We start from the raw sequence: 144,179 nt of genomic DNA on the forward strand, positions 1-144,179 counted from the left end.
AGATAGTCCATGGAGGTTAAAACCCATGGAGCATAAGAATGTGGAAAGTCATGGAGCATTAGGGTTTACAAAGTGTAACCCTAGCATGTGAAACACTATAAATAGAACCCCCCATGGACCAAAATCGGTTGCCACATCTCTTTGAGATAAATAACTTATTATCTTAAAGCCTCCTTTTGCATATTGGTGTTTGTGAACCATTAGAGGCATCACACTTGAGGTGCTCAAGCTTTCAAAGGTCAAGAAATCTAACCTACTCAAGAGGTAAGCATCCAAACTAAGTTTTATTATATAGCTTCAATTGTATGCTAGCTAGGGTGAATGCTTTGGAAAAACAAAATGCGTGTATAATTAGAGCAAACATAGATCCAAAGCATTTAGGGTTGCATGTGCACCATAGGAGTGTTATAGTGCTCAAAAGTCAACAGTTACGTGGTTGTGTATATATGTGTGTGTGCTTTGATGTAATATTGCTCATGTAGGGTTAGTATATGGATTTTTGGCAAAAATTGCCACCACCACCGCCGTAAGGTGGTGGCTGCCGCCGTGAGCCGCCGTTGACCACCACCGCCCGAGGTGGCAATAGGTGGTGTCCGGCAAAATGAAACCCTAATTAACTTAAAAACCTAACCATTTGACAAATTCGCACACAATTGAGTTGGAAACCCTAATTAGGGTTTAGAAAGGCCTAATTTTGGGAATGCGAGTTTTGGATTTATCGCGGCCCGCTTTTGGACCATTGGATTTGGAATATTGAATTACACCCGACCACATTGTATGTTTGGACTAGTGGAGTGATGGACTTAATGGATTAAGTCCTTAATGGGTGAAGTAGGATCACTTAACCCTAATCATCATTTTATGTGAAAAAACCCTAATTGGGTTTGGGTTCTTGTTGTGCCATTTCTTGGGCTGGGTTGTTGTAGGCCTTCGTGGACCAAATGGAAACATGTTTATGGACTAAGGAAATCATTGGACTTTGGGATAAGGCCCAATGGAAAGGCTTGGGCCCAATTTGGAAAATTGGGCCATAATTGGGCCTTGATGATTATGAGGTATTGGGCCATCAGAATGCCAAATGTTTGGACTAGAATAAATGGATGGGCCTCAAGATAAATCCATGTAGAGGTTTGGGCCTAATTTGGAAGATTGAGCCATATGTTGGGGCCTTGGTTCATTGATTGGTTTTTGGGCCTTTAGAGTGTGTGTTTGGACCTTGGTTTTGGACCAAGTTAAGTTAAGGGTGAAATAGTCTTTCTACCCCAAGCATCGGCTTATGGTTATGTATTGGAACCCAATTATTAATTAGGTGTCGTTTTGATGTTGACAGTTCGGGAATCTGGCAACCAGCAATGGGAGTTTTATCCGTTGGACTTTAGCAGTGCCAGGTGAGTCTCCTCACCATACCAATGGGTCTAAGGCACCAAGGCCGACCCATTTATTTAGTTGAGATGATTATTATGAATGTACTATTGATACATTGTGTATTTATGTGAAGACCATGCGGGGGTTCCCATGGCAATTAGTTATATGTGGTATGCTAGTTGAGTGTATGGTATTTGGTATGCTAGTTGTCTTTGTGATACTTGCATGGAAGACCGCGGGGGGTTCCCAAGGCAGTTGGATATAAGGCCATGCGGGGGTTCACATGGCATTCTAGGCTAAGACCATGTGGGGGTTCCCATGGCAGTGATCTAAGACCATGTGGGGGTTCCCATGACATCCCGTGTAAGACCATGAATGGTTTCCATGGCACCTTTATATGTTTGTTTATATGGATTATAGAGTTTGCATATGTGTACTATTAATTGATTATATGTTATGCTGGTATGACATTTGTATGGAAGACCCCGGGGGATTCCCGTGGCAGTAGTTAAGACCACGTGGGGGTTCCCATGACAGGTAGTTGAGACCATGTGGGGGTTCCCATGGCAGTGGGCTACGGCCACGTGGGGGTTCCAGTAGCACCCGAAGTAAGACCTTGGAGGGTTTCCATGGCTTCCTTATATGTTTATATGCATGGATTGTGTAGTTGATATGATTTATGTGATTATGTGTATAAAACCTTGGAGGGTTTCCATGGCTCCCTTATATGATTGTTATGGCTTATATGATTGATATGGCCTATGTGATTGATATGGTATATGTGGTTATCAGGATTATATGGATTATGTGGGGGTATGCTCTGGGCAACTCACTAAGCTTCGTGCTTACAGTTTTCTTTATCGTTTCAGGTATCATCAGTTTAGAAAGGATGGGCCCGGCTTGATCGCAGTGCACACACCTGTGTTTCCACAATATATGATTTTGGGACAAACTCTGATGAATGTTTTTAATTAATCTCGTTTTTGGAATGTTTGGATTTAAAGAGATATGTGTTTTGACTGTATTGAAAAATGAAATTTTTACCCTCGATTTTTAGGTCGTTACATTGTGGGAGATGCTTCCGGTATAGGTTGAACTACCCCAGACACACTTGAGATCATTTGCTTTAATTACTGAAGTTCCTTGGCCACAATTGGACTCATTCCTGCATCAAGGTTCATAGAGTTAGTATTAAAAGTATTTCTTTTTATGAAGTTACTAGTATCGGGATTTCTAGGAGTAATGAAAGGTCCATTGAGATCATGGATCATAGATGCTCGATTGTTTGGAGTTGTCTCCCAGGGCGATGCGGCAGTTGCAGGAATCGTATTCCCATGTTGGTTCCCTAAGGATCCTGTTGTTAGGGCTAGGATCACAGAGCTACAATAAGATCCTCAAACCTCAGGATCCCCGAATCTCAGGATCCTACTTACATGTCCTAATCACTATTATTCTAATAATTGTAACGATTATATATTATTGTCTTTCTTACATGTGCAGTAATAACCAATCAAATTCTCAACGAATAGTCATAACCATGCAAAAGACTCGGAGGACCAAGTCATACAACGTCTATAAGTTGATCTCAGAGGATCCCTGAATTTTCAAAGTTCTTGTTATTAGCTTTTTGACTATATAAATCACTTGTATTCATCAAACTACACACGATACTTATCAGAACTATAACACTTGTACTCGTATTCTTTACATTTTTCTCTGTAATCAACCATTTCAATCAATATAATCACCAATGTAGGTGATCATTATCACCTCCCAAGGTTTTATGTCGGAGAACCTATCAAGGATTAAGGGCTTTCCTTGTAAAAAACTTGTGTTGATTTTATTTACATTACATACTTGCTTTATTCTGATCATCACAACCTCTCATACACTTTGGTCGATCTTAATTTGTTCATTTTTTGAGTAAAACAATTTCGCGCCCACCGTGGGGCAGTGGTGTTCAAAATCCTTCAGAAAATCATTTCTACACAATCGAACCTCTCCTCTTCTTCCACTCCTCCTATTTCCTCCAAAAACCTTCCACCTCCTCCAGCTGGAGTTCCCAAGAAAGCCTCAAAAGAATCAAAGAAGAATACCCCTTCAGTCGTTACCTCAGGACCCCAGGATCCTCCTGTGTTGATTTCCAACAATGAGATCTTCGTCATGATGAAAAAACTAGAACAAAAGGTCACCCAGAAACAGGAGGACAATAGGACAATTCTCAAGGAAGTGGAAAGAATAAGGACTGAAATCTACAAGCCTCAAGAACATCACCCTCGATCTTGCAGCCCGAGATCCTGAACTTTGACAACAAGGATCCTCAACAATTCGCCGCGAGACAGGATCCTCGATATGGGGCTCTGTTCCTGCCTAGGGTGCAGCTCCAAGAGAACAAGCTCATACGACCTAGGATCCCAACGAAACTTTTTTCACTCCCAATAACAAGGATCTTGGTAACCTTGTCAATAACAATATATTTCCCACTAACTCTATGGATCTTGATATAGGTTTAAGCCCGATCATGGCTAAAGAGCTACAACAATTAAGAAAAATGATCTCAAGCGTACCTGGAGTAGTTTAACCTGTGCCGGAAGTATCCCCCACAAGCCACATAATCTCCAGATTCATCCCAGCGATAGCTGATACCGAACTTCCAAAGAGCTTTCAGACCCCCAACATGAATCCTTACGACGGAACAACGGATCCTGAGGAGCATGTGGCACAATATAGGGAGAGGATGGAGATCATTCCCATCCTAGGAAAGAGCCTCGAAAGACCAGGATTTTCAGAAGATCCTCGAAAGACCAAGATCCCCTCTTGTTGACGCCAAGGTAATCAATGTGATCTCTAGAGGATCTGGCATTTGTGGTACCTCTTACTCTGTAGCAAAGAGGCATGTTAGGTCATAAATTATGGTTTATACTTTGCTTTTCATAAGCTATTAGAGTTCTCATTCTAGGACCAAAAACACCATGCTTTGGTGTTGTTTGGACCGAAATCACATGTGATTTCGGTTAGGCTTAATATTGTTTTGTTTGGGTTTTGGGCTGGGCCTTGGTTATTAGGTCTAGGTATAAATAGTGTCATTTGGGCCTTGTAAAGAGTGTGGGACGTTTTGGGGGCTTCCATAAGCTAAGAACGTGAATTGGAGAGAAACAAGAGAGAACCAAGTGTAATGTGAATCTTATGTACCCGACTATTCAATAATAGTGTGCATTGAAGATTAATCCATTGTGTTCTTATTCATCTTATATCTTGCATTATACACTTTGATTGGGATTTCGCACCATCAAAGTTAATCCGATTGATACGTAGGAGAATTCGGGACTTACAATCGGTATCAGATCCAATCTAGTGTCAACCGTGTTCAAGAACATCGAGATCGAATTTGGCTGTTTTAATTCTTTAACCTTTTTATCGAAAAATGTTTAAGTTTATTATTAGAAATCGTTCACTGTTGCTGATGTGTTCTTGGTGCTCATCGAGGTTCAAGGCAATCTTCTTCGGTTTTTTTTGGGGCATCAAATCTTGAATATCTCGATTTTTGGCAACAGAATCGAAATTCTATTTGAAATCGTCGTTTTCGGTGGAACTGGGTGTTTTCGGTGGCACGTCTCCTATTCTCGGTTAGGGTTAAAAGAGTCTTCGGCGACACACTAGAGTTCTCGGTCATCATTTTCGGCCGAAATCTACTGTTTTCGGTCAACCTCATCTGTTGACTTTCTGAGTTTTCGGTGCGACATTCCTTGACTTTTTGGATACATTTAATTTTAATCAATTAAAATGGAACCTCAACACAATGCCTTACATCAAGAACTGGATTCAAATATGGGAACCACTAAAAGAATTCCACGTCTTTTATCAGCTGATGGGTTTCCAGAATGGAAGTACACGATTGAAAAGTACATTAAGATGAAAGATTTTAAGATAGGGAGAAGCATCCTTAGAGGTCCGGTTTACCACAACACTGTAAAATGGTAAAGTAATTGACAAAACTGTGGAGAATTACACTGATGCGGACTTTGAGAACATTGAGGAACAAGAAAAGGCGCTTGCAAATTTGACCATGGCATTGTCCCCTGAAATCGCTCAAGGATTCAAGGAATATGATTCTGCAAAGGCTCTTTGGGAAGCCTTGATAGTAGTTTATTAGGGAAACGATGATATGAAACAGAGCAGGTAAGATCTTCTCTGCCAAAGGTTCAATATGTTCAACCGCGTCCTTGGGGAGACTCTTGAAGCCCAACTGCAGCGATTCATCACTCTCACAACTGAAATGAGTACTGCAAGAATCTCAGTATCCCGCTCTGAGATAAACAAGAAGCTTTTAAACTCTCTTCCGAAATCGTGGGACATGAATGTTTATGTCATTAAGAAGACCAAGGATCTTCACATGCCCTCTCTTGCTGAGATTATGGATATCATTAAGGCCTGTGATTTGGATGATAAGCAGCGTGAGATAAATCACATGAATTCCTACTCCACATCAAACCTGGGAATCTCGTTAAACAATGCTTTTTCATCATTCTCTATTCCACAAACTCATTCTCTTATGCCTTATCAACATCTAGCTTCCTCAAGTTCTTCACGGTCAAACTCAAAAGCTCATCTGTCCAATCACCTCAAAGTCCTTTAAATGCATGTTGTAATCTATCTGACATGAAATGTGAATAAGTTAATTCTGTTGATAGAAAAAGTAAACCCAGTGTTTCTATGGCATGGGTTCCAAAATCTAATTAATCCCGCACATCATGCAGGAACAGCTATGGAGGAATATCATCAGACCGTGGTATGTCGATAGTGGCTGTTCCAGGCACATGACAGGAGACATCTCCCAACTGCAAGACATTTAAAACTTTAGTGGGGGTTATGTTTCCTTTGCAGGGAAGGAAGAAAGGAAAGGATCACAAATGCGGATCATACCATAATTTTTGAACTGTTAACTTCGTTCCTGAGTCGAAACACAGCTGAGGCTGAACATGTTGTTGCATCTGCGTGCTGTTCTCAAGTCATCTGGATGCAACTTCAATTGCTGAATTACGGTTTGAGTTTTCTTCTTGATACTTCTAAGTTTTTCTTAAAATGATTCGTTTTGAAAATAATTTTTTAAAGTTGCGCATTTATTTTGTTTCCTTTCTTCCTCATGCACAAATTAAGTGGGAGAAATTAAAATACAAAAAAAATTATAAAATCAAAAATACAAAAATATGTTTTCTTTCGTAAGTATTCATGGGAAGTGATATGAAGTTTAGTGCTAAAGGGAAATATGAGATACGTGTAATGCACTGAAGCTGAATTGTTTAGACTCTGTGTTCAGTGTGCTGGTAGGCACGAAGGATTCAAAATTAAAGGACTAGACACAACTGACAATGAAAGGACTAGACAATGTTAACTCATCTGGACTTAGATAGGTACATTTGGACTGACCAAACGACGCTTGGATAGATTGAGCAGTGAGATAAACAAGGGAGCCTACAAGATACATTAAAGTTACTTATCATCTAGAAGTGTGGCTCAACATTTCTTTGGCGTACAGACTTATGTCCTTAATTCTGGTGCTGATAGGGTGACTGGGGGGTTATGATAATGTAGGTCTATGTGAAAATATTTTTCTTTCTTATCCTCTCTGTCAGTCATATGTTGCCCCCTTTCCGTGATCGGAAGATCCGACCTGGGACGCAACATATGCACCTCTATTTCCATGCATCTCTATCTATGCTTCTCTCTAACTATCTATGTCAGTCATATGTTGTCCCCTCTGCGTGATCGGAAGATCCGACCTGGGACACAACATATGCACCTTTCTATCTCTCTAACCCTCTATCTGTGTTAGTCATATTTTGTCCCTCTGCATGATTGGAAGAGATCCGACCTGGGATACAACATATGCATCTCTATATCTATCTTCTCTCTCAAATAATTGAGAACTCACCTAAAGTAAAGAGCTTTTTGGAATTCCTTGATTGCTAGGGTATGTCGTGAACTGGGGAACACGTTCTAGTGCACTTAAAATTAAATTGGTTCATGATTAAAGGTTGTCTGTAGATCTCGCTGCTGAATTTTAGTGGACAACAATATCATTGGTCGTCGTCCGCAAAATGGTCTATTTAGGAATATGTCACACCCCCGAACCAGACGGCCGGAACGTCCGGAGGCTTGAGTGTGACTTTCAAACATTACAGTATCATCACAGAGTATATAATTGAAACATAACATCATCATCATCACACATGTAATATAACAACATTCATTGTTTACATCGAGTATTGTATTTGAATATTACATGCCAAAATGGTTAAAGTCTAATGAAATAACAAAACATCCATTAGTTTTTTCGTCCCAACTTGCTTCAACGATTTCCCGAGAATACAAGTTAATTTAAAAAGGTCAACATAAAAATGTTGGTGAGTTCATAAGCATGTTTGAGAAATTGATTTGTATAACTTTGCAATCACAAGAAAATCCTATATTTTCTAAAATAGTTTAGTATGTTTGTGTCCGATCTTGTATCAATGCATGTGTGTATTTGATTAATAGTATGCCCAAAGAGAATGTAAATAGAATGCCCCCAGACAACCCGATGTTGCTTGTAAAAGAAGAAAAGAGAAAGCTACCGTACCAACCCCGAGGTTGAGTACCAGTGTGAGTAACTTTCCGAGTAATCCAAGAGAAAAGAGAATGGTCTTCCGCAAACTTCATAACGTTAATTCCTCTAAGTGAGCCGTCATAACCATACTAAATATTGACAATTTCGCCTGTCTTGGCGTTTGTGAACGCCGACGGAAAAATAAAATAAAATAAGGTTATAGTCACCCTAGACTGATGTAGTCTAACTGTAGCGAACAGCTCAGGTGTGGTGTGTCATCCCCGTATAGATCTATACACAAAACCCCGCTCTCCCTTCAAGAGACTCTGATTATAACTACAGGCTACGATCGTACACTCAATTGGTGTCAACCGACAAATCTCACTACATCCTTAATCAAATTTACGAGAAGAAAAACGTATAAAACTCATTCCAGGCCCAATGAACCATGTAAGTGAACCACTAAGGCATCGCTAAACACGTAAGTCATTTCAAGGCCCAATAGGAATGAGATTATATAACATGGGCCCGAAATATATGTAAAAGGACAACTAAGGCCCATTTCACATGTAAGGTATTTACATGCCCAAATAGCACGCAAATAGTATCCAAGGTCCGTCGTGCATGTTAATGGGTCAATAAGGCCCAATAAACATATAAATAGTATTGAGGACCTATCAAACATACAAATGGGCCACAAAGGCCTAATAACATGAAAAATTGCAAAAATTAGCCCATTTATTATTGTATTGCTAGTTTAGCTCAATTATTTACTACAATGATGTAAAAAGGCCCACTTTTTGTAAAAATGACACTCTTGGCCCATTAAGCCAAAAGTTTACACTTAAGGTCCAGTTTTAGTAAAAATAACATTTTAGTCCCTATTTTGTTCAAAACTTGTATTTATGGCTAGTTGTTAGTAAAAGTGACATTGTTAACCCATTTTTGTCAAAAATATCATTTTTTGCTTGATTTTTGTGAAAATACACGTTTTTCTGGTTTTTGACTTTTCTGACCCGGTTGTTGGAAAATTTGTAGAAAAATCATCGTAAGTCGAAATTTGGATCCGTAAACTCTGTAAGTTTAGAAATTTTGTCTACTTTGTTCAAAATGTTTTTCATAATTTTTAATTGCCGTTAGCAAGTGTGAAATTGCTCACCTTCACAGGCTGGTCTGAAATTATTTCAAATATGATAGGCAGTTTTGTAAAATTCGCCAAACATTGTAGAAAAATCGTATGAAAACGTGAGAGTAGTCATTTTAAAGGTATAAACCTGAACTTTTTGCATTTAAAACAGTTTTGAAAAATATTATCATTAAGGTGGTCAAAAAAGTTCGAGATTGGACCAAAACGTTTCTGTTAAAGGCTGATTTTTGAGTTTAAGTTATCCATGTTTGTACACAACACTTGTTTTTGCTATTTTAAGTGTATAAATCTCAGATCTACAAGTTTACATGTATTATATGGGATAACACATATTTTTCTCAAGGGTTTTAAGAAGATCCAAGTGACAAACTTCATGTTCTTAACATATTTTTAGATTTATGAAGTAACAACACATAATCACCAAATAATTCATGAAAACACACATAGTCATGCATATACACATAGATCTACACAAAACAACTTGTATTCTCCCTCAAAGCCAAGTAAAAATCGAAAATAGGGGATATGAAGTCACATTGAGGTTTTGGATTTGGTCTTTGATGATGATACGAGAAGATTTTCGGCCCTAGCAACACCTTGAAGAAGTTTTCGAACTTAGAGGGTTCTAAGAAGCAAGATCATGAAATGACATGAGTTAAGAAGAGATTTTTGAAGAGATCAAGAATTTAAATCATAGATCTAAGCAAACACTTACCAAAGATGATGATATTGATGAAGAATCCTCTTGAAAGCACCCACAAAGTTCGAAAATTTTAGAGTAAGATGAGGAAGTTTCTTGAGGGTGTTTGGAAGTGTTTAAATTGAGAAATGGAGGTGGTATGGTGGGGGGTTTGGCCGAGGTTAATCAGAGAAGAGAGAGAGAGAGAGAGAGAGTTTTGTCAGGTGATGTTGCATGGAAATCCACCATGCAACAATGATGTGTCCAATGCACAAATTTCCTTATATTCCCTTTTTTTTGTCTAATAAGCATAGTGGATAATGGGTAATGGGCCGAAAATTTGGGCTTAAGAGAGATGAGGATGAATTGATTTGGCCCATCATTAGTCTTGTTCGAATTTACGAAGTTCAATAATATTTTTCGGCCCATTGGGCCCTTAAGAAGGTTCACGACCCAAAATGGTAAAAAGGAATGGGTTTATGGCCCATTAGGGCTAATTAAATCATATATGGCCCATCAAGGCCCATTAAAGATAGAATGGATCATTCTAGACCCAAAATAGATGAATTGAATGCTTATTGGTCCATTAGGCCCAATAAGAAAATCCTAGTCCATAATAAACTTGAACCGAGATTTTTAGGGTTTTCAACTCACGATTGACTATTTTAAATGTTTTGTATAGAGTTTTGAACTTCAATATTGAACCTTGATTAAGTTTGTTGTCATGGAATAAGCATAGTGCATAGTATCGAATTAGAGTTACAGGTATCACAACAAATGATGTTTACGAGAGCACATAATTTCCTAGCTAAATTGCTAGTTGTGACAGAATATAGTTGAAATGGCTTGTCAATTATAATCTGTCCACTTTGTCAATATCCTTTGTGTTTAAGTGGACCACAATATTGGTGATTGACCAGAGCTAAACATGCAGGTGTGTGCTGATAAACGATATTGAATTGCTTGACAACTTTGATCCCAAAAGTTTTAAATTTAGTTATTTTTTTTGTTAAATTTGTTCATCTTTTTCCTCTATGCACAAATTTAGGGGTGAATTAAAAAAATCAAAAAAAAAAATCATAAATTTAAAAAATCCAAAAATATGTTTATTTATGTTTTTATTCCTTTTCAGAAATATAAAAAAATCCAAAAATATTTTATTTCGAGTGTAATTTTAATTTTAATTTTATTTCTTAGTTATTTTTGTTGTGTGCTAAGTTTATTTTTACTTTTATTTTTTTATCTCAAAGTTTCGTTTGTCTTAAAAAGCGAATTCAAAAAGAAGAAGAGACTCTCTGTGAGACTGTATCGAAATTTTCTGAGCAAGGAGAAGAAACGTGGAAAGGAATTGACGGTCATTACACTTCAATCAAATTTCACATGGAATTGAAGGATTGAAACTGTATAAATTGTCAGTTAGGTAGTTTCTTTCAAAGAACTGTCGTATTTAATGAATTAAAAGCCTAAAACTGTATAGATGTCATGACAGTAGGGCGATACACCTCGCAATGCACGATTATCACTGAACGTCTCGCCAAAGGCCAAGTTAACTTGTTTAACTTAAAAAAAAACTGTATTGAGATCTTTGATCTAGGATATACAGGGGCTGACATCAAAAAGGCCATGAGTAGTTCTTCGATACTCATCAGATCGCAGTGCGTTCCTCCGTGTTCACACATATACTGCGAGTAGTCTCCTTCTGAGCCAAGGTTGGGTCCTTGAACAACTGTGGTGAGAAGGGTCTTTATGATTCTGTGATCTACAGGGACTTTTTAGTCATGATTACTTTTCAAGGCGCAACGGTGATTGTTAAAGAACATTCATTCGAAGGAACTGGAAGTGAATATTATTTTTCAACACTCAATCTTTCAACCCCAGAAGCAAGGTGAAGCTGTACGTGAAGTTATGTGGCAGATTGCATTGAAGCCTCCACAATCAATTTGCTGCTATCTGTGAACATGATGAAGTGATCCAGGAGAATCGGTCTCTCTATTATTTTCTCTGAACTATTTCAAAACTGCAAGTGCTGATTTTCAAGAACCTTTACAAGAAGCCTTACACCCACTGGGCGTTCAAAGTCAAAATCTTTGAAGGAAGTCCAACTGTTCAAGATAAAGTCATTCATGCAGACATTCATATGTTCATCTTGAAGTTGTGAAGAAATCGAAGATTAGAGCTGAAAGCCAAAGATCAAGGAAGACTGAAAAGAAAAAAAGCAATAAACCAAGGGGGGATTGTTAGGACTAAATTATGGTTTATTCTAAGTGAAAAGAAATCTATAAACCATGGGGGATATTATTAGGTCATAAATTGTGGTTTGTACTTTGCTTTTCATAAGCTATTAGAGTTCTCGGTCTAGGACCAAAAACACCATGTTTCAGTGTTGTTAGGACCGAAATCACATGTGATTTCAGTTAGGCTTAATATTGTTTTGTTTGGGTTTTGGGTTGGGCCTTGGTTATTAGGTCTAGGTATAAATAGTGTCATTTGAGCCTTGTAAAGAGTGTGGGATGTTTTGGGGGCTGCTATAAGCTAAGAACATGAATTAGAGAGAAACAAGAAAGAACCAAGTGTAATTGTGAATCTTATGTACCCGACTATTCAATAATAATGTGCATTGAAGATTAATCCATTGTGTTCGTATTCATCTTATATCTGGCATTAACACTTTGATTGGGATTCCACACCATCATAGTGAATCCGATTGATACGTAGGAGAATTCAGGACTTACAAGGCACGCTAAGGTATCCAAGACGGAGAAGGAAAAACGACCACGAAAGAACACAACAATCACATACGAAAAGGAGATCAGCTTCGATGAAGCGGATAGACAAGACGTCCAGGATCCTCATCATGACGGACTAGTAATTACTATCTACATTGCCAACCACTTCTTCAGAAGGATCCTCGTCGATGGAGGATCCTCGGTTAACATCATACTCCTGGACGCATTGAAAAGAATGAACATACCAGAGTCTGAGATAGTTACAAGATCCTCAGTGCTAATCAGATTCCGCGGTGAAACCAAGCACACCATCGACAACATAAAGCTACCAGTCTACATAGAAGGAGTATATTTTGTACAACATTTTTGTGTCATTGATACATTATCCTCTTATAATGTCATACTAGGTAGACTATGGATCCATGAAATTAAGGCCGTTCTATCAACATATCATAAATGCGCAAAGATGCCCAACCCATGGGGGATAGTGAAGATCACAGGAGATCAACAAGAATCCAAGGAATGCTACAAGACTTCGATGAAATGTTGAATGATATTGTGACAAGCATAGCAATTAAGGCAGGGGGCACGAGACGTGCCAAAAACAAGAGAGCATGATATAAAAGAAGTGCCCCTGAACCTTGAGGATCCTGAAGCCAAAGTTTGTTGTTACATAAAGTGACCCTCTAAGCTTATCCGCAATCATAATTCTGTCTACAATCAGTCTTGCCACCGCAACGATTGTTTGTCTACCGTAGTTGAAGATTTTGTTTTGAACCGCAACCATCTCTACCGCAATGAATACTTGTTGGTTACATCAACTGAGTTTGAGTGTTAGCATTTTATTGTCCAGTGAACCTTGCATGGTCACTTAGAGTCAGTAGTTTATTATAGTTTATTCAAGATGTAACTTTATGGAACTCTATAAATAGAGTCTCCGTCTTCATGAATTTTACACATCTCTTTATCACTTCTTCTTATCATATATCGATATTTCTGAACTTTCACTGTAAAATACTAAGATCAATTTCTCATACCTCTATCTTATTATCTTCGAAGATCCTTTTCACCTTAAAATAATCACGCATACTAACTTGAGTTTGATTGCAAACCTCGTTATGAATCAGTTTGGTGTATACTTGATATAACCTGTTGTCATTTACATTTCCTTTACTTTTCAGCACTTTATAATTCCGCAACTAACTATCTAACAAATCTAACTTATTATTGTTGAGCTTTTATGATCCTTTGAGATTAGCTTATTCCGCAACTATAATCTTGTACTAACGTTTGTTCAAGTGTTTGTCCTAAAACTTTCTCTCAGCAATTGGTATCAGAGCCAAAGTGGTTGCTTTTTAAACAAAACTCTGATTTTAAAAGGCCTTCTATACCACTAAAGATCATTCTTAAAAAAATATAAAAACAAGGAAATATGGAACAAGCTTTATCATTGAACGTTTCCAATAGTGTTGGAGGCTCGAACAAAGCACCAATACTTGTTGCAAATGAATACCACCATTGGTCATAAAGGATGGAAATGTATCTCAGGAGGCTCAGACGAGATGTGTGGAGATCCATGGAAGAAGGATCACATGTCCCTATTCTTACTCCTGTTCAAGCAGATGGTACCCAAGCTCGACTGGGTGGAGGTCCAGCTGCAATGAATCGACTAACCAAAGATGATCTTGACAAAATGGAAAATGATGCTATATCCTTCTATGAAATCTCTTGCGGTGTAGCTCCAGACAACTTTGACATCATCATCAACTGCAAATCTACTACGTGATTTGGGATGTGCTCAAAAATCTTTATCAAGGTTCTGAACAAGCTCAGGATAAGAAACTCACCACTGCTCTCAATGCGTTTAACAATTTCAAAGCTCTTCCTGGTGAAAGTCTTGATGACTCGTTCAAACATTTCAACATCATCATCACGAAGCTATCAAATGCAGGTACAGTTCGAAGCAACCATGAAACAAATCTATAGTTTCTCAATGGTTTGGGAAGACATTGGTCCACTGCAAAGATGATTGTACAATGAGATAGAAAGATTCATACTTTCTCTATTCAAATTGTACAGATAACTTTAGGAACAAGAATCAACAGTGCTGAAAGAGCGTGCTGATCTCGGTGGCCCACTTGTCCTGATAGCTCAGACTCCACAAGTCAAAACTCAACAGTTCCCGTACCCTACTGAACCATCTTATCCACTTTCAAATGACAACCCACCGCAGTCATATGAAGCAGATGATGAAATGGATGATGAAGAAGAATTCCAAAATGCCATTGCCCTGGTTAGTCAACAATTCAATTGCCTACCACCAACCTCATTTCACAAAAACCATCAGTTTACCAAACCACCATTCAACCGCAACTTCAATCCACAGTCTAACCACTCAAGATATCCTCGAAACCCTCCTCACCCACCGCAACCACATAATGCACATCATTCCAAAGAGGGACCACAGTCCAACAAACCATCAGACTCTGGTACCTCAATTGAAGAGAAAAACGACGTCATCATCTGTCACAAATGTAATAAAGAAAATCATTTTTCCAAAGATTGCAAAGAAAATGTGGTGAAGGATAAGACATTCTATCTTAGAATGGCCCAAGAAATGGAAGAGAAAGAAAATGAAAGAGCATATGTTGCTCATGTGAAAAGATATCATCAAGTGTGGTCATCCGGAGATGAGGATGAAGACTTTGACTACATCAAAGGAAAAGGGAAGATATGCATGGTTGCAGCTGCTGAAGAGGACGGATCGACGAAGCTGGAAAGACACTACTGCTACATGGCCAAAGATGGCACCCTCAGCATCGTCGAACAGGTAAAAATCATGACCCATTCTAACAATTTCAACATGCATGATTGTCATCCATACTTAGAAAGACTTAATGACACATGTGTTGCCGTCCTTTCAGACTACAACAAGGCTCTAGATGAAAAGAATATAGTGTCCCAAGAGTTATTGATGGGTTTTGAGCATTCTAACACTCCTAAGGTGTACATGAAACCCTAGAAACCTTGGATCTATGTTTTACTAAGATACATGCAAATTTGATTTCCAAGGCTCATAACCTATGTAGCATAGCATGGAGAACTTTTAAACATAAATGCTTGAAGTAGAACATACCTTTTGTTGTTTGGATTCCTTGAGAACCTTGTGAGCCTAGCACCTCAAGTGTGATGCCTAAAATGTCTCACAAAACACCACAATACTTGGAATAACCTTGAGAGAAGCTCACTTATACTCCAAAATTTGGCTAGCCCTCTTACTTGCTTGTAGTAGTGCAATTTTTCTAGACAAGGGGTCTTTATATAGTTGTGACACAAGTAGGGTTACACCATGTAAACCCTAATTGTCATGGCTTTCCATATTCCATGATCCATGGGTTTATAACCTCCATGGACTATCCATGGAGCACCTTATGGGTTTTAGCCCAATCCATACAAACCATGAATCATTAGCCCACTATACAAGACTAGATGATTTACACAATCAACCCCATATATTTAATTAGTCTCTTTTTGATCACTTAATTAACTCCAAATTAATTCTTTGATCAATACTAATTAAATAATATTATTAATATATTAGAACTTATAATATATTAATAAACCTTAAGTGGCCTTTCTCGCATTTTGGTCTATCCAAGCATTGCAATGCCATGCAACCCAAATGGACCATGCCAACCGGGTCAAGTACATACCATAAATAGTTATGGACTTAGACACCTTATCCAACAGTCTCCCACTTGGATAAGTCTAATAACTATAACTGCAAGTATGACTTCAGAAATCGATCAACAATCGTAGCTCTTTCAAGGTCTCGCGGAATAGAGATGATGATGATACGCCATTTAAGATAAGTGATCATATAATCCTCTGTTCTAGATATCAGCCGGACAAATACATGGAACAATGTCTTACTTATTGTCCAGCAGTTTGTTTCCCGATTTCCGATCTGTTTGACATAGAACTTAATTGAACACATCAACTTAGTTCTGACCGGGCCCGCTACATAAGTCAACATAAAATCATCGAGGGGCCCATATATCACTTCTAATCCAAGAAGGAACAGATAAACTTCGACTCATATGCTTGTTCTACTACTTGTTGAATTATACACAAAGGCACGTTTTATAACATCGAGTTACCAATGTGTTTTCGTACAATCAATGTATAACCAACTCATAGGCAACAACTCATATCTCTAGGTTTGAAGACTTATATGATATTACCGTCTCACGATCACTCGAGATAAATTCCATGAAGTGATACAAGTGAGTGTGGGTTGAATCCAATACTCAAAACTTATGATCACTCATGAGTGTTGTAGGAACACTTTACTATGTCCAACATCTTAGACATCTATAACCAACTTCATGATAGTCTTGATTCATATCTACTTCCAACATATGACCGACTGTGGAGAATTTGAATAATATGAAATACCATAACATAATTATTCTGGAAGTCAAAACATGCAAAATGAAACGATAGTAAACGATTGACAAAAGATAGCAACACTTTACTCATAAATAAACAACAACTTTTTATTTATCATCAAATGTCAATTACACTTTACACATTTCGAAGCTATCTAATTACTAAAACTAATATCATCCTTCAGCCCTATGCGCCTCGCATGCTGGAGATGCTTAACCCTATTCAGTCCCTTCGTGAGGGGATCTGCTGGGTTCTCATCCGATGATATACTCTTTGCCACGAGGAGTCCTTCTTTTATTCGATGTCTGATGAAATGGTATTTTCTGTCGATGTGTCTGGATCTCCCGTGATCCCTTGGTTCCTTGGCTAAGGCAACTGCATTTTCACTGTCACAGAAAATCTCCATAGCCTCCTTTATAGCTAGTACAACCCCAAGGTCTCCAATGAAGTTCTTTATCCATATAGCCTCCTTTATTGCCTCGCTTGCCGCTATATACTTTGATTCGCAAGTTCAATCAGCCACTGTCTCCTGCTTGGAACTTTTCCAAGAAACTGCTCCTCCGTTTAAGGTAAAGACCCAGTCTGACTGAGAGCGGAAATTATCTCTATCTGTCTGAAAGCTAGCATCACTATACCGTACTACTCTCAAGTCATCACTCCCACCGAGGGTAAGGACCCAGTCCTTAGTCCTCTGCAGGTACTTGAGAATGTTATTTACCACAGTGCAGTGATCCTTGCCAGGGTTCCGCTGATATCTGCTGACCATGCTCAATGCAAAGGCCACATCAGGACGAGTACAAGTCATGTCATACATGATCGAGCCTACAGTGGAAGCATACGGTACTCGACTTATCTCAGCTATCTCAGCCTCTGTACTCGAGCTCTGAGTCTTACTCAATCTGGCGTTACTCTGGATCGGTAACTCTCCTTTCTTGGAATTCTGCATGCTGAACCTCTTCAGCACCTTATCCAAGTAGGTACTCTGACTAACTCCAATTAGTCTATTACTCCCGTCTCTCAAAATCCTTATCCCTAGGATATAGGCAGCTTTACCAAGGTCCTTCATAGCGAAACACTCCCCAAGTCAGGACTTCACTTCTTGTAGAGTTGGGATGTCATTTCCTATGAGTAGTATGTCATCCATATACAATACCAAAAAGCTAACTATACTCCCACTAGCCTTGACATATACACAGGACTCATCTTCAGTCCTCGAAAAGCCAAACTCTTTGACTTTCTCATCGAAGCAAATATTCCATCTGCGAGGTGCTTGTTTCAAACCATAGATGGATTTCTCAAGCTTACACACTCTATTAGGGTACTCTGCACTGATAAAACCCTCTGGCTGACTCATGTAAACATCCTCAGCCAACTTCGCATTAAGGAAAGCGGTTTTGACATCCATTTGCCATATTTCATATTCATGAAATGCAACAATGGCTAACATAACCCTAATAGACTTAATCTTCGCTACTGGTGAGAAGGTCTCATCATAATCAACTCCCGAAGTTTGAGAAAAGCCCTTTGCAACTAGTCGTGCCTTATAAGTGTGTACATTACCATCCATATCGGTCTTCTTCTTGATAATCCATTTGCACCCGACTGTCTTACGACCTGGTACATTGTCAACCAAATTCCAAACAAGATTGTCATACATGGATTGTATCTCGCTGTCCATAGCCTCTTTCCATTTAGCAGCCTCAGGGCCTGCCATGGCTTCCGTGTAGCTGTTAGGTTCATCCAGACTTACCGGTGTGCTATCACTGATAAGTGTATCACCTTTCGCAGTAATATAGAAACCATATTAATGCTGAAGTGCATTCCTAACTCTCGTGGAACGCCTCAGAGGTACAGACTCATCTGTCGGATCAACAGGAGTTTCCTCCTCAGGTTAATTGCTAGGGTTTGAGGTTCCTTCACCACTTGACTCTAGAATTTCTTCAAGGTCAATTTGCCTCCCACTGTTTCCTTGGCTTATGAACTCTCTCTCGCGAAAGACTCCTCTCCTTGCTACAAAGACCACATTATCACTGGGTCTGTAGAAGAGGTAACCAAAGGATCTCTGTGGGTAGCAGATGAAAATACACCTTTCACTTCGAGGTTCGAGCTTGTCGTGAGTCTCGTGCCTCACGAAATCCTCGCAACCCCAAATCTTGATGTGGTCCAGATTGGGAACTTTTCCAGTCCACATCTCGTGAGGTGTTTTGGCAACCTTTTTGGTAGAGACTAGATTAAGGATATAGGTGGCGGTCTCTAAGGCGTACCCCTAAAATGAGATTGGTAGCGAAGCTCGACTCATCATGGAACGAACCATATCCAACAAGGTTTGATTACGCCTCTCAGCCACACCATTCAACTGCGGTGTCCTGGGAGGTGTCAGTTGTGAGACAATCCCACATTTCTTAAGATAGTCAAGGAACTCTGTACTAAGATACTCACCACATCGATCGTATCGAAGCATCTTAATGTTCCTGCCCAACTGATTCTCCACTTCCTGTTTAAACTCCTTGAAATTTTCAAAGGTTTCTGACTTATGCTTGATTAAGTAGACATATCCATATCTACTAAAATCATCAGCAAAAGTCACATAGAAGCGGTTAGCATCTCTTGTGGCAGTTCTAAAGGGTCCACACACATCAGTGTGTACAAGATCCAACAAACCTTCACCCCTAGCACAAGTACCAGTGAAGGGTGAGTTTGTCATTTTCCCAAGTAAACAAGATTCACAACTATCATCTGATTTTAGGTCAAACGACTCCAAGACTCCATCCTTTTGGAGTTGTCCTATGCGTTTCTTTCTTACATGTCCAAGACGACAATGCCATAATGATGCTTTATCCATGCTAGAGGAAGAATCGATACATAACACATTATTTCCTAGGTTATCTAAAACCGACACAGTTTCATACACACCATCACAAGGTAATGTTTTAAAATAAAGAACATTATTAAAAAAAGCATTAATACCACCACATTCATTATCAAACAAAAAGGTAAAACCTTGTTTGTACAAACCATGAAAGGAAATAATATTTCTCGCCATTTCAGACGAGTAATAACATTTATTCAAATCTAATGTTAACCCACTACTTATCAACAAAGAATAAACTCCAATCTTGGTGATAGGTGTAACTTTCCTATTCCCCATGATCAAGTTTATCTTCCCATGCTCCACATTCTCACTTCTTCTTAGTCCCTGCAAATCAGAACATATGTGAATACCACAACCTGTATCAAGGACCCAAGAATTAGAATAGGGTGAGTTATTAGACAATATAGTGTATATACCTGCATGGTTGGGTTTTACTTTCCCATCCTTAACATCTTGCAGGTACTTCGGGCAGTTTCCCTTGGTACCCTTCGAATGGATCTTCCTCTTCTTTCCTTTGCCTTGCCCGATTGCCAAGACAGGGGCCGCGGTAGGAGTAGGAGTAGTAACAACCGACATACCTTTAAGACCACTTTCTGCGGTCTTCAAAAGTCCTTGAAGTTTGATGAGTGTAACTTCCTCCTTGTTCATGTGGTATGTCATGCGGACTTGATCATAAGACGAAGGTAAAGAACGCAAAATAATATCAATTGCCAACTCCTCTGGGAAGTCCACATTCAGTTTCAGCAAACGGTCCACATACCTTTGTATTTTCTGCATGTGGCCCGTGATGGGTTCACCATCCTTCATCCTGGTTGTTATCATGGAGGAGATTATTTCATACTGCTTTTGACGAGCACTCTGATGGTAGCGGTACATCAAGTCCTGATGCATCTCAAAAGGGTAGAAGTCCTCATAGGACTTTTGGAGCTCGGCTGTCATTATGGCCTACATGATACATGCCACCTTAGTGGCATCTCTCTCATGTGCCTGGTATTCAACGATCTCCTCAAGAGTAGTAGACGACTCATCAAGTTCCTTGAGCTCCTTGTTGAGGACATATTCCTTGTCCTCATACCGAGTGACCATCCTGATGTTCCTGATCCAATCCATAAAGTCGGATCCATCAAAGATGACTCTCCCACAAAGGTTCGTAAGAGAGAAGGAGTCGGTAGGGTTTGAGCCAGAAGCAGCATTGTTGGAAGACATCTGAAAAGAAGAAAGACGAGGTTAGATTCGATATAAAGATAGTCCTTAATAAGACACCCAAATGTAATATTAAGGCTAGGACCCACCACAATATTTTATAACTTTAGAAGAGGGATGCCGTAATCCAAGCTATAAAATAGTTGAAGGTAGGTGAATGACGATTCACCAATTTCCACCATGAAAAAAACGAAATAAATTATTAGGTTTTAATTGGTTTTGAAACTCCTAGATTCTTTGAGATTCATTGAACTTTTTCAATGGCATGTTTCAATCTCGAGTGTGCCCTTTAGGTTTTGTGACTGGGATGCCGAGGATCACAAAACAAGGTGTGAAGTAACCATGCAAATTACTTGGTACCCTCAATCTTTATCACTCAACTGATGTGCCGGTTAACCACACACACTCCACCGACCTATGATAAACCTTAAGTCACCCTTTTCCTACCTTGTTAAGTCCATGTTAGTGTGCCGGTTAACCACACACGCTCCACTAAGGACTTAATCTAAGTGCAAAGTGTAATTTTATGGGTTAGGACCTTATTCACATTTTCCTACCCGTTCGGCTAACGACCCTCCACCAGTCAAGGAAGCGGTGGGTGAGAGTGGACACCCATTAAGCTGCCATTTTATAGGCAACAACCTTATACCTCCCTTATAGACCGGCTTCGTGAATGAGGCCTACTAACGGTAAAACGACTTGTTCTTATACATACATATATATATATATATATATATATATATATATATTATTAACTTATAATATTATAAAGTATAAGGGTTGAATTTTAACTTTTAAAATTCTAGGGGTTGGAACTAAAGTTTTTAAACTGACTTTACATGTTCCAAAACTTGAGGGCAAGTTTTGTAACTTTAAAAACTTTTCATCCTTCATAAGTTATGAGTTAATGGTTTATTAAAATGAGAGACTTTTCATTTTATGTAACCTATGTGTTTCTTTAATGGACTTGAAAAGAGTGACTTTTGGTAATCCATAACTTGAGGACAAATTATGGATTCCATTAAAACACATAATGATCAAGAATTAAACTAACAAGCAAGTTGCAAATAATTCCTATGATCTTCTAAACTCATAAGTGTATGAACATGCATATCAACAATTTCATGAATCATAAAAAACACATATAAGACTTGAAATTTTGATAATAGCTATTGAAAATGGATTAGCATAACCATTACACCAGCTAAAACAAGTTTTATAAGACCAAAACAATTTAGGGTAATGTTTCTAGTCCATTTGCAGCAGCAAAACTCGAAAATCTGCATTCAGGGGCTCCTAATCGTCGAGTGCAAGAACCTACTCGACGAGTAGGATGAATTAACACATGGACTCGTCGAGTCCCCCCATGGACTCGGCGAGTTCATATCGCAGAATGCGTAAATTTTGAGTTTTTCAACAATTTGCAAAACAAACCTAGGCTCTGATACCACTGATGGGTTTTGAGCATTCTATCACTCCTAAGGTGTACATGCAACCCTAGAAACCTTAGATCTATGTTTTACTAAGATACATGCAAATTTGATTTCCAAGGCTCATAACCTATCTAGCATAGCATGGGGAACTTTTAAACATAAATGCTAGAAGTAGAACACACCTTTTGTTGTTTGGATTACTTGAGAACCTTGTGAGCCTAGCACCTCTAGTGTGATGCCTCAAATGTCTCACACAACACCACAATACTTGGAATAACCTTGATAGAAGTTCACTTATACTCCAAAATTCGGGTAGCCCTCTTACTTGCCTGTAGTAGTGCAATTTTGCTAGACAAAGGGTCTTTATATAGTTGTGACTCAAGTAGGGTTACACCATGTAAACCCTAATTGTCATGGCTTTCCATATTCCATGATCCATGGGTTTGTAACCTCCATGGACTATCCATGGAGCACCTTATGGGTTTTAGCCCAATCCATACAAACCATGACTCATTAGCCCACTATACAAGAGTAGATGATTTACACAATCAACCCCATATATTTAATTAGTCTATTTTTTATCACTTAATTAATTCCAAATTAATTCTTTGATCAATACTAATTAAATAATATTATTAATATATTAGAACTTATAATATAGGGTTTAGGTCATTTTTGGTCACTTGACTTTTGGTTTTGTGCTCATTTGGTCACTTAACTCTTTTTAAGTTTTAAAAGGTCATCAAACTTTTGACTTCGTGCTCATTTAGTCACTTAACTTTTGTTTTGGTCACTTAACTTTTAGATTTGTGCTCATTTAGTCACCTAACTTTTAAAATTGTGCTCATTTAGTCACTAAACTTTTGAAAAAATTTAAAAGTTTAGTGACTAAATGAACACAATTTTAAAAGTTAGGTGACTAAATGTGACCAAACCAAAAGTTAAGTGACTAAATGAGCATAAAGTCAAAAGTTTGATGACCTTTTAAAACTTAAAAGGAGTTAAGTGACCAAATGAGCACAAAACCAAAAGTTAAGTGACCAAAAATGACCTAAACCCTTATAATATATTAATAAACCTTAAGTGTCATTTCTCTCATTTAGGTCTATCCAAGTATTGCAATGCCATGCAACCCAAATGGACCATGCCAACCGGGTCAAGTACATACCAGAAATAGTTATGGACTTAGACACCTTATCCAACAGTTATATCATGTGAGAGGAAGACTCTAGTATAAGAGACTTAAGGTTGCCATGCTAGAAAAAGATTAGTTGTTAGAAAAGGATGCTAGGATGTTGAATGAAACTTAGTTAGATATTGCTTTAAATCAAAGGGATTTAGCCCAGAAAGAACTTGTACATCTAAATTGATTAATAGAAAAGCTTTTTAATGAATCCGAAGCAATTTAAAACTTAGTTAACAATGGAACTATGGACAACACCTATAATTGGGGATGGTCCAATGGGTACTCAACCAATGATGACTCAACTCCCTAATTCAATGTTGATCGACCATATGTCTTACCAGATCGTGAGTTTCATTATCCAGTTAATGATAAAACATTTCCTGAAGACATAAGATGCCACTTCGGTCAACTTCATGAACTAAGTAATAATTGTGTCATCGAGGAAATTCTTCTTGAATCCTCTTATTATCCAAATGATCAAATACCCATCATTTGTCCCGATTCTCAGTCTTCTTTGGATGTAGATCAAGAAATTGTTATGGAAGGACCAGAAATAGGTGTAAACTATCCATCCTTTCCTTCCATAAAATGTCCCAATAATGAACAATCTTTGACATACTCTGCGGTTGTCCAGTCATCCGCACCGCAAACCGCAGTCAAAAGCACAGTGAGCATTAAGCCCATCCTTCACGAATTATCAATTGAAAATTTTGAATATGGTAAATGTTCACAAAGTCCTGAACTGTCTAATTCAGATGACTCAAGCCCTCGTTTTTCAAAACAGTCAACGGTTTTCAAGAAACCACAGTTGAAAATTTCTGATTGCGGTTCTCCAAAAACTCAAGCAAAGTTGGCTTTCAAAGAGGAACTCAGGTCCCGAGGCAAAAAGGGGGATACTGAATGCAAAAACAATTTCAAACATGTCAAGGTTTCAAATAAAAAGAACTTAGAAAAACCTACCCCTGCCAAAAATCTTTCAAAAAACACGACACTCAAGGGATTAGACAAAAAGGAATGTACTGTGCCAAAAACATTTTCAAACATTCCTCCAAAATCCCAAAAGAAAGTCACGTCTTTTCAAAGATATTATTTTCAAAAATATTCCTTAAACGATCCAAAGTGGAAATGTATTTTACCAACTCCTGAGCCATCTAAATCACTTCAATCAGTTGTTAGGTCAAAACCTAGGATTAATTCACGTGCAAAAATTTGTTCAAAATCCAAAGGCACTGCAGTCAAACACCATTCACGGACCGGACACAAGCCTCGAACTACATCCTCCGGACCGTTAACCAAATATGGTGTCTGGGTAAACGAGAAAAATCTTTCTTTTGGATTTTATCCACTGAAAACGTTATGTCCCATCCAACCTCGTAACATCCCAAAAGTTATCAAACACCCAAGACTAGGTCTACAAACTGACACATAAATTGTTCATACATCTCACGTGCATGCATCTAGTAAGAAAGTTTCTCATGAGACTCCGGGCTCCAAACTTGTTTGGGTGCCCAAACTAGCCGTTTAATTTTCCAGGCAATGTGTAAGGAGGAACAAGAAGATGAGTGGTTAGTTGATAGTGCCTGCTCCTTGCACATGACCGGGAGGTTAGAATACCTTCGCGATTTTAGGCCTATCTGTAACGGTGGACATGTCACGTTCGGGAACAAGGCCAATGGAATCATCAGGGGTTACGGTGTATTGACCATGGGAAATTTCTCAATCCAAAAGGTGGCTTACGTGGAAGGTCTCAAGCATAACTTGATCAGTGTAGGCCAACTATGTAAAGCTGTTCATAGGGTTGAATTTGATAATGAAGATTGCTACATAATGACGAGTGACAGAAGTACCTGCTTGATCAAATCTAAATCCGAAGGAACAATGTATCCCTTGGATGTCTCACTGATCATTGGCAAACCGCAGTAGTGTTTTCTATCCAAGGCGTTACCTGAAGTTAGCTGGTTATGGAACCGCAAGCTAGCTCATCTGAACTTCTGGTATATCAACAACCTTGTCACCGAAGAACTGGTATGTGGTCTCCCCATTCTAAAGTACAACAATGATACACTTTGCCCAACTTGTGAGTGTGGAAAGCAAACAAAGGGAAGTCATCCACTGGTCATTGATTCTTTAATTTCTAAACCATTAGAGCTACTTCACATTGATCTTTGTGGTCCATCTACCATAGCCAGTCTTCATCACAAAAAGTACATTCTGGTTATAGTTGATAACTTCACACGTTTCACTTGGGTCGTCTTCCTAAGACTCAAATCAGACACACCGCATGTCATGATCAACTTCATAAAGGAAATCGAGCTTCAAATCAAGTTACCAGTCCGAAGAATAAGAAGTGACAATGGAACCGAATTTACTAATCATCTCTTGAATAGCTTCTTGGTTTCAAAGGGCACCAGTCAGTACTTTTCAGCTCCCTACACATCGCAACAAAATGGAGTAGTAGAGCGAAGAAACTGTACATTGGTCGAAGCAGTTAGATCAATGTTAAACTTTTCCAACCTTCCTCTATACTTCTGGGCCGAAGTAGTGGCAACTGCTTGCTTTGTTCAAAACCAAAGCATCATGTGCAAGCGTCTTAACAAGACTCCATATGAAGGTCTTAACAACCGTAAACCCAATGTCAGATTCTTCCATATTTTTGGATGCATATGTTTTGTGATAAAAAACAAGGATCACCTTAACAAATTTGCACCAAAATCAGATGAAGGCATTTTTCTTGGCTACTCAACCAATAAAGTGGCATACAGGGTTCTCATTAGACGCACAAGACTGATAGTAGAAAGCTTCGATGTCAAATTTGATGACTACTATGTCCGCAACACTGCTCCGTCAAATGAAACAAAAGCAATCCGGGAAAGTGATATCCCATCCTTTTCGGGTCCCCTAAACATAGTTGAAATCAACTATGATTATCTTTTTGACCCTGCAGAGACTGCTCATCTCTCCAAAATCCAGGTGTCTCCGGTAGCTCAACAACAACATGCTGACGTATCTAGTCCAAGCTTATCTGAAGATGTGTCACTCAATACTTCCACCTCGCCGGTTGAGGGGGAAAGTTCAACTCCGGTTCCTGTGACAACCATCGAGGTTCCAGTACTAGATGATGCCACTCCAGTGTCTAACCGGAGAGTCAATATCCAATAAAATGCTTCTACAGACTCTGACGATGAAGAGGTTGAGAACATAGACACAAGATCAGATCCAAGGGTTATCACTCACTCATCAATCCATGGGGAACCATCTTTAATACAGGGGGAACTCCCATCCTCAATTCCAGGGGAACCTCCAACAACTGCTGTTGTTCAAATTCCCACAGTCCAAGATAATTCTGCAGGTTGCTCCCAAGTCGAGGGGGAACTACCTTCTCCTACCGCAGAGTCATCCGATGTTGAAGATATTCACTCCAACGCAGCTGCTGATCACCAACAAACTCGTCTTCGCATCTGGACGAAGGATCACCCACCGAGTCAAATTATTGAAAACCCATCCGTAGGTTTATAAACTCGATCCTCTAGTGATTTAACAGACCACTATCACTATGCATCTTTCATGTCCTCAGTCGAGCCTCGAACCATAAAAGACGCACTCATGGGACCCGACTGGATCACCGCAATGCAAGAGGAGTTAGCTGAGTTTGAAAGGAACAAAGTATGGAAACTGGTACCGAAGCCAAAAGTTCACACAATCTTTGGTACTAGATGGGTATACAAAAACAATCTTGATGAGTCCGGTACGGTTGTATGAAACAAAGAAAGGCTAGCGGCTAAGGGGTACAACCAACTTGAAGGCGTTGACTATGATGAAACCTATGCCCCCATAGACAAAATGGAAGCAATACGCATTTTCTTAGCGTATGCGGCACACAAGAATATCAAAGTACATCAAATGGACGTAAAAAGTGCCTTTCTGAACGGAGGACTAAAGGAAAAAGTTTACTTGCAACAAGCTAGAAAAAGCAGTATACGGTCTTAAACAAGCTCCAAGGGCATGGTATGAGACTCTTTCTGAGTTTCTTGTCACGTCTGGATCAAGGTTGTAGAACTCGTTACTCAGTACCTGTTCGGCCGACTACCGAGTAGCGAGTACTCGGGAGTACTCGGGGAGTACTCGGATTTAGTAATTCATGTAGAAATATTTTTAGGGAAATTATATATGTCACAATCATAAGTTAAAAGCATAATTTTATTGAAATATATAACAAAATTAGATAAATGTGAGTACTCAAAAACTGAAAAACGCATAATGGTTTAACTTTGTGATTAATTACTGAAAATTTAAGATATATATATGTAGTAATAATCATATGTGAGTGTGTTAAATAATAAATAATTAAGTATATTATACATATTAATCACCGAGTTGACAACACTGCTCAGTTCAGTAAGGAGCTGATCAGGGAGTACTCGGGATTCTGTAACTCGCCTCGGTAAGGGACCGAGTAGCGAGTACTCGGAGGAGTAATCGGCCAAATCGGGGAGTTTTACAACATTGGTCTGGATACAAAAGAGGTGTGATTTATCCCACTTTGTTTAGAAGAGAAAATGGTAATCACTTAATGCTCGTCCAAATATATATGGATGATATCATTTTTGGATCCACAGATCAAGGTATGGTGTAACACCCAAAAATTTCATGCCAAATTAAAACTTTTTCAAAACATTTAAAACCATCCATCATTACAAAGTTTGTTTTCAAAATATCTAATATCAGAGTTTTCCCAGAAACATAAACAATTCATGAGGAGCTGTACGATCATGCCTTCGCCTTGCCGCGATCCCCTGATGTACCTGAAACAATAAATTGAAACTGTAAGCCCGAACGCTTAGTGAGTTCCCCCAAAATACCAACACCATACCATTATAACCACAACATATAACAATTATAGAACAACATGCATAACGAGCCTTCAGCCTGACTGGACCGCCTCGCAGGTCCTACAGCCTATCGGGACCGCTCTTGAGCCTTCGGCATGACTGGACCGCCTCGTGGGGCCTACAGCTTATCCGGACCGCTCACCGACTATGTTGGCCTACAGCACAAAGCATGACCGCCTCAACCCAACCCCCAATATAACAAACATGTGCACATAAATATCATACGCTAGCTCATATCATATGACAGTCAAACCGATCTAACAGATCACTAATCATAGCAACATCCCAATAACCGGGATACAGACCTAACCGGTCACTAACATAGCATCATCCTATAACCAAGACACTGACCTAACCAGGTCACTAAGCATAAGCATACCACCATTCTAACTACCAGGATGTGATCAATAAACACATCATGCCATAATCTAGATATAAATATATAAAGGGTCGGCCTTGGTGCCTTAGACCCATTGGTATAGTGAGGATAACTCACCTTGCCCTGTCGACTCGAAGATAAACCCAAGCTCTTGGATTGCCGACACAACTCCACCACCTAAATGCACCATGGAACCATGCTTGTAAATTTCCAATTTCCCAAAATGCCCCAGAAGTCCAATGGTCAACCCTTGGTCAAAGTCAAAGTCATCTGCCAAGGTCAACGGTTTATGTTGACCTCAACTCGTCGAGTACATCCAGCCACTCGCCGAATTCCTTGCATACTGATCAACTCGCCGAGTCACTTGAGTGACTCGTCGAGTTCCTATTATCAGTGGTCGTAACTCCTTGGCCAACTTGGCGAGTTTTCCCCTTACAACTCGTCGCGGTCATACGTGTCTAAAGGTTGAGAAAACCCTAGCTGACTTGCCGAGTCATCGACTGACTCGCCGAGCCCAAGGCAATCTTCATCGGACTCGCCGAGTTGTTCATCCAACTCGTCGAGTTCATGACCATCTTCATATGACTCGCCGAGTCGACCTTGCGACCCGCCGAGTCCCTTCAATCCTTCATCCAAATAGATGCTTTTTAAGCCATGCAAAGGCTTCATACTGCAGATGTAAGCTCCTAGGGCATGTTTATCATGTAAAGTTGCAAACTTTACGTGCATGCAAGATGATAATGGCCCAAAACAAGCTAAAGGAGTGGCTTAAGGTAACGGAAAGGTCATAGCTCGACAAGGACTGAAACTTTATGACAAAGAGGGGCTAAAGGAGCCCAGATCTGAGATTGGAACCTCAGATCTTAACCCAAATCGGAGAACCACCACACAAACCCTAAAATACCAATCCCATACATGAAGAGATCTAACTAAGAGAGAGCCAAGGTAACAACTTGTTACCTCCAAAATAATGCCAAGACAGAGAAGAATACGAATCTATAACAGCTCCTTGCTCCAAACTTCTTGAACTCCAAGCTTTTACTCCAAAAATCCCTCTTCCAAGCTAAGAAGCACACAAATATAGAGAGCCACCACGAATTAGGGTTTCTGAACTCAAGGGAGGTAGTAAGAGAGGCTAAGGGGAATAAGTGGTCCTTAAATAGGGTGCAAATCCCCGGAATTTAGGGTTTCATCTGCCAGCTCCTACTCGTCGAGTCCCTTCTTGGACTCGGCGAGTAGGTCACTAAAACACGCGGACCAACCCGCTCTACTCGACGAGTAGGGCAACCAACTCGTCGAGTAGACCTTGAAAACAAGAAAATTCTTATAACATCGATACCTGAGAATCGGGCGTTAGAATTCTCCCCCACTTGAACTAGACTTCGTCCTCAAAGTCTGCCGCGGCGAACAGCTCCGGATAGTGCTCCCACATCTCTGTCTCTGGCTCCCATGTCGACTCGGACCCCCTCCGATGCTCCCACTGTACCTTCACCAGAGGTATCTCCTTATTCCGTAGAACTTTCATCTTTCTCTCTAGTATGGCCACCGGCCTCTCCACGTAATTCAGGCGTTCATCGACCTGAATATCATCCAACGACACCACTGCCTCCTGATCCATAATGCACTTCCGCAACTGCGAAACATGGAAGGTGCTGTGGATTCGACTAAGCTCCTCTGGTAGCTCTAACCTGTAAGCCACCTTCCCAACCCTGGCAATGATCCTGAACAAGCCAATGTAACGGGGACCCAATTTCCCTCTCTTCCTGAAACGGATCACACCCTTCCAGGGTGAGACCTTTAGGAGAACCATATCACCCACCTGAAATTCTAGCACAGATCGGCGTCTGTCGGCGTAACTCTTCTGTCGACTCTGAGCAGTCTGCAGTCGCTGCCTAATCTGCTGAATCTTCTCGGTAGTCTGCAAGACTACTTCTGTCCGTCCCATCACCCTGTGTCCGACCTCACCCCAACAAACCGGGGTGCGACATCTCCGCCCATACAACTGCTCGAAAGGTGGGGCGCCAATGCTGGAATGATAGCTGTTGTTGTAGGCGAACTCTGCAAGCGGTAGGTGGGAATCCCAACTCCCACCGAAATCAATGACACACGCCCTCAACATATCTTCGAGGGTCTGTATGTTCCGCTCGCTCTGACCGTCATTCTGCGGATGGAAAGCTGTGCTGAAGTGTAATCGCGTGCCCAGCTCCTCGTGGAACTTCTGCCAGAAACGGGAGGTAAACCTAACATCCCGATCAGAGACAATGGAGACCGGAATCCCATGGCGAGCCACGATCTCGCGGACGTACACATCGGCCAACTTCTCTGCCGACGAACCCTCCCGTATGGCCAAGAAATGGGCACTCTTGGTCAATCGATCCACGATGACCCATATGGCATCAAACCCCTTCGCCTTCCTCGACAGCTTGGTAATAAAGTCCATCTTGATATGTTCCCATTTCCACATGGGAATCTCCAGGGGCTGCAGCTTTCCATGCGGCCTCTGATGCTCGGCCTTGACCATCCTATAGGCCAAGCACCTCTCGACGTACCAAGCGATTTCTCGCTTCATGCACGGCCACCAGTAGCTCAAAATCAAATCTCGGTACATCTTGGTGGCCCCCGGTTGAATAGAGAAGTGAGACTTATGAGCCTCCTCCATGACTGTCTGTCTGACTCCACCAGACATCGGAACCCATACCCGACCGCATCGGGTTAATAATCTTCGGCTATCCTGCACAAACCGGGTGTTCTCTCCCCTGATCCTCTCCATCTTCCAGTTCTCTGGCCGCATGCCCTCGACCTGAGCATCTCTGATCAAACTCACAAGCGGAGAATCCACCGCTATCCTCATACATATCGCTGGGGTGGAAGACCCAGCTGACTTGCGGCTCAAAGCATCCGCCACCACATTCGCTTTACCGGGGTGGTAAAGGATCTCGCAATCGTAGTCCTTGACTATGTCTAGCCACCTGCGCTGCCTCATACTCAGGTTCGGCTGATCCATGATGTGTCTCAAGCTCTTGTGGTCCGTATATATGGTACAACGGACCCCATATAGGTAATGTCTCCACATATTGAGAGCGAACACCACCGCTCCCAGCTCTAAATCATGAGTAGGATATCTCATCTCATGCGACTTCAGCTGCCGCGATGCGTAGGCTATCACTCATCCCCTCTGCAAGAGGACCGCCCCTAAACCTGTGATGGATGTATCACAGAAGACCAAAAAATCCTCAACTCCCTCCGGGAGTGTCAAAACTAGAGCCTCACACAAACGCTGACGGAGGGTCTCAAACACCCTCTGCTGCTCAGGGCCCCACCAGAACTCCACCCCCTTCCTCGTTAGACGAGTGAGGGGTACTGCAATCTTGGAGAAATCTCGTATGAATCTTCGGTAGTACCCTGCCAATCCCAGAAAACTCTTTATATCTGAGGGAGATTTCGGAACCTCCCACTGCATGACTGCCTCGATTTTCGCCGGGTCGACCAAAATCCCATCTTGGTTAACGAGGTGCCCGAGGAACTGGACCTCCCGTAACCAAAACTCGCACTTCGAGAACTTGGCATATAGCCGCTCTCGTCTCAGAACCCCCAACAACTCCCTGAGGTGCTCCTCGTGCTGCTCACGAGTCCTGGAATACACCAAGATATCATCTATAAACACGATGACCGAGCGATCCAACATTGGTCTGCAGACCCGATTCATCAGGTCCATAAATACTGCCAGCGCATTGATGAGCCCAAATGGCATCACCACGAACTCGTAATGACCATAACGAGTCTGAAACGCGGTCTTCTCCACGTCCTCCTCTCTGACCCAGACCTAATGATACGCCGACCTCAAATCTATCTTGGAGAACCTAGATGCCCCCTGCAACTGATCAAAGAGATCATCTATCCTCGGGAGTGGATAACGGTTCTACACCGTCAACTTGTTCAACTCCCTATAATCAATGCACATCCTGTGCGAGCCGTCCTTCTTCCTAACGAAGAGGATCAGTGCTCCCCATGGAAAACTGCTAGGTCGAATGAACTGCTTGCCCAGCAGTTCCTGCAGCTGTGATGATAGCTCCTGCATCTCGGGTGGCGCGAATCGGTACGGCGCCTTGGTGATAGGAGCCGCACTTGGCACCAGGTCGATCCGGAACTCGAACTGCCTCTCCGGAGGTATCCCTGGCAACTCCTCCGGGAATACATCAGTAAACTCTCTAACCACCAGGAGCTCTGAAACTGGAGTGTGGTCCCTGACCCGCGTATCCACCACACACGCCAAATAACCCGCACACCCGTGATGAATATACTGCCGAGCCCTGGAAGCTGAACAAAACCCTGATCCCACTCTGGTGCCCTCACCATATACCACCAGTTCTCCCCCACTTGGGGTTCGAACTACCACTCGCTGGCCCTCACTGTCAATCATAGCACCGAACCGACTGAGCCAATCCATGCCTACAATCACACACACCTCCCCCATGGGGATCGGAATCAAATCTATCAGAAAGGACACCCCGAAAATCTCCATCTCACACCCTCGGTAGATCGAAGAAGCAGAAACCCGGTGTTCGTTGGCGATAGAGACTCGCAACGGACACTCTAACTCGCCCATTGGCACACTGAACTCCCTACTAAACGACTGAGATATGAAGGACCGACTCACCCCTGAGTCAAATAAAACCAAAGCAGGTAAAGATTTCACTAAGAACGTACCTAATCACAGGTATAACAGATAAGCATAATACAATTATAATAAATGAAATAAAGGAGAGAAACATACCAGCAACCACATCTGGTGCTGCCCTGGCCTCCTCTGCGGTCAACTGGAAGGCACGCCCCTGAGCCTTCGGAGGCTCTGTCTTGACTGGCCTCCCATCTGGTATCCTCAATGTAGCCGACGCTAGCGCTAGCGCCCGCCTGGCTGCGAGTTGTGGACAGTTGGTCTTCACGTGACCAACCTGATGACAGTGATAGCATATCCTTATATCCGATGCAGGGGCTGTCTGGAGACAATCCCTAGCATAGTGCCCCTCCTTGCCACACTTGTGGCATCCACTACCCGTCTGACAAACTTCGGAATGACTCTTGCCGCACTTTCCACAAGTGCGGCTCTGCTGACCCCCGGTCCTAGAATCAGCGGTCTTAGACCGCTTAGGCGCCGACTGTGACTGCGCCGGGGCCTGCCGCTGCTCCCTCATCTGCAGCTCAATCTCCAACTCACGCCGCCTAGCGGCCTCCTGCAACTCCAAAAGAGTATCACATCGCTGGGTAGACACCAACTGACGGATGTCAGTCTTGAGCATGCTCAGATAACGGGTCATATGAGCCTGCTCAGAAGCAAACTCTGGGCAGAACATTGCCCTCTCTGTGAACATGCGGGTGATCTCCGTCACCGACTCTCCTTCCTGTCTCAAACTCAAAAACTCCTGTGACAAACGTTCCCGCTCGACCCGCGGAATGTATCGGGCGCGGAACATATCCCTGAACTGCTCCCAACTAACAACAGCTCTCTGATCATCAGTGTACGACCCAGTCGCCAATCTCCACCAGTCCTTGGCCCCGGACCTTAGCAGGTTCAGGGCACACCTGACCTTCTGGTCAGTAGGACACGAGCATGTAAAGAAACACCCTCCACATCTGAAATCCACCTCATAGCCTTGACGGGGTCCGTTGTCCCATCAAAAGTAGGGGGCTTCGTGTTATCAAAGTCGCTGTACTGGAAGCCCCAAGTGACTCCTCCTCCTCCCCCTGCCGCTGTTACAGCCGATGTAGCTGCAGCGGCAGCCGTCTCCGCAAGGGCTGCGTATCGCTCGTCAAAGTAATCGACCATAGCGGTCTTAATAGACCCAAACATCTCCGACAGTTGTGCCCGGAACGCAGCAGCAACCTCATCATGGAGGATCTCCCGAATCCTGGCATCCAACTCCTCTGTACCCATTTGCACCATGGGCTCAGGTGTTGTTGGCCCCTCCGGACCTCCGTCTCCTGATCCTGATCCTGAACCGGATCCAGTCACGAAGCGTCTCGTCATCACCATTCTTAAACATACCACAAGATATCAGATAATCCACATAATAACTGGGAACCAACTCCCGACTAAACCCTAGGGGTTGTGACTTCCTTTATACGCGTATGGGTCCTGTGCTTTCAGTAGTACGGGCCCATACTACCTTCCACACCTACCCATATTTGTCTCGAGTATCACCACAACACCCTAACAATATACATACGCATAGCGAGCGCTCAATCCTCACCCCTAGAGGAAGGCTAACTGAATTACGACTGACCTACCATCCTCACACAACCCACCCATTCATGAAACTTCCACCAACCCTGCAGCATTAGTGTATGCTAATCATACACAACGCTGGACCCTATAGACTTTTGAATATCCGACCCTACCCCAAGCCCTAATCAATAAGAGCAGAACATAAGGTCCAATTAAACATTCTCGGGCTATAAGATCTTAATTATGTACAACCCTGATACATACACAAGTAACTACAGTCATGATGTCAATCTCATGTAAAGAAACCCTAAGCTAGCAGGCATCACATAATCAGACAATTCTATCATGCAATTCCTAAGGATCCCTAGCCTAGTACTAGCATGATGTTCTATCATATCACAATATCAAATAACTGTATGGTATTTTGGGGTCAACTTACCTGCTCCGGCTGATCGTACACTTGCATCCTCTCTTACTTATTTTGAAAACCATTTTTTTTAAATATCGTTTTAAAATCTTTACCTTGATTTGAGACTGGATTCACACGAGTGTTCCTCCAATCACTCAAAACCAAGGCTCTGATACCAATTTGTTTTCAAAATATCTAATATTAGAGCTTTCCCAGAAACATAAACAATTCATGAGGAGCTGTACAATCATGCCTTCGCCTTGCCGCGATCCCCTGATGTACCTGAAACAATAGCCTGAAACTATAAGCCCGAAAGCTTAGTGAGTTCCCCCAAAATACCAACACCATACCATTATAACCACAACATATAAAAATTATAGAACAACATGCATAATGATCCTTCAGCCTGACTGGACCGCCTCGTAGGGCCAACAGCCTATCTGGACCGCTCCCGAGTCTTCGGCATGACTGCACCGCCTCGTGGGGCCTACAGCCTATCTGGACCGCTCACCAGGTATGTTGGCCTACAGCACAAAGCAGGACCGCCTCAACCAAACCCCCAATCAAACAAACATGTGCACATAAATATCATACGCTAGCTCATATCATATGACAGTCAAACCGATCTAACAAATCACTAATCATAGCAACATCCCAATAACCGGGATACAGACCTAACCGGTCACTAACATACAGTCCAATGGTCAACCCTTGGTCAAAGTCAAAGTCATCTGCCAAGGTCAATGGTCTATGTTGACCTCAACTCGTCGAGTACATCCATCCACTCGTCGAATTCCTTGCATACTCATCAACTCGCCGATTCACTTGAGTGACTCGTCGAGTTCCTAGTGTCAGTGGCCGTAAGTCCTTGGCCAACTCGGCGAGTTTTCCCATTACAACTCGTCGCAAACATACGTGTCCAAAGGTTGAGAAAACCCTAGCCGACTCTCCGATTCATCAACTGACTCGCCGAGCCCAAGGCAATCTTCATCGGACTCGCCGAGTTGTTCATCCAACTCGTCGAGTTCATGACCATCTTCATATGACTCGCCGAGTCGACCTTGCGACCCACCGAGTCCCTTCAATCCTTCATCCAAACAGATGCTTTTTAAGCCATGCAAAGGCTTCATACTGCAGATCTAAGCTCCTAGGACATGTTTTTCACATAAAGTTGCAAACTTTACGTGCATGCAAGATGATAATGGCCCAAAACAAGCTAAAGGAGTGGATTAAGGTAAGGGAAAGGTCATAGCTCGACAAGGACTGAAACTTTATGACAAAGAGGGGCTAAAGGAGCCCAAATCTGAGGTTGCAACCTCAGATCTTGACCCAAATCGGAGAACCACCACACAAACCCTAAAATTCCAAACCCATAAATGAAGAGATCTAACTAAGAGAGAGCCAAGGTAACAACTTGTTACCTCCAAAATAATGCCAAGATAGAGAAGAATCCGGATCTACAACAGCCCCTTGCTCCAAACTTTTTGAACTCCAACTTTTACTCCAAATATCCCTCTTCCAAGCTAAGAAGCACACAAATATAGAGAGCCACCATGAATTAGGGTTTCTGAACTCAAGGGCGGTAGTAAGAGAGGATAAGGGGAATAAGTGGTCCTTAAATAGGGTGCAAATCCCTGTAATTTAGGGTTTCATCTGCCAGCTCCTACTCATCGAGTCCCTTCTTGGACTTGGCGAGTAGGTCACTAAAACACGCGGACCAACCCGCTGCTACTCGACGAGTAGGGCAACCAACTCGTCGAGTGGACCTTGAAAACAAGAAATTTCTTATAACATCGATACCTGAGAATCGGGGCGTTACATATGGTGAATGACTTTGCAAAGCTCATGACAAGTAAATTCCAAATGAGCATAAATAGAGAGATTAACTTCTGTCTAGGACTTCAAGTGAAACAAGTCCCTCAAGGGATATTCATTCATCAAGAGAAATATACCTCTGAGCTGCTGAAGAAATTCTCAAGGGACAATTGTTCCTCAGCCAAGGTCCCAATGGCCTTCGGATACAAGATTTCAGCTGATCCTACCGGAAAATCAGTTGACCACAAAACTTATGGTGGAATGATTGGGTCATTGATGACCTCACCGCAAGCAGACCGGATATTGTCTTTGCAGCAATATTATGTGCTAGGTATCAAGCGGACCCCAAAGTATCTCACTTGACCGCAGTAAAGAAAATTCTCAAATATTTAAAGGGAAGTAAAGCATTAGGCCTCTGGTACCCCGCAGGAATCACCTTCAGCCTTCAAGATTTCACGGATGCGGATCATGCCGGATGTAGATTAGATCGAAAAAGTACTTCAGGTGGATGCCAATTTCTAGGAGGAAGACTAGTCAGCTGGTCTTCAAGGAAGAAGAATTGTGTTTCGTTGTCTACCGCAGAAGTTGAGTATGTGGCCGCAGCTAGTTGTTGTTCCCAAGTTCTATGGATGAAAACTCAACTCATGGATTACGGATACAGAATGTTGCGGGTACCAATTTACTGTGATTCAGAGAGTGCTATAGCGATTTATCATAATCCTATTCACCACTCAAAGACGAAGCACATTGAAATACGGTACCACTTCATCAAGGATCACATCCTCAAAGGTAACATCGATCTAATTTTTATTCCCACTCATGAGGAAATAGCAGATGTTTTTACCAAGGCACTTGATGCTACAAAATTAAATACATTTCTGGAAATGCTAGGAATGATGAATCCAGACCCTCAATTCCTTTTGAATTGATAGGTACCGCAGACCACATCTGGTCTCTAAGTGTGAAGGAATTGTTTCTTTTCTTTTCAAAGTACAACTGTTGAAGTATTCTCCTCATTGCGGTTCTAGAATAATATATTCATCATATATCTTTTCAGTTTGCTTAGTATACTGCAATCATATATGATCTATATATTCCTCGGGTCCTTTATTTATTTTATGTCTAACTTCTTGTCAAGTGTTCCTCCAGATTACGCTACCGTAGTCCAACTGCATTCCACCGCAGTCACCTGAATCCATCCGTAGTTTCAACAAATGACACCGCGGTCATCCGAACTTAACCACAGTTGCAATAAATGATTCCACAATCACTTCATAAAAAAAATTGAGACCTTTGTGTTCTATTTAATGATCTTCATTAAATAAAAACATTCTTTACAACATTCATTTTGTAGCATACAACGTTTCAGTCTCTTTCAAGTTCACTTTTCTTAGTTAGGCCTATTTTAGGCTAATAAAAAAATAAATCGTTTTTCCATAAAATGTAATCTTTAAAGAAATCTATTTCCCCAATCAGTCATGTCTCACAACCGACTAATGTCAAATCGGTTTCAACTTCTACTTTTTCCATAACGGTTAAAAACCCTCACCATACGATTTACCAGCGTGTTATCATGGACCTGACATGTATTTAATGTTCCGTGTTTCAAGGAAATTAATTTATTTTTCTTTTTCTTTATTTGTGGCTGATAATAGTAAAAAACCAAAGGTTTTTATGTTTAAGAGCTGTGAATAAATTAATTTCAATACGATTTCATATCCGAAGGTATAAAAACCCCCAATTTCTCCCAAGATTGCTTTACGCTTTCTGAACCCTTAAAGACGATCTTCATCTTCTTCAACCTCTTGCTCAAACTCTTTTCTGCAAGTTCTAAAATTTTTACTTCAAACATGGTGAAATCGGGTATCTCCAAGAAATAATCGAAGGCTTCTAGGTTTGCTCGTCCCCGTGGCTCAGAAACTACCATCAAAGACCACACTCTGTCCATAGCCTCACGCAACTTCAGAGCGATTTCGAAGATCATCCATCATACAACGATGCAATCAGATTGATGATCAAGTTTCTTCAAAGAATCCACTCTATGGTGCCTTCAACTCGTTCACTGAAGTAGTTCCTCTACCGACTCTGTTTAAATGCGCCTTTTATGCATTCTGTCCAAGCCACAATCTTCAAGAAGTGCATCTCAACCTTGTTGATGACTCACTGGATGTTCTAACCAAAGCCAAGTTCCTGGAAGCAATCAATCTTAGGGTTCTTCCCTCGACGAAATTTTACTCACCAAGTCTCAACAATGTGATTTCAACCCTGTACCAGATGGGTTAACAGAAGAAGTTGAAGGGAATCGGAGAATTCAAGAAGAATCAAATCCCGGTGGTGTGGAAGTTCTTGTGTCACTTTGTGATTAGAAGTCACTCCGGCAGGACAGGTGGCACTGATAATATGGGTATCAAACTGTTAGAGATAGTATGGAGTTTCTTCACTAGTAATGCGGTTAATTACGGACAAATCCTTTGGGATGATTTCTTGCAGTATGTTCCAAAGGAGGCTCCTCGAGAAGATGCAACCGAGCTCACTTTTGCTCGATTTTGGTCCCTATGCATCTCGGATCTACACAAGGATGCCAATCTCGACATGGGTGATGACACAACGCTATTTGTCACTTGCGATTTAAAAAGGTACACTCCTTCAAAAGATCAAACAAATTTTGGACCACTTAGGAGATTACCTAGCTATATTTTGGAGTCCCTTGGACTCAGTACTCTTGAGGTAGCTGACCACATCATGGCTACAAGTGGTATTGACGCATACCACTCTTCCCCGCCTAGACCAAGTCCGACTACCGCAATACCTACCGCAACCCAAGATCCACCTAGTACCGTAGTCCCTCCTACCGCAGAACAGATTACTCAACCCAAATTCAAAAGAGTCAAGCAAACTATGACTTCAAAGAAATCTCCCCGCAATACCGTCAAAAAGAGTGGCATTTTGTCTAGGAAACGTAAGTCCAAGACCGCAGAATCCTCTGCTGCGGTTCATCACTCTCCATCTAAATCTCAGGATTCCCCCATAAACATTGATGAAACTCATCATGAGTCCTCATCTTCAGGTGATGTGTTCAGACGTAATAAACTAAAATTGACCCCAAGTCAAAGCCAAATGCGCACCACGACTCATATCACAGTCTCTTAAAAGACTCCAGTAGCCCTTGGAGCTACCGCATGCTCACCCGTTCATACCCCAAGATACAGTAAGTGTATACGTTTCATCCCATCATGGAGACGCACCCCTAGTCGGATTCCAAGTGGATCCCATTGCTTCAAGTCGCCCTAAGATCTCCAGGGCATCACACTGACACATTTTTAAGCCTGAGGAGTTGAACTCCATTTTTATTCGTGTCGCACAAACACTTCAAACATCAGTCGAACTGCAAGGCAATTCTTCCGCCTTAGCCAGAACTGAGTCGAGGCCAAACTTGACTTCAGGTCAAGGAGACCGAGGAAGCTCAGAAATCTTATTCCACCAACATTTCAATCAAGTGGTCTAGGCGTGGGGAGCACAACTATGCAAGGAACCATGAACCCGACGGACACCTCGGTGCGATTCAAAGGAATTGATAATGTTTGTTCAGAAGACTCTTGGTATCGGTACCGTCCAAGTACTGAGTCCGGAAGCAGAAAATTTCAAGCTTTTCAGAGAGCAGTCCAAGCAAGAAGGGCACAACAGAAACAACAACAACAACAACAACAACAACATAAAGATGAAGCTCTTCAAACAGTAGCAAAGTACTGGGCAAACTCGTTCAACAACGCCAAAACTGTTCACGATATTTTGTAGATTCAATAATGGGTATCACAAATGGAAGCAACAATGCAACAAGCTCAAAATCTTCAAGGTGGTACTGGTCTATCAAAGCCTCCCCCAACTGTTGAAGATCATGACTCCAATGATGATGGAACCGCAGTTGAAATAAGCTCCGGTCCAGTGTTTGACTTGAGGACATTGATATTGATGACGTTTAGCAGCCCCCAAACTCAAACGAATTTTTGATGGTTTTTGATGATGAAGAATCTAGTGGATCCCAACACTCCACTACAAAACATAAGGCAAAGAAGAAGAAGAAGCTGGCTGTCAGAAGAAAGGAATTTCTATCTCTCCAATCGAAAGTCGACCAAATCTTGGCCGCAGTCACCACCAACCAACCAATCAACTCAGAGACCCCTACCCCGCAGTCTCTAGCTGAAAGGGTAGAAAGACTTGAAACGAGAGAATGACTAGCCGCAGAACGCGTACTTCTAAAAATTGAAATGGTAATTCGAGCTTTGGACAATAGTCACACTGCTAATCACAAGGAGTTTATGGCAACTGCTGATAACCTCATCAAAGAGGTAACTGCTTTGAAAGATGAATTCAAGACTTCCCTTGAAAAACAAGCAGCCCATTCGAAACAACTGGTAGAAGAAACACACAATGCTTATGAATCTACCATTGCAATTCTCCATTCAACAATCAACAGCCTGAGGCGTTCTCTTTCTACCAACCCACACAATGCTGACATCCTCAAACACACCAAGGAAATTCATCGGCTTGTTTTCAACACTGAAATTCCCAACAATCTCCAAGTCTCTGATTTAATAAAGTCTCAGTTCACCACAAACTTCTCCAATATCGATGGCCTGAGACAATGGTTTGAGGAGCAACAAATTGTTTCTTCCTCAAAAGGGGGAAATGAGTCCCCCCTGCATTCTCACCCGCATCTTCATCAAAGCCATTCACATCTATCTCCTCCAAGAATCCCACTTCATAATCCAATTCATTCAAGGATCCCAACTCCGCAACCATCTCCAAGGCAAACTCCTCCAAGACAACCAACTCCGGTGCCTTCTCCAAAACAAACTTCACCGCAACAGGATCAGCAACAATCCTCTAATGAAACTCCCCCACAGTTCAAAATTTTGGAAACCTATATGTCCTCGGATCATTCAAGTGACTCTCCAACCACTCAGCAAAATAAAAAAGATTGGAGGGTATGATGTTCGCTGAACAGATATGGAAAGAGCATGGTTTCGATACAACCATGGATGAAACTTTAATCAATTCTTGGGTGAATCCCACCAGAAGACTTCTTGACGATGATATCGACCCATCCTGACCTATGCTGAACCTCCATCCGACGGATATTGGGATATTCCTGTCTCACCCAACTCCAATATCTTCCCGGTCTTTGAGCCTTTTGATCTAAGTCTTCGTTAGGATCAAAGACTCCCTCTCGAGTTTGAATGTTTAAACTAGTTTCATGCTAAGCATGGAACTGCCTTCAAAAACATCTGGTCGAATGACAGATCATCAGCGGTGAAGAATTACAAAGTGAGGAAATTTACGAAGACTGATTTTGTTCAGTATACACTCACAAGGAGAGGTGATGACTACATAAGGACGCAGGATGACTTTCCCTGCATGAATCCTGAAGAAGTGTTTATGATTGCTAGAGTCTTCCAAGTAAAATCCGAAAAGCACCCAAAGATGAAGATTGCTTATAAGAAAGCTTGTGAGTTTCTCAAGGCACTTGTTTGTGACTTCAGAAAGATAGATGCGGATATTCACCCTGTGCTTACGAAGAAGTTTAACTTCCCTACTCTTGAGCCCACACTAAGCTTTACTGAAGGCTACCATGAAATGTCTCTCGGTGCAACCAACTTCCCAGAGTTAGGAGTTGTGTTCAAGAAAGCCAGCAGTGGCATCAAATACTTCATTCATGTTACTGCATACATAGACTGACCTGAAAGCAACTGGAAGTGATTCTGACTTCAGTTCAAAGGTCTAAAAATACAACAGATGATGTGAAGTTTGAGATAACAAGAAGAATCAACTGGCTGAGTGAAGTGAGGAAGTTCTGGTGGATCCTCATCAAATTCTTGCAACTGGATAAATGAAGAAGTAAGTTGTAGAGGTCACTTTGGGGGAAAACGTTGTTACATAAAGTGACCCTCTAAACTTATCCGCAATCATAATTCTATCTACCGCAATCATTCTTGCCACCGCAACGGATGTTTGTCTACTGAAGTTGAAGATTTTGTTTTAAACCGCAACCATCTCTACCGCAATGAAGACTTGTTGGTTACATCAACTAACTTTGAGTGTTAGCATTTTATTGTCCAGTGAACCTTGCATGGTCACTTAGATTCAGTAGTTTATTATAGTTTATTCAAGATGTAACTTTATGGAACTCTATAAATAGAGTCTCCGTCTTCATGAATTTTGCACATCTCTTTATCATTTCTTCTTATCATATATCGATCTTTCTGAACTTTCACTCTAAAATACTAAGATCACTTTCTCATACCTGTATCTTATTATCTTCGAAGATCCTTTTCACCTTAAACTAATCACGCATACTTACTTGAGTTTGATTGCAAACCTCGTTATTAATCAGGTTGGTGTATACTTGATATAACTTGTTGTCATTTACATTTCCTTTACTTTTTAGCACTTTATAATTCCGCAACTAACTATCTAACACATCTAACTTATTATTATTGAGCTTTTATGATCCTTTGAGATTAACTTATTCCACAACTATAATCTTGTACTAACGTTTGTTCAAGTGTTTCTCCCAAAGTTTTTCTCTCAACAGAGTTCTCATAGGATCTTCAATTCCTGAACAAGTCGAACAACGTTTATGAAGTTGGTCATAGAGGATCCCGAAAATATCGGACATCTTTTTTGCTAGTTTAGACTATAAATTGACACTTGTAATCTGCACACAACACATTGTTCTTTAGTCTAAGCTTACTTTACGAAATTCTCTACTCATTCTTACTAAGAACTCACTATATTCTTCATTTTATATCAATAAAATCATCAAGGCAGGTGATCATTATCACCTCCCGAGGTTTTATGTTGGAGATCGTAGCAAGGATCAAGGGCTTTCCTTGTAAACCATCGTGTCACTTTCTTCTATCATTGTCTATTACACAATCTGAACATCACAACCTCTCATTCAATTTGGTTGATTAGTACTTGTGTAGTTTTTGACCAAAACAATTTGGCGCCCACCGTGGGGCCGTGTTGTTCAAAATCCTTAAAAAAATCATGTCTACACAACCAATCCTCTCTTCGTCCTCTTCTCCTTCCATTCCAACCAAAAACCTACCACATCCTCCGAGTAGGCCCCCTACTCAGATGAAAACGCCTGACACTTCCAAGAAAAGCACCCCCTCAATCGCTAATCCAGGAAGTTTGGCGTCCTCAGGGCTCCAGGATCCAACTGCCTCAGATACTACTACATAACTTTTCGCTATGATGAGGAAAATGACGCAATAGGTGACCCAACAGTAGGAGGAGAATAGAGCATTACTCAAAAAAATGGAGAGGATGAAGGCGAAATTTCAGAAATCCCAGGAAACAACGCCCACAGTTGTGCAACCAAGGATCCTGGACTTCAACAATGTAGGATCCTCATAAAATCGCCAGAAGAACACAATTCCTACCACTGTGGCGTCACCATGGGGAGCAACTATGGACAACCAAGCATCCATAATCAATGATCTCAATGAGCCTTTCAACACTCTTAGAAACCTTTATTCTAGTAACTTCTTAAACAGCAATACTATTAATACTAACTATACTAACGTTGATACAGGAATAAACCCCAACATGGCCAGGGAACTTCAGCAATTAAGACAAATGATCTCCAGTGTACCTAGCGTGGTCCAACCAATACTAGAAGCATCTCCTATAAGCCACAGGATATCGAGATTTTCTCCCACGATAGCCGATACTGAAGTTCCCAAGCGCTTCCAAACTCGCAACATGAAACTATACGATGGAACTACAGATCCTGAAGAGCATGTAGCCCAATACAGAGAAAGGATGGAGATCATTCCCATCCCAGGGCACTTGAAGGAAGCTTGCGTATGCAAAGGCTTTGGTTCGACCCTTACAGGATCATCCCTCAAATGGCTGCTAAACGTTCCCCCATACTCTATTACGTCATTTGCACACTTAGTCAATATCTTTAATAACCAATTTTCTTGCAGCAGAACCTTCGAGAAGATCACTAGGGATCTCTACCGGGTGGTTCAGGATCCTAAGGAAAAACTTAGGGACTTTGTTAATATGTTTGGTAGGGAGGCTCTGAGCATCCCGAACATCGACATGGCCACTGTTGTAGAAGCCTTTAAAATGGGACTAAGAAAGGATTCACCCTTCTATGAAGACCTTGTGATGACCCCATGCAAAAGATTGGATGAAGTCAGATGTCGAGCATTGAGGTACATAAGACTCGAAGAGGATAGAGAGATCCAGAAAAGAAACAACCCTTCGGATCAATATGAGAACCCCAACAGGAAGACCGAATCCTCGACTCAAATATCCTACAAAACGAAGCCCTATTCCAAACCGGATCATCACAGGGTTAATGCCCTTGAAGATGGAGGAGAAGAAGAAGAGCTTCCTAAAATCAATGACTATTGTTTTTCTGTGGATGTTTCAGGTATAATTCATACTATGCAAGATCTTGGAGACAAACCAAGATGGCCAAAGAGAGACAGCAAGTCCACCGCTCGGAAAGACAAGTCCAAATGGTGTGCTTACCACGAAGACTTTGTCCACATGACGGAGGACTGCATAGCCCTAAGAAAAGAAATCAGCTACCTCCTTAATAAAGGACACCTCAAAGAGATCCTTGGGAGAAAAAGAGAAAAATCCAAGGAGAACAGCTAGTATGATCACTGGATCCTGGAGAAACCAGGATCTCCACCCTCTGACACTAAGATAATTAACGTTATCTCAGGCGGATCTAACATATGTGGTACCTCTTATTCTCAGGCTAAAAGACGCGCCCATATATCTAAAACAGAAAAGGAAAGATAGACCACGGAGGAATACCATGATTAGCAGTGAAAAAGAAATCACATATGACGAGACGGACAGGGAAGGAATTCAGGATCCTCGCCATGAAGGACTCGTGATAACACTGTACATGGCCAACCATTTCGTCAGAAGGATCCTTGTTGACGGAGGATCCTCGGTCAATATCGTACTCCTAGACGCGCTGAAAAGAATGAACATCCCAAAATCAGATATAGTTAAGAGATCCTCAGTCCTCATAGGATTTAGCGGGGAAACGAAACATACAATTGGAGAAATAAAGCTACCAATATACATAGAAGGGGTAAACTGTTGGTGCATGGAAATGCTCCACAAATAATGAGTGTTTATTAGGTTGTATTTTCCCTTTATTGTATTTATGGTGTAAATACTCTCCCTCCTATATAAAGGGAGAGTTGGTCATTTATTACTTTAGCTAGCTTATTTTTCCTTAGTTAGAGAATGCACTTCTCAGCATGTAATCTCTAGAGAGAGAAAAAGTTGGTGGGTTCTCCCACCCAGGGAGAGTTTCTCTCCCACCATGTTCTTCATGAATATCAATATTATTCTCTCTTTGTTCTTAGTCTTTTTCCATGAACTCATAATATGTTCTTCGTGTTCATACTTACAAAAACACAATTAATCTCGAGATATCTTACTTCCGCATTCACCGTTTGTTATAAAAATGGGTCTCTACAATTGGTATCAGAGCCGTACCTTGAAGATCTCACGATTAGTTCAAGGGAACGACTCCCGTTCGGTGGTTATCTTGTGATTTTTCCGTGTTTCTGCAAGAAAAATTTTCGGGTTTCTTACTGGAATTTTTTTTATGAAGTTCGTTCTTAGTTCAATTTTCTGGGTGATTCTTACTTAATAAAATAAATTGTTGCTGCTGCTGATCGTTCTATTTGTTGCTGAAAAAGATGTTCTTAAAAGTTATTATTTTTTTTGCTGTTGAAGAAATGAAGAAAAATGGGAGAAGAAATTAATTTTGTGGTCTCCAAAAAGTTGAAGATGTGCTCCAGGCATTTTATTTATGCCTTGGAAATGAGACACAAAAATTATGGGCTTATTACTCTTAAAGAAAGTGGAGAAAAACTTTTTTTTTTTGGAGATTTTATCTTCCAGGAACTCTTATCATTATGAGGTATGAAGCTCTTGATTCTCATATTTTAGTTGATGTAGATCTTCAAATTGAATTGTTTGGACGTAATGTATTGTTTGCAAAAAGCATATTGTCCTTGTTACTCTTTTGGGTAAAGAATACTCCACTATTTACTCCCTCAAAAAGACAAAAACCATGTGACATTGTCCAATCCCATCACCTTTTGTCCCTAAAAACCCCCCTGCACACTCTTCTTTTTGCCTTCCCAAGACCCACCTTTGACTTAGAATGCTTTATAAAAAGATTCCCTCATTAAAATATGAATAAATGGCCTTTGCGGTACCATTTTTCATGGAAAAATAGCATTTTTCGTCATATATTCAGCCCTTCTCGGAGCCCATAACCGCAGCCAAAAACTGCCTACCAGAGCCTCCTAAGAAGCCTACCCGCAGCCCCTTCTTAGCCCTGATCCGAAGTCCCTATCCGCAGCCGAGGTCAACAGCCGAAAAACCGCAGCCCTCCCTTACCTTATCCTGCTGACCGAAGTCACTCAAGACCGCAGCTTCGGATCCTGCTCCTTCTTCGGACCGCAGCGGCAATCAGTAGTTCGGACCGCAGGCCTCCATTGCGTCTCGGACCGCAGCTTGCCCTAAGCATCATCCGCAGCCTTGTCCATCTGATCCGCAACCACCTACCTGACCCGCTGTCCTCTTAGACCCGCAACACCATCATACCGCACCCTCCCACCGCAATCACCCTCGCACCGCAACCACCCTCCTCACTTCGAATCCTCCTCTACTGCATCAGCAGCCTCTCGGTTCAGCCCCCTTCCTCCTTCTTCCTTCAGCCCCTTCCTCCTCCTCCCCCTTCCTTCCCTCCTTCTCTTTTTTCCTCCCCTTCATTCCTTTTTCCCTTCCTTTTTTTAATCCTCTTATTTTTTTTAAACTTTATTTTTTTTTCATTCAGCCATTTTTTTTTATTATTTATTTTTTAAAATTATTTATTTTAACAACATTTATTTTTATTTAGCCAAAAATTTTTTTTTCAGCCAATTAATTTTTTTTAACACCAATTTTTTTTATTTAACCAATTATTTTTTAACACCAATTTTTACCACAACCGAACCTTGGATTGTCACATTGGTTCATTTCATGCCGGTTATTATTGGAAGAATACTCCTACCGCAGTCGGACTTCATATTATTTTTTGTGATGCTTGCACCGCAACGGCGATTGATCAACAAAGTTGTTTCGTATTTTTCACTTTATGGGATTTTATGACTTGTCGCTCTTGATTTTTGGTTGACGAATCATGTATCTAGAGCATGTGGACTTTAATCTCTATTGAAGACCACTTCAAGTGTTCCGGCACCGCAGTTTGGGTATTTGGATATATTTTATGGCACAACAGATTATTCTCAGCACAGCTTCAGCGACTATGTCACTCGCCTCCTCATGACCGCAAGAGTATCTCTTTTACTCTTTCTCGTTTCTTATCAAGACCCTTCATACATCAAGGGAGATCTTCTCTGTTAGCTCTTGGTATCCGACACTCTACATCCGATGATTTTTTGATTTTTCATATCCGGTCATTGGTTATCAAAAATAGGGAGAGAATATCATCCGGATTTGGTTACTATGATTGTTTGAGTTTGGATTTTTGAAGACTTCTGAAGACGATTATTTATTTAGTGATGCGATGTGGCACTTATTTTTGGTCTTTACGGATCAAATTTTTGGCATTACTCGATGTTTTCCGATTCAGATTATTTATTATTCGGACTCTACCACATGATGATTTTGTGTTCGCATCCTGTTCAGATCTTATGGTTTCACGAGTTTGGATTTGTGATATGTTGAAGACGAAGATTATTTTGGCAATGTGACGTGGCACTTATTTTTGGTCCTTGGATCAAATTTTCGGCATTGCTGGACCATGTTTTTGGACTCACATTATTTTTATCCGGACTTCATTTTATGGATGCTTCACATTTTTAGCAGGTTATTCTTTGAAGAATTTCGGTGTATTATGATTCGAGAACTCGAGATGTTTTTCAGACTTTTTGAAGTCGAAGTGTTTCTTTTATTGGATCTTCTACTTGCTCATGGTGACCTCCTTCTTCGGGTGATTATGACTGGTTTGAAGATTTGGATCTTATTTTTTCTGCTTCATTGGTTGTGCTTTGAAGCCGAAGACCTTCCTTGTTAGAGATTCATGGCCAGTTTCAGACTTCACAGACACTTCAGAGTTTCAGAGACATTTCAGCACTTGGTTTCATTTTATTACCACACTTGCTAGTCGGATTACTGTATTATAGCCTTGTATCACTTATTGGATCTCTCATCATTTGTAAGCATTTAGGGAGAGAATGTTGGTGCATGGAAATGCTCCACAAATAATGAGTGTTTATTAGGTTGTATTTTCCCTTTATTGTATTTATGGTGTAAATACTCTCCCTCCTATATAAAGGGAGAGTTGGTCATTTATTACTTTAGCTAGCTTATTTTTCCTTAGTTAGAGAATGCACTTCTCAGCATGTAATCTCTAGAGAGAGAAAAAGTTGGTGGGTTCTCCCACTCAGGGAGAGTTTCTCTCCCACCATGTTCTTCATGAATATCAATATTATTCTCTCTTTGTTCTTAGTCTTTTTCCATGAACTCATAATATGTTCTTCGTGTTCATACTTACAAAAACACGATTAATCTCGAGATATCTTACTTCCGCATTCACCGTTCGTTATAAAAATGGGTCTCTACATAAACTCTATACAAAATTTCTATGTTACTGACACCTTTTCTTCTTATAATATGATACTAGGTAGACCATGGATCCACGAGATGAAAGCGGTTCCATCAACATACCATCAGTGTGTGAAGTTGCCCACTCCATGGGGAACAGTGAAGATCATGGAAGATCAACAAGAACATAAATAATGCTACAAAACCTCAATGAAATCTACGACCAAACCCCAACAAGCATAGAAATTAAGGCAGGGGGCACGACATGTTGTAGAGACAAAGGAACAAGATGTAAAGGAAGTGCCCCCGGGCATCAAGGATCCTGAAGCTAAAGTCCTCATAGGATCCTCAATACCTTAATAAATCGAGCAGGATCTATTGAATTTCTTAAGAACCAGAAGCAAGACATTCGCATGGAAACACGAAGATATGACAGGTATAGACAAGACTATTATTACTCATAAACTTAATATTGATCCTTCTTCCAGACCAATACACCAAAAGAGAAGAAAGTTTGCACCTGAAAGGAATCAAATCATCCAATAGGAAGTAGAGAAGCTCCTCAAAACAGGTATGATCAAGGAAGTGTAGTTCCCAAGACGGCTAGCTAACGTGGTTGTCGTACAAAAGAAAAACGGCAAATGGCGAGTATGTGTAGATTACACGGATCTTAACAAGGATTGTCCTAAGGATCCTTTCCCTCTACCGCATATTGACTATATGATAGATGTGACGGCTGGCCATGAACTCCTGACCTTCATGGATGCTTCAGAAGGATTCCAACAAATCCAAATAGAACCATCAGACCAAGCATATACTGCATTCATAACACCAACATGTATATATTGTCACACCGTAATGCCTTTTGGTCTTAAAAATGCTGGTGCGACATATCAGAGGTTGGTGAATCGGATGTTCAAAGATAAGCTGGGGGACACCATGGAAGTTTATATTGACGACATGGTAGTGAAGTCAATGAAAGCCGAAGATCACCTCAGAGACCTTAAGGAAGCATTTGACATCCTGGACGAATACAACATGAAGTTGTACCCACTCAAATGTCACTCTGGAATGAAGTCAGGCAAGTTCCTTGGATACATGGTAACCAAAAGAGGGATAAAAGCAAGTCCAGAACAGATAAAAGCAATCATGGAACTAAGATCCCCATCTTCAACAAAGGACATCCAAAGGCTAACCGGAAGAGTAGCAGCACTCAACAGGTTCATTTCAATATCCTCATAAAGGTACGACCCCTTTTACGATATCTTGAAAAAGAACAAGAAATTTGAGTGGAAGGAGGAACACGAGAAAGCCTTCCAGGAACTTAAAAAATATCTAAGCTCTGCACCACTACTCGTGAAGCCTATAGATGGAGAACCACTTATTCTCTACCTCTCAGTATCCTCAAACGCGGTAAGTACTGTTCTGGTCAAGGATCTTAACGGGGATCAACATCTTATCTACTATAAATGTCAGGAAGGATGGAAAAATGGTCGGTGAAGTTAAACACATTTAACATCATATACGAACCAAGATCCACCATAAAATCACAAGCATTAGCAGACTTTGTGGCTGACTTTAGTGATAATCTACAAAACGAAGTAGACATGAAAGCCAAGCAACTCCTAGAAGATGAACATCTGGAAAAATAGACGTTGTTCACAGATGGAACTTCAAATCAGAAAGGAACAGGCCTAGGGATCATACTAAAGTCGCCACAGGGGGACATCATACCCCAAGCAGTTAGTTGTGAATTCAACACTACCAACAACGATGCAGTATACGAAGCACTCCTCATGGGACTACAATTAGCTAAGGACCTTCAAATCAAGGATCTTCAGGTATTTGTTGATTCTTTATTACTAACCAATCACTACAATGGATCTTATGCAGTGAAAGGTGAAAATTTAGCATTATACCTAGAGATCCTCAAAAAATTAGCTTCTGATTTCGAAAACTTAAGCTTAACCTAAGTTCCTAGAGAGGAAAACACAGAAGCAGATGCATTAGCCAATTTAGGACCCTCCCTTAGGATCCCACCAGAGATGAAGATTCCTATAACCCACATAATAACCCCAACCATAGAAACCCTCTCTGACAAATCAGAAAATCCTAAGCATCCGAAAAGCATAAAAGTTATTGAAGATCCTAACTCTAGGATCCTTCCTCAAAGGGATCACGACGGACAGGATCCTCGAAGAAGTCCGCGATCATGGACCCAACCCATTGTGGAGTATCTCCAAAATGGCACAATCCCGACAGAAGAAAAAAGTGAAAAAGCATTCAGGACGAGAGTGTCGAGATTCGTGTTAATCCAAGGTAAACTTTACAAAAAAATATATGGCAGGTGCATACCTTAGATGCTTGGAAGATCCTGAAGCTACAGAAGTGTTAAAGGATATACACGAAGGAGATTGTGGCAATCACACCGGGGGCAGATCCTTATGCTCCAAAATACTAAGAACATGATACTATTGGCCAACCATGAAGAACGACTCCTTTCTACACGCTCAAAAGTGTGATGCTTGCCAAAGATACAACAACATCCTGCATCAACCGGCAGAACCTCTACATCGTATTATCTCCCCATGGCCATTCATGAAATGGGGGATGTATATAGTAGGAAAATTACCAGTAGCCCCAGGAGGAAAAGTATTCATGTTTGTGATGACTGATTACTTCTCGAAATGGATCGAAGCTGAAGCTTTTGTCCAGGTAAGAGACAAAGAGGTAGTGTCATTTATTAAATGTAATATCTTGACCAGGTTCGGGATCCCGGATGAAATCATATGCGACAATGGATCCCAATTTATTAGCAAAAGGACAAGAGACTTTTGCACAAGCTGCGGGATCAAAACGATAATGTCCACTCCTGTTCATCACCAAGCTAATGGTCAAGCAGAGTCCAACAACAAAATCATAGTTAACAATTTGATGAAAAGGTTGGACAAAAAGAAGGGAAGATGGACAGAAGAACTTTCTTTCATTTTGTGGGTAGATAGAACCACTTCCAAAGCGGCCACAAGTCACACCCCCTATTTTTTGGTGTTTGGGATAGAAGCAGTAATCCCTACTGATGTAGTGATCCCAACGGCAAGATACTTGTTGCAAGACCAAGAGAACAACGATATGATCCTAGCGCAGGATCTTGACACTATTGACGAGCTTAGGGATCTTGCCAAAATACGCATTGCTGCTCATCAACAAAGAATCACCAAGGCTTACAATAAGAATATAAGGTTCATAAGGTTTCAAATAGGAGACTTGGTAGTAAGGAAAACATTCCAAAACACCAAGGATCGTAGTGCAGGAAAATTGGCACCCAAATGGGAAGGACCATATCTTATAGATGCTGAAGCAGGAAAAGGAGCATATTGGCTGGCAACACTCGAAGGAGATGTTCTGCCAAGTTCCTGGAATGCTCTACACCTTAAAGAATACTACATGTAGGTAGGGTCGAATGATCCACAACAAAACCAAGGTATACATGTTCTTTACCTTAAAACTTTTATTATTGGTTTTCTCCTCGAATACATTACTAACTGAAGCATCGGAGGGGCGTTAGCTAGACTAACGCCCACCCCTAGCTAACGTTTACTATGCAGAACAACGTACGGTTAAGGATCCTCAAGAGTAAAGATCCTGAAACATCAGGATCCTCACAATCGAAGATCCTTGAACATCTGGATCTTCATGTTTGAACACCCTGAAACACAAGGATCTTGACACATGAAGATCTTAATACTTGGTAAACTCCATTATATTTAACAATGTAATCTCTAAACTATCATGTACACAAGCTAAAGACTGGTCATCTCTCTCACACTTAAGGGTACTTAATACCCTCTGAGGTTTAAAGAGCTAATTACCTCTTTCACAAGAAACTAAGGGTTATACACCTCGCTTGGACACATGATATCTAACTGTGGGATACGGGTAAGGGGATCATTTCACGATTCAGTGGCTTGGCAACCCTCTTATCTTTGAACACAAGTTGAGATCCTTAAGGTTTATAACATTTTCATGTTATCTAGAAATCGGGATCCTACCCCAGTGATCACTTAAGGTTTATAACATTTTCATGTTATCTAGAAATCGGGATCCTACCCCAGTAACTACTTACGGCTTATAACATTTTCGTGTTATCCAAATTTGAGATTTTGACCCAAAAATTACACAAGGTATATAACATCTTCATGTTGTCACACGTTGGGAATGTTCCCCAAAGAATACAGTCGATTGTAACATTTTCATGTTATCTGTCTAACGAATTATATCACAAGTTAGGATCCTCCCCATAGTATAACATTAATATGTTATCTATTTTGTCAAAGTCTATAATCTAAATAGGTTATCCTAAGGAGAAATATCCCATATGAGATCTAAGATCCTTATTTTTTAGGATCTCTGACAATAAGGATCCTTACCCTCAAGGATCCTCAATGACCTTCATTGGTAAGGAACCTCATTCTCAGTAGTGAACCAACGTTCTCTCCTGAGTTGGAATTTATCCTTAGTAAAATCTAAAATTCAAAGACTCATGAAGATTAAAGAGAAAGTCGAACACAATGAGGTTCCATCTTTCCTTAACTTTGAAGTTTTAAAATCAAGGATCGTAAACCAATCGCTGACTTATGAACTTTCGTCACTTTGAAGTCATTCGCTATTTTGATATATTCACAGAAGTTTTAAAAGCATATTAAAAACTCTTAAGAGTTGCAAGTTAATCATTAAAATTCTAAAAGAAACTTTTACATTACTTAACAAAGTCAGTTATTGTTATTTTTTTAACTAATCCTTATCAGGCCATTTTGTTTTAAGAATTATTCACTTTTTTCAAGATCTTAACCATGCAAATACCTTAGTATTGTATTATGCAGGAAACGTAGAAAGATGAAAGAATGATCAACCATTATATTCAAAACAAAAAGGCCTACAGCCTTACAAGAGTCATGCGTCAAAAGATTATGCTACCCTAATTACCTAAAAGGCCTAGACCTTATCCTAGTTATCATCGGCCTTCTTCTCTTCCCCCCTGGTCAACCGCAGTATAGGATCCAGACTGACGGTAGCAGGCTTTCCAGTTAATTTGGCCAATGCCTCGCGCCAACCAACCACGTCCCAGGATCCTGTATTTTTAGGATCCTCAGCAAGACGGATCTTGTCTTCCCAAATGACCACCGCAGCACTGACCTTTGCGACGGAGATCACCTCCCCCATCTCGTGTACGTGCTCCTCCTCTCTCTCAGATTTTCCTTGATAAGCAGCTCCACCCTCCTCAGAAGATCCTCTTTGGTCGTCTTCCACATTTCCTCCTGTCCCTGAAGGGCTTGTTCATCCCTCTCCGCCCGGATCCTTAGATCAGCGGAAACATAATCCGAGACCTGTGAAAAAAATATAGTAAGTCGGCGAAAAAAAATGAAAAATGGAGCGAAAATGAAATCAACACTTACAACCTGAGAGAAAGAGACCAACTTCTGGAGCGCTTCCTCAGCTCCAAGGCTCTCCAAAGATAAACCTATGGATTCAACCGTTTTCCTCTTCTGGGATCCCGGAGATTTCACTGTCAAATCCACGGTCGCCCTTTTAGGAGGAAGAGAGGACGAACTCTTCTCCTTCTTCACCACAAGTTGATCTCCTGACATAGTTTTATCAAGATCAGCAAGAGATAAGCGAGCACTGGAGCGAGTGAACTTGGATCATGTATACAACAAAAGACCACAAACAAGAAAAAATTAAGGATCCTTACCCGTCGACATAAGGTCAGTAGCGGAGGAGCTTTCTTGCGGGATGGCTTGATCGAATCAGAAGGATCTCTCGACTTCACATAAGGCCAATAACTTCTTAATCTTCTCTTTAGAATCCTCAGCGGCGGGAACAAGTTCCTCACACTTGAAGGCTGCAAAGAAACAAACAAAATAAGAATAAGATTCCAGGATCACAAGGTAAAGCATTTAAATCCTACCCTTCTTAACCCAATCTGTGGGCAAGAGATCCCCATTGGGAACAGAGTCACGCCTCACAAAGAGGTATCTCCCTTTCCAAGCTCCATCATTGTGCTTGGTTTTCAAGATTAGAGAAGATCTGAGGGTTTTGACCTTAAGAAGAAAACGAGAATTCCCAAAGGATGTGAGATCGTATACGCAGGACAACAAAGAAAGGCCTATGTCAAGACCTTTTGAATTATTTATCTGGTCGACCCAATATAGGATCCTCTAGAAAACTGGAATGACTTGGATATACGAAATCCCACTTGCTCTAAAAAGTTCTGAGACGATCCCGGGGAAAGGGTATCTCAGGCCCAAGGAGAAAGGATACTCTAGAAAGCACACCCAAGTGGGAGAGACAAAATCGGGCTGAATCAGATGATCGAAGGGTCTGAAAACAGCGTTGGGAGGAAAGGCCCCATTAAGTTTTAGAGACTCGATGTCATCATCTCCAAAAGAGCATGTCTCCTCATAAGAGAGGATCCCTTGGTCGATAATATCATCTTCGGGAAGGGCCAAGATGCTTTTACGAGAGACAGCCATTTCTCGACCCATGGTAGAAAGAATAAAAGCCTGGAAGAAAAATTACATTCTAATCGCAAGATGGCACGAGAAAAGCAAAGAAGAACGGATAGGAGATTATAGAACTGATCCCTCATATTTATATTGGACCAATTAATATGATTTGACTGCTAATGGCTAGTAAACTATCCGTTCGAATTTAAATCACCTAGCCGTTATCGGTTAAAACTGAAAATTACTATTTTCTCTCTCTTTTACCTATTTACTTTAAGTTATTCCTTTAATATTTACAAAAAACTAACCCCGATATTTTCAGGAATAACTTGGGGGCAATTGTTAGGGTTAGGATCCTTACGATATTTAGGATCCTCAAATATCCAGGATCATCTGCTACATCAGGATCCGGACTAATTACCGTTATTATTCTTATTAATATTAATAACGGTCATATTTTGTCTATAACAAACACGTGTGCAGAAGTAGTCAAGGGAAGTGTAACACCCATAAAATTTCAAGCCAATTTAAAACTTTTTAAAACATTCAAAACCAATAAGTTATTACAATTTGTTTTCAAAATGGTTTCATATCAGAGTTCCCAGAAATCATAATCATAATCGAGGAAGTGTACGGTCACGCCTTTGCCTTCCCGCGATCATCAGAAGTACCTGAAACAATAATCGATAAATGTAAGCTCGAAGGCTTAGTGAGTTACCACCAAAATACCAACGCTGTACAAATATAACCATATCATATAATGTATAAGCAAACAACATGCATAATGAGCCATCAGTCTGACTGGACCAAATCCCGGTCCTCAGGCTATCTGGACCGCTCTCCGAGCCATCGCCACGTCTGGACCACCCTCCTTGGGGCCTTCAGCCTACCGGACCGCTCGTTAGGCCTTCGGCCTAACTAGATTTGCCCGGCCCAGACCTGCAGTCTACCCGGTCCGCCCAGGGTGTCTTGTCCTACTGCACACAGTAGGACCTGCCTCAACCCTTTCCCCCAAATCAACAAACATGTGCACATATATACAAACAATTAAACATGCAGATCTAATATATGACTAATCATGGCAACCATCCTATAACCAGGATACCGATCTAACCGATCTCTAGCACAACAACCATCCTAAACCAGGATGAAACCTAACATAGCAACCATCCTAAACCAGGATGAATTCTAGCATAGCAATAATCATAGCAACCATCCTAAACCAGGATGTAAATCACAAAGGGACGGCCTTGGTGTCGTAAAGGTGATAGCTTTTTTCTAGGGAAGTCTAGATCTGAAACTCTTCCCTTGTGACAAGCTTAAACCCGAAAATGACTCTATCTTGCCCTAGAAATGACCATTTTCTTTCACCAAGGGGAGATCTAAGCAATGAAACGTAAAGGTGATAGCTTTATACCTCAATCTTGATGCCACAACACTGGAAAGGCTGGATCTACAAGCTCTTCCTTGTTCCAAGCTCTCAACTCTTCAAGAAATGCTCCAAAACACTCTCTTTTGGTCTCCCACACTCAAGAATGGAGACTAGCTATCTATTAGGTTTTCTCTGGACGTGAAGGTGACAAGGGAGGCTGAAGAGGAAAGTTAAGGGCCTTTAAATAGGGTGCAAAAACCCTGGAACTAGGGTTTCATCCTCCAGCTCCTACTCGTCGAGTCCCTTCTTGGACTCGGCGAGTAGGTCACTTAAACTCGCGGACCAACCCGCTACTACTCCGTGAGTCAGGCCACCAACTCGTCGAGTAGACCTTGAAATCATGAGAATTTATAACCATAAATTGATACTCGGGAATCGGGGCGTTATAATTCTCCCCCACTTAAACTAGACTTCGTCCTCGAAGTCTGCTGCGGTGAACAACCTCGGATTGTGCTCCCGCATCTCTGCCTCCGGCTCCCACGTCCACTCAGACCCTCTTTGGTGCTCCCACCGTACCATTACCAAGGGTACCTCCTTGTTCCGCAGAACCTTCACCCTTCTTCCCAGTATGGCCACAAGTCTCTCAACAGAATCCACGTGCTCGTCGACCAGAATGTCATCCAACGACACTATCGCCTCCTGATCCATGATGCACTTTCGCAACTGCGAAACGTGAAAGGTGATGTAAATCCCAATCGAAACTTTTCATAAGGTCTATCCTTCCTGCCATTTTGTCATCTTGACAAAATCCTGATGATCCAAAGTATCAGAAACCCAACTTCCCCTCTTCCTGAAGTGAACCCCTTTTTGTGCTGACAGGATTTTTGTCCCAAAAATGTCATACCCATTCGATCCACTAAAACACGAACACACATGCCTGGCCCAATCAGCCTCGGGCTGGAATACCAAGCATATCAGGTCCAATCAATCATAGGCTCCGGTCATCCTCAGGATGGAATACCCTAGATTGGAATACCTCTATGAACATAACTCGGGTCTACTCATAACTTGAGATCCAATGATCTATCCTTGCGTCTCATTCACCATCCTCAGATTAGTCACAATAACTCCAAACCACTATCAACATACCTACCACTACCGGCCAACCAGTACAGCACTCACATCTAACCCATATCACCCCCTTTGGGTTGGAATACCAACATGTCTAATCAATTCAACTATCGAGTTGAAATTCTCAGGGTTTTTTGGCCTACCGCCTCAACCCTACCGCTCCCCTTGAGCCTCCGTGCCTACGACTTTCAGTCGGCCCGCACCGGGTATCTTGGCCTACTACATATAGCAGGACCGCCTCAACCCTATCCAAAAGCCATAAACGATCGTGAGAAAGATCTATCCCGGTTCCCAGGACCTGAATGACAGAACATTCTAATCCCAAGTCTTCCTAAAGCTGACGAATACCCATTTGGGTCTACTCTCAGTCCCCAACTGGAGTATTACCCGATCCAATAAGATTAATCCTATGAGACACTCCGAACTGATGAGATCACCAAGCTCCTCTGTACTCCATCCGATCTCTAACAACAACTTCCGATCAATTCAAAGTACACCGGAGTCTTCAGCCTACTCCAACAGCATGTTTAATACTTAGGGACAGACCTACTGATTGATATAGCATAGCAACATACTCAATACCCGCACATAGATCTACAAACACATACAAAGTCTTCAGCATGACTGGACCGCCTTACCAGGCCTTCAGTCTATCTGGACCACTCTCAGAACCTTCAGCCTGTCTGGACCGCCTCTCAGGGCCTTCAGCCTATCCGGACCGTTCTCCGAGCCTTCGGCCTGACTGGTACGTCCCACCGGCCTTCAGTCTATCCAGACCACTCTAAACTGTTGAGCATCTCCCTGGACCACCCTTCCCGGTGATCCTTCCCACGCAGACTGTTCTCACCCACTTGGGGTTCCGAACTCCTGATCCATTCTGTGGACTCTAACCCCCAACCTAACCCTAGGCCTCATGTCGATCGTCCATCCCCTCGGGAATCCATGGTCTGATCCCTGATCCGCGTGTCTACCACATACGCTAAATAACCCGCACACCCATGATGAATGTACTGCCGAGGCCTGGAAGCTATCAAAACCCTCGATCTATCAATCCAAAGACCCTCCGAGTCGAGCAAACCCTCGACCGAATACTCGAACTGAGCTCGATTCCTGACTAGAATTCCAACCTGTTTCCCCAACTTCTGTTATCAAGCACCAAGAAGACGTGTTTCTTATGCTGGGGAGTTTTACCGAACCCCCAATCAACACAACCCTCAAACCAAGCAGCCACTAGGGCTACCTTTCTTCCTGACAAGGATGCGAAACTTATCCTAGTTTCGAAACCACTCCCGCTTCCGAATTCTGGGACAATTCTCCCCCACTTAGATTCGACTAAGTCTTCACAATGCATGAAAATTTTAGAATTCTCAATCTTCCTCCCTTTCCAACGATCAATCCGATAACAACCAAATCTTACCAACTAGTGCTCCATTACTAGCCAATCCCAACTGATCACACACTTCTAAGAACCAGATGAACACTTCCTGAATTCCAGTGAAACCGACAGTCCCTAATGCTTGAATGATTCCACATCCAAATCTTGAAGACCAAAAGATAAATACTCCAACTAATACCTCAACAACGAGCTACTTCCTTTGGCGCTTTCATCCGGCAATCAATAACGGTTACTAAAACCACTGAATCCTGACAATGCTGAATAATCATCCTGCGGGACTCTGTCCGCAGACCTCTCCCATAATACCCTTCTTCTCAAGATGCTCCAAACAAGTCTCCCTCTCTCGGGCTCTAGAAATCATTTCATTCAAGGTTCGTACCCCGCCTCACTCACCCGCTCAACCGTCCACAACTGAACTGTAGTAGCCGAAGCAACCTCTGTCCTAAACCGGGCTACAACTACCCCCAAGACATAGTCTTCAATCCCAAAAGTGGAATAGATCGCACAGTCAATCCTTACCGCCCGATACAAGAGATCCAAGGCGAACCGGACCTCACAAAATACTTATACCACATCGACCCATCCGCGCTCACCCGCGCTGAACTACTGTCGCCAATCCCTGCGACCAACTGAACCCGAGCTGGAATACAACCTGATCCTGGGGTCACAAACCTGCTCACTCCCTTGAGATCGAAAAACTGAAAGGGCACAACCCTTGCCATAGATGATAAAATTCTAAACAACCAATCTACTTCCCATCCTTTAATGAATCCCTGAACTCTAATCACCTACCATCCTTTGATACTAAATTTCTCCTGACACCTCCAATGGCCTAACAACTCATGAAACTCCGCAACACATAGATTAGACAAACCATGAAACTAACCCGAGATTACTGCTTATCCATACACCACAATATCCCAAGACAAAATAAATACCAATCACGGACGATTTGGCCACAATGATATTACATAATGGGGTTTTCCAATTACATACCAGAGACCTCTTGCGGCTCGACCTTGACCTCCAGAGGGACGATGATCGCTGGAATCTGAATTCCTTCCGCCCTCAACGCAGGATAGCTGGACCTGAAATGACCTGGCTGGTGACAGTGAAAGCATATCTGATCCTTCTTGCAATCCCGTTGCACATGCCCTCTCTCCCCACACTTGTAGCACCTGAATTTGTGACAAGCAAATCTGTGGGTTCCCCCACACTTGCCACACACCTCCTGACCCTCCTGACTTCCAGTACTCAGGTTAGCTGTCTCCAACTCTTCGTCCTCTGCTGAAAGGTCCCTCCTCCTATTTCCTAGTAGTGACCCCACCATCGACACTCCCCCAGTGGTCATCCCGGTAGCAACATCTCTCATAGATTGCAACGCTGCAACTTGCTCCTCGAACTTGGCGATCACCCTGGTGGTGACCCGGTCCACGACACCGAACAATTCTTCTCGCAGAATCTAGGAAACCTCCATGGAAATCATCTCTCGTATCTGATCGAAGAACAATACCGGCCTATCCTGGCCACTCGCTCCCGATCCTGATCCGGATCCCGCCTCAAATCATTTCGCCATCACCATACTTAACATATACCAGGAAGATATCATATATTTCGCATAAACGACGGGAAACCTACTCACAACCAAAACCCTAGGGGTTGTGACTTCCTTGACACGTGTATGGGTCCTGTGCTTTCAGTAGTACGTGCCCATACTACCTTCCACACCTACCCATATTTGTCTCAAGTATCACCACAACGCCCTAACAATATACATAAACATAGCAAGCGCTCAATCCTCACTCCTAAAGGAATGCTAAATATCTCATAACTGGCCTACCGGCCTCTCATTACCCACCCATCCACCAACTGCCACGCGACCCTCCATTGGTTACAGTTAACTATTGCGTGAATACAATCACATACCGCATGGCTTAAACAATCTTAGGCTAAAAGATTTAATCCCACAACGGTTGGACTCAGACAAGAGCTGCACAGCAGAACCAAATCCCTTACCCTAAGATAATTTAACCCATGTAGCATGTGACTTGGAGTATCCACCCAATAGTTAATTCACACACGAAAGAGTCATACAACAATCAATGAGGTACTCTACATAAGATAAGGCATCAAATATCAAGCAATTCTATCATACGATTCCTGAGGATCCCTATCTTATTACTAGCATGCTGTTCTAACATATCGCATAATATCAAATAACTTGTATGGTATTTTGGGGTCTACTTACTGGCTCCGGCTGATCGTACACTTGCATACTCCTTTATAATTTTGCAAACCATTTAAGAATTATTTTGGAAACATTTTCCTTAGTTTCAGACTGGATTCACACGAGTGTTCCTCCAATTCACTAAAACCAAAGCTCTGATACCAACTTGTAACACCCATAAAATTTCAAGCCAATTTAAAACTTTTTAAAACATTCAAAACCAATAAGTTATTACAATTTGTTTTCAAAATGGTTTCATATCAGAGTTCCCAGAAATCATAATCATAATCGAGGAAGTGTACGGTCATGCCTTTGCCTTCCCGCGATCATCAGAAGTACCTGAAACAATAATCGATAAATGTAAGCTCGAAGGCTTAGTGAGTTACCCCCAAAATACCAACGCCGTACATATATAACCATATCATATAAATGTATAAGAAAACAACATGCATAATGAGCCATCAGTCTGACTGGACCAAATCCCGGTCCTCAGTCTATTTAGACCGCTCTCCGAGCCCTCGGTACGTCTGGACAACCCTCCTTGGGGCCTTCAGCCTATCCAGACCGCTCGTTGGGCCTTCAGCCTGACTAGATTTTCCTGGCTCGGGCCTGCAGTCTACCCGGTCCGCCCACGGTGTCTTGGCCTACTGCACACAGCAGTACCTGCCTCAACCCTTTCCCCCAAATCAACAAACATGTGCACATATATACAAACAATTAAACATGCATGTCTAACAGATCACTAATCATGGCAACCATCCTATAACCAGGATACCGATCTAACCGATCTCTAGCATAGCAACCATCCTAAATCAAGATGAAACCTAACATAGCAACCATCCTAAACCAGGATGAATTCTAGCATATCAATAATCATAGCAACCATCCTAAACCAGGATGTAAATCACAAAGGGACGGCCTTGGTGTCGTAGACCCAGTTGATATAGTGAGGGGAACTCACCTCGCAACTGTCGTCTGAAACTAGAAAGCTCAACTCCTGGATCACCACCACAAACTCCACCACCTATATCCGACACATCACAAAGTTCATAGGTTTCCAAGATACCTCCAGAAGTCTAATAGTCAACCCTTGCCCAAAGTCCAAGTCAACTTTCAAGTTCAACAGTCCATGTTGACCTCAACTAGTCGAGTACCCTTAGCTACTCGCCGAGTTCCTGGCATGACTTGCCAACTCGCCGAGTCACTCGAGTGGCTCGTCGAGTTCCTAGCATCAGTGGTCGTAACCCCTTAGCCAACCCACCGAGTTTTCCCTTTACAACACGCCGAGTTCATACGTGTCCGAAGGTTGGGAAAAACCCTAACCGACTTGCCTAGTCATTCGACTGACTCGCCGAGTCCAAGGCAATCTTCATCGGACTCGCCGAGTCGTTCATCCAACTCGTCGAGTACAAGACCATCTTCATGTGGCTCGTCGAGTTGACTATGCAACTCGCCGAGTCTCTTCACACCTTCATCCATACATAGGCTTTTTCGTGAAACCAAGGGGCCAAACTGTAGATCTAGGCTCCTAGGGTGTTGTTATCACGTAAAGTTGCTAACTTTACGTGCATGCAAGGCTCTAGGGAACTAAAACACTCATAACTAGCATTAGGAGAAGGTTTCGTACATGAAGGAGGGTCAAGGCTTCATAAAGCTTGAGGCTTTTCTATCCTCAAAGCCTAAGGAAGTCTAGATCTGAAAGTTTGCGCTTGTGACAAGCTCAAACCCGAAAATGACTCTATCTTGCCCTAGAAATGACCATTTTCTTTCACCAAGGGGAGATCTAAGCAATGAAACGTAAAGGTGATAGCTTTATACCTCAATCTTGATACCACAACACTGGAAAGGCTGGATCTACAAGCTCTTCCTTGTTCTAAGCTCTCAACTCTTCAAGAAATGCTCCAAAACACTCTCTTTTGGTCTCCCACACTCAAGAATGGAGACTAGCTAGCTATTAGGGTTTCTCTGGACGTGAAGGTGACAAGGGAGGCTGAGGAGGAAAGTTAAGGGCCTTTAAATAGGGTGCAAAAACCCCGGAACTAGGGTTTCATCCTCCAGCTCCTACTCGTCAAGTCCCTTCTTGGACTCGGCGAGTAGGTCACTTAAACTCGCGGACTAACCCCCTGCTACTCGGCGAGTCAGGCCACCAACTCGTCGAGTAAACCTTCAAATCATGAGAATTTATAACCATAAATTGATACTCGGGAATCGGGGCGTTACAGGAAGACCAATTCTCAATGAAGAATCATCTCAACTATGCTAAAGACCCGAAATACTTGGTCAAATAACGTTCATGAAGCTGGTCTTAGAGGATCCCGAAAATATCGGACATCTTGTTGGCTAGTTTAGACTATAAATTGACACTTGTAATCTGCACACAACACACTGTTCTTTAGTCTAATCTTACTCTACGAAGTTCTCTACTCATTCTTACTAAGAACTCACTTTAATCTTCATTTTATATCTATAAAATCATCAAGGCAGGTGATCATTATCACCTCCTAAGGTTTTATGTTGGAGATACTAGCAAGGATTAAGGGCTTTCCTTGTAAACCATTGTGTCACTTTCTTCTATCATTTGCTATTACACAATCTGAACATCACAGCGTCTCATTCAATTTGGTTGATTAGTACTTGTGTAATTTTTGACCAAAACACTAGTGATGACTGACTATTTCTCAAAGTGGATAGAAGTTGAAGCCTACGTCCAAATAAGAGACAAAGAAGTAGTCTCTGCTGAAATTATATGTGACAATGGATCCCAATTAATAAGCAAAAGGACAAGGGACTTTTGCACAAGTTGGGGAATCAAAATGGTGATGTCTACTCCTGTCCACCCTCAAGCCAATGGCCAAGTAGAGTCTAACAAAAAAATTATAGTCAACAACTTGAAGAAAAGGCGGGATAAGAAGAAAGGAAGATGGGCAGAAGAACTTCCTCTCGTATTATGGTCAGATATGACCACTTCCAAGGTAGCTACGTGCCAAACCCCATACTCATTAGTGTTTGGAACGGAAGCAATGATTCCCACCGAAGTGGTGATCCCAACAACAAGATACCTACTTCAAAATCAAAAGGACATCAATAGGATCCTGGCCCATGATCTTGACATTCTAGATGAACTTAGGGATCTTGCTAAGATCCGTATTGTTGCTCATCAACAGAATATCACCAAGGTGTACGATAAAAACATAAGAGTCAGAAGATTCCAAGTAGGAGACTTGGTACTAAGAAAAACATTTCAAAATACCAAGGATCCTAGTGCAGGTAAATTAGCACCTAAATGGGATGGATCGTATCGCATAGATGTTGAAAAAAGAAAGGGGGAATATTGGTTAGCCACCCTAGATGGAGATATCTTACGAAGATCCTGGAATTACTATTTATTACCTTTAAACACCATTACTAACTTAAGCATCGGAGGGGCATTGGCCATGTTAACGTCCACCCTAGCTAATGTTTGTTGCATGCAGGGACTTAAGGATCATGAATTCTAAGGATACTGACTTCTAAGGGTCCTGATGCTTAAAGACCCTAACACTTAGGGATCCTAAAGGTCTCGATGAATTAATATTTGAGGATCCTAACAATCAGAAGACCACTGGCATAAAAGAATTCCGTAACTGCAAACATCCGACAATTCACAATGTGAATTTCCCTAGAAGAGAGACTGATCATCTCTCCTACGAATAAGAGTACTCAATCCCCTCTAAGGTTTAAAGAGTTAATTACCTCTTTCACATGAGTTAAGGTTTATACACCTCGCCTAAGCGCACGATATCCAATTATGGGATGTGAACGAGGGGATCATTTCACCCTTTAGTGACTTGGAAACCCTCTCATTTCTGAACATAAGTTGAGATCCTAGAGCTTGAATATAAGGTTTATAACATTCACATGTTATCCGAAGTTGGGATCTTCCCCTGAAAATTCCTAAGGTTTATAACATTCACATGTTATCCTAACATAGGATCTTCCCAAAAAAAACTCTTAAGGTTTATAACATTCACATGTTATCCTAAGTTGGGATCTTCCCCAGAAAATTCCTAAGGTTTATAACACTTACATGTTATATTAAGAAAATTCATAAGGTTTATAATTTTTTAATGTTGATCATACGATTTTCCCCAAAGATTTGCTATAAAGTCGTAACATTAGCAAGTTATCTGAAGACAGGATACTCCCCAGGAAGTAAACATGATTTATAACATCATCATACCAAGATTTTCCTCAAGACAAAGATAGTTTCAATAAGGGGTCCTTCCTAAAGTCAAATAAGGATTCTTCCCAACAAACTTCTAAAGCAAAGATCCTTTCGCGTGATAGCATCAGGATCATATGAAGACACGGAAGTCATGACTTCAAATTTTTCCTAAGATCACCAAGTTTCATCTTTACTTATTTATGAAAAAATTTAAATAAAGCCTGAGGATCCCAAACTTTTTAGGATCCCAAACAAAGATTATTTCGTTATCAGACCTCCAGTCTTTAAGTTTAAACGGATTACTTATCTAAAGATGATTTACTAAAAGAGTTTTTCCTTTGGGTTATTTGCAGGAACCAAGTTTTTCAGGATCCTGGTTATCTAAGGATCCTAGTACCATAACAGTCATACATGATGATCAAGAGAAAAATATGAAAGGGAAACACGAAAGTTTCATTCAAAAGGGGTTGCACACCAACCAAAAAAAAAGCTAATCGTCTTACATTACTAAAAAAAACTTAAATTAATTCCCTACAGGCCTAGACCTTAGTCTGGTCATCATCGGCCCCATTCTTTTTCTTCTCCTCCGCCAGCTTGATCTTGGCCTCCCAAACAGCCACCAAAACACTTTCCTTTTCATCGACAATAACCTCTTTGATATCCAGGTTGTGTTCCTCCTCCTTCTTAGTATTCTCTTTGATCAACAACTCGATCCTCTTGAAGTGATCCTTGTTGGTCGCCTTCCACTCCTTCTCTCGCTCATGTAGAACTCGCTCAGCCTCCTCATCCCGGATCCTTAGATCAACCACTGATTGGGAAATGTGATCGGAAACCTGAAATAAGAATGACGTTAGTAAAAACAAGTAGAGATCAGAAACCAATGTCACACGAACACTTACGGCTTGAGAAAAAGAAAGCAACTTTTGAAGCGCCTCTTCGGTTCCGAGATTCTCCAAGTTTAGATATGTGGCTTCTGAGGTCTTCCTCTTACGAGAGCTTAGGGTCTTCACGGTAAGATCAATTTGAGATGTCTTAATAGGAAGAGGCAATGTGGCTTTCTCCCTCTTGGCTATGATCAAGCCGCTAGACACATGACCTTCAAGATCATATAAAGTGAATCGCGCATTGGAACGAGTAGCATTGGATCCTACACGCCACATAAGATCCTCATCAGTACATGATTCTCATTTAGGATCCTCATAGATTCTAAACTACCAAAGAAAATATAAGGGATCTTACCAGTCACCATTGACGCAGTGGCAGATGAGCCTTCTTGGAGACTAGAACGATTGAGCCTGAAGGACCTATCAGCTGCAGAAACCACAAAGAGCTTCTCTATCTTCTCTTCAGTATTCTTGGCGACAGGAGTAAATTCTTGAAACTTGAAAGCTACAAAACCACAAACAAAATAATGATAGGTGAATCCTAGGATCCTTGGTACAAGGGAAAGTTATTCCTACCCTTTTTAACCCAGGTCTTCGGTAGGGAATCCCCACTAGGGATCGAATCATGTATCACAAAGAAGTACTTCTCTTTCCAAGCATCGTCATTATGTTTTGTTTTCAGAACAAGAGGGAATTTGTGGGTTTTGAGCGTAAGAAGAAAACGGGAGTTCCCAAAGGTAGTAAGATCATACACATGAGCCAACTCAGCTAAACCTATATCCAGATCTTTGGACCGGTTCAACTTCTCAATCCAAAACAAGATTCTCCATACAATGGGCATGGCTTGGATATAAGAGATTTGGGTAACTTCAAAGAGCTGTGAAACGATCCCGTAGAAGGGATATTTCAGACCCAAACTGAAGGGGTGTCCAGGAAAGCAGACCCAGGAGGAGGAAGCGAAATCAGGTTGGTGTTTTGGATCAAAGGGTTTGAAGACAACTTCGTTGGAAAAACGCCTATTGTTTTCAACGATTCGATATCAATTTCATCGAAAGAATAGGTCTCCTTGTATGATAAGATCCTTTGATCGATGAAATCATCCTCATAAGGAGTGAGGATGTTCTTAGGAGATACAGTCGTTTTCTTTCCAATTGTTAAGTGAAACGAAGATTAAGGGGAGGGAGAAAGAGGTGTACCTTCAGAAGACGACAGGTGAACTCCTAGATGAAAGATAAAAGATGTGCGGGGGAATAGCCCTAATCGATTACCTCTATTTATGCTGATGGCAGAAGAAAGAGAAAGAGAGATTAGACCGGTTATAATGGTTCTTGAACAAATAAATCCTATCCATTAGTATTTAAAATTCAAAACCCCTTATCATACTTATTTCTTTTTTATTTTAAACTTATCCCTTTAAATTTCGGCGAACTAACTCTAAAATATTTCGCAGGAATAATTTTGGGGCAATTGTTAGGGATAGGATCCCAGTGCTACAATAAGATCCTCAAGCCTAAGGATCCTCAAACCTCAGGATCCTCGAATCTCATGATCCTAGACATACTTCAAGATCCTTATCACTATTATTCTAATATGTATAACAGTTATATATTATTGTCTTTCTCACATGTGCAGTAATAACCAGTCAAACTCTCACTAAATAGTCACAACCCTTCAAAAGACTGGGAGGACGAAGTCATGCAACGTCTATAAGCTGATCTCGGAGGATCCCTGAATTTTTGGAGTTCTTGTTATTAGCTTCTTGACTATATAAATCACTTGTATTCATCACACTACACACGATACTTAGCTGAACTATAGCACCTGTACTCGTATTCTTTACATTTTTCTCTGTAATCAACCATTTCAATCAATATAATCATCAAGGCAAGTGATAATTATCACCTCCCAAGGTTTTATGCCGGAGACCTATCAAGGATCAAGGGCTTTCCTTGTAAACAACTTGTGTTGCTTTGATTTACATTACATACTTGATTTATTATGAACATCAAAGCCTCTCATACACTTCGTTCGATCTTAATTTGTTCATTTTTTGACCAAAACACCTGCGGTATCAAAGTTCAGGATCTTCGGTTGCATGACCATGGGTGTTGTCTCCTAGGATCTTTGGATCTCGACTTTTATCCTCTCCACTTCTTTAAGCAGATTCCTGTTGTCCTCCTATTTTTGGGACATCTGTTGTGTCATTTTCCTCATCATGGCGAGGACCTCAGTATTAGAGACCATAGCAGGAGGATCCTGGAGTCCTTCGGATCCCAAACTTCTGTGGCTGACTACCGGAGAGGTGTTTCTCTTAGAAGTGTCGGGTGATTTCCTCTGACTACGGGGTCTGCTCATAGGAGGTGGTAGGTTTTTGGTTATAATAGTAGGAATGGAGGATGAAGATAAGGTGTCACACCCCAAACCGGAACGGCAAAAACGTTCGGGGGTGGAGGACGTCATATATAGTATTACAACCATTGTATCATAGCAATCATAGTAAACACAACCATTACATTGAATACATATATGAAAAAGGATTACATCTGTATATGTCTTGTTTAAATACATCAAAAGTGAAAGTAAAATTTAAAGACATGACTTTGGTTGCTCCAACTTCTCAAGTTCCAGAAGGTACCTGTCTACTGATTTCCTGAGAATACAAGCAGTTTTGAAAATGTATCAGCATAAAGCTGGTGAGTTCATAAGCTATGTTTTGTAGTGAAAACTTGTTGATGTATCTTGTAAAATGTTTGTATGTTTCCAAGAAAATCCAATATTTTCTTTAGTAAAAGCATGATGTTACCAGTTCCTTCTATGAGAGTTATTTACGATATCCTTTGTAGTATAAAACATATCAATTTGTATGCTTGGTTATTAATAATATGTATAGCATGATGAATTCTGTAAGAAAATCTCTGTGTATGAAATGTTCAGTTTGAAAACCCTGGCTACTACCAGTAGGTATAGTATGTTCTGTTTGAAAACCCTGGCTACTACCAGTATGTACAGTATGTTCTGTTTGAAAACCCTGGCTACCACCAGTATGTATAGTAGTTTTATTATTTAAAATAAAACCAGTTGTTGTATCCCTGAAATCATCCAGTGTCATGTATGATAGTTCTATTAATGAAAATAAAACTAACGAAGAATGAAATCCCGTAAACAAAGGTTAGTTTATACTTATTGTGAGTCGTATAACCATGCTTGATATGACCAAGTAACCTCTACGACGTTCTTCAGGCGTCGGATGTTATGACATTCGTCACCTTAGGTATGCCTGCCTAACTGTAGCTAGCAGTTCAGGTGTGGGATTGTCAATCCCGAATAGATCTATTCACAGATCTCACGCTCTCCCTCCAAGAGACTCTGGTTATACTATGATAGTATTTAGTTCAGTACACCCAAGGGGTACAGTTTTGAAGTAGAGTCTCACAATGCTGTATAATCTAGTTTACATGTAATTATGTATTGTTCTTTTGTATTTGAATCCGTTGAATATTGTATAAGGTAATAATTATACTTAAATAATTATTAATCTTTGTACTCTTGTAGTAATGCATATCATAAACTAAATTTGTCATAGTTTATATGTTTAGAAATGTATAACTCAGTATAATGAAAACCCCAAACTATACCTATTATAGTTTGCATGTATATAGTATATTCAGTTCGTATGTTGTTCTGAAAACTATGCAATCATGGTTGTACGTTGAAAACGCCCCATATGCTCAACATAGTACAAAAAGGGGATAAAATATCTAAATATTTTATAAAACGTGAAAATCGTTTGTCTGAATCAATTGCATTAGTTTTATACTTGTTAAAAGTCCTTTTGTATTAGTTTCACAAAATCATTTGTGTTTGACTTGTATTCCCCCTGAAAACGTTTAAAAATCATGAAAAGCAAAGGGGTATGAACTCACCGCGAGTGAGTGGTTTGTATGAAGGATCGATAAGAGATGTTGAGTGTCAAATGAAGCCTCGAACACAATTGGATCCTAATTATCATGTAATAACACATATATGATTCGAATTAGGGTATTTCATGACTAGACATGATAGAAAACCACCCTAAGGAGTTGGAAACACTTGGACTAAGTGTTAAAATCACATGTGATTGAGTGAAGGAGGTGTACGACCACCCTAGGGGTGTGTACGGCCATGGGTGTGCGGCCCATGAGTGTACGGACGTACACTCATGATGAGATGTGCATTTGAGGCGTTTTCAAGGTTCTAACTAGCATCTAAGGAGTGTTCTAGGTCCCATGCTTGGTTGAAATGCAAGTTTGAAGCCCAAAATGTTCATCAAAGTGGGTTTGCGGCCCTAAGGTGTGTGTGCAGCCGTACAATGGGGTGTGAGGCCGTACACCCTTCATGTTTATGCAAAAGTTGACGACTTTAAGGTGCATCAAGGCTAGAGTTATGTCCAACTAGAAAATAGGGGCCAAACTCTCACTTTGGAGAGCCTTTAAGGGGTGTGTGGCCAACCTTATTAAGGTGTGCGGCCGTACTCTTTCAAAGGGTGAAGAACATGATGATTCAAGGCTTCGATCAATAGGTCCTTCAAGTATAATAAGCTAGGTGATGGAAAACTCACGTTTTTTAGGCCTTGGGAGGGTTTGCGGTTGAAGAAGCTTGAGAGGAGGGAGTAGTGTGCAGCCAAGAGAAGAAAGGAATGAGAGAAGTAGGTCTACCCATATAAATAGGGGTGGCTGTGCGGCCATGAGGGGGTGTACGGCCGTACACACATGTCTACGGCCGCACACTCCTCCTAAGGGAGTGTATGGCCCGGTTTGCTACTTTGTGACATTGACAACTCATCCCTCGGCTCAACCTTGGTTGCACTCAAGCTTAGAACACTTAAACGAACCCTTAAACAGTGCTAAAATGTATCATAAACGAGATTAACATTGATAGAATTGTCTAATTGTACAAGATAGAAGTTTCGGGTTGTCACATCATCCCCCGTTTCATTGATTTGGAAAAAAGATGAGGGTACTTCTGTTTCATTGAATTCTTGCGCTCCCACGTGAATTCAGGTCTCCGCTTGGCATTCCAGCGAACCTTGACTATCGGGATACGGCTTTGTTTCGTTCGTTTGACTTCCCGATCCATGATTTCTACGGGTTCTACCACGAAGTGTAAGCTCTCGTCTAGTTCAATCTCATCGAGGGATATCACCAGTTTCTCATCGGACAGTCACTTCTTTAGGTTCGACACATGGAAGACAGGATGTACGTTGCTAAGTTCTCGGGGTAAGCGAAGTTTGTATGCTACGGGACCGATCCTAGAGAGGATCTCGAATGGTCCAATGTATCTTGGATTTAGCTTTCCACGCTTTCCGAAGCGTATCATGCCTTTCCATGGTGAGACCTTCAAAAGGACGCGGTCACCAACCTGGAATTCCAAGGGTTTTCGTCTCTTATCGGCATAACTCTTTTTTCTATCTCTTGATGCTTTCAGTCGTTCTCGGATTTGTACGATATTTTTAGTTGTCTCTCGGATGATTTCAGGACCCGTGAGAGTGCTGTCGGGAACTTGACCCTTGACTAGCTGCGTATCACCAACTTCAGCCCAGCATAGAGGGGATCTGCACTTACATCCATAGAGGGCTTCAAATGGCGCAACTTTAATGCTGGTATGGTAACAATTGTTATAGGAAAATTCGACCAAGGGTGGATGAGTGTCCCACGATGTGCCGAAATCGATGACGCAGGCTCTCAACATATCTTCCAATGTCTGGATTGTTCTCTCACTCTGTCCGTCTGTCTGTGGATGATAAGCCGTGCTCATATCCAGCTGAGTTCCGAGAGCCTTCTGTAGTGATTGCCAGAATCTCGAGGTAAACCTGCTATCTCCATCTGAGATAATGGATAAAGGTACCCCATGAAGGAGAACTATTTCTCGAAGGTATATTTGTGTTAGTCTCTCCATCTTGAAGTTTTCTTTGATCGGCAGGAAGTGGGCGGATTTAGTCAGTCGATCGACAATTACCCAGATGGCGTCGTTCCCACTCGGAGATCTGGGTAACATAGTGATAAAATCCATTGTAATCCTTTCCCACTTCCACTCAGGTATCTCTGGCTGCTGAAGTAAACCTGAGGGCTTTTGGTATTCTACCTTCACCTTGGCGCAAGTCAAGCACTTACCCACGAAGGTAGCAATTTATGCTTTCATGTTCGGCCACCAATAAAGTTGTTTGAGATCCAGATACATTTTATCTAAACCTGGGTGAACGGAGTATCTAGTCTTGTGAGCTTCGTTCATGACAACCTCCCTGTACCTGCCATACTTTGGGGTCCAGATTTGGTTCATGAAATAGTAAACTCCGTCTCCCTTGACCTCTAAGTTCTTTTCCATTCCCCGCAGAGCTTCATCCAACATGTTCTCTGGTTTTAAGGCTTCCATATAAGCCTCTCGGATTTGTGTGGATAATCGGGAATGGATGGTCATAGTCAATGCCTTCACCCTACAACTTGAATACTCCTTGCGGCTGAGGGCATCTGCTACCACATTGGCCTTGCCGGGATGGTAGCGTATTTCGCACTCGTAATCACTGAGTAGCTCTACCCATCGCCGCTGTCTCATGTTTAGCTCTTTCTGATCGAAGATGTGCTGTAGGCTCTTATAGTCGGTGAATACAGTGAACTTGGTTCCGTAGAGATAATGTCTCCAGATCTTTAATGCGAAGACCACTGCTCCCAACTCTAGATCGTGAGTTTTGTAGTTGACTACGTGTGTTTTCAGCTGCCTCGAGGCATAGGCGATAACCTTTCCTCGCTGCATGAGCACACAGCCTAGGCCCTGATTGGATGCATCACCATAGACAACGAAGTCTTCCATCCCTTCGGGTAGGGATACGATAGGTGCGCTGCATAGGGTCTGCTTCAATGTTTGAAACGCAGTGTCTTCCTTTTCTCCCCAACTAAAGGTTACACCTTTCTGTGTCAAGGTAGTTAAAGGCTTAGCAATTTTGGAGAAGTTTTGGATAAACCTGCGATAATAGCCAGCGAGACCCAAGAATTGGTGGATTTCTGTGGGCGTCTTCGGTGTTGTCCAATTCTCAATCGCTTTGATCTTGGAAGGGTCCACGTGTATGCCTTCCTCGCTAACCATGTGACCAAGGAAAGTTACTTTCCTGATCCAGAATTCGCACTTTGAAAACTGTGCATAGAGTTTCTCCGCCCTTAGTGTTTCCAATACCTGTCTCAAGTGTTGTTTATGGTCATTCTCGCTCCGAGAGTAGACAAGTATATCGTCAATGAACACGATCACGAACTTGTCTAGGAAAGGGCAGCACACCCGATTCATCAGGTCCATGAATACTGTCGGTGCGTTGGTTAGACCAAAGGGCATTACTACGAACTCGTAGTGTCCGTAACTAGTTCGGAATGTTGTCTTGGATACATCATTCTCGTGAACTCGCAACTGATGGTACCCTGATCTAAGGTCTATCTTCGAGAAATAATTGGCTCCCTGGAGTTGATCAAAGAGGTCGTCGATTCGGGGTAAGGGATAACGGTTCTTGATGGTCAGCTTTTTCAGTTCCCGATAGTCTATGCACATCCGAAAAGATCCATCTTTCTTTTTCACGAATAAGATCGGGGCTCCCCAGGGTGAGGAACTCAGTCTTAAGAATCCTTTGTTGATCAGTTCATTGAGCTGGTTGGATAACTCTTGCATTTCGTCCGGTGCTAGACGATATGGAAATTTAGCTACAGGAGTAGCTCCGGGGATTAAGTCGATGCGAAACTCGACTTGGCGTTCGGGAGGAATTCCTGGAAGTTCTTCGTGGAAGACATCAGGAAAGTTACAGACTTCAGGGATGCTCTCGAGGTCTTTAACTTTTTGTGTTTTGTCAACAACATGAGCTAGAAACACATGACACTCCTTTCGTAGATACTTCTGAGCTTGGATGCATGAAATGATTCGAAGGTTCGTACTGAGTTTATCACCATGAATAGTGAGGGCTTCGCCAGAAGGAAGATTGAGACAGATAACTTTCTCGTAGCAAAGAATATCAGCACGATTGGGGCTCAACCAATCCATGGCGATTATGACATCGAAGCTCTTTATGGATACTGGAATAAGATCGATGGGAAAGGAATGATCGTCTAGGGTAAGAGTACAGCCTATGAATATGTTGTTAGTGCTCTCCTTCTTTTCGTTAACCATCTCGACGATAAATGTTTCATTTAAAGGTTGGGATCTACGTTTGAGTAGGTGTTTAAATGCATGACTAACAAAGCTTCTCTCCGCACCAGAATCGAAAAGAATGCATGCATAAGAGTTGTCAAGGAGGAACGTACTCGTAACAACGGTAGGGTCAGCGACTGCTTCCTCCTGGCCCATAGCCAGTACCCTCCCTGTGTTTCCAGTTCTTGCGGCCTTGGGGCAGTTTCTTTTGAAATGCCCAACCTCTCCACAGCCATATCAGGCTTGACCAGCACCCGCCCCAGGAGCCTGGTTGGTTGGTTGGACTGTTGCCTTGCTGAATTGAGCTGTGTTTCCCTTCTTACCAAAGCTGTTGCACAACATATCCCGGCAGTGCCCATGCTGATGGAAGTTGCACTTGTTGCACTTTGGAACTGTACCAGCATATCCACTGGTAGGAGCTTGGGTGGTTGGGATAGCAGCAGGAGTAGTAGCAGCATGAACTGCCACTATTTGTTGTTTCTTCGAGGGCTCCTGTGATGACTGCCCCTTGCGTTTGTTCCAGGACTTTTTCTTCCCACCGCTCGCCTTCGGTGGTTCAGGAGTGACTGTCACCTCATCCAGATCGACCTCGTGATCTATCAGAGTCTGCGCCAGGCACTTGGCGCTATCAAATGTAGTGGGCCTAGCAGCCAGGACATTTCCTTTAGTTGGGGCCGTCAGTCCCCAGATGTACCTCTCAATCTTTTTGCTTTCCGGGGTGACCATTCCCGGACAGAGGAGAGCCAGATCATAGAATCTAGCGGTGTAGGCGGCGATGTCGGAACCCTTCATCTTCAGGGTCCAAAGCTCATGTTCCAATTTCTGCATCTCGCCCCTTGGGCAGTACTCAGCCAGCATGAGTTCTTTCAAGCTCTCCCAAGCCATGACATTGGCGATCGGCAGGGTTAGGGATTTGACTTGACCATTCCACCAGGTCAATGCTCTGTCGGTGAAGGTGCAGGCGGCAAACTTCACCTTGTTTGCTTCGGAACATGCATAAATTTCGAAGATGGATTCGATCTTATCGAACCATCGAGTCAGAGCAATAACACCTCCATTGCCGTCGAAGTATTTGGGTTTTGCGTTCATGAAGTACTTATAGGAACACTCCCTCGGGTGTCCCTGAGCTCCACCAAGATTTTGAAGGTCTGGTCCACCTCCTGATCCACCAGAGCTGCCCTGGTTGATTTGTGCCATTGCTGCAGTTACGGCGACGGTAACTGCTGCCTGGAACATGGCAGGAGCGAATTGTGGAGGTGGTGGCATTGGGTCAGTTGGGGGATTGTTGTTCTTTCTGACGGGTCTCTTCTTGGGAGGCATCTTGTTCTAAAAAGAATGAAGAAAATAGGATGGTAAGTCCTCTCGGATTTTAGAACCAAGGGATATAACACGAAGATACTGTTGGATTAGTGTCTAAGTCCATAACTATTTTGGTATGTACTTGACCCGATTGTGAGCATGGTACTTTTGGGTTGCCTTCACCATAGCAATATGTAGGATGAATTAAGGAGTGAAAGGTTTAATTATGATTTATTAATATATTATAAGAATAATATATTAAAGGAGAAATCATATTGTTTAATTAATATTAGTCAAGAATTAATTAAGAATAAATTTTGTGACTAAAAGAGATTAATTAAACTTAAGGGACTTATTGTGTAATTATAAGATAATTACATAATTGGGCTATGGATCACCTTGGAATAATAGGTTGGACGAATTCTATGGGGAAGCCCATTAGAAATCGTCCAAGGCATGTTCCAGAAGGGGTCCATGGGCTGCTTAGAGCTTAAGCGGTCAAATTAGGGTTTCCTTGTTAGATAACCCTAATTTCCTACCTATTTAAGGAGCCCCTAAGCCCCAAAAACGTGGATAACTAATCCTTTAGGGTTTCCAACCGTTTTTGGTGCCTCCCCTCTCTTCTCTCCTTCATCCAATTGCTTAGTGGTGTTTGTGACTCCATTAAAGGTGCAACACTTGAGGCACTAAGCTTTCTGAAGCCAATCAAAGCAAGGAATTGATTGTTATTACTATATAACAATCAAAGGTAATTACTAAACCCTTATTTCAGTTCTTATATGATAGATCTAGGGTTTATAGCTTTGGATATTCGATTGCATGTTCATTAGACAAACTAGATCCAAAGCTATTAGGGTTTGCATGTACACCATAGGATTGATGTAGTGCTCAAAACCCATCAGTGGTATCATAGCCTAGGGCTGTTTGTTAGTGAATTTGATGCTTATTTGATCGAATTTTGGCTGAAAAATCGATTTTTTTGAGGTTTTTCGACTTGACTCGCCGAGTCAACTGGGTGACTCGCCGAGTCCATGGTGAACTCGACGAGTCCAAGCCTAACTCGACGAGTCAGAGGGTCAGATGGAGGATTTTTCGGGTTTCTTGCCTATTTTCGCTGTGGGATAATTACCAAAACGTTTTTTATTGATAGAAATCGGATTTTTATGATATTAGGTGATTATCTTTGCCAAAATAAAAGATAATTTCATATTAATTGAGTAATTACTTCTTTATATGATTAAATTTAATTATTTGAATTATTTGGTGTATTATCTTGCAAGAAATTAGACTAGGTCAAAACTGTATAATTCCCTTATTTGTATTGTTGATCTAGAATGTTCTTGACAAAGTTTGAATAGTTTCAAATTACTCCCTTTAAGTTTTATAGTTTAAGTTTGAACTTAAAAGTTTTGTTTTTGAAATTTAAATAGTTAAACCCTAATGTTTTGAAATGTTTCAAAACTTGCCCTCAAGTTTTGGAATTTAAAAGTTGATTAAAAGTTTAATTTTGAAATGTTAAATTCTAAAAACCCTCGTATTTTGAAAAAGTTCAAATTACACCCTTATGGTTTTATTTATTAATTAAGGTGTATAATTAAAGGAGATTTTATAAACCCATAAAGTTTTGGTTTACATTTAATTAATATTAAAAGTATAATTTATTAAATTAGACCACCTAGTATTTTAAAAGTGTAAAATACAACCTATACTATATATAACGTTAAAAGTCTAATATTATATATATGTATGAGTAAACAGTCAGTCTTACCGTTAGTAGGCCTCATTCACGAAGCTGGTCTATAAGGGGTGTTTAAGGAAATTGCCTATAAAATGGCGATTGAATGGGTATCCACTCTTACCCACCGCACTCTTGACTAGTGGAGGGTCGTTAGCCGAACGGGTAGGATAGGACGAAACCTTCCATTATAAGTATAATGAAGTACAAAGTAACTACATGCTTTACAAATTCCCAAATTCTAGTTACTTTAGGCAAAATGTGAAATTGTATGCTAATCCATGGAATTACATTTCGTACCCTTGTCAAACGTTAGTGGAGCGTGTGTAGTTAACCGGCACACTAATTTAGGGTTGACATTGGTAGTGAAGGGTGGCTCGATGTTTATCATAGATCAATGGAGCGTGTGTGGTTAACCGGCACATTGATTAGGTGATAGTATCATTGAGTGCATCACGTAGATTCGTATGGTTATTCACACCTTATTTGTGAAAATCGGCATCCCAGTCACAAATAGAACGGCATAATCGAGATTAAACATGACATTGAAAAGTTCAATGAATCTCAAAAGATCTAGGAGTTTCAATTCATTTAAAACTTGAACTTCATTTTTGTTTTTCATGGTGGGAATTGGTAAATCGTCATTTACCTACCTTCAAATATTCTGCAACTAGATTACGGCATCCCTCTTTTTGGTTGTAGAGTATTGTGTTGGATCCTAGCCTTGATGTTTATTTTGGGTGTTACATCAAGGATTCTTATCCACTAACTTGAATTTTCTCCCGTTTTGTAGATGTCTAAATCTTACAATGGTCTTCCTAAGTCCCTTGGAACAAGCGTTCGAAATGAAGATGACGTTCCACGATACTATCAAGGAAATGAGAGTCATGCTTCACTTCCTCCACCTCCTCCAATTATTCTCCCTAACCCACAAGTTCAAAGGCTTGAAAAGTTCAAGCTCACTCAATCCCTATTGGCAAGTAAGCACGAAGATGGGAAACATGTGTGTGCACACGTCTTGGAGATAAAGTCACACATTGATAGGTTAAGGATGATGGGTGTCGATATCTCAGAGATGTTGGCTGTTGACTGGGTTCTTCAGTCGCTTCCTGAATCATATAGTGAGTTCGTTAGAGATTACTATATGATGGACCACGACGTGACCCTCATTGATCTCATCTATTTGCTTATAGCTGCTGAATCAGCAATGATTTGGCGTGCTGGTCAAGCAAATTTTTCTGGTGAATCAAACTCCCAAACTTCAATGGACACTGGCAACATTGGAAGTCGAGAAAAAAAACTAAGTATGTGATTGTCCGATGTGCTGTGCCAAAGGAGTCCATTTGCTTTATTCCCAAGAGAAGGGGCATTGGAGACGAAGCTGCCCAAACTACCTGAGAGATCTAAGAGATGGGAGAGTCAAGACGTATGGCTCTACTTCAGGTAAAATCCAATAACTAACTCTATAAGTTCCTATTCTTTGATTTTCAATACATGATGTGATAAGATTACATTTTGATGTTTTGTAGGATCGAAGAAAAGAGAGGAAACTTAAGGGAAGAAGTAAGCTGAATCTGATCGTGAAGAAATGGATTTCGATCGCATTGCTTGAAGATCGGATTTTTGAGCTACTACTTTTGAGTTAGAATAGATTGCTTAGAAATTGAAATAGCATAGTTTTCATTTGAATTGCATTGTAAGGACAAGTTTTTCCGCAATAAAATGAATTTTGATTTCGTCTTATTTATTTATCCTTGCAATGGCATATGTGAAAATGGATGTTTATGTATTTCTAATTTTAGCAATGTTGAATTGGGTGTGATTCTTGATTATGTTATTTGTGAAATGTCGAGAATTTACCAAATAGGGAGAGTTTCTCATCGCCCAAGTTTCAATTGGACAGAAACTTGGAATCATACAACTTGGTTGCGTGATGAATGAGAAACTTCATATTTTGGAAATTAGACTACTTCCTTGACAAAGAGTCAAGTGAAGGGCTAGGGATCAGGTACACTTGGTTGTGCGCTGATCAAGTCCACCACAAGAGTAATAAAGATGTTCGTCATGATTTACTAAAGTTTGGTAAATATGGTTATACTTATAAGATCGAGTATAATTCTGAGTTGATTGAAAGAGTTTCAATCAATAGTAGAACGAATAAGAAGAATCGAGTAGGCAGAAAGATAAAAGTTTCTCTATTCTAAGAAGAAGGGAGAGTACCTTTTATTGTGTTTTATGATAGGTCTTAATGATTAAGAACTATTTCTCAATTGGTCCTCTAAGTGAGTCTTAGTGCATTTGCATGTCTAAGAAGAGGAATCGAGAATTATGGAAATAGTTAAATCAATAAGTCAATCATACTTTGTTCTAATATCAAGTCTTAAGAGTCGTACTCCAAGATTGTGACTTGAGTGACAAGTCTTAAGTAGGTTTATAACACTCGTTAAATGTGGAATTTGGAAAAGTTTTCTTGTTCTTGCACATTTGAAATTGGTTAGTTGTGATGTCTTGGATAAGACAAAGACCAACCAAGACCAATTGTGTGAAGTGTTAAAAGGCTACACTAACTCTTGAATATTTGTTTGTCAATAAATGTTTCTTGACAAGAGAACCTCATATGTCAAGGAGTCAGTGGGAGTCTTAATGGACTTGAAAAGTTTCAAGAACAAATCAAGAATAAACCTAACTGATCATCACTAGCACACGACTTGAGGTATATAACCTATCGTATTGACGTTATCTTGTTTCTGTACCATTCCAGTTAAGTTAATTGTGCATGTGAGTTCTATGAGTTCTCATTTGAATGCACAAAGACAAAGCACCTTGATCAATGGAAAGTACATTGATATGTAGGGGTGAGTTGCTTGGAAGACATGGTGGGCACTCGTGTTACCATGAGGCAAGAAATCAAGATTGAACAAGTTCAGTCCATATGGTTTTTGATTTGTCGCAAACCTTCATTTTGACAAATTCACATGGATAGGAACACATACATCATAAAATCTGAGTGTCATAAGGTTTCCCTCCTTCATGAAAATGATTGTGAGGAAATGCTTTCACTAAGAGAGATTTTAAGAAGATAGCAATTATGAAAAAAGATTGTATTCTCAAATTCGATTATGATTACGGCATCCCTTTTCATAGCTCGAATTGTGAGATTTGGCAATTGGTCTGAACATTTGGGACTTAGTAACATAAATTCTGAATTGTTTAGACACACATGTGAGCTATATAAGGCAAAGGTGTATGAGCTTAAAAAGCTTAGATAAAGGCTTATCAAAGCATTAGGTATTAGAAATATAAACTTAAGGAATTCAATAAGCATTGTTTTCTGGAAGTTCAATTGTTTTCTGAATACATGTCAAAGCTAGTGGGAGCATAAGTGTTATGCTGGTAAGAAAATAATCATCATGTTAGTGGGAGCATGATTATTATGGTAAGTATTGCGAGTTAGCAATATTAATTATAGAAAACAAAGATTAACTTTGCAAAGTTGTAGGGGTTGAAAAGTTGTTTTGCTATAATTAAGGGAGAGAATATTATACTTCGTTTCAAAATTCTAAAGCTTAGATAGAGAAAGTTAATAAATTTAGTCAAGGATACATAGTGCATTCTCAAAATTAGATTATGATTACGACATCCCTCTTCATAGTTCGAATTGTGGGAACATGACACATAAAATATTATGGAAGAAGGATGATAAAGTATCACGTCTTTATGTAAGACATTATGCATCGTGTCCAATACGCTTCGGGTATAGGATCGATTGCATATGCTATAATATTTGACCATTCTAAAATTTTCCAAATGCCTAGGGCATTAAGAAGGAAAAAGGACTAGAACTGGTATTGACTAAAATAATTAAACAACTATCAAAGGACGATATGAGGTTCACTGAGGATTTGTCGCTTGTGAGTAGTTAGAAGTATAGTACTGGATGTACTATATTGACATTATTATGAATAGATAAGATTCTATTAAGAATGAGTTGTCATATGGCAAATATGGAAATGTTTCCATTAATGGGAGTTGGATATTAAGAAATATGTCTAGATTAGAAACTTTTATGTAAAAAGGATGTTCAAAGGAATGTACTTTGAGTGAGAGACATCACATCTATATAATTTTTTTGTAACAATTTCTGATATAGTACCTTGTAATTTCATTAGCCGGGTCTTGGTAACTTTTGTGCTATGACATTACGAAAGAATCATTGCATAAAATGTTAGAATCTGACATATTCTAAAAGTGATAAGAATTTGGTATTCTTATACTAATAATAGGATCGATTGCATATGCTCTAATATTTGACCATTCTAAAATTTTCCAAATGCCTAGGGCATTAAGAAGGAAAAAGGACTAGAATTGGTATTGACTAAAATAATTAAACAACTATCAAAGGACGATATGAGGTTCACTGAGGATTTGTCGCTTGTGAGTGGTTGAAAGTATAGTACTGGATGGACTATATTGACATTATTATGAATAGATAAGATTCTATTAAGAATGAGTTGTCATATGGCAAATATGGAAATGTTTCCATTAATGGGAGTTGGATATTAAGAAATATGTCTAGATTAGAAACTTTTATGCAAAAAGGATGTTCAAAGGAATGTACTTTGAGTGAGAGACATCACATCTATATAATTGTTTTGTAACAATTTCTGATAGAGTACCTTGTAATTTCATTAGCCGGGTCTTGGTAAATTTTGTGCTATGACATTACGAAAGAATCATTGCATAAAATGTTAGAATCTGACATATTCTAAAAGTGGTAAGAATTTGGTATTCTTATACTAATAATAAGGATTGGGGATTGTGAAATGAGTTTCATTGGAAAAGTTTTTCAATTGATCTATTTCACAAAGTATGGACCATAGGAAACCAAAGTGTGCATGCTTGGAGCATGGGACAATTGTGGTTATAATTCGAGTACTAAGTTGATTTTCTGAAACAATAAGCAATGAATAATGAGTAATCAATATGGTGTTTAAATAAAAGTGTTTTTATTTACGCTCAAAAGTTTTGGGGCCATATAGGATTAATATTATTATTGCGTTTCACTTTGCATGTTTTGACTGCAGAATAACTAGGTTCTTCAAACCTCCACAGTTGGTCATACATTGGAAGTAGGTATGAAGGAAGACTGTCATGAATCTGTTTGTAGATTGTCTAAAATGTTTAGACATAGCACAAGTTTGCTGCAGAGTTCATGAGTGCTTTAATAAGATTAAAGTATTGGATTAAACCCACGCTCACTTGAATCACTTCATGGTTTTATCACGGGTGATTAGTAAGACGATAACATTGTATATTCTTGAAACCGAGACGTGTGAGTTGTTATTTGCATGTCGGTTGCACATTGATGATAAGTAAACGCACCAGTAACTTAGTGTTATAAAATTTATTGTTGTGTGTGATTCGATTAGTAGGTGCAAGCAAGCATTTGAGTCGAAGTTTATCCATTCCTTTTACCCAAAGTCGGATAAAAGCGATGTATGTGGGCCCCTCGATGATTTAGTGATGACACCCTAAGCGTTTGGCCAAGCCGGGACTAAGTTGATGTGTTCAATTGTAGTCTGTTGTAATCTGTTGTCAATCGTCATAAATCCATGTCTCATGTCTATACGATATCTTGAAGAATGGAGGAATATATGATCCCTTATCTAAAGGACACGCGAATCTGATAAGATCAGAGTTGACAGCGTCTTTTGAAAGCTACGATTGCTGATCAGGTTCTGAAGTTATACAAAATAGTTATTAGACTTATCCAAGTGGGAGACTGTTGGATTAGTGTCTAAGTCCATAACTATTTTGGTATGTAGTTGACCCGATTGTGAGCATGGTCCTTTTGGGTTGCCTTCACCATAGCAATATGTAGGATGAATTAAGGAGTGAAAGGTTTAATTATGATTTATTAATATATTATAAGAATAATATATTAAAGGAGAAATCATATTGTTTAATTAATATTAGTCAAGAATTAATTAAGAATTAATTTTGTGACTAAAAGAGATTAATTAAACTTAAGGGACTTATTGTGTAATTATAAGATAATTACATAATTGGGCTATGGATCACCTTGGAATAATAGGTTGGACGAATTCTATGGGGAAGCCCATTAGAAATCGTCCAAGGCATGTTCCAGAAGGGGTCCATGGGCTGCTTAGAGCTTAAGCAGTCAAATTAGGGTTTCCTTGTTAGATAACCCTAATTGCCTACCTATTTAAGGAGCCCCTAAGCTCCAAAAACGTGGATAACTAATCCTTTAGGGTTTCCAGCCGTTTTTGGTGCCTCCCCTCTCTTCTCTCTTTCATCCAATTGCTTAGTGGTGTTTGTGACTCCATTAAAGGTGCAACACTTGAGGCACTAAGCTTTCTGAAGCCAATCAAAGCAAGGAATTGATTGTTATTACTATATAACAATCAAAGGTAATTACTAAACCCTTATTTCAGTTCTTATATGATAGATCTAGGGTTTATAGCTTTGGATATTCGATTGCATGTTCATTAGACAAACTAGATCCAAAGCTATTAGGGTTTGCATGTATACCATAGGATTGATGTAGTGCTCAAAACCCATCAGATATATCTCAGCCTGATAGATAAAATGTTCTACGAAGCGATAAATAAGAAAGAGTTACTAATGAAAGTAAACTATCGCTAAGATGAATTGTGTAGCAACACTCGGAATGAATCTCTATACTGTATTCGGCTCTAGCTCAAATACTCGTATAGTATTTTAAATTGTATGTTTTGTTCTATGGATACCTGATATGTATAGACTTGGTAAGTTTTAGGCTTGCTGCAACACCATAATCACTCCCAAGCACATGTTGGTCATGTCTCGAATAAATATAGTTGATCAGGCTATATTGACCCTAGACATGATTACATCACTGCCCAGGTTTAACCGCAGTGGCCAACATCCAAATACTTTTGTTTTGTTCTACTTATGACTCTGGTTCTGGTATGTATGTACATTTTTATACTTCTTATAAAATACTTATATTTTAAAAGTATACTTTCATAGCGCTTCAGCCCCTTAGTGTTTATAGTTGTATACCATGTAAGGTTCGGTATGTATGTATATTTTCCTCTGACTACGGGGTCTGCTCATAGGAGGTGGTAGGTTTTTGGTTATAATAGTAGGAATGGAGGATGAAGATAAGGTGTCACACCCCAAACCGGAACGGCAAAAACGTTCGGGGGTGGAGGACGTCATATGTAGTATTACAACCATTGTATCATAGCAATCATAGTAAACACAACCATTACATTGAATACATATATGAAAAAGGATTACATCTGTATATGTCTTGTTTAAATACATCAAAAGTGAAAGTAAAATTTAAAGACATGACTTTGGTTGCTCCAACTTCTCAAGTTCCAGAAGGTACCTGTCTACTGATTTCCTGAGAATACAAGCAGTTTTGAAAATGTATCAGCATAAAGCTGGTGAGTTCATAAGCTATGTTTTGTAGTGAAAACTTGTTGATGTATCTTGTAAAATGTTTGTATGTTTCCAAGAAAATCCAATATTTTCTTTAGTAAAAGCATGATGTTACCAGTTCCTTCTATGAGAGTTAGTTACGGTATCCTTTGTAGTATAAAACATATCAATTTGTATGCTTGGTTATTACTAATATGTATAGCATGATGAATTCTGTAAGAAAATCTCTGTGTATGAAATGTTCAGTTTGAAAACCCTGACTACCACCAGTAGGTATAGTATGTTCTGTTTGAAAACCCTGGCTACCACCAGTATGTATAGTATGTTATGTTTGAAAACCCTAGCTACCACCAGTATGTATAGTAGTTTTATTATTTAAAATAAAACCAGTTGTTGTATCCCTGAAATCCTCCAGTGTAATGTATAATAGTTCTATTAATGAAAATAAAACTAATGAAAAATGAAATCCCGTAAACAAAGGTTAGTTTATACTTATTGTGAGTCGTATAACCATGCTTGATATGACCTAGTGACCTCTACGACGTTCTTCAGGTGTCAGATGTTATGACATTTGTCACCTCAGGCATGCCTTCCTAACTATAGCTAGCAGTTTAGGTGTGGGATTGTCAATCCCGAATAGATCTATTCACAAATCTCACGCTCTCCCTCCAAGAGACTCTGGTTATACTATGATAGGATTTAGTTCAGTACACCCAATGGGTACAGTTTTGAAGTAGAGTCTCACAATTCTGTATAATCTAGTTTACATGTAATTCTGTATTGTTCTTTTGTATTTGAATCCGTTGAATATTGTATAAGGTAATAATTATACTTAAATAATTATTAATCGTTGTACTTTTGTAGTAATGCATATCATAAACTAAATCTGTCATAGTTTATATGTTTAGAAATATATAACTCAATGTAATGAAAACCCCAAACTATACCTATTACAGTTTTCATGTATATAGTATATCCGGTTCGTATGTTGTTCTGAAAACTATGCAATCATGGTTGTACGTTGGAAACGCCCCTTATGCTTAACATAATACAAAAAGGGGATAAAATATCTAAATATTTTATAAAACGTGAAAATCGTTTGTCTGAATCAATTGCATAAGTTTTATACTTGTTAAAAGTCCTTTTGTATTAGTTTCACAAAATCATTTGTGTTTGGATTGTATTCCCCCTGAAAACGTTTAAAAAATCATGAAAAGCGTAAGGGTATGAACTCAATGCGAGTGACTGGTTTGTATGAAGGATCGATAAGAGATGTTGAGTGTCAAATGAAGCCTCGAACACAATTGGATCCTAATTATCATGTAATAACACATATATGATTCAAATTAGGGTATTTCATGACAAGACATGATAGAAAACCACCCTAAGGAGTTGGAAACACTTGGACTAAGTGTTAAAATCACATGTGATTGAGTGAAGGAGGTGTACGACCACCCTAGGGGTGTGTACGGCCATGGGTGTGCGGCCCATGAGTGTACGGACGTACACTCATGATGAGATGTGCTTTTGAGGCGTTTTCAAGGTTCTAACTTGCATCCAAGGAGTGTTCTAGGTCCCATGCTTGGTTGAAATGAAAGTTTGAAGCCCAAAATGTTCATCAAAGTGGGTTTGCGGCCCTAAGGTGTGTGTGCGGCCGTACAAAGTGGTGTCCGGCCGTACACCGTTCATGTTTATGCAAAAGTTGACGACTTTAAGGTGCATCAAGGCTAGAGCTATATCCAACTAGAAAATAGGGGCCAAACTCTCACTTTGGAGAACCTTTAAGGGGTCTGCGGCCAACCTTATGAAGGTGTGCGGCCGTACTCCTTCAAAGGGTGAAGAACATGATGATTCAAGGCTTAGATCAATAGGTCCTTCAAGTATAATAAGCTAGGTGATGGAAAACTCACGTTTTTATGCCTTGGGAGGGTTTGCGGTTGAAGAAGCTTGAGAGAAGGGAGTAGTGTGCAGCCAAGAGAAGAAAGGAATAAGAGAAGGAGGTCTACCCATATATATAGGGGTGGGTGTGCGGCCATGAGGGGGTGTACGGCCGTACACCCATGTGTACGGCCACACACTCCTCCTAAGGGAGTGTATGGCCCGGTTTGCTACTTTGTGACATTGACAACTCATCCCTCGGCTCAACCTTGGTTGCACTCAAGCTTAGAACACTTAAACGAACCCTTAAACAGTGCTAAAAGGTATCATAAACGAGTTTAACATTGATAGAATTGGCTAATTGTACAAGATAGAAGTTCCAGGTTGTCACATAAGGTTGGTTGACTAGACATGATTTTCTGAAGGTTATGAACACAACAGCCCCACGGTGGGCACCAAACTATTTTGGTCAAAAAATGAACAATCGATAATCAACCAAATTGTATGAGAGGTTGTGATGTTCGAGGTAAAACAAGTATGAAATGGTAGACAAGGTGACACAATGGTTTACAAGGAAATCCCTTGATCCTTGCTAGGATCTCCGACACAAAACCTTGAGAGGTGATAATGATCACCTCCTTGATGATTTTATTGATGTCAAATGTTAATTACAGAGATGAATGTGTAAATGCCAGTACAAGTATCGTATATGAGCTAATCGTGTGTCTAGTGTGTGTAATACAAGTGTTATTTATAGTCTAAACTAAGCAGCATGAAGTCTGATATTCCTAGGATCCTCTGAGATCAGCATAAGAACGTTGTTTGACTTGGTATTTCGGGTCTTAAGCTTAGTTTAGACGATTCTTTGTTGAGAATAAGTCTTTCATTGACTAATTATGCACACGTGTCAATAAGAAATGAGATTATAACCGTTATAGGTGTTAGTAAATAATGATAATAATAGTCGGGATCCTGAAGTGACTTAGTATCCTGTTAGTAAATCCCATATACCACAATACATATACGTTCATACAAATAATGGCTCATGAACTCTCTCCGATCCACGAATAATATACAAACAATGGCTCACAACCTTTCATCGATCCACTCATAATATGTGTATTTAGAATTACGGCCTACTTGCCATTTCATCATCAACATGTGGGTCTATAGGCTCCCGACATGTCGTCATTCCGCCGTCAACCCCTATTCTAACCATAACAAATAACTTTAATACAACAACATTTGCGTGCATAGAGACTATGGTTTTGGATCTACTAGTACAGGAACATAGAGACTATACTTTCTACTCTACTAGCTTCAAGTACAAAAACATTAAGCACATAGAGACTATACTTTCGACTCTACTCTACTAGCTCTTATATCCTAGCATACATGGACATACAGTGTAATACATAGTATAGTGAGGTAACTCACCTGATTGAGGTGGAAGATCCTCGGGAAGCTAGCTCTTGGGCTAATGCTTCAACTTATCTCTTTTAAACAACCTAAGTATGAATATTAATGTACTTCAGTATTCATTTGTATTTACACTGTTTCCTAGATTCCTCAACAATTCCAATGAATACATCGAGATCTATCAAATAAGGAACAATCAGGTAAGATCATATCAGACGTATGGTTCGTTTGGTATAAAAAGTATACTATTTGGAAATTCCACATTAAACACCTTACTAAATCTAGCCTAGACATCATTCTCGTAAGTAGATCAATCAGTATTATGATTGGAATCACTGATAAATGTTATTTATAGATCCATAATAACGAATATGAATATAAATATAAGTTACATTTAAAGTATAGTAAGTGCTGCTTAACTTACATGAATTTCTTAATGAAAACTAGGAAAGTCGCGGGCAGAATCTCGACCTGAAAGCTTCCAATTCTTTGGGCCCTCTAGTGCTCCAGATCTCCACTAAAATACTCTAAAAATAGGGGGAATGTCGGACCAAAAAGGGGAATGGATCAGATAGAAATATTGATGGATTTGTGTGGTGAAATGATCTGAAATCGAGCATTATTTATATGCTGAATAGGGAGGTGGGACGCGCTTAAATAAGGGGTACGCCGCACCCAAGGTTGGCGTGACCGGTCTAGTGCAGTTCTACGTGTCGCATGCTTGGTGGTCCATGCCACTCCTTCTAGAACATTTCCAAATGTCATCTTATTGTGGCGCCACATGTCTCAACCTCGTGGTACCATGTAATCAATTCGGTTGGAAGACTAGGCTCTCACTCAGCCATATGGCACACTCTGATGCTGCCACGTCATCACAACATGTATTTTCCTAAAATCTTTGAACGACCATATACGAGCTCCATTTTCGATTTCCTTTATATGCCCATAATCCTCTCGACGAGCACTACACCTTTCCTTTAGACCTCAATAGCTAATTCTCACTCTATTTTAGATTTATATTCTTATAGAGATTATACTGTTAAAGTCCGTGCGAAAATCATAACTCCTTCATACGAACTCTATTATCCACTGCCTCTAAATTGACATATTCATTTTTTCGAGATCTTCAACTCTTGTTTACACTATTTTGGCTAACAATCAACAGATCTAAATTTCAATTTTTGTGTCACGTATTGTTGTACTATGTTGCATCGAAACTTTGAAAAATGATAACTTCCTCATACGAAGTCAGATTTAGGCATTATTTATATCTACAGAAATCATATTGGCATCTACTATATGAATATGATGATTATTTTGGTTAAAAATAAATATATTTATACTTTGAATTTTTAGTACCAAACGTTTATATTGAATTCTAGTGTAGAGTGAAAATGGGATGTTACAACTCTCCCCCACTTATAAAGATTTTGTCCCTGAAATCCTACTCCTAGTGCACCTAGATGTCATATTTTTGGAGTTATTGAGATCAAATTGTGATCTCTATTTTTCACCTTGGATATACTCCCGAGCTCCTCGTGAAGTCTTCTAAAATCGGGAATACGTCAGTCTACACTTCTAGAATTTATACTCTATGATTGAACATCCGTTCAGATGTAAATTTTTGATTTGTTCCTTTGACTAGGAACGTTTTCGACTAGATATGAGGAGAGTAATTAGGGAAATTTATCTATGACACCTTAAGGAATCCACCTTTCGGGACATGCCTCTATAAAAGGCTTATGGTATATCATTTTGAATTTGTGTCCTATGAATACTTTCTATGGTATACCCTTAAAACACACACGAACCTAGATTGCAAGCGATTTTCTCTACCTAGTTCAGGTGTTCCAACATCCTAAAGTTTAACCAAAGCTACTATAACGGGTTTACTGGTTCAAAAAATCTGGAACCAATACTATACTACTAGATTATAATGAACATTAGGTCACCAGTAGCCTTTTCGCATGACTCTAACTACTTTACATGTATCTAGGTGCAACTATTGCTCGATCAATTTGTTCTTATACCTGCTCACGTCATGTTGTGATACTATCTAACTACTAGGATTATGATGCCAGATTGCTCTTGTCATCATCCTCATCGGGTTTAAAGACTCATGATCATCCCTTTGGTGGTCTCGAAGACCCATATGTATTATCCCACTGTCATGAAAGAACCCATTCATCATCCTTCCTTGATATCTACTTAACACAACAGATCTTCGTTATTTAAAATTTTGAGGCTACAACTGATCTGAGGCCCGTAATCTACATGGTACGGATGTTGAAGTCTAATTGTCGTCCTATGTCAACCTATGAATGTTAAAATTCGGTCCTACTTTTATAATAACTCTTATGCTTATTGACAAAAGGAATAACTAAACCAAACATGTAGCTTACCCCGAAGACTTACGATAACAATCACACATTAACAGATGATTACATGGTAGCACATATTCTAAATACTAATCGTCATATCCTATATTAATTCATGAATGTTATAGTTCGATCACCGATATAGGTTAACTCGCACGCACGCCTATAAGAAAATACTAAAAAAAAAATACATAGTCTATCCTGAAGTCTAAATGACACTGACGCATCACTAGCTGCATACGAAGTTGCAATCGACGATATATCTAATGTGACCCTTAATGGAACAAAGTTAACTAGGAAATTTACACTAGTTACTTATGACCTTTTTCTGTTCTTTATCAACCAAAACCCTGCACTTTGAAAGTTTGCAAAACTCTCTGACAATACCTGGTCGTCTTACTGTAACTCTAAATATCAAGGGAAATCCTTAGAGCCTCTTATTGTTTTGCAGATTGAACCATTACTAACAATACTACAACATCACTTGAACCATGATGTGTCTCCAAGGATGAATCTTTAGTAATTGATGCTTTCTACCAGCGATTTATGTGGCCTACTGAATTCCTTGTCTAGCAGCTCCTACGCTACAAGGATAAATAGAACATCCTTGAGGGTACGAACCTATCTGGTTCTTCTGGCTATCAGATCCACACCCGAGAGTTCGGTCAACTTCCTAGATTCTATCTAACTCTTGGAAAGAAAATCTAACCATTCCTTGATAACCACATTGAGCAACTTATAACCTATGACTATTCTTTCAAAAGGCTTCCTTCTTCTTTTACCCGCACAACGAACCTGAAATTAACAACCTTCATTCACTGGTGTCGCTCTCTTATGGACCTTGACGTCAAAACCGAAAGTCGATTTGTCCTTCACACTTTCGCCTTAAGGGTCAGTTCTCCCCCACTTTGGTTCGACCCATCATTAGCTGCTACTCTTAGCCAATCAAAGTTAAAGTTGGCCTTGCCTATGTGATTTGTAGCTCTTTTGACTTTGAAGAAACTCTCGATTGTCATATCAATGACTTTGACACCCTCATCGTAGCATTTGTGCCCACCGTACGTGGTTTTCTCGCATAGCATGACCAAAGCAGGATAAAGTCGTGATAAAAACTAATGCACATGTATAACTAAATAATATTGGAGAAAATTACTATCTTAATACTAGCAACAACATAAATTCAACATCTCGTCTCTATTAAAACATCATCATCATACATTTATCAAATATAACAAAGGGTTTTAGTGGAAATCAAAAAACATTATTAATTCCGATGCGATTACAATCATGCTGGGCTTTTCCTCAATCAGAGGATCATCCAACTACGATGTCCGATGTTGCCACGTCATCACATCAAGTATTTTCCTGAAATCTTCGTACGACCATAACTTTTGCATACGAGCTCCGTTTTTTATGTTCTTTATATCCCTAGAATCCACTCGATGAGAAATACAACTTTCCTTTAGACCTTAACAACTAATTCTCAATCTATTTTAAATTCATATTCTTATAGAGATTAGACTGTTAAAGTCTGTGCGAAAATCATAACTCCTTCATACAAACTCCGTTCCCGACTATCTCTATATCAACAAATTCGTTTTTGCGAGATCTTAAACTCTTGTTTTCATTTTTTGGCTAACAATAGACCGATCTAAACTTCGATTTTTGTGTCATGCACTGTTGTATTGTGTCGCATCTAAACTTCGAAAAATCATATATTCCTCATACGAAGTCAGATTTAGGCATTCTTTATATCTAGGAAAATTATATTGACGTTTACTAGATGATTATGAAGATTATTTTGGCTAAAAAGAAATGTATTTATACTTCTAGTTTTATAACCAAATGGTTATATTGAATTCTATTATAGAGTGAAAACGGGGTGTTACAAATACTCAAAGTTGATTAAACAATTAAATGATCCCACAACAAAACCAGAAGTCAACATAGTTGGTAAGTTTAATTTCAATACCCCTTGGATCTGACTCAGGTGCTACTGAGAACATTACATGCTACAAATCCGCTCTCTTGAATATGAAAAACACAAACGAAGGAACCACCGTTACAATACCAAATGGCAAAAATGTCCTAGTTCAAGGAATTGCTATTGCATATCTTCGAAATGATACGAAAGTCAATCATGTTTCATACATCCCTGACTTCAAATGCAATTTACTTTCTGTCAGAAAATTACAAAATATTTCAGTTATTTTGTGACATGTTTCCCGGATTTCTCCCTCATCCAAGACTTACATTCGAGAAACTGACTGGAATGGGGAGATGTGAGAATGGTATATATCTATTAGAAGGAACAAACAAAAGAATTGCAACAATGGCAGTAGAAGTTGACTCAGATATTTGGCACAGAAGGTTAAGGCATACATCAAATAGTAAACTACAACACTTTGATTCCATATAAAAAATAGTTAGTGTAGAGTATTGTGATTCTTGTGTAAAAGCAAAGCAAACTCGACTTTCCTTTTCAGATAGTTCTACAAAATCTACTGCTTGTTTTGTGTCACACCCCCAAACCAGACGGCGGAAACGTCCGAGGGCTCGTGTGACTTAAATTGAAATATCATTACAATGAATATACATGAAACATAACATAAACATCCCCATGCATTAATACATTACAACCGTCATCGTTCACATCCAGTACATTGTTTACATTACATAATCCATAGCATAAATTGTTTGAGAGTCACAAAACATAACATCCTAACACACTTGGTAATTTTCTTCAGCTTATCTGTTACCTGAGAATACAAGTTATTTTGATAAACGATCAACATATATAATGTTGGTTAGTTCATAAGCAGGTTTGATATGAAAATGTTTTGTGTAGTTTGAAAAACACAGAAAATCCGATATTTTCTGAAAAGACAATTGTTTACGAAAAAGGTGTGATGATCCATAAGTACATGCGTGAATGATTTCAAAACGTGTAAAAGTGATATGTTTCTCATAATGAATTATTGTATTGACAATGCAAGTGAATAATGTTGTTTCCCCGGAAAACCCAATGTTTTCCGATAAAATAGATGTTCGTTTTGTATTAATGTAACGTCACAACGAATGAATATGATTTCCCATGATTACTTAGATGGTATTGGATCTCTATGTGACTCGTTATAACCATGCATAATAATGACTAGTTCGTCTGTCTTGGCATTCTCGCAAATGTCGGTATTAAAATTAAGATTTTGTCACCCTAGACTGGCCGAGTCTAACTGTAGCGAACAGCTTAGGTGTGGGGGAGTCACCCCCGTATAGATCTATACACAAACTCTCGCTCTCCCTCCAGGAGACTTTGATTATAACTACAGACTACGACCGACACTTATTGGTGTCGCCCGTTATTACTCACTAAATCCAAACGAAATTGAATAACCTTGTTTAACGACCTGATTTTTGTTTACTTGAATAGAAGATAATCCTAACAGACGAAGAGAAGAGGACTACGGGGGCCCACTAATCATGTATGTTATTAAAGGTTGTCGAGTATGCGAAGGACTCGTTCGCCCATCACGCATATGATTTATTTGGACCTTACTAGCAATGCAAATGGGCCACTACGGCCCAATAGCATATAAAAGCCATTGAGGGTCCATTAGGAATGTAATTGGGTCACCTGAGGCCCAATAAATATGTGTATTTATGTTGGGCCCAAAAATCATGATATTGGGCCACAAAGGCCCAATAACACGAAAGAAGGTATTTGAGTCCAACCATTGAATCGTTTATGTTTTATCGAGTTTAAGTTCGTATTGTTGATATCTTTGTTGTCTACTAAATGTTTATTCACAATGTTTGAAAAGAAATAACTTAACGTTTGAATTATAACGAAGTTTATATATATATATATATATATATATATATATATATATATATATATATATATATATATATATATATATATATATATAATTTTAAAATCATGCATTATAAACTTGGTATTTTTAACCCAAACATTTTGGCCAAAAACATTTTGGTTAATCAATGTGGTCCCTTTTTCTATATAAATGGCACTTTTAGTCCCTTTTTATGAAAATTTACATTTTTGGTCCTTAAACCATTTTTCTTGACATTTTCCACCCAAACTTTATTTGAATAGAAATTTTAGCCCAAAACTATTGCATTTGTCCTTTCCAGCATTTATTTGTTAAATTTTCCAATTTAGCCCCTCAAAACCTCGTTTTTTATTTCGCAACTTTGGGCCTAAAACCCATTAGGCCCAATTTTAAGCCCATTAAGCTAAATTTTATGTTTTTGACCCTTGAAAAGTGTTATTTTCATAGAAATCAACTTTTATACAAATAAACAACTTATAGCCCTCATAAAACCGACAATTTACAATTTATACCTAATTTTTTTATTTTTGCAAAAATGACACTTGTAAGGTTCTTTTGGTTTTGTTTTTCACTTTGTAAACTTAAGGACCCTTAGATCTATGATGTATGTTGTTTATTATGTTTTTGTTTATGATTCTTTCACCCTTCTTGCTATAGATATCGAGATATCACAAGTATCACACATTATCACAACCAAAAACTAAGGAAATCACACATAAGATGCAAACACACATAGATCATCACATAGTACTTGTATTCTCCCCCCAAAAATAAGTAAAAACCGAAAACAAGGGGGTATGAACTCACTTTGCTTAGTTGCTTCGGTTTTGAAGAAGATGTGAAGAAGATTTTTGGTCTTAGCAAGCCTCCTAGAGTTGATTTAGGAAGAGGTTTTGATGAAATAAAGAAACTAGGTTATGGATCTAAACAACAACTTACAAAAGATGATGATTCTTATGGAAGAACCTCCTTGAAATGTTCCAAAATCTCGAAAATTTGGATGGAGAAGAGGATGTGTTTGAGAGTGTTTGAGATGAAAGTTTGAAGATGTGTGTGTGTTTGGGTGGTTCTCGGCCGAGAGGAAGAAAAAGAGAGAGGGAAAGAGAGATGTGAAATGACTTGCATGGATGTATGGGAATTATTACATGGATACATGATGGATCTTATTGAGGTAGCATCTCCTAGTCAACTCTCTTCTATCCAATTCATTTTTCATTTTGTTTTGTTGTTGTTGGGCCGAAATGGGCTAACGAAGAGGAAAGGAATCATCTTGGGCCCATTCTAAGTCTTGCTCCAAATTATGAGGCTAAATAACTATTTTTTGGCCCATTGGGCTTCTAGGGGTGTTCACAGCCCAATTTTGTATAAAAGAATGGATTTAAGGTCCATGAAAGCTAATTGAATTAATTATGGCCCAATAAGGCCCATTAACGTAAACCAATTCATTTTGGATTCATTATGGCCCAAAATGTTAAGTTTCATGAGAGTGGGTCCATTTAGGGTCCATTTAAGGGTCCTAAGCCCAAAATAGTCAAATTGGAAGCTTATTGGTCCATTAGGCCCAATAAGGAAATCCTAGTCCATAATGGACTTAAACTGGGATTTTTAGGGTTTCCAATCTTTTATTGACTATTTGAAGTGTTTGCATAGAGTGTTTGATGAAATTTCTGTGTCATTGAATAATCATCATGCATACTTTCAAGCTTTAGTTTCGAATGTTATCATTGTTAATGTTTACAGAAGCATTAGAATTCCTAGTTGTGACATCATCCCCCCGTTAGAGGGAATTTCGTCCCGAAATTCTTTTGAAACTAGGTCTGAGAATACGAGAATAGGTGAGTGTACTTTTGTTTCATCTGGTCTTCGCGTTCCCATGTGAATTCCGGTCAACGTTTTGCGTTCCACCGAACTTTCACAATCGGAATGCGACTTTGCTTAGTACGCTTCACTTCCCTGTCCATGATTTCAACTGGTTCCTCGATGAACAAGAGATTCTCGTTGATTTCGATTTATTCCAATGGGATGACAAGAGTTTCGTCGGATAAGCACTTCTTCAAATTGGAAACATGGAACACGGGGTGTACACTGCTGAGCTCACCTGGTAGCTGCAACCTATAGGCCACTGGACCGATTCGGGCAAGAATCTCGAATGGCCCAATGTATCGTGGGGTCCATGAGTACCGCGGGGCATTCGTTAGAGAGAAAGGCGTCATAATGAATTCGAAAATAGACATATCGAGTTCGTAAAACAGTTGTTGGAATGTCCTCTTCTCGGATTAGGAGCTAATGATAACCAGATCTTAGATTTATTTGGAGAGTAATTAGCTCCTTGGAGCTGGTCAAATAGGTCGTTAATCCGAGAGAGTAGGTAGCAATTCTTGATAGTGAGCTTATTTAGATCTCTATAGTCGATGCACATCCTGAAGGATCCGTCTTTCTTCTTAACGAAAAGAATCGGAGCTCCCCATGGCGAGAAGCTGGGTCTGATGAATCCTTTGCTCAAGAGTTTGCTTAATTGGTTTGACAATTCCTGCATCTCCGCAGGAGCCAACCTATAGAGTGAATTGGCAATTGATGTGGTTCCCTGTATGAGGTCGATTCGAAATTCGACCTGTCTTTCTGGGGTATTCCCGGAAGTTCTTCGGGAAATACATCCGGAAAATCGCATGCTACAGGAATACCTTGTATGCTTACTTCTTCCTTGGTCTTGTCCACAACATGAGCGAGGAAAAACGTAGTTCTTCTGATGCAGGCACTTCTGTGCCTTGATGCACGAGATAAGACGAGGATTGGCGCCAGGTTTATCACCATAGATTATTAGAGTTTCGTGATTAGGGAGGTGAAGGCGAACGGCCTTCTTGCGACACATAGTTGTTTAGTTGTTAACGTGCACCCTACATAGGTATCTTGAGTTGTTTTAGTTTTTTTTTTCCATTAGCCATTTCCACCGTAAAGGCTTCGTTGAGCTTCTGAGGTGGTTGATTTAGTAAGTTTTTAAATTTATGACTAATGAGACTTTGCTCTGCCCCACTATCAAACATAATGCATGCGTAGGTGTTGTTGAGTAGGAACGTACCTGTGTCAATAGTCGAGTCTTGAACTGCTTCGCCTTAACCTAGGTTCGAAACCCTTCTTGATCCTCCCGTTCCTTGGTTGTTAGCATTGGGGCAGTTACATCTGAAATGACCGATTTCCCCACATCTGTAACAAGTGTAACTAACCCCAACGTCATTGTTGTTGCGGTTGTTGTTGTTGTTGTTGGTCAGCCGATGGTATTGTTGGGGATGAGTCCTACAATATCTTGTCGTGTGACCTTTTTTGTTGCAACTGGTACAATGCATCTCCCTGCATTTTCCATGATGATGGAAATTGCATTTGTTGCATTTTGGGAGACTTCCAACATATGTTCTTCCTGGTGTTGGTGTCGTAGTTGTCATGGTAGCATTGACAGCAACAACACGTTGTTTCTTCGAGGATCCTTGAGTTGGTTGTCCCTTTTTCTTGTTCCTAGACTTTCGTTTCCTGCTCTTAGGCTTGGGGTTTGGAGTGCCTTGATAAGATGTCACTTGTTGGTTTTCGTGGTTGTTACTTTGGCTGGAGTTGTCGACACTATTTCCATCTCTATTGATGTTGTTTGCATTAAGTTGTGCCATAACAGCGGTTACGGCTGCTGTTACAGCAGCTTGGAATGTAGCAGAGTCCATCTGCAAGATTGGGGTTCCACGGGTGTGTTTGTTATTTCTGTGGAATGACATCTTCGGCTGCATGATGATAAGCAGGATCGTAAGTAACGATGGTCATTTCCGGTTGTACGCTATGAGCTTCGCGTTTTTTTGTCGTACGATTCATAATGTTTCGTTCTTCATCCTTAAAATGTATTTATGATAGTAGGTAATTCGTAAATTTTTCACGAATATTAAGTTGTATTCAGAGAGTTCATAGGTTATTCCGGTTTCAAGGTTCTTGAGTGTCTAACGGTTTTGATAGTTTGTTTGTGCACATATGTGAAACCCCATATAGAAACACATAGCATTTCTACTAGAAATAGCCATTTTTAATACAGGAAAATTTACCTGATGGGCATACATTCCATAGGAAAATGTACGATCGAACAGTATTACGACATAATATCCATAGAAACACAATACTAGTAGGAGATACGGCTGGTTCTACATACTGTAGAACCTATAATAGCAAGTAGTAGAGTACGTTCTATCAGTTATGATGAAGATGACACTCAATCGTCAAGATGGCGTATCCGGAGTTCAGCCAGTTGCTTCACCTCCTGGGTGATTACTTCTTCCCTTAGCTCGGCTCAAACGGCTCTGGCTTCTGCCGCAAAGAGTTGACGCTTGAGATTTGCTATTTCTTTCTCAATAGAGCGTATGTAGTCTGTATCACTTTCCTTAATCGTGTGTGGGTTTGATAGGGCTTCCGATGGGTGGGGCTTACTAGGTGTCTTCTTAACGTCCTTTCCTTCATCTGACTCCCGGTCAGATTCGTCATATTCATAATCAGTTACTACGTACTCTTCCGGTTCCATTCTAGGTCCCACCTCCTGACCCATTGCAGGACCTCCTTCAGGGTTTTCTTCCGGATTTTCATCTAGACCCACCTCAATCTCCTCATAGACTACTAGGGCTTGGTAGTAGGGGTCGTCTTGCTGTTATGGAACAGAAAGATGTTGAGTACGTATTTTTTTTTAAATTGGGGGTTTCTAGAATCGATTTGCGCATCTAAGTGTTTCCATAAATTTACACTAAGCAATAAGAATATAAAACACATAGCAGATACCAACATCACGAATAAACACATAATATTTTCCACTAATATTATACGTACTTTGATACATGAAAATTTGCTCGTAAGAGCATACATAAAGGTACAAAGTTCGACAGCATAACGACTCTATGAGTAGTGTAATCACTTAAACATGGAGTCGCTAGTACATAATATAGTGCGTACAAAAGAAACCTATCACTAGTAGAGAGGTCTATTGGTCCGAAGTGCTCTGAGATGCGTCGGGTGGTGGGGTTGATGATGTGGATGCACCCTGAAGACGCGCCACCTGCAGTTTTGTGGCTCGTAGTCGATCCTCCCAAATTGCTTGACGTACCTGAAAGTTATGGATTACTTCTTGACTTTCTCGTTCTGCTCTTGCCACTGCGGCTCACATCTGATTCAGTTGCTCGGCTGTGTCCTGGGCTAGGTTGCCTGTGTTCCGTAGCTGCCTCACCATGACAGGAAGTGCCCGGTCGGCTGGCCCTCCGTCTCTCAGATCATAAAATTCCCTAGCCATCCCATATGGGGGTCGTTAGCCCTGCTGCCTACTCCATCTCCAAATATCCACGCCCCATGGAGGTGTGGGGCCATTTGGGCCCATCCGATGAGCGGGCACCCTAATCGGGTAAGGTGGGTTGATGACTTCGGACTCCGCATCCGAATCACCATTATCGTCATCACCAGGTTCTTCCTCTGACTCCCCTTCGGCCTCCTCTTCTTCCAAGTCTACCACTGGCTCAGCAGGTCCGCCCTCGACTTCCGCTTCAGGTTCCTCTTAAGACTCATCCTCGAGGTCTTCTTCAGGTTCCTCTTCCAGCCACCCGTTATTTCCCTGGTTAGGGAAATACGGATCTCCAGGATGATGGAAGCCGGCCATACTGTCTGCGAGAGGGTATATAAATAAACTATTATTACTCGTAAGATATGTAAAAATATTGGCGGGTTGATGCTCTTTTCTTGTTTAACAAGAGGGTATGCCTTAGGCTCACTAACCATCGTGATCGCCCCAGGGCATGTGATAGTTGTATTATGAAGAAATGTAGTTGATCAGGCTACATTCATCCCTAATACAACTGTGAACAGTCCTGGCTTAACCGAGATGTCAGGTTTTCCCAATCATCTTCTTTGATTTGTTACTTTGTTCCTTTTTTTTAGTCGTACAAGTAAGAGTGTTTATTAATATATTTTATTTGTTTTGTTCAGAGTTATTTAGTCCCTCTTTGGGTTTATAGTTGCATATCAATGTGTGGTTAGATATGCCAGTTCACTATAAACAGAGCTCTGATACCAACCTGTCACACCCCCGAACCAGACGGCGGAAACGTCCGAGGGCTCGTGTGACATAAATTGAAATATCATTACAATGAATATACATGAAACATAACATAAACATCCCCATGCATTAATACATTACACCTGTCATCGTTCACATCCAATACATTGTTTACATTACATAATCCATAGCATAAGTTGTTTGAGAGTCACAAAACATAACATCCTAACACACTTGGTAATTTTCTTCAGCTTATCTGTTACCTGAGAATACAAGTTATTTTGAAAAACGGTCAACATATATAATGTTGGTGAGTTCATAAGTAGGTTTGATATGAAAATGTTTTGTGTAGTTTGAAAACCACATAAAATCCGATATTTTCTGCAAAGACAATTGTTCACGAAAAAGGTGTGATGATCCATAAGTACATGGGTGAATGATTTCAAAACGTGTAAAAGTGATATGTTTCTCATAATGAATTATTGTATTGACAATGCAAGTGAATAATGTTGTTTCCCCGGAAAACCCAATGTTTTCCGATAAAATAGATGTTCGTTTTGTATTAATGTAACGTCACAACGAATGAATATGATTTCCCATGATTACTTAGATGGTATTGGATCTCTATGTGAGTCGTTATAACCATGCATAATAATGACTAGTTCGTCTGTCTTGGCATTCTTGCGAATGCCGGTATTGAAATTAATATTTTGTCACCCTAGACTGGCCGAGTCTAACTGTAGCGAACAGCTTAGGTGTGGGGGAATCACCCCCGTATAGATCTATACACAAACTCTCGCTCTCCCTCCAGGAGACTTTGATTATAACTACAGACTACGACCGACACTTATTGGTGTCGCCCGTTATTACTCACTAAATCCAAACGAAATTGAATAACCTTGTTTAGCAACCTGATTTTTGTTTACTTGAATAGAAGATAAGCCTAACAGACGAAGAGAAGAGGACTACGGGGGGCCACTAATCACGTATGTTATTAAAGGCTGTCGAGTATGCGAAGGACTCGTTCGCCCATCATGCATATGATTTATTTGGACCTTAGTAGCAATGCAAATGGGCCACTACGGCCCAATAGCATGTAAAAGCCATTGAGGGTCCATTAGGCATGTAATTGGGTCACCTGAGGCCCAATAAACATGTGTATTTATGTTGGGCCCAAAAATCATGATATTGGGCAACAAAGGCCCAATAACACGAAAGAAGGTATTTGAGTCCAACCACTGAATCGTTTATGTTTTATCGAGTTTAAGTTCGTATTGTTGATATCTTTTTGTCTACTAAATGTTTATTCACAATGTTTGAAAAGAAATAACTTAACGTTCGAATTATAACGAAGCTTTAGTTATATATATATATATATATATATATATATATATATATATATATATATATATATATATATATATATATATATATATATATATATATAACTAAAGCTTCGTTATAATTCGAACGTTAAGTTATTTCTTTTCAAACATTGTGAATAAACATATATATATATATATATATATATATATATATATATATATATATATATATATATATATATAATTTTAAAATCATGCATTATAAACTTGGTATTTTTAACCCAAACATTTATAATTGTTTATTTGGCCCAAAACATTTAGGTTAATCATTGTGGTCCCTTTTTATATATTAATGGCACTTTTAGTCCCTTTTTATGAAAATTTACATTTTTGGTCCTTAAACCATTTTTCTTGACATTTTCCACCCAAACTTTATTTGAATAGAAATTTTAGCCCAAAACTATTGCATTTGTCCTTTCCAGCCTTTATTTGTAAAAAGTTTACATTTTTGGCCCGAATTCCGTAAGTTTTACAGTTTCGACCCCAAACTCAAAAACTTTGCAATTTTAGTCCTAATTTGGTAATAAACTCATTTTTAACCCCTGAAAAAGTTTATTTACATTTTAGACCCATAGTTTGTTAAATTTTCCAATTCAGCCCCTCAAAACCTCGTTTTTTATTTCGCAACTTTGGGCCCAAAACCCATTAGGCCCAATTTTAAGCCCATTAAGCTAAATTTTATGTTTTTGACCCTTGAAAAGTGTTATTTTCATAGAAATTAGCTTTTATACAAATAAACAACTTATAGCCCTCATAAAACCGACAATTTACAATTTATACCCAATTTTTTTATTTTTGCAAAAATGACACTTGTAAGGTTCTTTTGGTTTTGTTTTTCACTTTGTAAACTTAAGGACCCTTAGATCTATGATGTATGTTGTTTATTATGTTTTTGTTTATGATTCTTTCACCCTTCTTGCTATAGATCTCGAGATATCACAAGTATCACACATTATCACAACCAAAAACTAAGGAAATCACACATAAGATGCAAACACACATAGATCATCACATAGTACTTGTATTCTCCCCCCCAAAAATAAGTAAAAACCGAAAACAAGGGGGTATGAACTCACTTTGCTTAGTTGCTTCGGTTTTGAAGAAGATGTGAAGAAGATTTTTGGTCTTAGCAAGCCTCCTAGAGTTGATTTAGGAAGAAGTTTTGATGAAATAAAGAAACTAGGTTATGGATCTAAACAACAACTTACAAAAGATGATGATTCTTATGGAAGAACCTCCTTGAAATGTTCCAAAATCTCGAAAATTTGGATGGAGAAGAGGATGTGTTTGAGAGTGTTTGAGATGAAAGTTTGAAGATGTGTGTGTGTTTGGGTGGTTCTCGGCCGAGAGGAAGAAAAAGAGAGAGGGAAAGAGAGATGTGAAATGACTTGCATGGATGTATGGGAATTATTGCATGGATACATGATGGATCTTATTGAGGTAGCATCTCCTAGTCAACTCTCTTCTATCCAATTCATTTTTCATTTTTTTTGTTGTTGTTGGGCCGAAATGGGCTAAGGAAGAGGAAAGGAATCATCTTGGGCCCATTCTAAGTCTTGCTCCAAATTATGAGGCTAAATAACTATTTTTCGGCCCATTAGGCTTCTAAGGGTGTTCACGGCCCAATTTTGTATAAAAGAATGGATTTAAGGTCCATGAAAGCTAATTGAATTAATTATGGCCCAATAAGGCCCATTAACGTAAACCAATTAATTTTGGATTCATTATGGCCCAAAATGTTAAGTTTCATGAGAGTGGGTCCAATTCGGGTCCATTTAAGGGTCCTAAGCCCAAAATAGTCAAATTGGAAGCTTATTGGTCCATTAGGCCCAATACGGAAATCCTAGTCCATAATGGACTTAAACCGGGATTTTTAGGGTTTCCAATCTTTTATTGACTATTTGAAGTGTTTGCATAGAGTGTTTGATGAAATTTTGGTGTCATTGAATAATCATCATGCATACTTTCAAGCTTTAGTTTCGAATGTTATCATTGTTAATGTTTACAGAAGCATTAGAATTCCTAGTTGTGACATTTTGATCTTATACATTGCGATATTTGGGGAGGGTATCACTTACTATCCACCTCTAGGGCTCATTATTTTCTAACAATCATTGATGATTTTAGTCGATGCACATTGATATATTTGATCAAAAATAAGTATGATGTAAGCACTATTTTGGTTGTATTTTGTAAAATGATAAAATGCAATTTGGAAAAGGACTTAAGAAAATTCGAAGTGACAATGGAGGCGAGTTTGTTTGAAATCAAATGGTAAAATATTATGAGGATAATGGAACTGTTCATGAAACATCATGCATGACACACCTTAACAAAATGGGGTTTTTGAGAGAAAACACAAGCATTTGTTGGAGGTAGCAAGAGCCTTGCAATTTGAAGCAAATTTACCCATAAAATTCTAGAGAGAAGGCATGTTGACAGGTGTATATAGACTACCATCTCAAGTGATAGAAAACAAAACAAACTCTTATTTGATCGCAAGCCAACTTATGACCACATGAGAGTCTTTGGTTGTTTGGTCTTTGTAAAAGAAAACAAAGCATCAATTCACAAGTTTGAAGAAAGGGGAGGCCTTGCATTTTTCTTTCCTATCCACCAAGGCAAAAGGATATCGAGTTTATGATTTAAAAGAGAAAAAGAAGGGTGTTTCAAGAGATGTAAAATTTATATAATGACAATAACCTTTACATAACATCCAAGAAAATAAGCATCCTCACACCCTTGCAATTGAATGTCACACCCATAAAATTCGAGCCAATTTAAAACTTTTTAAATCATTTGAAACCATTCAGTTATTACAATTTGTTTTCAAAATAGTTTATACATCAGAGTTCCCAGAAATCATAATCATCAATCGAGAAAGTGTACGGTCACGCCTTTGCCTCCCCGCAGCTATCCGCTGAACCTGAAACAATAAACTGAAACTGTAAGCCCGAAAGCTTAGTGAGTTTCCCCCAAAATACCAACCTCATATAACCATAATCATATCATATCAACGAATACAGAACAGCCATGCATCTCGAGTATACAATGTGACTGGTCCGTCCGCACCGGGCCTTGAGTCCACCCGGTCCACTTTCTGAGTCTACAGTATGACTGGACCGCCCGCACCAGGCCTACAGTCTATCTGGATCTATCTCGAGCCTTCTGTATGACTGGACCGCCATACGGGCCTACAGTCTATCCGGACCACTCGTAGGGTATGTTGGCCTTCAGCAAGAAGCAGGACCGCCTCAACCTAACATCAAGCAAATAACCATGTGCACATATAACAAGTAATCACATAACAGTCCATAGACAGACAAACTGATCTAGCAGATCATATAGTATAGCAACATCCTAACCAGATACCGACCTAACCGGTCACTAACATAGCATCATCCTATATACTAGGATACCGACCCTAACCAGGTCACTAAACATAATATCGTCCTAATTACCAGGACGCCGATCTAACAGATCGATAAACATATCAATAATCCTATAACCAGGATATCGACCTAACCGGTCACTAACATAGCATATCACCATCCTAACTACCAGGATGTAAATCAGTAAGCATATCATGCAATAATCCAAATACAAACCATAAAGGGCTAGCATTGGTGCCTTGGACCCTGTTGATATAGTGAGGATAACTCACCTTGCAACTGCCGAACCGAAACACGAAAACACTGCCCGAAGCACTGCTCCAAACTCCAACACCTGATGCCATCAATGAACCATGACATAAATATCCAAAATACCATAACACCCCTGAAGGTCAAACAGGTCAAAGTCAAAGTCCTAGCCAAAGTCAACCCTCCTGATTGACTCTACTCGCCGAGTCAACCCGTCGAATCGCCGAGTTCTAAACTTCAGAAAACTCTTATATCACAACTCGACTCGCCGAGTCACTCCATGACTCGTCGAGTTTAACGATCTCTGAGTCCTATCATGTCCAACTCACTGACTCACCGCTCAACTCACTGATCTGAGTCTTAACCAGAAGAGGTTGGGGTTTTAGGTTCTGACTCGCCGAGTCCAAGAACAGACTCGCCGAGTCTAAGACAATCTTCAACAGACTCGCCGAGTTGTTCCTCCAACTCGTCGAGTTCATGCCTATCTTCAACAGACTCGCCGAGTCCAAGAACAGACTTATCGAGTCTCTTCAATCCTTTATACATGCAGAGGCTTTTCGAGTCTTGCAGGGGCTCCAAACTGTAGATCCACTCTTCTAGGGCATGACTCTCACGTAAAGTTGCAAGCTTTACGTGGAAACAAGGAGTTATAAGCCCAAATCACTCTAGGGCTTAGGTTTAAGACAATGATGCTTCACCAACAAGCCAAGGGCTGATACTTTGTGAGGTTCTGGACCAAGACAAGTCTAGATCTGAAGTAGCAACCTCAGATCTAGACCCCTAACCCGAATTAGATCCTTAACATGCCAAAATGGCCCCAAATATCATTCTAGAATAGATATAAATGCAATAGAGTCAAGGTAACAGCTTGTTACCTCTAAAATATGCCCAAGCTGAAGTAGATTCTGGATCTACATAAATCCGTTGATGCTCTACACTTTGATTTACAAGCCTTCTTTGCTAGAATCTCCTTCCAAAGCTTCCAAGTTCACTCCATAGGCTCACACATGATTCTAGGGTTTTCTGACTCTCAAGGGGTGACAAAGAGGCTGAGGTGAGGACTTAAGGTCCTTTAAATAGGGTGCAAGCCCTGAGATTAGGATTTTCTCTTCCCGGCACCAACTCGTCGAGTCCAGCTTCCGACTCGGCGAGTTGGTCACTTAATTCCCGACTAAATCCTGATCTGACTCGACGAGTACTTGCACCTACTCGTCGAGTAGCTTCCTCAATGTACGCTTTAAGCCCTTATATCATATTTCTGAAATTTGGGATGTTACAACTCTCCCCCACTTAAATTAGGCTTCGTCCCCGAAGCCTACTGCAGTATACGCTTCCGAACAACTTACTCGCACTGCAGACTCCGATTTCCCAATTACCTCAGGTCCTCCCAGACCCGACCACTACACCCCCTTTAACGTATCTCCTACTCGCGAGGCACCCTTGCCAACACTCCAAGCCGGCAATCGGCCTTTTTTTTTTGCGGACAACACATAATAGCCAAGTATCACCCGACGATACTATTCCTTCCTGACAGGAACACACTTCCGCGACTTGCAACTACTAGGTACCACCATGACCCACTGGGTCCTCCCACAGTGTCAAACTACCCTTCCCTTTCCAAACTAGAGATAGCCCGAGTAACTCGTAATGTTGGGACCCAATCCATCCTCTTCTTGAATCCATTCTCTGGTGCTGACAGGATACTGCATCCTTCAGCTTCTAGAAATTCCCATGAATTAACCAGCTATATCTCATAACCACTCGCACCTGACCCAATCAGCCTCGGGCTGGAATACCAGGCACACCTATAATGGGTCCAGTCATCCCTAGGGTGGAATACCCACTCATTCCCACACATGTTTGGCCCAATCAACCCTCGGGTTGGAATACCAAACGCGTCGGGTCCAATCAATCACAGGGTCCAGTCATCCTCATGATGGAATACCCTAGATTGGAATACCACTACTCACATAACCCATGCCTACAACCATACTTGAAGCCCAAGGATCCCAACCTTGCAGCTCCCTCTATCTACTCTGACTTGACACAACCGAGTACAACTTACCCAAATCTCAACAATACGCTTAACTCAAACTTGCTACAGCAGGGAATATAACTATCACGATCTCTACGCCCACGACCTATGACTGGAATACCCTTACGTGGTCCTCAGCATAAGTCTGGATTGCTTCTGAGCCCACATCACGAGTCTGGTATGCCCTCCCCGACCCTCAGCTCATGACTGGAATGCTCCCGATGACCGATCGACACTACTGTCGTCACTTTCGTTTCCCAACACTCCGACCCTATAGATATCCACTTTCCTCCGCCACTCGAAGGGCCTAAACGATGCTCCTCACATCAACTCACAACATACGATGCGAAAATTACTACCACACACGAATCACAATGGCTCAAATCAACAACAACACACCTACCACTACCGGCCAACCAGCACGGCCCTCATACCTAACCCATACCGCTTCCTTCGGGTTAGCATACCAACATGCCTAATCAATCCAACTATAGAGTCGAAAACTCTCAGGGTTTTCTGGCCTACCGCCTCAACCCTACTGCTCCTTTCGAGCCTCCATGCCTACGACTTACAGTCGGCCCGCACCGGGTATCTTGGCCTACTGCTGTATAGCAGGACCGCCTCAACCCTATCCAAATGCCATAGACAATCATGAGAAAGATCAAACCCGGTTCCCAAAACCGGAATGACAGGATATTCTAATTCCAAACCTTCCCAAAACTGACGAATACCCATTCAGATCCACTCTCCGTCTCTAACTGGAGTATCATCCGATCCAAGATGATGAAACCTTGGAGACACTCCGAACTGATGAGATCATCAAGATCCTTTAAACTCCGTCCGACCACTAATAACACTTCCGATCAACCAAAACACACCGGAGTCCTCAGCCTAGTCCAACCGCAGGTTCAAAATTTGGAACAAACCCATTGATTGCTATAGCATAGCAGCCTACTCAATACCCGAACATAGGTCTACTAACATATACAGAGTCTTCAGCATGACTGGACCGTCCTACCATGCCTTCAGTCCATCTGGACCACTCTCAGAACCTTCAGCATGTCTGGACCGCCTTTCTGGGCCTTCAGCGTGTCTGGACCGTTCTCCGAGCCTTCGGTCTAACTGGTACGCCCTACTGGCCTTCAGTCTATCCGGACCGCTCCAAACTGTTGAGCATCTCCCTGGACCGCCCCTCTTGACGATCTCTCCCATGCACCCTATTCTCACCCACCTGGGCTTCGAACTCCTGATCTACTCTGAGGGCTATATCCCCAGTCTAACCCTAGGCCTCATGTCGATTGTCCACCCTCTCGGAAATCCGTGGTCTGTTCCCTGACCCGTGTGTCTACTACATACGCTAAATAACCCGCACTCCTATGCTGAGTGTATTGCCGAGCCCTGGCAGCTAACAAAACCCTCAATCTATCAATCCAAAAATCCTTAGAGTCGAGCACACCCTCGACCGAATACTCGAACTGAACTCAAACCATGATCAAAACTCCATCCAGATTTCCACGAATTCGGTTATCAACCACCGAGAAGACGTGATACATATGCTGAGGAGTTTTACTAAACTCCCAACTCACACAATCCTCCAACCAAGCAGCCACTTGGTTTGTCTTCCTTCCTGCCTACGATACGAGACTTATCCCATTTTCAACACCGTTCCTACTTCTGTATCCTGGGACGATTCTCCCCCACTTAGATTCAACTAAGTCTTCACAATACATGAAAATTTGAGAATTCCCAATCCTTCTCACTTTCCAACGATCGATCTGATGACAACCAGACCTTTCCAAATAGCACTCCTCTATTAGGCAACCTCAGATGAGCATATGCTTCTAATAACTAGATGAACACTTCCTTAATCCATGGGAAACCGACAGTCCCGAAAGCTCGAATGATCCCTCACCCAAATCTTAAAGTCCGAAAATAGATGCTCCAACTAGTGTCTCAACAACGAGCTACTTCCCTTGGCGCTTTCCTTCGCCAATCTATAATGCTTACTAAAACCACTGAATCCTGACAATGATGAATAACCATCTTGTGGGACCCTGTCCACAGACCTCCCACATAATATCCTTCTTCCCAAAGCGTTCCAACAATCCTCCCGCTCTCGACTCTAGAACTCATCATTCAGGGCCTCGCACCCTGACTCACTCACCAGCTCAATCATCCACAGCTGAACTGCAGTAGCTGAAACAACCTTTGCCCTAAACCAGGCTACAACCACTCCCAAGACATAGTCTACAATCCCGAAAGTGCAATAGATCGCATAAGAAGATGGCCGTGAACTCGACGAGTTGGATGAACAACTCGGCGAGTCCGATGAAGATTACCATAAGACTCGACGAGTTGATGAACAACTCGGCGAGTCGGATGAGTTTTCCCTAGGATATGTATGCGTGTGTATCTGTCGAGTTGCAAGGAGGGAACTCGACGGGTGGCCTTAAAGTTTGATCGAGAATCGAAGGAACTCGACGAGTCACCCCGATGACTCGGCGAGTTGGAATGTGCTTCAAGGAACTCGGCGAGTAGCCGAGGGTACTCGGCGAGTTGGGGTCAACATGGACTGTTGACCTTGACTGAGGATTTTGACTTTGACCAGGGGTTGCTTGGTGGGTTATGGAGTACCTTATAAGGTTAAGGACTTATGAGTATATTGTACTATGATCATAGGTGGTGGAGCCTGTGTCAAGTGATACGAGAGTTGGAGTTTATCTTCCGAGTCGGCATCTGCAAGGTGAGTTGTCCTCACTATATCGATAGGGTCTACGACACCAAGGCCGGCCCTTTTAGTTGTTATTGTTATGATATGCTACATGTGGATATGATCTGTTAGATCAGAGTCAGGATAGACAGTATGTTATGCTCTTATGATCCGTAGGGATTGATATATTAGTGACCTACTAGGTCAGTGCTCTAGTTATGAGAGATTGCTATGTTTGGTGCTCAGTGAGGTAGATATGTTTGATGTTGTATATGTCAGTATATGTTAGTTATGTGCACATGGTTATCTGCTTGTTGCTTGGGATTAAGGCGGTCCTGCTTTGTGCTGAAGGCCAACACACTCTATGAGCGGTCCGGGAAGACTGTAGGCCCACGTGGCGGTCTAGTCATGTCGAAGGCTCAGTATAGATTCAGTTGGACTGTAGGCCCGGTAGGGCGGTCCAGTCAGGCCGATGGCCCAGTATGCATGTTGATGGATGGATTGATTGATTGATTATTACGAATATGGTATTTCAGTGTGGTATTGGTATTTTGGGGGTAGCTCACTAAGCCCTTGGGCTTACAGTTTTCAGTTGTTTGTTTCAGGTACTTCAGGAGATCGTGGCAAGGCAAAGGCGTGACCGTATCGCTCCTCATCCTTATGATCTGTTTTGGGACACTCTGATGAATAATGTTTTGAAAACAATTTGTAAACAAATACTTTTGGGGTTTTAATTATGATTGGAAAAGTTTAAATTGGGCATGAAATTTATGGATGTTACAAGTTGGTATCAGAGCCTTGGTTTGAGCGAATTGGAGAAACACTCGTGTGAATCCAGTCTCAAATCAAGGAGATTTTCGGAAAGTAAAATTTTTAAAATGGTTTTCAAAGTAAAGGATGGAGGATGCAGAGATTACGATCAACCGGATCCTGTAAGTAAACCCCAAAATATCATACAGTTATTTGATATTTTGATATGTTAGAACAGCATGCTAGTGCTAGGCTAGGGATCTTCAGGAATCGCATGATGGACTTGCCTGATTATATGATGCCCATTAGCCTAGGGTCTCTTGTAGATGGAATTGACATCATAACTATAGATGTTTAGTGTATGCATCACGGCTGTGTATAGTCAAGATCTTATAGCCTGAGAATGTCTGATTCGACCTTAGGGTAGGATTGGATATTCGAAAGTCTATCGGGCCCAGCGTTATGTGCGGCTAGCATACACTAGCGCTGCAGGAGCTGATGGAAGTTCCATGGTGGTGTGAGTTGTGCAGAGCTGTGGGATCAGTTGTGAGATAGGCGATGTCCCCTAGTAGTGAGGGTTGAGCGCACATTATGTTGAGTATAGTATTAGGGCGTTGTGGTGATGCTTGAGACAAATATGGGTAGGTGTGGAAGGTAGTATGTGTCGGATTAATGTCTAAGTCCATAACTATAATTGGTAAGACTTAACCCGACCCGGCATGGTCTATTTGGGTTGCATGGCATCATGCATTTGGATAGACTATAATGAGAGAAATAACACTTAAGGTTGGTTAATATATTATAAGTTCTAATATATTAATAAGGTTATTTAATTAGTATTGATCAAGAATTAATTTGGAATTAATTAAGTGATCAAAAGGAGACTAATTAAATATATGGGTTGATTGTGTAAATCATTCATTCTTATATATGTGGGCTTGTGATCCAAGATTCCTTATGTTGGACTAAGTCCATGGGGTGACCCATGGATACTCCATGGAGGTTAAAATCCATGGAGCATAAGGAATGGGTAAAGTTATGAGTTACATGGTGTAACCCTAATAGCCACCATATAAAAGAATCCCATGGCTCAAGAAATCGTGCACTAATGTGTGAGTGTGAGGGCTAGACGATTTCAAGGAGTGTTCAAGTTTCTCTCAAGTTATTCCAAGTGTATTTAGTGTTGTGTGAACCATTTGAGGTGTCACACTTGGGGCACTAGGCACTCAAGCTTCATGAAGACATTCTACATCAAAGAGGTATGTATTCTATCTTGTTATATTTATTATTTTGTATGCTAGATTAGGATAATACCTTGGATGTTCATAATTGTATGTATAATAGAGAAAACATAGATCCAAGGTATTTAGGGTTGCATGTACACTTAGGAGTGTTAGAATGCTCATAACCCAACAGTGGTATCAGAGCCTAGGCTTGTTTTCTTGTTATACTTGCAAAAGTAGCTGAAAAATCGAGTTGGATGCATATATTCGATTGTTTTGGCTGGAATTGGACTAGGAACATTACCCTAAGATGTTTTTGGACTTATAAACTTGTTTTTGATGTGGTAATGTTCATGCTAATCCAATTTCTAAGATAATTGTCATAATTTCAAGATTTGTATTAGTTTGTATGTTCATGCTAATTTCTTGAAGATTGATGATTTGAATTATCTTGTTCTTATGAGGTTCTTAGATTAATAAAAAAGTTGTGTGAAATAGTTGTTTTCAATCCATTTTAATCTAAGAGTTGATTCCAAAGTGTGTTTTTGTAACTTGTCCTCAAGTTATATGAAAAGTCACATTTAAGAATCATAAAACTCATAAAAGTTGGCAAATGTTACAAAATGAAGAGTCTAGTTCTAATTAAATGGTTTTATGACTCCATAACTTGTCCTCAAGTTATGGAGGTTCAAGAGTCTCTTCATTAAATTAAAAAAAAAAGTGTAACCTTAATTAGTTCCATAAGTTACAATAAAAAAAGTTATTTTTTTTATTAATTAGTTTAAAGTCTTCCATAACTTGTCCTCAAGTTATGGAACTTGAAGAGTTTTTTTTTTTTTTTTTTAATTAAAACTACTTTAAACTCATAAGTTATGGAATTAATTAGTTTTGAATAGTTTCAAAACTTGCCCTCAAGTTTTGGAATTTGAAAAATTTTCACTTATGAATACTTTAATTCCAAGTTAGCCCTTAGAATTTTAAAAGTTAAAATTCAACCCTTATACTTTATAATATTATAAGTTAATAATATTTATATATATGTATAAGAGTAAAGTCAGTCTTACCGTTAGTAGGCCTCATTCACGAAGCCGGTCTATAAGGGGGGTATAAGGTTACTGCCTATAAAGTGGCAGTTTAATGGGTGTCCACTCTCACCCACCGCTTCCTTGACTGGTAGAGGGTCGTTAGCCGAACGGGTAGGACAAGGACTATAATTCTCCTTTCATTAAAAGTTTTAATGATAAATACTAAGTAACTAAACTCTTATTAATACCCAATCTTAGTTACTTAGGAAAATGTGAATTTGGTGCTAACCCATGAAATTACACTTTGCACTTTGCTTAAGTCGTTAGTGGAGCGTGTGTGGTTAACCGACACACTAACCTGGACTTAACAAGGTAGGCAAAGGGTAACTTAATATTTATCATAGTATCGGTGGAGCGTGTGTGGTTAACCGACACACTGATTAAGGGGTAAATATTAAGGGTACCAAGTATATTTGCATGGTTATTCACACCTTGTTTTGTGATCCTCGGCATCCCAGTCACAAAACCTGAAGGGCACACTCGAGATTGAAACATGCCTTTGAACAGTTCAATGAATCTCAAAGATCTAGGACTTTCAAATCCAATTAAAACCTAATAAATTATTTCGTTTTTCATGGTGGAAATTGGTGAATCGTCATTCACCTACCTTCAAATATTTTATAGCTTGGATTACGGCATCCCTCTTCTAAGTTATAAAATAGTTTGTTGGGTCCTAGCCTTAATATTTCATATTGGGTGTCATATTAAGGACTTTAAATCAACTATCTTGACTATCTCCCAAAAAGATGTCTGGTCTAGACATTTATGATCTTCCCAAATCTCTTGAAACAAGCTTTCCTAAATGAAGATGATGTCCCATGGATATCATACTTCTTTCACCTCCTCCAATTATTCTCCCTAACCCACAAGTTCCTAAAAAGTTTAAGGTCACTCAAGCCCTATTGGTAAGGCAAGGTCTAGGTGTGATCACATCTTGGAGATGTAGTCACATATTGACAAGCCGGGAGAGTTGGGTGTCAAAGTCTTGAGAAAGTTGGTGGCTCAACTACTTTCTAAGTCACATAGTGAGTTCTTTTGGGAATCCTATGAAACAGACTAAGACAAGACCCTTAATGATCTTATCTATTTGCTAAGATCAACTTCCTAAAACGCTATGGACATTGACAATGATGACATTGGATATCCAGTAAAGCTCTCTCTTCCCAATGGAAAGGGATCGGCCATAGTCAACTCGGTTGACCCAATGGTAAAGAGAGAGGTGAAGTCTGAGATAGTCCCATTATCAAGGGTCATAGGTAACTATTGCCAAAGGAAGGGGCATTGGTTACGAAGCTGCCAAATTTACCTAAGGATGTTAAAGTCAATAAGTTTGGCTCTACTTCAGGTAAAGTCCATTGTCTAACTCTATTAAGTATATGCTGATTCTGATCGCGAAGATGGATTTCAATCGCATGGTTCGGTGATCAGAATTTTGGGCTATTACTTAAGAGTTATGATATTTATATTGCTTAGGAATAGATAACAACAAGGTTTTCATATGGATTGTAAGGATAAGTTTTTCCGCAAAGTTTTAAAATAAAAGAAAAAGGTTTTGATTTTATTTATTTTAAGTATCCTTACAATGGCATTCGTGAAAATTTGTTGCTTATAAGATTCCATTGATAGCAATATTGGAAAAATTGATTTGATTCTTTCGGTTGTGGTAGTGTCTAATATTACCAAATAAGGAAAGATTCTCATCACCCAAGGTTCAATTGGGCCGAAACTTGGAATCATGCAAGTTGTATAGTATGATGAATGAGAACTTTCAGCTTGGAAAATTAAGACTAATTCCTTATGTGAATAAGGAAAGGACTAAGGGATCGAGTACACATTCTTGTGCACTGGTCAAGTCCACCACAAAAGATCAAGAAGACTATTCGTCATGATTTACTTAAGTTCAGTAAATATGGTTATACTTATAAGTTTAAATATAAGTCTGTAGCATTGGAGAAGTTTCAATGTGAGACAGAACGAATAAGAAGAATCAAAGTATGGCAGAAAGATAAAAGTTTCTCAAATCTGAAAAGATGGGAGAGTACTTTAGTATCATGTTTATGATCATCTTAATGATTAAGATACCATATCACAATTGGTCCTCTAAAGTCATCTTAGTGCATTCTTATGACTAAGAAGAGGAGTCATGAATTGTTGAAATGGTTAAATCAAAAAGATGAGTCATACTTCGTTCCAAAACAATTCTTAGAGTCATACTCCAAGATTGTAACTTGAGTAACATATCTTAAAGAGGGTTTGTTAACACTAGTCAAATGTAAGAGTAAAAGGTTATCTACTCTTGTACATTTGAAATTGGTAAGTTGTGATGTTTTGGATAAAATAGAGACCAACTTAGGCCAATTGTGTAAAGTGTTAGTCTTGATAAAGAATCTGCACTATCTCTTGAATATTTGACAAGGGAGTCTTATATGTCAAGAGGACAGTGGGAGTCTTAAAGCTCTTGAAAGTTTCAAGACTTAATCAAGAATAAAACCTAAAGTCCTTCACTAGCACACGACTTGAGGTTTATAACCTATCGTGTTGAAATTTATGTGCCTATTCAAGTTGGCTTTGCATAGGAGTTCTGAGAGTTCTCAATTGGTTGCACAACTACTTGGAAGCAATGGCAGACACCTGAGCTGCCAAATGGCAAGAATTTAAGATTGCACAAGTTTAATCAATATGATTTTGGATTTGTCACTAACCTTGTCTTGTGATTATGGTTTTGACAAATTCACATGGATAAGAACACATACACTATTAAATCTAAGTGTCATAAGGTTTCTCTCCGATTCATGAAAATGATGGTGAGGAAACACTTTCACTAAGTAGATTTTAGCTAGATAGCAATTGTGATATTTGCATCCTCAAAGTCGTTAGTGGAGCGTGTGTGGTTTACCGGCACACTAACATGGACTTGTGAGAAGTGGCAAAGGTCTAAACAATTGAGACTATGATTACGGCATCCCTTTTCATAGTTCTAAAAATGTTTAGACACACATGTGAGCTATCTAAGAGAGGTGTATGATTTTGATAAAGTTTTATCAAAACAATCTAGTATCAGAAATCTGAACTTTGGTAAGAAAGTCAGCTGATTTCTGAGTACATGTCAAAGCTAGTGGGAGCATAAGTGTTATGCTAATAATCATCATGTTAGTGGGAGCATGATAATTATGACAAAGGTTGCAAGTTAGCAATGTTAATTATAGAAAACAAAAGTTTCAATTCGTGAGGTTGCAGGGGTTGAAAAAGTTGTTTTGCTATAATTAAGGGAGAGGAAATTATACTTCATTTCAATTCTAAAAGCTTAGATTGAGATTTTAATCGTATTTAATCAAGGATATATATATGAATTTCATGTTGGAATGGCTCAACTTAAGGAAATTCTATATATGGGTCCATTATTTGCGTTCTAAAATTTGATTATGATTACGGCATCCCTTTTCATAATCTGAATTTTGAGAACTTGGCAAATTGAAATGGAAATATTATAACAAAAGACTGGTTTAGTCTTTATGTGAGACATATGCTTCAGATATAGGATCGATTACATGTGTTATATTCATCCTTTCTAAAATTTTCCAAATGTCTGGGGCATTATGAAGGGAAAAGGTCTAGAATTGGATATGACTAAAATGATTAAGCAATTGTCGAGGACAATCTAAGGTTTACCAAAGATTGGTTGCTCAAGGACAGTTGGAAGTATAATGTTAATTCTGGAAGGACCATATTGACATAATCTGTAAGGAGGCAACTCTTGTTCAGAAGTGATAGTCAAAATGGAATATGGAAATGTTTCAAAGTTAGAAATTATTTAATCTGTGTAAGATTAGGAAACTTAATGAAAGAAGGATGTTTCCAAGGAGCTGATCTCCTTTGGAATGCTCTGTAATGATTGTTGTCAAGTCTTTCTGACTTCGTGCATAATCATTAAGAGGATCAATGCATATAAGTTTAGAATCTAACAGATTTCAGTAAATGGCATGAATTTGGAATTCTTGCATTTGCAGTAAGGATTTGGGACTGTGAAAAGAGGATCATTGGAGTGATGTTCAATTGATCTATTTTACAAAGTAAAGATCATAGACAAACATAGTATGCATGCTTGGTGTATGGCATGACTAGTGTTTAGAAAACATAGTGTACATGCTTGGAGCAAGGGACAACTATTGTTTTAAATTCAAGTATAAAGTTGATAAAACCGAAACAATGAATAATGAGTAATCAGTATGGTGATAAATAAAAGTGTTTATTTATATTCATAGGGTTTGATACCATATTTGATTCATTTATTCTTGTGTTTCACTTTGCATGTTTTGACTTCCAGAATAACTAAGTCGCTCTTCCTGAATGATTAAGTTATTCAAACCATCCACAGTCGGTCATATGTTGGAAGTAGATATGAATCAAGACTGTCATGGATTGGTTTGTAGAGGTCCAAGTTGGTGGACAAAGTGGTGCTACAACACTCATGAGTGCTCATAAGTTCTGAGTATTGGATTCAACTCGCGCTCATTTGAATCACTTCATGGATTTTATCACGAGTGATCATGAGACGATAATATCTTATATTCTTCAAACCTAGAGATATGAGTTGTTAATATGAGTTGGTTATACATTGATTGCACGAAAACGCATTGGTAACTCGATGTTATAAAACGTGCCTTTGTGTATGATTCAACAAGTAGTAGAACAAGCCATATGAGTCGAAGTTTATCGATTCCTTTTACCTTCGGGATAAAAGCGATATCTGTGGGCCCCTCGATGATTTAAAGATGATACATGTGAGTGCTTGGCCAAGCCAGGACTGATTTGATTTGTTCAATCAGTCAGTCATCATGAATCGGAAATCGGGAAACAACAAATGGACAGAGAGAATGATTGATAATCCATGTCTCAGTCCATATGATATCTAGAATGGAGGAATATATGATCCCTTATCTAATGGACAAGTCATTGACAAAGGTCAGAGTTCATCGACAAGGTCAGAGTTCGACAGAAGCTTTTGAGAGCTACGATTGCTGATCGGTTCCTGAAGTCATACGCAATAAAAGTTTTAGACTTATCCAAGTGGGAGACTGTTGGATTAATGTCTAAGTCCATAACTATAATTGGTAAGACTTGACCCGACCCGGCATGGTCCATTTGGGTTGCATGGCATCATGCATTTGGATAGACTATAATGAGAGAAATAACACTTAAGGTTGGTTAATATATTATAAGTTCTAATATATTAATAAGGTTATTTAATTAGTATTGATCAAGAATTAATTTGGAATTAATTAAGTGATCAAAAGGAGACTAATTAAATATATGGGTTGATTGTGTAAATCATTCATTCTTATATATGTGGGCTTGTGATCCAAGATTCCTTATGTTGGACTAAGTCCATGGGGTGACCCATGGATACTCCATGGAGGTTAAAATCCATGGAGCATAAGGAATGGGTAAAGTTATGAGTTACATGGTGTAACCCTAATAGCCACCATATAAAAGAATCTCATGGCTCAAGAAATCGTGCACTAATGTGTGAGTGTGAGGGCTAGACGATTTCAAGGAGTGTTCAAGTTTCTCTCCAGTTATTCCAAGTGTATTTGGTGTTGTGTGAACCATTTGAGGTGTCACACTTGGGGCACTAGGCACTCAAGCTTCATGAAGACATTCTACATCAAAGATGTATGTATTCTATCTTGTTATATTTATTATTTTGTATGCTAGATTAGGATAATACCTTGGATGTTCATAATTGTATGTATAATAGAGAAAACATAGATCCAAGGTATTTAGGGTTGCATGTACACTTAGGAGTGTTAGAATGCTCATAACCCAACAATATGGGCCCGTACTACTGGAAGCACAGGACCCATACGCGTAGCAAGGAAGTCACAACCCCTAGGATTTGTGGGTTTTGGTCTCCCGATATTGTGTTGTTTATCTGATGTCTTGAGTGTACCTTTCAGTATGGTGGTGATGAGACGTTTTGCTGCTGGGACCGGATCAGGATCGGGATCCGGATCAGGGTCAGGGTCGGGAGACGGAGGGTCAGAGGTGCCGGTAGCACCTGAGCCCGTGGTTCAGATAGGGACTGAGGAGCTGGATGCCAGGATCCGGGAGATTCTGCACGATGAGGTCGCTGCGGCTTTCCGAGCGCAGCTACCAGAGATGTTTCGGTCGATCAAGACCGCGATGGTTGAGTATTTTGATGAGCGATATGCAGCTCTGGCAGAGACAGCAGCCGCTGCAGCCACTTCGGTTGTAACTGCGGCAGGGGTTGGAGGAGGAGCCGACAGGGCTTTCCAGTACCGGGACTTCGATAATACAAAGCCCCCGACATTTGATGGTACACAGGATGCGATCAGAGCTATGCGGTGGTTTTCTGACGTGGAAGGTTGTTTCTTCACGTGCTCATGTCCTGCTGACTAGAAGGTCAGGTGTGCTCTGAACCTGCTTAGGCTCGGGGCAAAGGAATGGTGGAGATTGACGACAGGTTCATATTCTGATGATCAGCGGGCTGCTATTACTTAGGAGCAGTTCCGGGATATGTTTCGCACCCGCTACGTTCCGCGCGTGTAACGGGAGCGGCTTGCTCAGGAGTTTTTGACATTGAGGCAGGATGGGGAGTCTGTGATGGATATTACCCGGATGTTCACTAAGAGGGCTATGTTTTGCCCGGAGTTTGCGTCAGAGCAGTCCTAGATGACTCGTTATCTGAGTATGCTCAAGACGGATATACGACAGTTTGTGGCTGCACAGCGTTGTGATACCCTCCTGGATCTACAGGAAGCCGCGAGACGGCGTGAGTTGGAGATAGAGCTGCAGCTGAAGGAGCAGCGTCAGGCACCGGCACAGTCTCAGCCGGCGCCTAAGCGGTCTAAGACCGCTGATACACAGTCTGGGGGTCAGCAGAGCCGCACTTGTGGGAAGTGTGGCAGGGTTCATTCGGGAGTTTGTAGAGCAGGTGGTGGGTGCCACAAATGTGGCAAGGAGGGGCACTATGCCAGGGACTGCCGTCAGTCCGCCCCTCCCACAGATATGAGGATTTGTTACCATTGTCATCAGGTTGGTCATGTGAAGACCAACTGTCCGCAGCTCGCCGCCAAGTCGGCGCAGGGTTCCGCGCCAGCTACTGTGAGGATTGGAGATGGGAGGCCAGTCAAGGTGGAGCCTCTGAAGGCTTAGGGTCGCGCCTTCGAGCTCACGGCCGAGGAGGCCAAGGCAGCACCAGATGTGGTTGCTGGTACGTTTCTATTCTCAGCCTCAATTATTGTATTTGTGTTATGCTTATTGATTGTACCTGTGATCAGATACGTTTCTAGTAAGTTCTTTGCCTGCTTTGGTTTTATTTGACTCGGGGGCGACTCGGTCGTTCGTATCTCAGACTTTCAGTAGAGGATTTAGTGTGTCGATAGATGATCTTGAGTGTCCGTTGCGAGTTTTGATCGCCAACGAGCACGGAGTTTCTGCTTCTTCGGTCTACCGGGGATGCGAGTTGGAGATTTTCGGGGTGTCCTTCCTGATAGATTTGATTCCTATCCCCATGGGGGATGTATGCGTGATTGTAGGGATGGATTGGCTTAGCCGTTTTGGCGCCATGATCGACTGTGATGGACAGCGGGTGGTGGTTCGATCTCCAAGTGGGGGAGAACTGGTAGTATATGGTGAGGGCATCAGGTCGGGATCAGGGTTTTGTTCGGCAGCCAGGGCTCGACAGTATATTCAGCATGGATGTGCCGGTTATTTGGCGTATGTGGTAGATACGCGGGTTAGAGAGCAGCTCTCAGTTTCAGAGGTCCCGGTGGTTAGAGAGTTTGCTTATGTGTTTCCGGAGGAGTTACCCGGAGTGCCTCCGGTGAGGCAGGTTGAGTTCAGGATTGATCTAGTGCCAGGTGCGGCCCCTATCGCCAAGGCACCGTACCGTTTGGCACTGCCTGAGATGCAGGAGCTATCATCTCAGTTATTCGTCCGAGTAGTTCACCCTGGGAAGCACCGATCCTTTTCATCAGGAAGAAGGATGGTTCGCACAGGATTTGCATTGACTATAGGGAGCTGAACAAGTTAACGGTGAAGAACCGTTATCCGCTCCCGAGGATAGACAATCTTTTCGATCAGCTGCAGGGTGCATCTTGGTTTTTCAAGATTGATTTGAGATCAGGATACAACCAGGTCAGGGTGAGGGAGGAAGACATGGAGAAGACCGCGTTTCGGAGTCGTTATGGTCATTACGAGTTCGTGGTGATACCGTTTGGACTCACCAACGCGCCAGCAGTGTTCATGGATCTGATGAACCGAGTCTGCAGACCGATGCTCGATCGCTCGGTCATTGTGTTCATAGATGATATCTTGGTATATTCCAAGACCCGAGAGCAGCACGAGGAGCATCTCAGGGAGCTGTTGCAAGTTCTGCGGTGAGAACGGCTGTATGCCAAGTTCTCAAAGTGTGAGTTTTGGTTACGAGAGGTCCAGTTCCTCGGACATCTCGTTAACCAGGAGGGGATTTTGGTCGATCCGGCCAAGGTGGAGGCGGTTATGCAGTGGGAGACTCTGAAGTCTCCCTCAAACATCAGGAGCTTCTTGGGTTTAGCAGGGTACTAGCGGAGATTTATTCGAGACTTCTCCAAGATTGCAGTACCCCTCACTCGTCTTACGAGGAAGGGGGTGGATTTTCGGTGGGGCCCTGAGCAGCAGAGGGCGTTTGAGACCCTCCGGCGATGTTTGTGTGAGGCGCCAGTGTTGACGCTCCCTGAGGGAGTCGAGGATTTTGTGGTATTTTGTGATGCATCCATCACAGGTCTGGGGGCGGTCCTCATGCAGAGGGGACGGGTGATAGCCTATGCATCGCGGCAGCTGAAGCCGCATGAGACGAGATACCCTACGCACGATCTTGAGTTGGGAGCGGTGGTTTTCGTTCTCAAGATTTGGAGGCATAATCTGTACGGGGTCCGGTGTACTATATACACGGATCACAAGAGTTTGAGGCACATCATGGATCAGCCGAACCTAAACATGAGACAGCGCAGGTGGCTGGACGTAGTCAAGGACTATGATTGTGAGATCCTTTACCATCCTGGTAAAGCGAATGTGGTTGCGGACGCTTTGAGCCGCAAGTCAGCTGGGTCTTCAACCCCGGCAAGGTGTATGAGGATAGCGGTGGATTCCCCGCTTGTGAGCTTGATTAGGGATGCTCAGGTCGAGGGCATGAGACCGGTGAGCTGGAAGATGGAGCGGATTAAGGGCGAGAGCGCCCGGTTTGTTCAGGATAGCCACGGATTATTGACCCGGCACGGTCGGATTTGGGTTCCGATGTCCGGAGGGATCCGACAGACAGTGATGGAGGAGGCTCATAAGTCTCACTTTTCTATACACCCAGGGGCCACCAAGATGTACCGGGATCTGAGTTTGAGCTACTGGAGACCGTGCATGAAGCGAGAAATCGTTGGGTATGTTGAGAGGTGCTTGACCTGTAAGATGGTCAAGGCCGAGCATCAGAGGCCGCATGGTAAGCTGCAGCCTCTGGAGATTCCCATGTGGAAATGGGAGCAGATCACGATGGACTTCATTACGAAGTTGCCGAGGACGGCGAAGGGGCTTGATGCTATATGGGTCACCGTGGATCAGTTGACCAAGAGTGCCCATTTCTTGGCCATCCGGAGAGTTCGTCGGCCGAGAAATTGGCCGACATGTATGTCAGCGAGATTGTCTCTTGCCATGGGGTTCCAGTTTCTATCGTTTCCGATCGGGATGTCAGGTTTACCTCCTGTTTTTGGCAGAAGTTCCATGAGGAACTGGGTACGCGACTACATTTTAGTACGACGTTCCATCCGCAGACTAATGGGCAGAGTGAGCGGACCATTTAGACCCTCGAGGATATGTTGAGGGCGTGCGTCATTGATTTCGGTGGGAGTTGGGATTCCCACCTACCGCTTGCAGAGTTCGCCTACAACAACAGCTATCATTCCAGTATTGGCGCCCCGCCTTTCGAGCTGTTGTATGGGCGGAAGTGTAGGACCCCAGTCTGCTGGGGCGAGGTTCGGCACAGGGTGATGGGTCGGACAGAGGTAGTTCCGCAGACTACCGAGATGATACAGCAGGTTAGACAGCGACTGCAGACCGCTCAGAGTCGGCAGAAAAGTTATGCCGACCGACGCCGATCTGAGCTGGAATTTTAGGTGGGTGACATGGTTACTGAAGGTCTCACCCTGGAAGGGAGTGATCCGCTTCAGGAAGAGGGGAAAATTGGGTCCCCGTTACATTGGGCCGTTCAGGATTGTTGCCAGGGTTGGCAGGGTGGCTTATAGGCTAGAGCTTCCGGAGGAGCTTAGCCGGATCCACAGCACATTTCACGTTTCCCAATTGCGAAAATGCATTATGGACCAGGAGGCAGTGGTATCGTTGGATGACATTCAGGTCGATGAGCGCCTGAACTATGTGGAGAGGCCTGTGGCTATTTTGGAAAAGAAGAAGAAGATTCTGCGGAACAAGGAAATACCTTTAGTAAAGGTACAGTGGGAACATCGGAAGGGATCCGAGTGGAAATCGGAGCCGGAGGCGGAGATGCACGAGCATTACCCGGCATTGTTTATTCCAACGGACTTCGATGGCGAGGTCTAGTTCAAGTGGGGGAGATTTGTAACGCCCCGATTCTCAGGTATTGTTTAAATAAGGTTTATTGGGTGAAGCTCTACTCGACGAGTTGGTTGACCTACTCGTCGAGTAGCAGCGGGGTGGGATCGCGTGTTAAGTGACCTACTCGACGAGTCCATATTGGGACTCGGCGAGTAGGAGCTGGCAGATGAAACCCTAAATCCCGGGGTTTTCACCTCTATTTAAAGGAGCCTCAGCCTCCTTTGGCCTCTTTGCAGTCTTTGAGAGCTCCTTAAAACCCTAATACGCATGTGTGTGTGCCCATTGAGTGTTGAAAGCTTGAAAAGAGGATCTTTGCAGGGAGAAGGCTTGGAGGAGAAGGAGATTGGAGCAAGTAGAGTGTGGGAATCAACACTTATCTCAGTTATCATCTTCTGGAGGTAACCAAATCGCCTTTCTCCTTGTGAATCTCTTCTATTGGTTGAGTTTTAGGGTTTTTGGTGAGATGTTAAGTTGGAAAGATGAGTTATGGGCTAGATCTGAGGTTGTAACTTCAAATCTGGACCCTCCTTGGATTCTAGAAGCATAAAGTTACAGTGTTGGTCATGATTGAGGTCCCTCTTGAGCATGAAGCTCCATTAAGAACTTAAAATAGGCATTTAGAGCCCTTATAGCCATGCATGCACGTAAAGTTTGCAACTTTACGTGATAAGCATGCCCTAGAAGCTTGGATCTGTGATTTGGAGTCGTTGCATGGCTCAAAACAAGTCTGTATGGAAAAAGGACTGAATGCACTCGGCGAGTCGCAGGGTTGACTCGGCGAGTCACATGAAGATGGCCGTGAACTCGACGAGTTGGATGAACAACTCGGCGAGTCGGATGCAGATTACCATAAGACTCAACGAGTTGATGAACAACTCGGCGAGTCGGATGAGTTTTCCCTAGGATATGTATGCGTGTGTATCCGTTGAGTTGCAAGGAGGGAACTCGAAGGGTGGCCTTAAAGTTTGATCGAGAATCGAAGGAACTCGACGAGTCACCCCGATGACTCGGCGAGTTGGAATGTGCTTCAAGGAACTCGGCGAGTAGCCGAGGGTACTCGGCGAGTTGGGGTCAACATGGACTGTTGACCTTGACTGAGGACTTTGACTTTGACCAGGGGTTGACTGGTGGGTTATGGAGTACCTTATAAGGTTAAGGACTTATGAGTATATTGTACTATGATCATAGGTGGTGGAGCCTGTGTCAAGTGATACGAGAGTTGGAGTTTATCTTCCGAGTTGGCATCTGCAAGGTGAGTTGTCCTCACTATATCGATAGGGTCTATGGCACCAAGGCCGACCCTTTTAGTTGTTATTGTTATGATATGCTACATGTGGATATGATCTGTTAGATCAGAGTCAGGATAGACAGTATGTTATGCTCTTATGATCCGTAGGGATTGATATGTTAGTGACCTGCTAGGTCAGTGCTCTAGTTATGAGAGATTGCTATGTTTGGTGCTCAGTGAGGTAGATATGTTTGATGTTTTATATTTCAGTATATGTTAATTATGTGCACATGGTTATCTGCTTGTTGCTTGGGGTTGAGGCGGTCCTGCTTTGTGTTAAAGGCCAACACACTCTATGAGCGGTCCGAGAAGACTGTAGGCCCACGTGGCGGTCCAGTCATGCTGAAGGCTCAGTATAGATTCAGTTGGACTGTAGGCCCGGTAGGGCGGTCCAGTCAGGCCGATGGCCCAATATGCATGTTGATGGATGGATTGATTGATTGATTATTACGGATATGGTATTTCAGTGTGGTATTGGTATTTTGGGGGTAGCTCACTAAGCCCTTGGGCTTACAGTTTTCAGTTGTTTGTTTCAGGTACTTCAGGAGATCGTGGCAAGGCAAAGGCGTGACCGTACCGCTCCTCATCCTTATGATTTGTTTTGGGACACTCTGATGAATAATGTTTTGAAAACAATTTGTAAACAAATACTTTTGGGGTTTTAATTATGATTGGAAAAGTTTAAATTTGGCATGAAATTTATGGATGTTACATTCGAATATCCAATCCTACCCTATACCCTAATCAATAAGAACAGAACATAAGGCTAGATCAAACATTCTCAGGCTATAAGATCTTAATTATATACAGCTGTGATGCATACACAAGATAACTATAGTAATGATGTCAATTTCACATAAGGGAAACCCTAGGCTAGCAGGCATCATGTAATCAGGCAATTCTATCATGCAATTCCTGAAGATCCCTAGCCTAGTACTAGCATGCTGTTCTAACATATCACAATATCAAATAACTGTATAGTATTTTGGGGTTTACTTACTGGCTCTGACTGATCGTACACTTTACATCCTACTTTACTTATTTTGAAAACCATTTTAAAAACCATTTAAAAATCATTTCCTTCATTTGAGACTGGATTCACACGAATGTTCCTCCAGTTCACTCAAACCAAGGCTCTGATACCAACTTGTCACACCCATAAAATTCGAGCCAATTTAAAACTTTTTAAATCATTTGAAACCATTCAGTTATTACAATTTGTTTTCAAAATAGTTTATACATCAGAGTTCCCAGAAATCATAATCATCAATCGAGGAAGTGTACAGTCACGCCTTCGCCTCCCCGCGACTATCCCCTGAATCTGAAACAATAAACTGAAACTGTAAGCCCGAAAGCTTAGTGAGTTGCCCCCAAAATACCAACCTCATATAACCATAATCATATCATATCAACGAATACAGAACATCCATGCATCTTGAGTATACAATGTGACTGGTCCGCCCGCACCGGGCCTTCAGTCCACCCGGTCCACTTTCTGAGTCTACAGTATGACTGGACCGCCCGAACCGGGCCTACAGTCTATCTGGATCTATCTCGAGCCTTCGGTATGACTGGACCACCATATGGGCCTACAGTCTATCCGGACCGCTCGTAGGGTATGTTGGCCTTCAGCACAAAGCAGGACCGCCTCAACCCAACATCAAGCAAATAACCACGTACACATATAACAAGTAATCACATAACAGTCCATAGACAGACAAACCGATCTAGCAGATCATATAGTATAGCAACATCCTAACCAAGATACCGACCTAACCGGTCACTAACATAGCATCATCCTATATACCAGGATACCGACCCTAACCAGGTCACTAAACATAATATCGTCCTAATTACCAGGACGCCGATCTAACAGATCGATAAACATATCAATAATCCTATAACCAGGATATCGACCTAACCGGTCACTAAAATAGCATATCACCATCCTAACTACCAGGATGTAAATCAGTAAGCATATCATGCAATAATCCAAATACAAACCATAAAGGGCCGGCATTGGTGCCTTGGACCCTATTGATATAGTGAGGATAACTCACCTTGCAACTGCCGAACTGAAACACGAAAACGCTGGCCCGAAGCACTGCTCCAAACTCCAACACCTGATGCCATCAATGAACCATGACATAAATATCCAAAATACCATAACACCCCTGAAGGTCAAAGTCAAAGTCCTAGCCAAAGTCAACCCTCCTGATTGACTCTACTCGCCGAGTCAACCCGTCGACTCGCCGAGTTCCAAACTTCAGAAAAATCTTATATCACAACTCGACTCGCCGAGTCACTCCATGACTCGTCGAGTTTAACGATCTCTGAGTCCTATCATGTCCAACTCACTGAGTCACCACTCAACTCACTGATCTGAGTCTTAACCAGAAGAGGTTGGGGTTTTGCGTTCTGACTCGCCGAGTCCAAGAACAGACTCGTCGAGTCCACGACAATCTTCGACAGACTCGCCGAGTTGTTCCTCCAACTCGTCGAGCTCATGCCTATCTTCAACAGACTCGCCGAGTCCAAGAACAGACTCGCCGAGTCCAAGAACAGACTCGCCGAGTCTCTTCAATCCTTTATACATGCAGAGGCTTTTCGAGTCTTGCAGGGGCTCCAAACTGTAGATCCACTCTTCTAGGGCATGACTCTCACGTAAAGTTGCAAGCTTTACGTGGAAACAAGGAGTTATAAGCCCAAATCACTCTAGGGCTAAGGTTTAAGACAATGATGCTTCACCAACAAGCCAACGGCTGATACTTTGTGAGGTTCTGGACCAAGACAAGCCTAGATCTGAAGTAGCAACCTCAGATCTAGACCCCTAACCCGAATTAGATCCTTAACATGCCAAAATGGCCCCAAATATCATTCTAGAATAGATATAAATGCAATAGAGTCAAGGTAACAGCTTGTTACCTCTAAAATATGCCCAAGCTGAAGTAGATTCTGGATCTACACAAATCTGTTGATGCTCTACACTTTGATTTACAAGCCTTCTTTGCTAGAATCTCCTTCCAAAGCTTCCAAGTTCACTCCATAGGCTCACACACGATTCTAAGGTTTTCTGACTCTCAAGGGGTGACAAAGAGGCTGAGGTGAGGACTTAAGGTCCTTTAAATAGGGTGCAAGCCCTGAGATTAGGGTTTTCTCTTCCCAGCACCAACTCGTCGAGTCCAGCTTCCGACTCGGCGAGTTGGTCACTTAATTCGCGACTAAATCCCGATCCGACTCGACGAGTACTCGCACCTACTCATCGAGTAGCTTCCTCAATGTACACTTTAAGCCCTTATATCATATTTCTGAAATTTGGGATGTTACATCGAAAATGATTTTTCTAGCCCCATCCTTTGGCCAACATCACATGATTACAAGTAAGCACCTGCCTCGGAAACAAATAATATACAATTCGATTCTAGTACCGATCAAACACAACCCATAGAAACCAAAATACAAGGAGACAATACCAATCAAAATCCATAGAGGGAAGTGAGCAACTTGATCCATATTCAGCTTCAAATATCGTTCCAATGCAACACCACCGACAAGAACGAGTTAAGGCCTTACCTTAACGTTTTGGTGATTATGAAGTAAAGCTGCCACCATCTATAGACAATTCTTTCCCCAACACCACTTCAACATCCTCGACGATACATCCTTTATATCACTTTATTTTTTATGAAATATTCTCTAACACTCACAAATATTTTTTAATCACCATCTCCACACATGATGAGCCCAAACACTTCTCTCATGCAACTAAAGATACAAAATGTCGAGAAGCTATGAAAAACAAAATCCAGGCTCTTGAAAGTTACAATACCCAGATCTTGACATACATCCCCCTCGGAAAGAAACCAATTGACTCTAAGTGGGTTTATAAAATAAAATACAAACCTAATGGAGAAGTTGAGCGTTATAAAGCATGTGTAGTAGCGAAAGTTTTCACCCACGCCGAAGGTCTAGAATTTCATGAAATGTTTGCGCCTATTGCTAAACTCATGATTGTTTGAACGATATTGGCAATTGGTGTACAACAAAAATGGAGTATTCACCAACTTGACGTTAATGATGTTTTTCTACATGTTGATTTAGAATAAGAAGTTTATAGGAAAATTCCATAGGGTTGTATTGAAATTGGCGACACACGTGTCTATAAACTTCAAAATTCCTTGTATGGGTTAAGTCAAGCATCTCGTAAATGGTATAAAAAGTTCAATGATGCCTTATTGAGCATTGGTTTCCACCATTCCAAAGATGATCATTCGTTCTTCATCCTTAAAACACAAATCACTTATGTGGCTGCCTTTATCTATGTCAATGATGTCATCCTCCTTGGCAATGATATCAATTGTATTACTCAAATAAAGTCTTTTTTGGACACACGATTCAACATAAAATAATTGGGACCCTTGAAGTTCTTTATTTGAGTTGAGGTAACTAGAACTCCATACGAGTTAGTACTTAGCTAACGGAAGTACACATTAGATATATTACTCGAGTGCATCTTGTTTGTTTCCAGGTTTTGTTTTTCTGTTCCACATCTATGTATCGATGGTGGAGAAGACCGTTGATTGAGTCATTTCATGTGAGTTAAGGACCAAAGTTGCCAGTTTCATTATACCATGAGGACCAACAATATAACAAAAAAAAAGTTGGACCAGATATGCAAATTAAGCCATATAGTACAAAGACTATTTATATAACTAATGTGAGGTTAAGAGTTTGATTTCCTTATACTACCTCGCTCTTGTGGTGCCACATCCGAGAAATTTTTCCCTATAAATCCTTATGGGTTCTGGGTTTGCTCTGTAAAGAGGTTCGAACCCGGGGTGCTCTTTGAAATATTGTGAGTAGGCTTCCGCTTAATTCGTTTACCATTTCAAAAAATAAAAATAAAAAAATGAATTTTTACAATTCGATAAAAGAAAAAACTTAACCATTTAATATTACTTCATTTCTAATTGTGAGTTTTGTGAATATCTAATTTAAAAACATATAACCCAGAAATTAACCATTTAATATTCCTTCATTTCGAATTGTGAAATTTGTGAATATCCAATTTAAAAAGATATGTCAGTTTATCTCATGCTTCATTACGTCGCTAGTAATATAAACTTTTTCTTTTCATTTGTCTGCATTATTTACTGGATGGTATGATATGATTTGCGGGCCCTACAACTACGCATGTGATGACGGCAGGGTAATCGTAATCAGAAGAGTTCGACCACACCATACGCCGCCTAGGACAGTGGGTGACAAGCTCTTGTATTTTCTTTAATCATGTTCTGGCCCCGACAGATTCGAAATTGTCAATGTGACCCACCAAGTATTGACACTATATAGATAGGACCCTCATTGTTCCGTTATTGGTATTTCAGTCCCTTATCAGAGGAATGCTATTCATCAATCATATATTGTACTGTACCTTTAAATGATTTTTTACTTCACTAGATGGAATGACTTTGTTCCTCTCAAGATTAGTGTTTTCGTTTGAAAGATGCACATTAATAAAGTGTCTATTTGAGTGAACTTGGAAAAATAAGGAATTGACTCCTTAATATGCCCTACATGTAATTGGAGAAAACTGACCATTTGTTTTTCTCTTGTCATGCGACGTGTTCTATATCATATAATCGATCGTTGGCAGAGTATTCAAATCCCCTTCTTTTATTACATTTTTTTTTATTTCAATTCTTGGTATTACCATTTGACCATCACAACCAATATACAATTCAGTAATAATAATAATAATAATAATAATAATAATAATAATAATAATAATAAATAAATAAATAAACAAATAAATAAATAACCTTTCGCAATTCTTCTCATGACTTTCTAGGTTCATTGGAATTTTTTCAGAATTTTTTTTCTTTTGGGAACAGTCAAGCAAAAAATTCCATTTTGTTTGACACATTGTTTCTTTATTGGTTTATTTCATAGGAGTACTAAAGTGAAACTTAAGTATGTTGGTTGGTTTCATAACCCCATGTGTAACACCTTATATAACACCGTAAATTTTCAAACAAATTTTTCATTTTCAAAATCACATAATTCTCAATATCACATTTCAAAAATCACAGTTGTCAAATTATCAAAAACACATATTCATAAATTGTTTGATAAAATTCAGGATCCTCAAAAACATAAACTCCATCTCGTGTGTACAATCAAACCGACGCATTCCCTCGATCCTAAGAAGTACCTAAAACACATATCACAAAACACGGTAAGCACAAAGTTTAGTGAGTTCCCCAAAATACAACACACATCTCATTAGCCTCTCATGGCTATATCTCGATAAAGACCCTCCGGTCCCACAACTCGGGTTGGACCCTTCGGTCCTACTCAATAAAGCTCGGGATAATACACAACATAAATCACAAAGACATAATGTATGATATCACATAACTTAGAATAAGCACACAAGACCCTCCAGTCACACAATGTTACCACTCGGGTAAGTATAGTGAGAAGACTCACCTCGTAAGTAAGCAAGTAAGCCTCGTACCCCAAGAACAGCCTAACATCCGCCTACATGCCATAATCATCTCTAATTAACACTTATAACCACAACTCTAAATAAATTAAGCTAACCCCTCACTGTAACTCTTGGAATGGGTAAAACACCATTTTACCCTTCCATGGTCTCCATAATCCATGTCTTGACCAACCCTAAAGTCAACAGAAGTCAACACTCAAGTCAACCGTCCATGTTGACCCAACTCGTCGAGTTCATCTATGTGACTCGTCGAGTTCCCTCGTTTCCTCAGACATGTTGTGAAAATCCAACTTAACTCGTCGAGTCGTCTCGTCAACTCGCTGAGTTACAACGCGTCCAGACTTATCGGGAAAAACCCTGACCGACTCGTCGAGTCGGCTCACCAACTCGTCGAGTCCCTTCAGTCTATTTTCTTACTCAGACGATTTCAGGCAGAAATAAGGTCTCATACTCTGGATCTAGCCTTCTAAGACTGAATCATCACGTAAAGCTGCAAGCTTCACGTTCATGCATGGCATCTAGGGCTCAAAATGCCAAAACAAGCTCCTTAAAGGTTTTCATGCATGGAAACTTGCCGAAAGCTTGATAAAGCCTGGATCTTTGGGCTCATGGGACCTCATTTTGTCCAGATCTGGAGTCTCAACCCCATGGCAAACTCCAACAACTCAAGAACCACAAGATAAAGGGGAAAAGCCCTAAAACTCCCTAGAAAGAGATCTATCAAGGACATGATCAAGGTGGTAGCTTTTTACCTCCAAATTGAAGCTAGCATAGAGAAACACTTGATCCACAAGCCTCTTCTTGTTCCAAGGCTTGATGCTCTTCACTTCTCTTCCAAATATGCACTAAAACACCCAAAGTTAGCTCCTCTCTCTTTCACACAAATGGACACACACGATTAGGGTTTCTCACAGAGGGTTTTGTTGGGTTTTGAGCATTCTAACACTCCTATGGTGTACATGCAACCCTATAAACCTTGGATCTATGTTTTCTCTATTATACATGCAAATATTAACTATTCCAAGGTTTCATCCTAACTAGCATATTATGAAGCACCTATATTACAAAGTTCTAGTTAGATGACATACCTTTTGATGTAGCTTGATGTCTTCAAGCTTTAAGAGCTTAGCCCCAATAGTGTGGAAGACTCAAATGGAATCACAAATCACCAAAACACCTTGGAAGAACTTGAGAGAATATGTATGCACACTAAAATCGGCCCACTCTTATTTTCACACACTTGTGCCAATTTTGTGAGCCAATGACCCCTTTATATATTATGGAGGATTAGGGTTACATCCATGTAAACCCTAATACCCATGACCTTTCATTTACATAGGATCCATGGGTTAAAAGCTCCATGGACCATCCATGAAAGCTTAGCCCAACCTAAATGAACTTGGCCCATTCCATATATATAAGAGTCCATATTTAATTAGTTCTTTTTGATCACTTAATTAATTCTAAATTAATTCTTGATCAATACTAATTAAATAATATGATTCCATATTAATATATTAGAACTTATAATATATTAATATAAATCATAAATATACTATTTTCAAAAGACTATCCATATAAATTGTGCCGGTGAAGTGCAACCCAAATGGACCATGCCGGGTCGGGTCAAGTACATACCAAATATAGTTATGGACTTAGACATTAATCCAACAGTCTCCCACTTGGATAAGTCTAAAACTTTTATTGCGTATGACTTCAGGAACCGATCAGCAATCGTAGCTCTCAAAAGCTTCTGTCGAACTCTGACCTTGTCGATGAACTGTGACCTTTGTCAATGACTTGTCCATTAGATAAGGGATCATATATTCCTCCATTCTAGATATCATATGGACTGAGACATGGATTATCAATCATTCTCTCTGTCCATTTGTTGTTTCCCGATTTCCGATTCATGATGACTGACTGATTGAACAAATCAAATCAGTCCTGGCTTGGCCAAGCACTCACATGTATCATCTTTAAATCATCGAGGGGCCCACAAATATCGCTTTTATCCCGAAGGTAAAAGGAATCGATAAACTTCGACTCATATGGCTTGTTCTACTACTTGTTGAATCATACACAAAGGCACGTTTTATAACATCGAGTTACCAATGCGTTTTCGTGCAATCAATGTATAACCAACTCATAGTAACAACTCATATCTCTAGGTTTGAAGAATATAAGATATTATCGTCTCATGATCACTCGTGATAAAATCCATGAAGTGATTCAAATGAGCGCGGGTTGAATCCAATACTCAGAACTTATGAGTACTCATGAGTGTTGTAGCACCACTTTGTCCACCAACTTGGACCTCTACAAACCAACCCATGACAGTCTTGATTCATATCTACTTCCAACATATGACCGACTGTGGATGGTTTGAATAACTTAATCATTCAGGAAGAGCGACTTAGTTATTCTGGAAGTCAAAACATGCAAAGTGAAACACAAGAATAAATGAATCAAATATGGTATCAAACCCTATGAATATAAATAAACACTTTTATTTATCACCATACTGATTACTCATTATTCATTGTTTCGGTTTTATCAACTTTATACTTGAATTAAAAACACTAGTTGTCCCATGCTCCAAGCATGTACACTATGTTTTTCTTAAACAATAGTTTTGCCATACACCAAGTATGCACTCTATGTTTGTCTATGATCCTTACTTTGTGAAATAAACCAATTGAACATAATTTCAATGATTCTAATTTCACACTCCCAAATCCTTATCGAAAAATGTGAGAATTTCAAATTCCTATCATTTATCGAAATCTGTTTAGATTTTAAACTTATATGCACTGACCCTCCTGTAATGAATATGTACAAAGTCACAAAGACTTGTCAACAGTCATTATAAGGTATTTCAATGGAGATCAACTCCATGGAAACTAAGTCTCATATTCAAAGTACATTGCTTTGGACATGCTTCTTGCATTAAGTTTTCTAATCTTAGACAGATAACTTCCACCTATGGAGACAACTCCATATTCTCATTTTGACTATCACTTCTGAATAAGAGATGCCTCTTTTCAGAATATGTCAATATGGTCCTTCCAAAATTAGCACTATACTTCCAACTGTCCCTGAGCAACCAATCTTTGGTAAACCTCAGATTGTCCTCGACAATTGCTTAATCATTTTAGTCATATCCAATTCTAGGCCTTTCCCTTCTTAATGCCTCTGGGCATTTGGAAAAATTTAGAAATGACAAATATTATAGCACATGCAATCGATCATGTACCCAAAGCAAATGGTACACGATTCATGATGTCTCACATAAAGACATGATTCTAAACCAGTCTTTTGGTACAATATTTTTATTTGCCATGTTTTCAAAATTTGACTATGAAGAGGGATGCCGTAATCATAATCGAATTTTGAGAACGCAATATATAGAATTTCCTTAAGTTGAACCAATCCAACATGAAATTCATATATATATATATATATATATATATATATATATATATATATATATATATATATATATATATATATATATATATATATATATATATATATATATATATATATATATATATATTCTTGACTAAAGATGATTAAGGTCTCAATCTAAGCCTTTAGAACTGAAATGAAGTATATCCTCTCCATTAATTATAGCAAAACAACTTTTTCAATCCCTGCAGCCTCACGAATTGAAACTTTTGTTTTCTATAATTAACAATGCTAACTTGCAACACTAACAATAATTATCATGCTCCCACTAACATGATGATTATTAGCATAACACTTATGCTCCCACTAGCTTTGACATGTACTCAGAAATCAGTTGGACTTCTAGAAATCAATACTTTATTTACTTTCTTACCAAAGTTCAGATTTCTGATACGAGATGCTTTGATAAAACTTTATCAAAATCATACACCTTCCTTAGATAGCATGCATGTGTGTCTAAACAATTTCAGAACTATGAAAAGGGATGCCGTAATCATAGTCTCAATTGTTTAGACCTTTTGCCATCTGCTTCAAATCTACTTGGTGGAAGTGTTTCCTCACCATCATTTTCATGAATCGGAGAGAAACCTTATGACCCTTAGATTTTATGGTGTATGTGTTCTTATCCATGTGAATCGTCAAAACCATAGTCACAAGACAAGGATAATGACAAATCCAAACTCATATGGACTGAACTTATGCAATCTTAACTTCTTGCCACCTGGCAGTACAGGGCCTGCCATTGCTTCCAAGTTGTTATGCAGCCAATTGAGAACTTTCAGAACTCCTATGCAAAGCCAACTTTAACTGGAATGGGCACAGAATATGTCAACACGATAGGTTATAAACCTCAAGTCGTGTGCTAGTGAAGAACCTCAGGTTTTTATTCTTGATTAGTTCTTGAAATTCTTTTTAGGATCTTTAAGACTCCCACTATCCTCTTGACATATAAGACTATCTTGCCAAATATTCAAGAGATAGTGCGGATTCTTTATCAAGACAAACACTTCACACAATTGGCCTTAGTTGGTCTTTGTTTTATCCAAAACATCACAACTTACCAATTTCAAATGTACATGAGTAGGACACTTTTACTCTTACATTTGACAAGTGTTTTAAACCTTTCTTTAAGATATGTCACTCAAGTTACAATCTTGGAGTATGACTCTAAGAATTGTTTTGGAACGAAGTATGACTCATCTTCCTGATCTAACCATTTCAACAATTCATGACTCCTCTTCTTAGTCATAAGAATGCACTAAGATGACCTTTAGAGGACTAATTGTGATATTATTTCTAAATCATTAAGATGATCACAAACATGATACTAAAGTACTCTCCCATCTTTTCAGATTTGAGAAACTTTTATCTTTCTGCCTAATTTGATTCTTCCCATTCATTCTGCCATACATTGAGACTTTTCCAATGTTTCAGAATTATACTTAAACTTGTAAGTATAACCATATTTACTAAACTTTAGTAAATCAAATAGTCTTAACGAGCTTTGTGGTGGACATGACCAGTGCACAAGAATGTGTACTCGATCCCTTTAGTCCTTCACTTGACTCACACATCCATGTGAACAAGTAATTAGTCTTGATTTTCCAATGCTTGAAAGTTCTCATTCATCATACTATTCAACTTGCATGATTCCAAGTTTCGGTCCAATTGAAACTTGGGTGATGAGGAACTTTCCTGATTTGGTAAATTTAAACACTACCACAAATGAAAGAATCAAATCCATTTTCCAATATTGCTGTCAGTGTAATCATATAAGCAACAATTTTCCACAAATGCCATTGTAAGGATACTTCAAATAAATAAAATTAAACAATTTTCTTTTATTTTAAAACTTTGCGGAAAAACTTATCCTTACAATCCACATGGAAAATTGTTGTTATCTATTCCTTAGCAATATATCATAACTTCTTAAGCAACTGCTCAAAATTCTGATGCGATCGAAATCCACCTTCGCGATCAGAATCAGCATATACTTCCTTTAAGATTTCTCTCTATTCTTTGATTCTTAAAACATCAACATGTGACCCAGTCACATCATGTAATGAGGATCTCAGAATAGAACTTAACAGAGTTAGATAATGGGCTCTACCTGATGTAGAGTCAAACTTATTGACTTTAACATCCTTAGGTAAATTTGGCAGCTTTGCAATCAACGCCCCTTCCTTTGGCAAAATAAACATATGGACCCTTTGGTAATGGGACTATCTCAGACTTAGCCTTTCTCTTTACCATTTGGTCAACTGGGTTGACTATGGCCAATCCCTTTCCATTGGGAAGAGAATGCTTTTTCTGGATTTCCAGTGTCACCATTGTCACTGTCCATAAAGTTTTTGGGAAGTTGATCTTCTAATCAAATTTGCTTTACTATCGTTCCAAATCATTGCTGATTCAACAGCACCAAGCAAATAGATATGATCATTAAGGTTCATGTCATAGCCTGTTTCATAGTAGTCCCAAGGAACTCACTATGTGACTTAGAAAGTGATTGAACATCCAACTTTCTCAAGACTTTGACACCCAACTCTCTCGGCTTGTCAATATGTGACTTCATCTCTAAGATGTGATCACACATAGACCTTGCTTGCCATTAGGGCTTGAGTGACCTTGAACTTGTGGGTTAGGGAGAATAATTGGAGGAGGTGGAGGAAGAGAAGTATGACTTCCATGAGCCAAACTCGGGAAGTCATATTCATTAGGAAAGCTTGGTTTGGGAAGATCATTGTTGTCTAAACCAGACATCAACAATGGGAGAAATTCACGTAAAGTTGATTTAAGTCCTTAATATAACACCCAATATGATATATTAAGGCTAGGACCCAAGAAACTATTTTATAACTTGGAAGAGGGATGCCGTAATCCAAGCTATAAAATATTTGAAGGTAGGTGAATGACCATTCACCAATTTCCACCAAGATAAACGAAATGTATTATTAGGTTTTAATTGGTTTTGAAACTCCTAGATTCTTTTGAGATTCATTGAACTTTTCAATGGCATGTTTCAATCTCGAGTGTGCCCTTCAGGTTTTGTGACTGGGATGCCGAGGATCACAGAACAAGGTGTGAAGTAACCATGCAAATATACTTGGTACCCTTAATATCTACCCCTCAATCGATGTGCCGGTTAACCACACACGCTCCAACGATACTATGATAAACATTAAGTTACCCTTTGCCTACCTTGTTAAGTCCAGGTTAGTGTGCCGGTTAACCACACACGCTCCACTAACAGCTTAAACAAAGTGCAAAGTGTAATTTCATGGATTAACACCTTATTCACATTTTCCTAAGTAACTAAGATTAGGAATTTATAAGTGTTTAGTTACTTAGTATTTATCATTATACTTATAATGAAGGGAGAATTATAGTCGTTGTCCTACCTGTTCGGCTAACGACCCTCCACCGGTCAAGGAAGCGGTGAGTGAGAGTGGACACCCATCAAACTGTCATTTTATAGGCAGTAACCTTATACCCCCCTTATAGACCGGCTTCGTGAATGAGGCCTACTAATGGTAAGACGACTTGCTCTTATACATATAATATATTAAACTTTTAATATTATAATAGTATAAGGGTGTATTTTAGACATTTAAAATACTTGGTGGTTTAATCTATTAATTAAACTAGACTTTTAATTTAATTAAACTCAAACCATATATTTATGAATTAATAATACTCTTTTAATTAAACGCTTTAATTAACTACTAATAAAGTCCATAAGAGTTAATTTGAACTATTCAACAAAACATCATTATTCCAATTATTAAACTCAAAATTAAAACCATTTAATTAATTGTTTAAGTTATGAACCCAAGAGTTTTAGAATTCAATTCTTTTTTTCATAAAAAACTTTTCTCAAATTCCAAAACTTGAGGGCAAGTTTTGTAATTCTTGAAAACCTTTGGATTCCATAACTTATGGAATTAATGGTGTTTTATGATGAAACTTTCCATGTTCCATAACTTAAGAACAAGTTATGGAATTCTTTAAAACATTAACACCAAATTTTGTAACTCCATAAAAAACTTTGAATCAAATTTTTTTTTTTTAAAAAAAACTTTCATATCCATAACTTATGGAAGTTTCAAAAACCCTTAAGATCACAACTTTAAAAAAAACTTTTGAGCTCCAAAATTTTATGACAAAATATGTAACTCCTTAAAACATTTAGATCAAACTTTTAAAACTAATAAAATAATCATATCATTTTATCTTTTACTAAATTTGACCTAATTCAACTCATATAACAAATGATTCAAATTTTACAAATAATTCATTTTTCACAAAACAAGTAATTATCTTAAAATTTGACAAACGTCATGTTTTTTTTTCCTTTTTTTTTCCAACTTGAAAATAAAACATTTGCATCAATATAACAGAAAACAACCCATGGCTCTGATACCACTGTTGGGTTTTGAGCATTCTAACATTCCTATGGTGTAACTGCAACCCTATAAACCTTGGATCTATGTTTTCTCTATTATACATGCAAATATTAACTATTCCAAGGTTTCATCCTAACTAGCATATTATAAAGCACCTATACTACAAAGTTCTAGTTAGATGACATACCTTTTGATGTAGCTTGATGTCTTCAAGCTTTAAGAGCTTAGCCCTAATAGTGTGGAAGCCTCAAAGGGAATCACAAATCACCAAAACACCTTGGAAGAACTTGAGAGAATATGTATGCACACTAAAATCGGCCCACTCTTATTTTCACACACTTGTGCCAATTTTGTGAGCCAAGGACCCCTTTATATATTATGGAGGATTAGGGTTACATCCATGTAAACCCTAATACCCATGACCTTTCATTTACATAGGATCCATGGGTTAAAAGCTCCATGGACCATCCATGAAAGCTTAGCCCAACCTAAATGAACTTGACCCATTCCATATATATAAGAGTCCATATTTAATTAGTTCTTTTTGATCACTTAATTAATTCTAAATTAATTCTTGATCAATACTAATTAAATAATATGATTCCATATTAATATATTAGAACTTATAATATATTAATATAAATCATAAATATACTATTCTCAAAAGACTATCCATATAAATTGTGCCGGTGAAGTGCAACCCAAATGGACCATGCCGGGTCGGGTCAAGTACATACCAAATATAGTTATGGACTTAGACATTAATCCAACAAGTTTTAGATGATAAGGGAGGCGTAAATGAGGGCTTAAGGTCCTTTAAATAGGACACAAACCCTGAAAATTAGGGTTTTCTCACCCAGCTCCTACTCGTCGAGTCGGGGTCCTCCGACTCATCGAGTAAACTCTAAAATCCTGCGGCCATTACAGTCTCTACTCGACGAATTGGTGCTCCCAACTCGTCGAGTTGCCCCTTGCCAAAATGAATGAAATTAATTAAATAATATACTTGGGACTCGGGGTGTTACAATTCTCCCCCACTAGAATCAGACTTCGCCCTCGAAGTCATCCTCCGGAAACAACTTGGGGTACTGCTCTCGCATCTCGGACTCCGGCTCCCAAATCCACTCGGATCCTTTCCGATGCTACCACTTAACCTGAACCAAGGGCACCTCTTTGTTCGTCAAGACTTTCACCTTCTTATCCATGATCGCTACCGGTCTCTCAATGTAATTCAAGCTTTCATCAACGTGAATGTCCTCTAAAGGGATCACTGCCGTCTCATCGGTTACACACTTCCTCAGCTGGGATACGTGGAAAGTGTTATGAATCTGGCTCAACTCTGCAGGCAGCTCTAACCGATAAGCTACCTTCCCCACGCGAGCGATCACTCTGAATGGACCGATATATCTAGGACCCAGCTTTCCCCGTTTCCTGAATCGGATTACCCCTTTCCATGGGGATACCTTCAGGAGGACAAAATCTTCGACTTGGAACTCCAGTTCGGATCGTCGCTGGTCTGCATAACTCTTCTGACGACTCTGGGCCGTCAGTAACTTCTGTCTAACGTGCTGAATTTGATCTGTCGTCTTGAGCACTATCTCAGTGCTCCCCATCACCCTCTGCCCTACCTCTCCCCAACAAATGGGAGTTCGACATCTCCTCCCGTACAAAAGCTCGAAGGGAGGCATACCGATATTGGAGTGATGGCTGTTGTTGGATGCAAACTCACCCGTCTGTCGGTGGGTGATAGGCTATACTGAAGTGCAGTCGGGTACCCAACTCCTCATGAAATTTCTTCCAGAACCTGGAAGTAAATCGCACATCCCGATCTGACACTATCGATGTTGGCACCCCGTGTCGTGCCACCACCTATCAAACGTAGATCTCGGCCAATTTCTCAGCAGAAGAGCTCTCACTAATCGCCAGAAAGTGAGCACTCTTCGTCAACCGGTCTACAATCACCCATATCGCATCAACGCCTCATGCCGTCCTCGGTAATTTGGTGATAAAATCCATAGAAATCTGCTCCCACTTCCACTGGGGAACCTCTAAGGGCTATAACTTGCCATGAGGACGCTGATGCTCCGCTTTGACCTAAAGACAGGTAAAGCACCTCTCGACTACTCAAGCCACATCTCTCTTCATACAGGTCCAACAATAATCCTTTTTCAAGTCCAAATACATCTTGGTGGCCCCCGGATGGATCGAGAATCTCGACCGATGGGCCTCCTCCATCAAAATACGTCGAGCTCCACCTGTATATGGCACCCATATCCGCCCACGGAAGGTCATAAGCCCTCGACCATCAGTCTCAAACTCAGAAACCTACCCAATCACCTGCGCTCTCTTACGGTTCTCTGGTCTCATGGCCTCCACCTGGGCCTCTCGAATGGTATCTAAGATTGGAGTCATCACCGTCATCCTCATGCACACGTCTCGGATCAGAGCACTCACTTCTCTGCAACTCAGGGCATCGGCTACCACATTAGACTTGTAAGGGTGATACAAAATCTCACAGTCGTAGTCTTTCACCACATCCAACCACCTTCTCTGTCTCATATTCAGATTGGGCTGATCCATAAGGTACTTCAGGCTCTTATGGTCCGTATATATGGTACACCGGACACCATAAAGATAGTGGCGCCAAATATTGAGGGCGAACACCGCCGTCCCTAACTCCAAATCGTGGGTAGGATACCTCGTATCGTGAGGCTTCAACTACCTTGATGCATATGCTATCACGTGCCCCCTCTGCATCAACACGGCACCCATTCCTGATATCGATGCGTCACAACAAACTACATAATCTTCCACTCCCTCGGGAAGGGCTAACACTGGAGCTTCGCACAGTCTCTGGCGAAGAGTCTCGAATGATGGCTGCAACTCAGGGCCCCAAGAAAAAGTAACACCCTTCATGGTCAATCTGGTAAGAGGAACGGTAATCTTGGAGAAATCCCTGATAAATCTTCGGTAGTAGCCTGCCAGGCCAAGAAAACTCCTGATCTCGGATGGGGACCTCGGCACCTCCCATCGCATAA

This window comes from Lactuca virosa, chromosome 5 (assembly GCF_052849685.1).
Source record: "Lactuca virosa cultivar CGN04683 chromosome 5, Lactuca_virosa_CGN04683_v6, whole genome shotgun sequence".
Lineage (NCBI taxonomy): Eukaryota > Viridiplantae > Streptophyta > Magnoliopsida > Asterales > Asteraceae > Lactuca > Lactuca virosa.